We start from the raw sequence: 144,179 nt of genomic DNA on the forward strand, positions 1-144,179 counted from the left end.
GGATTTTCACATCTAAGTTCACGAGGGATATAGGCCTGTAGTTTTCTTTTTTTGTGGTGCCTTTACCTGGTTTTGGTATCAGGAATATGCTGGCTTCATAGAACGAGTTTTCTATGCTCTGAAATACCTTTAGTAGTAGTGGTGTTAACTCTTCTTTTAAAATTTGGTAGAGCTCTGCAGTGAAGCCGTCCAGGCCAGGGCTATTTTTTTTGTTGTTTGGAGTTTTTAATTACCTTTTCAATCTCTTCTTCTGTTATAGGTTTATTTAGTTGTTTTATCTCAGTTTGTGTTAGTTTAGGTAGGTAGAGTGTTTCTAGAAATTCATCCATTTCTTCTAGGTTTTCAAATTTGCTAGAGTACAGTTTTTCAGAGTAATCTATTATGATTCTTCTCATCTCAGTTAGGTCTGTGATGATACCGCCCATCTCATTTCTTATTTAGGTTACTCGCTTCCTCTCCGGGTTTCTCTTTTTTCTTTTTTTTTTTTTGTCAGTTTGGCCAACAGTTACCAATAGAATTGATAGAATCATTAATAGAATTATCAATTCTATTAATTTTTTTAAAGAATCAGCTTTTGGTCTTGTTAACTCAATTATTTTTCTATTCTCTATTTCATTGAATTCTCTAATTTTTATTAAATGATTACTTCTGGTGCCTGAGGGTTTTTTTTTTTTTTTTTTCCTTTCTTTCTATTTGGTAAAGGTGTAGGGATAATTCTTTGATTTTGGCCCTTTCTTCTTTTCGTATGTGTGCTTTTATCGATATATATTGACCTCTAAGCACTGCTTTAGCTGTGTCCCAGAGGTTCTGTTAGGAAGTGTTTTCATTCTCTTTTGATTCTATGAATTTCTTTATTCCATCCTTAATGTCTTCTATAACCCAGTCATTTTTGAGCAGGGTATTGTTCAGTTTCCAAGTGTTTGATTTCTTTTCCCTGCTTTTTCTGTTATTGATTTCTACTTTTATGGCCTTATGGTCAGAGAAGGTGCTTTGTAATATTTCAATGTTTTGAATCCTTTTAAGGCTTGCTTTATGACCTACCATGTGGTCTATTCTAGAGAATGTTCCATGTGCACTAGAAAAGAAAGTTTACTTGGCTGCTGTTGGGTGGAGTGTTCTGTATATGTCCATGAGGTCAGTTTGATTGATTGTGGCACTTAGATCTTCCGTGTCTTTACTGAGTTTCTTTCTGGATGCTGTGTCCTTCACCGAAAGTGGTGTGAAGTCTCCTACTATAATTGTGGAGCTGTCCACATCACTTTTCAATGCTGTTAGAGTTTCTTTCATGTATCTTGAAGCCTTGTCATTGGGCACAGAAATGCCCAATGGTTATATATGGTTATATCCTCTTGGTATATTGTGCCTTTAATCATTATATAGTGCCCTTCCTTATCCTTTTTTATAGGCTTAACTTTAAAATCTGTTTTTACAGGAATTATTATTGCCAGTTCTGCTCTTTTTTGACCGTTGTTTGCATGATATATTTTTTTCCATCCTTTGAGTTTTAGTTTGTGTCTTTAAGTTTAAGGTGTGTATCTTAAAAGCAGCACAGAGACGGATTGTGTTTTTTTATCCATCCTGCCACTTCGTATCTGTTTATTGGTGCATTTAGTCCATTTACATTCAGCATAATTATAGATAGGTTTTAGTTTAGTGCTGTCATTTTGATGTCTTTTTGTGTGTGTTGTTTACACCTTTTTTCACCACTTTATTTTTTGTGCTCAGTAATTTTTCTTTATATATTGTCTTTTCCTCTTATTAGTTATTGTGGATTTTTTTTTTTTCCTCAGTCTTTATTTTATTCTTGTATTTTATTTTGATGAGTAGGATCATCTCCTTCATGCATTCCTTAATATTTACCCTTATTTTCCTAATTTTAACCATAACTTTTATTTCTTTATATCACCTTGACGTCTCCATATGAAAGATCTATGACTACATTTTTTACTCACTCTTTATTGTTTTAATACTGTCGTTTTTTACATAATGACATCACTGTTTCCCTGGTTTGAGCTTATTTTTTTTAATCTTTATTTATTTTTGTGATTTCCCTATCTGGGTTGACATCTGGTTGCTCTGTCTTGTGTTCTAGGTTTGGGTTTATATCTGATATTATTGATTTTCTAACCAGAGAACTCCCTGTACTACGTCCTGTAGTTTTTTCTTTTTTTTTTTGGTTTTTACAAATTCCCTAAACTTTTGTTTATCTGGAAATGTCCTAATTTTGCCTTCATATTTGAGACAATTTTGCTGGATATATAATTCTTGGCTGGCAATTTTTTTTCCTTCAAGGTTTTATGTAAGTCATCCCATTGCCTCCTTGCCTGCATGGTTTCTACCAAGTAAAAAGTAGCCTGACTTTATTCTTATTGACTCTCCTTTGTAGGTGACTTTTCATTTTTAGTTTTTCATTTATCCCTAGCCACTCTTAAAAATCTCTCTTTAACTTTGCTTTTGGCAAGTTTGATTACAATATGTCTTAGTGATTTTTTTTTGAGATCTACCTTATGTGGACTTCGATGAGCATCCTGAATAGATATCTTCTCATCTTTCATTATATCAGAGAAGTTTTCTGCCGACGAATCTTCAACAATTCTCTATTTTCTCTTATCCCTCCATGTTCTGGTACTCCAATATCTTGCAGGTTATTTCTCTTGATAGATTCCTGTATGATTCTTAGGGTTCCTTCATTTCTTTTTAAATTATTTTATCTTATATTTCTTGAAATATATTGGTGCCAAGTGTTTTATCTTCTTCAGTCTCACTAATTCTGCTTTCCATTTCTTTAATTCTGCTCCTCTGACTTTCTATTGAGTTGTCTAATTCTGTAATTTTATTGTTAATCTTCTTTATTTCTGATTGCTCTCTCTGTATGGATTCTTGCAGCCCATTAAACATTTCATTATGTTCTTGAATAACCTTTTTAATTTCTTCAACTGCTTAGTCTGTGTGTTCCTTGGCTTGCTGTGTTTTTCCTAATCTTATTTTATGTCTTAAAGAGTTCTGTATCTTAATCTTTTGTATTCTACATCTGGTAATTCCAGGAAGACACCTTCATCTGGAAGATTCCCGATTCTTTGTTTTGAGAGCTTGTTGAAGTGATCATGGTCTGCTTCTTAATGTGATTTGATATTGATTCTTGTCTCTGATCCATCTGTAAGTTATTGTATTAATTTAATTTATGTTTGCTTACTACATCTTAGCCACTTGCTTTGTTTTGTTTTGATATGCCAAAATAGGCTGCTTGAGTGAGCTAGCTTGATTATTTTCACCTTTGAAGCTCTAATGTCCTGTTATCAGATAGCTAGAGCTGTTATCAGCGATATAAGCCTAGGAGTCCATTCCCTTTTCTTGTATGGATTCAGCTCAGGTGTCCACGTATTTGGTCTTCAAGTGAGTGGTACAGGTTCTGTCCTACAGTCTTAGAGGGGCAAGAGTGATAGGTATAGGCACAGGTATCTGGTTGCAGCAGGGGGTCATGCTCTGAACAACACAGGAGGCTGACAACCATCCCCCAAGTGTCTGTGAGGAAAGCACTTCCCTGTTCCCTAGAGTGCTCAGGTGGGTGGGTTTTGCAGCCAGACCATGGGCCCTGAATGGTTTTGGTTGTAAGGACTGGGAGGCACTGTTATTCTCTGGTTCCAGATGTGTGAGTAGGTCGTGCAGCTCACTTGCTCTCCTTGATGAAACCAAGTCCAGAACGCTAGCTTCAGCTCAGCCACGATTGCTCCAGGATATTGTGCTTCAGAATTCCCACTGAGTCAAGTCTGGCAACTCCTCGCTACTTCTGAACCATCTCTCCCTCCCCCTGCTGCTCAGTCTGTTTTCTAACTTTGCCTTTGATGCTCAGGGCTCCTAGCTTGTCATGTATATAATCTTTTCACTTTTTTTGGGAGGGTGGGATTTTGTTGTAAGGGGTATCACTGGAAGTGTCTTACTACTCTGCCGTCTTAGGCCTGCCTCCTCCATAATTTTTTTTTTTTTTTAGATACACTTCTTACCCCTCCCTATTTACAATATTTTTTTCTTCTTTTTTATTTTCCCTGATAACACTGAATGGAGCCCTGGTTGCAAAATGGTTAAACGTTTGGCTGCTAACCAAAATGTCAGAAGTTTGAATCCACCAACCACGACTTGGAAACATTTTGGGGCAGTACTCCTCTGTCCTATATGGTCGCTTTGAGTCATAATTGACTGGATGCAATCAGTTTGGTGTTTGGTTTTTAGAACATTGAACCATATCCTGCTTTACTCCAGGTCTCCACTGTTACTTCAAAGTAGAGTGATCCTTTGAAACCATTCATAAGCCAAAGTGGTGTATGCTAAGTAATTACCATTAACTTACTTGGGAAAATTTTTTGACCTTACCAAACCAAAACTATAATGCATTAATCATAGCAAATAACACATAAAACCTGGGTGGGAGCTATGGAGAATCATCCTGGTTGGCTGGGCCTTCAGTGAAGGGCCCAAGGGCCATTTGGCCAGAGACTGCAGCAACCCATGCTTCCCAGACAATGTTAAAGGACTAGGGGCCAAAGAAGAAAAAGATGTGTGGGGCAGCATGTATAAAACCTATTAATTACTTATGATAGTATCTGGAAGACTTAAACCTCATATGGAAGGGAAACCTTAACAATTCATTACTAAAAAAACTAAAAAAAAATTTTTTTTACATACTGGCCCTCTTTTTTGTTATAATGTTGTCATCTTTTACATAAAGACATCACTGTTTCCCTGTTTTGAGCATTTTATCTTTGATTAATTTTTGTGATTAGCCTATCTGGGTTGATATCTGGTTGTTCCATCCTGTGTTCTAGTCTTGTGGTTTTAACTGATGCTGTTGATTTTCTGACCGGAGGACTCCCTTAAGTATTTCTTGCAGTTTTGGTTTAGTTTATGCAAATTCCCTAAACTTCTGTTTATCTGGAAATGTTCCAATTTCAGCAATGTATTTAAGAGCCATTGTTGAAGGATATATAATTCTTGGCTGGCAATTTTTTTCCTTCCATGCTTTATGTATGTCATTCCATTGTCTTCTTGCCTACATGGTTTCTGCTGAGTAGTCCCAGCTTATTCTTATTGACTCTCCTTTGTAGGTGACTTTTCGTTTATCCCTAGCCACTCTTAAAATTCTCTCTTTATCTTTGTTTTTGGAAACTTTGATTATAACATGTCTTTGTGACTTTCTTTTGGGATCTACCTTCTGTGTTGTCCAATGAGCATCTTGGATAGATGTCTTCTCATCTTCCACAATATCAGGGAAGTTTTTGGCCAACACATCCTCAATAATTCTCTCTTTATTTTCTGTTATGTGCCCCCTGTTCTGGTACTCTAATCACTCAGGTTATTCCTTTTGATAGAGTCCCACATAATTCTTAGAGTTTCTTCATTTTTTAAAATTCTTTCACCTGATTTTTTCTCAAAATGTTGGTGCCAAGTGTTTGACTTTCATTTCAGTAATTGTGACTTCAATTGCCTCAATTCTGATCTTATGACTTTCTATTGAATTGTCTTATTCTGAAATTTTATTGTTAGTGTTTGCAGTCTCTCTGTGGATTATTGCAGCCTCTTAATTTTTTGTTATTTTCCTCTAATCTTCTGAAGTTTCTCTATTTCTTTATCTCTGTACTCCTTGGCTTTTTCTGCTTTTTGCCTAATCTCTTTAAGAGTTCTGTATATTAATTTTTGTATTCTACCTCCAGTAATTCCAGAAAGTTCTGTTTCTCTGCAAGATTTCTTGACTGTTTGTTTTGGGAGCTTGCTGAAGCCATCACGATCTGCCTCTTTAGGTGATTTGATATTGACTGTTGTCTCTGAGCCATCAATAAGTTATTATATTGATTTACTTTATGTTTGCTTACTGTGTCCTGGTATCTTGTTTTGTTTTAATATGCCCAGATAGGCTGCTTCAGTGAGCTAATTGTATTTTTGGCACCTTTGTACCACTAACATCTTGTCATCAGGTGGTTAGAGGTGTTACAAGGTATGCGAGCCCAGAAGTCCATTTACTTTTCTTGTATGGATTCAGCTCAGGTGTCCTGGTGGTCTGTCACAAAGTGTGTGGTACAGGCTCTCTCCCACAATCCTAGATGAGCAGGCATGATTGGTGTAGGCACAGGTATCTGGATGTAGTAGGGGGTCATGCACTGAAAAGGCAGGGGGCTGACAACAGCCCGTGAGCATGAGGAAACCATGTCCCTGTTCCCTAGAATATGTAGCTGGGTGGGTTTTGCAGCTGACTATGGGCACCCAATGCTGTTGGCTCTAAAGACTAGGAGGCATCATTTATTCTTGGACCCCTGTCCACAGGTGGCTGAGTGGCATGGGTGGAGTCACCAGCCCTCAGGTGCCTGATGTGGGTAGCGGAGGGCCCTCCTTAATAGGCAGAGTGGCGTCAAATGTCATGATCGTGCCTCTCCACCAAATAGGTGAAACATATGAAGTTAGACTTCAGGTGCATATCCTGTTGTACTGTGCTAATGAGGGGCTACGCTGTTGAAATGGGCCCACACAGGTCTATGCAGAGGTGAGAGGCATTCAAAGTCTGTGGACCGCTTATGCTGTGCCTAGGCAAAGGAACTGTTTCTGCCATGAGTTCCTGGCTTAAAGGAGGAGCAGATTATTTTTTCCCTGTTTGTTAATTTGTTCTCTCTCCAAAGATGGGAGAATGGCTCAGGGCACGCAACTGTTCCTGCTTCTAGCCCAGGGGATGTGGCAATCTCTGAAGCCAGCTTGGATACAGTGCAGAGCGGAAAGGAGGCAGAGGTTTTTTTTTTTTTTTTTTGGTCCATGTGGTAGGTTAAACGAATATTCTTATCTTTTGCCAGATGAATGCCACTTTTCACTAATTACGTAGGTGTGAATAAACCGTAAGCTTCTCAGTCTCTCCAGATGTGGAAAATACATCTCAAATGCCAATGCATACCTCACCACTGGTACCAGCCGACCTCGGCCTACAGGGTGCCGGTTCCTGCCATATCAGGTCTGGAAACTCCTCGCTGCTTCTGAACTGTCCTGCCCTGCCCCTGCTGCTCAGTCTGATTCGTCAATTTTGCCTTTGATGCTCAGGGCTCCTAGGTTGTCATAAATAACCTATTCACTTGTTTTTTGGGGTCTTTGTTGTAAGAGGGACCACAGGAAGCATCTGACTACTCTGACATCTTGGCCCCACTTTCAGGGTAAACTTCTTGCCCAAGTTCACACAGCCATAAATCTATAGAACAATATTCAAATGCAAAAGTTTCCTTTGTGACTTAATCCTTGGAAAGTCACAAAATATTAGGGTTTGGAACCACACAACTTAGAAGAACCCAGGCAAGAAATGAATAATGTTCTTTCAGTTCTTTTCCTTCCTCTATAGCTGGTCTCACAGCCCTGATAATGCCCTGGTTAAGAGCCTGGCCACTACCAAAAGACTAACAGTTTGAATCCAAAACCAACTCCTTGAAAACCCTATGGGGTAGTTCTACTCTCTCTTATAGGTTTGCTGTGAGTCAGAAATGACTCAATGGCGATGGGGTTTTTGGTTTCTACACCTGGAATTCTTCCAATCCTGATGCCCCATTCTTCTTCATATAGTCCAGCTTCTCATATTATTCGTTCAGCGTACAGATTAAACAGGGATGGTGAAAGAATACAACCCTGACGCACACCTTTCCTGACTTTAAACCAATCAGTATCCCCTTGTTCCGTCCAAACAACTGCCTCTTCACCTATGTAAAGATTTCTCATGAGCACAATTAAGTGTTCTGGAATTCCCATTCTTCGCAGTGTTTTCCATACTGTGTTATGATCCACACAGTCGAATGTCTTTGCATAGTCAATAAAACACAGGTAAGCATCCTCCTGGTATCCTCTGCTTCCAGCCAGGATCCATCTGACATCAGCAATGATATCCCTGGTTCCACATCCTCTTCTGAAACCGGCCTGAATTTCTGGCAGTTCCCTGTCAATATAGTGCTGTAGCCATTTTTGAATGATCTTCAGCAAAATTTTGCTTGTGTGTGATATTAATGATGTTGATCTATAATTTCCACATTCGGTTGGATCACCTTTCTTGGAAATAGGCATAAATATGGATCTCTTCCAGTCAGTTGGCCAGGAAGCTGTCTTCCATCTTTCTTGACATAGATGAGTGAGCACCTCCAGTGCTGCATCTGTTTGTTGAGACATCTCAATTGATATTCCATCAATTCCTGGAGCCTTGTTTTTTACCAATGCCTTCAGAGCAGCTTGGATTTCTTCCTTCAGTACCATCAGTTCCTGATCATATGCCACCTCTTGAAATGGTTGAATATCAACTAATTCTTTTTGGTAAAATTACTCTGTGTATTCATTCCATCCTCTTTTGATGCTTCCTGCGTCATTTAATATTTTACCCATTGAATCCTTCACTATTGCAACTCGAGGCTTGAATTTTTTCTTCAGTTTTTCAGCTTGAGAAATGCCGAGCTTGTTCTTCCATTTTGGTTTTCCAACTCCAGCTCTTTGCACATGTCATTATAATACTTTAATTTGTCTTCTTGAGAGGCCCTTTGAAATCTTCTGTTTAGTTGTTTTACTTCAACAATTCTTCCTTTTTTTTTTTTAGCTACTTGCTGCTCAGTAGCAAATTTCAGAGTCTCCTCTGACATCCGTCTTGGTCTTATCTTTCTTTCCTGTCTTTTCAATGACCTCTTGCTTTCTTTATGGATGATGTCCTTGATGTCATTCCACAACTCCTCTGGTCTGAGGTCACTAGTGTTCAATGCGTCAAATCTATTCTTCAGATGGTCTCTCAATTCAGGTGGGATATACTCAAGGTCATATTTTGGCTCTCGTGGACTTCCTCTGATTTTCTTCAGCTTCAGCAAAGACCACAGCCTTCAGTATGGATTACACCTCAACATAAAGTAAACAAAAACCCTGACGCCTGGACCAATGAGCAGCATCATGATAAACGGAGAAAAGATTGAAGTTGTCAAGGATTTCATTTTACTTGGATCCACCATCAACAGCCATGGAAGCAGCAGTCAAGAAATCAAAAGACACATTGCGTTGGCAAATCGGCTGCAAAGGACCTCTTCAAAGTATTGAAGAGCAAGGATGTCACCCTGAAGACTAAGGTGCGCCTGTCCCAAGACATGGTATTTTCAATCACATCATATGCCTGTGAAAGCTGGACAATGAATAAGGAAGGCTGAAGAAGAGTTGATGCCTTTGAATTGTGATGTTGGTGAAGAATATGGAATATACCATGGACTGCCCAAAGAATGAACAAATCTGTCTTGGAAGAAGTGAGGCCAGAATGCTTCTGAGAGGCAAGGATGGTGAGACTGCTTCTTGCATACTTTGGACATGTTGTCAGGAGGGATCAGTCCCTGGAGAAGGACATCATGCTTGGCAGAGTACAGGGTCAGCAGAAAAGAGGAAGACCCTCAACAAGGTGGATTGCCACAGTGGCTGCAACAATGATCTCAAGCATAACAACGATTGTAAGCATGGCGCAGGACCAGGCAGTGTTTCGTTCTGTTGTGCACAGGGTTGCTATGAGTCGGAAATGCTGGCCCCTAACAACAACAACAACACACCTGGAATGGCTCCAAGTCAACAAAAAATATGAATGGGGCCTTCAAGTGACTGTGTGGGTTACATGGACTTCAAGGAAATAATTTTATATGTAAACGTAACAGTGAGTTTCAGCCTGTACCCCTTCAGAGGTGAGGAAGAAATGCCTGTCGGACGAGACATGAGAAGCAAATGAAATGGGAACTCATCTAGTTAAAAAAAAAATCTAGTTAACTAACCCTAAATTCACTGACCTTCAGGGGATTAGATAAGATCTACATGTGTGAAAAAAAAATGTGTGCATAGCACTTATTAAAAAACTCAGCAATCCTCTGGATACCTTTACTCATCTTCTATAGCCACTGTCAACTATGTTTAGGACTTTTTCTGGGTTTTTCCTCTCGGAAATTATGTTTGTGTTGTTATTTCTGACTCATCAATTTTAGACATTATCTGTGGTCTTGCTACTATGATAGACCTCTTTCTATGTTCCCAATATAGTCATTACACAATATAGAAAATACTAATATTCTCTCATCATTTCAGAAATTGGTGGTATGACTTTAGGGACTGTTAAAGAGAGAAACTGAGGATCAGAGAAATTGACAATTTTATCTCAGTACATTGGAAAACTCACAAAGGTCACTTATCAACATAGAAGGCCACCAAGAACACATCAACAGGAATAAGAAGACACAGTGGAGAAATAGTCACTATCAAATTGTAAAAAATGCCTTTTTGTGACATGACTTTTCTAACCACAAAATTGCTTAAATTTTACCTCATGCAAAGAAATTAACTTTATCCAACGTAATTTTTCTTTTGTTCTTTTTCCTGAGAAATAATCCTTGGAATTTCTTCAGTAGCTGAGGTGCCTTTAATATGTGAAAACTTATGATTTTTAGGAGCTCCCAGTTATCTGGTTTCTCTTCTGGTGTTTGTGCACTGTTAGTTATGGTTCATACTCTATTTATGCTATGTTTTAGGGCTCCTAGTGTTGTCCCTATTTTTTCTTCCATAATCTTTCTCATTTTAGATTTAATATTTCAGCCTTTGATCCATTTTGAGTTAGTTTTTGGGTATGGTGTGACATATGGGTCCTGTTTCATGTTTTTGCAGATGGATATCCACTTATGCCAGCACCATTTGTTAAGAAGACTGTCTTTTCCCCATTTAACTGACTTTAGGCCTTTGTCAAATATAAGCTGCTCATAGGTGGATGAATTTATGTCTTGGTTCTCAATTCTCTTCCATTGGTCTATGTGTCTGTTGCTGTAGCAATACCAGGCTGTTTGGACAACCACGACAGTATAAAACCAACCAAAAACCAAACCGTTGTTGTGGAGTCGATTCCAACTCACCATGATCCTAGAGGACAGAGTAGAACTGCCCCGTAGGGTTTCCAAAGAGTACCTGGTGAATTCAAACTGCTGACTTTTTGGTTAGCAGCCATAGCTCTTAAACACTATGTCTCCAAGGTTTCCCATGGTGGTATAATAGGTTCTAAAACCAGCAGTATGAGGCCTCCCACTTTGTTCTTGTTCTTCAGTAATGCTTTACTTCTCCAGGGCGTCTTCCATTTCCTTATGAATTTGGTGGTTTTCTTCTCCTTCTTCTTAAAAAATGTTTTTGGAATTTGGATCGGGATTGTATTGCATATGTTGCTTGCTTTGAGTAGAAATGATATTTTCAGAATGTTGAGTCTTCCTATCCATGAACACGGTTTGTTTTTCCACTTACATAGGTCTCTTTTGGTTTCTTGAAGTAGTGTTTTGTAGTTTTCTTTGTATAGGTCTTTTATGTCTCTGATTAGATTTATTCTTAAATATTTAATCTTCCTGGGGGCTATTGTGAATGGTATTAATTTGGTGATTTCCTTTTCAAAGTTCTTTTTTTACCTGTAGAGAAATCCAACTGAGTTTTTGAATTTTTATCTTGTATCCTGATATTCTGCTGACCTCTTCTATTAGTTTCAGTAGTTTTCTTGAGCATTCTTTAGGTTTTTCTGTGTATAAGATCATGGCATCTTCAAACAGAGATACTTTTACTTCTTCTTTGCAATTTTGGATGCACTTCATTTCTTTATCTTGCCTTAGTGCTCTGGCCAGGACTTCCAGTACAACGTTGAATAAAAGTGGTGATAAAGGGCATCCTTATCTGATTCCTGTTCTCAAGGGGAATGCTTTCAGTCTCTCTCCAATTAGAATGACTTTGGCTGTTGGCTTTGTACAAGTGCCCTTTATTATGTTGAGGAATTTCCCTTCTATTCCTATTTTGCTGAGAGTTTTTATCATGAACGGGTATTGGACTTAGTCAAATGCATTGTCTGCATCAATTGATAAGGTCAAAAGGTTCTTACCTTTTGTTTTATTTATGTGATGGATTACATTGATTGATTTTCTAATGCCAAACCATCCTTGCATACTTAGTATGAATCCGCGTCAGTCATGGTGCATTATTTTTTTGATATGCTGTTGCATTCTATTGGTTAGAATTTGGTTGAGGATTTTTTCACCTATGTTTATGAGGGATATTGGTCTCTAATTTTCTTTTTTGTGGTGTCTTTCCCTGGTTTTGGTATCAGGGTTATGCTGCCTTCATAGAATGAGTTTGATACTGTTCCTTCATCTTCTATGCTCTGAAATACCCTAAGTAGTACTTGTGTTAACTCTTCCCTGAAAGTTTGGTAGAATTGTCCAGTGAAACAGTATGGACAAGGCCTTTTTTTTAATAAGCTTTTTTTTTTTCTTTTTCAATGTCTTTTTTTTTTTTTGCTGTGGGTTTACTTAGTTGTTCTACCTATTTGTGTTAGTTTAGGCAGGTAGTGTGTTTCTAGAACTTTGTCCATTTCCTCTAGGTTTTCTAATTTTTTGGAGTACCATTTTTCATAATATCATGTTATGATCCATTTTACTTTAGTTGGGTCTGTTATGATATCACCCATCTTATTTCTTATTTGGGTTATTTGCATACTCTCCTGTTTTTCTATTGTTAGTTTGGACAATGGTTTTCAATTTTGTCCATATTTTCACAGAAGCACTTTTGGACTTGTTGACACTTTCAATTGTTTTTCTATTCTCTGTTTCATTTATTTCTGCTTTCATCTTTATTATTTCCTTTCTTCTGGTGCCTGAGAGCTTCTTTTGCTGCTCTCTATTTGAGTTTAAGGGTTAATGTTTTGATTTTGGCCCTTTCTTCTTTTTGGTTGTGCACGTTCGTTGCTATAAATTGATCTCTAAGCCCTGCTTCTGCTATGTCCCAAAGGTTCTGGTAAGATGTGTTTTCATTCTCATTTGATTCTATGAATTTCTTTTTTCCATCCTTGATTTCTTCTATGATACAGCAGTTTTGGGGTAAAGTCTTCAGTTTCCATGTATGTGATTTTTTGCTTTTTCCTTGCTGTTTCCATTATTGAATCCTACTTTTTATGGCATTATGTTCAGAAAAGTAGCTTTGTAATATTTTGATGTCCTGGAGTCTGTTAAGGCTTGTTTTGTGACCTAAAATGTGATCTCTTCTGGATAATGTTCCATGTGCGTTGGAAGAGAACGTATACTTGGCAGCTGTTGCATGGAGTGTTCTGTGTCTATGAGGACAAGTTGATTGATTGTAGCATTTCAATCTTCCATATCTGTATCGAGTTTCTTTCTAGGTGTTGTGTCCACTGAAAGTGGTGTGTGGAAGTCTCCTACTATTATTGTGGAGCTCTCTGTTTCTCTTTTCAATGCTGTTAGAGCTTGTTTTGTGTATTTTGGTGTTGTGTCATTGGGCGTGTATATATTTATTATAGCTGTGTCCTCCTGGTCTATTGACACTTGAATCAGTATGTAGTGTCCTTCCTTATCCTTTGTGGTGGATTTTGCTTTAAAGGCTATTGTGCCAGATTAATGTCACTCCTGCTATTTTTGGAGTTGTTTTTTGCTTGATATATATATTTTTTTCCATTCTGTGAGTTTTAGTTTGATTGTGTCTTTGAATCTAAGGAGTGTTTGTTATAGGCAGAATACAGACAGACCTTTTTTTTAAAAAAAAATCCGTTCTGTCACCCTCTTCTCTCTTTATTGGTGCATTTAGTCCTTTATAGGCAGTGTAATTATTGATAGGTATGAGTTTACTGTTGTTATTTTGATTTTTTTTTTCTTTTGGGGGCATTAACAGTTTCCTTGTTCTGCTGAATTTTCTGTGCCCAGTTGTTTTTCTTTATGTAATTTCTTTTCATCTTTTTCATTATTGTTGATTTTGTGTTTGCTGAGTTTTTATGTTTTTCTTTTTTTTTATTTTGATGGTAGGCTTGTTAGCTTCCTTTGTGGTTACCTTAAAATTTACCTTTATTTTTTAAGTTTAAGCTGATACTTTATTTCTTGACTTCACTTTAACTCCCTCTTCATATGGATGTTCTATGATGATGCTGTTTAGTTCCTCTTTTTTGTTTTGATGTTGTCAGCGTTTACTCATTGACGTCTCTGGTTCCTATTTTCAGTGTTTTAGCTTTGACTTGTTTTGGCAACTTCCCTGTCTGGGTTGATAACTCGTTGATCTGTTCTGTGTTTTGGTCTTGGGTTGTTGTCTGATATTGTTGTTTTTCTAACTGGAAGACTCCAAAATTCCTGTAATTTTGGTTTGGTTTTTACATATTCCCTTAACTTCTGTTTATATGGAAATAACCTGTTTGCCATCGTACTTGAGAGACAGTTTTGCTGGATGTATAATCCTTGGCTGGCAATTTTTTTCTTTCAAGGCTTTATTATGTTGTTCCATTGCCTTCTTGCCTGCATGTTTCTGCTGAGTAGTCACAGCTTCATCTTATTGGTTCTCCTTTGTAAGTGATTTTTTGTTTATCCCTAGCCACTCTCAGGATTCTTTGTCTTTGGTTTTAGCAAGTTTGATTATGATATATATTGGTGAGATTCTTTCGGGTTTTACCCTGTGTGGAGTTCTTTGAGCTTCTTGACAGAGATCTTCTCATCTTTCATGATACCAGGGAAGTTTTCTGCCAGCAATTCTTCAATAATTCTCTCTGTTTTTTCTATTATCTCCTGTGTTCTTGTACTCCAATCACTCATAGGATTTTCCTCTTGATAATGTCTCATGTAATTCTGAGGCTTTTTTCATCTTTTTCATTTTAATTCTTTTTTCTGATTTTTCCTCAAATAAATTGGTGTCAAAGGATTTATCTTCAATCTCACTAATTCTGACTTCTATTGCCTCAATTCTGTTCCTATAACCTTCTACTGAGTTGTCTAATTCTGAAATTTTATTATTAATCTCTTAGATTTCCAATTGCTGTCTCTCTGTGGTTTCTACCAGCCTGCTAAATTTGTTGTTTTGTTCTTATACTGATTTCCTGAATTCCTCTATTGCTTTGTATGTGTGTTCCTTGGCTTGTTCTGAGTTTTGTCTGAACTCTATTAGTCTTTTGAATTCTATCTCAGGTAATTCTGTGGCCATCTCTTCCTCTGGAAGGTTTCCTGGTTCTTTATTTTGGCTGCTCTCTGGAGCCATCTTGACCTGCTTCTTTATATGATTTGATATTGACTTGACTCTGACCCATCAATACGTTATATTTATTTATTGCATGTTTGTTTAATGTGTCCTAGCATCTTGTTTTGTTTTGATTTGATGTGTCCAAGTAAGCTGGATGTGTGAGCTACTTTGGTTATTGATGTCTTTGAAGCTGTCAAGCCCTATTTACATGTGGTTAGAGCAGCTACTAGGTGTGTCAACCAAGGGGTCTGTTCACTTTTCTTGTGCAGGTGTGGCACAGGTGTCTAGACTGTTGGTCACCAAGTATATGACGCAGATGCTCACCTACAGTCTAGATGCGTGGGGCTGCATAGCGCTGTTTGGAGCAGGCGCCGGTATCTGGCTACACTAGGAGTCTATGTGTGGAGTAAGGCATGGGACTGATAGCTTCCCCTGGGTACCTGGGGGGAGGGCATGTCCCTGTCTCCTAGAGTGCCTACTGAAGAAAGGCATTGCAGCCCATCCTTGGGCACACAGTGCTATTGGCTAGAGGGACAGGGAGGCAACACTTATTCTCAGACCCATGTCTTGGGTGTTTGGATGGAGTGACTGGTACCATCAGGCCTCAGGCCCCTTATGTGGGTGGGGTGGGTGAGGTACCTGCTGAAGGAGCAAAATCAAACCAAACCCATTGCCTTTGAGTCAATTCTGACTCATAGCGACACTATAGGACAGAGTAGAACTTCCGCATAGAGTTTCCAAGGAGTCCCTAGTGGATTTGAACTGGCAACCCTTTGGTTAGCAGCTGTAGCACTTAGCCACTGCACCACCAGGGTTTCCAAGGTGATGTCAAAAGTCACTGATCTGCATCAGCCCCTTGGCTGCTGCAGTTAAAAGTGAGCTTTAGGTGTATGCCCTGCTGTTTTATGCTAATGAAGGCATAGGGTGTTGAAGAGGCCCACACGTATCTTGGCAAGGGTGAAGGATGCTGCAAGCCTGTGGACCCCTATGCCAGTGGCTAGATACAAGGGCTACTGGCTTAGGGGGCTTGGAGTTTTTTTAAAGTCTCAAGAATGGTGTGGGTGCAGATAGTCCTGAGTTCCAGCTTAGGGGGTGTGGCAGTTGTTGAATACTTCAGGACCGGTATTGGAGCTGAGCAGGGTAAGGGGTGGGTGAGGGGAAGGAAGTGCTTATCCACTCTGAAATTCTGTGGGGGACAGGTCATTATGCCCCTGCATGCTGTAGGTTAGACACTTGCACTTAACTTTCACAGCTCCAGCGCCACTTCTACCTGGCTCCGGAAGCTTATGCAGACTCTCCACAGCCCAGCCTCTCCTGATCTGAGTGAGATGTGTCCCGAATACTACTACACACCTCAGCCTGTGTGCACCGGCCAACCCAGCCAGCAGGGTGCCAGCAACCCTGAGACTGGCACTTCTTCCCTGTGTTTGAACTGCTTCTTGTTTCCCCTACCACTCAGTCCAATTCTTCAGCTTTGTCTTTGATGATCAGGGCTCCTAGATTGTCATATAGAATTGATTCACTTGTTTTTTCAGGTCTTTGTTACAAGACGGATGACAGGAAGCATCTGACTGTTACACTAACTTGGCACCACCTCAACACATTTTATTTTTAAAGCAACTAAGGCAAAGAGGAAAGTAGAAAAATCTTTTAAAAAATGATAACATATTTAGATATAATCAAAAAATTAACAGTAAATTTGGAAGATAAGTTTTAAAAACACACCAAATTTCAAAAAAACAAAACAAAACAAAACCAATGTGATAGACAATAGAGAAGGCCAGTTTTGGAGTCATATTTGACTACTCTTTTTCTCTCACAACCCACATTCTCTCCATTAATAAATTCTGTCAACTTTACTTCAGAGTCTATCTAGTTTTGGTCCTATCAGCGCTTCCAGTGCTACCCCTGATACAATCACCATCATCCTTCACCTGCAACACTCCGACTGCCCCATCCTGCTTCCAGGATGCCTTACCTCTCATACTAGCCATAGTTTAGTCTCCATAAGTGCAGGAACAGCACTTCTTTTAAAAGATAAGCAGGTCAGGTCATTCGTCTGCTGAATACCTCTCATTGACTTCCCATTGTCCTCAGAGTGTAGCTGAAATCCTTACAGGGGTCTGCAAAGCAATACAAGATCTGAGGATCTGAGGTCCGTTTACTTCCCTGATCTAGTTGTCTACTCTCCACTGCAGCACATTTTGGCCTTCCTGCTAGTCTTCAAAACCCCCAGCAAAATACTCCTTCAGAACATTTGCCCTTTCTGTTCCTTCTGACTTGAAAGCTTTCTCAAGGTAGCCTCCAATCTCGCTCCCTCATGTTCTCAGGTCTCTGATCAAATATAGCCATTTCCGTGAAGTCTGTACCCCAAAACTACAGTAAGACAACATCATCTGTTCTAGTCTTTGTCAGTTATGCTAAAGAATCCCATGAGTGGCATTATGCCAATCTTAGCAATCTCTATCTGATAAAGTATTGGATAAAATACCAAAACGGACAATATTTACAAGAGATTCGTTAAAAATTATAAAGTAGTAAAAATTACAAACACCAAGAGGCAATAACATTTGTACATTTATGTTCTCAATATCACATAACATCATTAGACAAACAATTTTTAAAAAGCACTAAAAATTTAACTGTGTTCATTAGCATCTATTTTTCTAAGTGGCATCCAATGAGTGATATCTAGAGGAACATATGCTAGGATGTTATGTAGGCCTCCAAACATCATGGAGTTATAGTTTACACAGAAGGATGTTCCATCATGCACCGAGTGGAGGAAAAAGTTCTCTGTTCCAGGAAACAAAGCCTACAAAAAGATGACTAGTAAACATTTCCATGCACTGTAAGAAGGGAAAAGTTTAAATGATTGATTCTTTTCTCTAAGATTATATTTAGGTAGAACTTTTCAGGCATTTTCTCCTGACCAAGTGTAGTATAAATAACTCCTGACGTATTGGCTTTACTTCATTAAGCTGTTTAAATAACATTTGAACAGGAATTTTTCTTCTACAGTAGCCCTCATGGAAAACTATGCAAATGTCCCTCATCTCTTCTCTTTGAGCATCAGGATAATAACTCACGTGTGAGTGAGTCCTATGCAAACAGGAGCTAATATGTCTTGCAAGAACCTGTGAGCATTATTTAGTTTCCGAGGTCCTAACCAGCAGGTTGCCAGGTGAATTAAATCAGAAAACAATATTGAATCACAGGTAATGGTAACTAGAATGCAGCTGACATGCCTCCTTCTTAGGTTACCAGAGTCATAAACAAGGTCACTTAAGATCACAGTTGACATATCTTCTTTCAGATTACAGACAGGAACAGAGCAAGTAAATTAATCCGAGGTCAAAATCACAATGAATGTGAAATCCACCCCTTGATCTTAGGTTAACCTCTTTGATATATAAACCAAACCTGTTGCCATAAAGTCAATTCTGACTCATAGCGACTGTAGAGGACAGAGTAGTACTGCCCCATAGAGTTTCAAGGAGCGCCTGGTGGATTTGAACTGCTGACCTTTTGGTTAGCAACTGTAGCACTTAACAACTATGCCACCAAGGTTTCACTTTAATATATAGAGGAGGAAAAACATAACTTAATCTACACATGATCACAGATCTCATATTGTCAGAAAAGACATCAGTGTGCCTTTCATCCCTTAATGATTATGATTAAAAGATAATAGTTTGGCAAAAATAATTTTATAGAATACATTATCTTTTCTAATAGGCAAGTTTCTACCAAATAACACTGAATGGCACTATTTAACACACAAAATACTATTACATGATAAGTTTAACATACAAAACCATATTAGAAACTCCTTTTAGGCCATTTTAGGCATCTCAAACTTGGTGTGTTATCTCAGTGCAACATGTCCACCAATGATTCTTACTTTACCTGCAGAACATGGTTAGTGGACTTTGGGTTTGGGTTTTGGGTTGAAGTATGCTGTCATTGACATACCCAGCAACAGTATGGGAGCCTATTGGATTTCCAATATGTCTGTGTGAGGAAGTTGCTGAGAACCAGTGAAGAAAACTGAGAGAGAGGGAAGCATTGGAACTAGGTCAGAAAGAGCCTGGGGGAAGTTAGCAGAAAACATGCCACCAAGTATGGGAGAAGCAGACGCAGTCCGTTTCATGTGTTTCAAAATTGTGACAGCAGTTATCCTTTAGTATGGTGATTCAAATGACTAAAATTAATAAAAAGACATGAACAGAAGGAAGAATGCTCCTGATTGTCACTCCTCCTTGGAAAGAATCTAAAGCTTTAAGAGACTTGCTTTGGAAGCAAAAGCTTTCCTATACTGTAATTCTCTTCAGAAACTGCTCTGGGCTTTCATTAAGGAAATTCAACTCTAGGTGATATGGAGGCCTTCTGGAGCCATCCAGGCTCCAGGCAGAAGGTGATGACTCACTGACTACAGCACTACTCTGAGCTGCAAATGAGGAACAAAAGTACCTGGTGTGAACCACAGTGAAGCAGGGACTACAATGGATCAGGAGAGGATTCACAAATGAGGAGGGATATGAGAAAGACAGTATGAAAGTTGCTTTCTTCAAGGATTCTGCCCTGTAAGAAATGTGATATAAAGAAAGGAGAGAACTTAATCTTTGGGTTCCATCTGCATAAATGGGATAATAACTTTTTCTTGTCTACTTTACTGGGTTGTTTTGTGAAGACCTAACTGATGGTCTAATTGCTATTGCAAATATTGTATAGATGGTCTCCTACTTTTGTACATACTCTCATCCTGAAAATGTATGTGATACAGATGTGTGAGAATTAGCTTATATATTAATACCAAATTTGCATCTTGAGTTAAATAAAAATACTATCAAAATCCTAATTAAACTTCATTGTGTAGACGCCATTTTCAATAATATTTTTACTTTCAGGATTTCAAGCAATTTCCTTAAGTTCACTTATCTCCACAATTTCCAGGAATGGCTAAAATAAACAAAACACAAAGAAATTGAAACATAAGTTTTATTTTGAGCACTCACCCTCTGTGCATGCAGGGAGATTATTTTTTTCTAAAAACAAGTAGCTCAAAATAGTCTAGTTACTATTGTTACAAACTAAATGTTTGAATCAGTTGAAAGCAATAATATTTGATTGTTTCATGATGTAATAATTTTTAAATTGGAGCAGTGCTAGTCTTACTACATGAAGAAAATGATCCATGAAGAAAATAGGGCTAGGGCTATGATGATAGGGGCAAGGAATATTGTTCTGCATAATAAAAGGAGGAAAACTAAGACTCCAGGAGATCTGTGGTTCCCAGGGTTCTAGAGAAAAGAGAAAATTGGAGAGCCTGCAGAGAAGTCTTGAGGGAGAGGTGGTCAAGACACATCATGGTATGCAAACCTTCTGTTTAACTCCCAAATTTTCAAAAACCCTTATACTCTCAAATGACTTTTCTTACTTTGGCAGCAAAGTGGTGAATGCAGAAAAGGAGCTAAATTTCATTGGTGGGTGGTGCTGAGTAGCAGTATGAGGAAAGCTAAACCCTTTGCAGCTGAGTCAATTCAAATCCTAGAAACCCTACAGAAAAGAGTAGGACTACCCCTAAGGGTTTCCAAGCTGTAAATCTTTATCCAAGTAGACTGCCACATCTTTCTCCCAGAGAGAAGCTGCTAGGTTCAAAACATTGACCTTTTGGTTAGCGGTCAAGCTCTTAACCACTGCGCCACCATGGCTCCTTTGAGGGAAGATAGGGAAGGTGAAATACTTGTGAGGTCTAGAGACCAGGGAGAGACAGACTTAGAGCTAAGAGTGATCATACAAATGTAAAGTGATGTGTACAACCACTTGATGGATGCCAATATATTAAACACAGCAGAAGCATTCCTGGTCAGGGGTAAGCAGGTCTATAGCAAAAGGGCTTGGTTTAGTTCAAGGTTTCCATTCCATTTCACTTGCATACACAGAATCCCTTGGAGTTTGCTCAGCTCCCATAAAGGCAGCCCAGATAGGGGTTGAACGTTATCAGAAATGAGTGTTTTACTTAGGCAGTACAGAGTAAGGGACTGGGGAGAAAGATTTTAAGCTGTGCCACACCATTCTACAAAGACGTGCAGAACCTGCAGGCCTCTGAAGCTGAGAGGCAAAGAAGGGAAGGCTGACAAGTCTCTCAGACAATGTGTCAGCCACTGGGACTTCCAGGTCAAGATTTCCACTGTGCACAAATATGCACAAATATGCACACATGACAAAAGGAAAAACCTCTGAAAGTGTGATGTGACCCTAGTAACTCTTGCCAAGTGTAGCAAAGAAGGTGCCATTGAACTGGGAAATAGAAGATGCATATCTGGGAAGGAATGACTATGATCTCAGCCTTGGGAAGGGTAGGATAGAATGGGTCCACATTAAGATAATAGTGTTGTGAAATGACACTTTTCTGTGAAACAAGGATATAACTGTGAGCCTCAAACTGCATTATGTAAAGCATTCAGGGGATTGTTATTTGGTAACTTTGAGTTGAGTTTGGATTCATAGAAACCACATGTAAAAGTCGAAATGCCCTGTAGTGTTTTCTATGTTAATCCATTTCTATTAAACTAGTTTCCTTTTCCCCGTACATACTCATTTGTTTATGGTAATTGCATGGAGTTTTTAAATAATAAAGGCATCTCAGCTACTCAAGATATTCCAAGGATTATTTCTCAGGCAAAAGAGCAAAGGCCAAAATAAAAAAAAATTTTAAAAACCCAGGGCTGTCGAAATACATTTGGTAATAAAGTTAAATTCTTTTTTTTTTTTTTTTTTAGGAACCTCAATTATTTTTTTTAAAGTTAAATTCTTTCCACAAGATAAACTTTGAGCAGGTTTTTGGTTAACAGATGTCATGTCACCAAAAGGGATTTGCACAGGTTCATAGTCACTATGTCTCCATGTGTCTCATTTTTCTGTTTGTTTCTGGTTGCATTCCACATTGGTCAATGACCTTTGTGAATGTTATTTACTCAGAGGAATCTGTCCGTGTCTCTGGTTCTCATTTTCTCTACTTAACAATGACCCACCTCTTGATCGTACTGTTAAAGAGCATAAGTAAGAATCTGGATCGCCATTTAGTAGAGAACTTTATCCGAGCAATTTGAGGTCTGATGCTGTCTTTCCAGTAGCTTCTGTAGACTAATGATGTTGGATACTAATTGTAGCCTTAGCAGCCGCTCACATGCATCTACGATCCTAGAGATTATGCATTTTAGGAAGGCTATTTTAGTAAGAGTGATTAAGAGGACAATGCTTAAGGTTTGGAAAATTTCTCTGAGCTAAAGACCCCAAGAACTAAGATTTACTCAGGAAAATAAATCCCTTGGATTTTTCATTTTTACTTTGGCTTATTCAGCTTCTTGTTGCACATGGGCTTCAGTTGAGTAACTTTTTTTTTTAATTGTACATTGGATGAAGGTTTACATAGCAAATTAGCTTCTCATTAATCAATTAGTATATATATTGTTTTGTGATATTGGTTGCAACCCACGACACATAAACACTCTTACCTTCTCGACATTGGGTTCCTCATTACCAGCTTTCCTGTCCCATCCTGCCTTCTCATCCTTGCCCCTGAGCTGGTGTGCCCATTTAGTGTTGTTTTGTTTTATGGACCTGCCTAATATTTGGCTGAAGGGTAAACCACAGGCGTGACTTCAGTACTGAGTTGAAAGTATGTCTGGGAGCCATCCTCCTGGAGTTTTTCCAGTAGGTCAGACCAGTAAGTCCAGTCTTTTTTTTGTGAGTTAGAATTTTGTTATATATTTTTCTCAAGCTCTGTCTGAGTCCCTCTGTTGTGATGCCTATCAGAGCGGTCAGTGGTGGTAGCCAGGCACCATCTAGGTGTACTGGACTCAGTCTAGTGGAGGTTGTGTTAGGTGTGGCCTATTAGTCCTTTAGAATAATATCTCCCTTGAGTCTTTAGTTTTCCTCATTCTCCCTTGCTCCAGATGTGGTGGGACCAGAGGAGTATACTAGATCGCTGCTCACAAGCTTTTAAGACCCTAGACACTACTCACCAAAGAAGAATGTAGAACATAACCTTTATAAACTGTTTTATGCCAGTTGAGCTAGATGTTCCTGGAGACCATGGCCCACAGTCCTCAGCCCAGTAATTCAGTCTGTCAAGGAGCTTAGATGTGTCTATGAAGCTTCCATGACCTTGCCTTGGTCAACTTGTGCACAGTGGGAATTTGGACCTAGAATACCCAGCAGCTCTCAAGTTGCCTGGGAGACTTTCCAGACTTCCTTCTTTGCCTCTCAGCTTCAGAGGCCTCTGCTGGTTCCACACGTCTTTTTAGTGGTGCAGCACAGTTTGAAATCTGTCTTCCTGCTTCCTGGCTCTGGACTTCCTAAGTAAACCACTCATTTCAGGTAACATCTATCCTGTCGTTGGGCCTCCTTTATGGGAGATTGCCAAGCTCCAAGAAATCTTGTGTCTGCAGGTGAAACAGATCAGAAAACTTCAACTAGACAAAGTCATTTGCTATCACCTGTTCCCGCTGAGCAGGAGTGCTTAAGGGGTATTTAGAATATCAGAATTTATCAGGAGGGTGTACCCATCCTTTTACATTTTTATGGTCACTCTTGGCTCTAATTCTGACTCTCTCTGGTCTCTTGACCTCAGAGGAATTTCACCTTCCCTAGCTTCCCTCACAGAAGCCCTGGTGGTGCAGTGGTTAAGAGCTTCGCTGCTAAGTGAAACATCAGTGGTTCAACTCCACAGTCACTCTCAGAAAAAAGATGTAACGGTCTGTTTCCATAAAAATATACAGTATTAGAAACACTATGGGGCAGTTTTCCTCTATCCTATAGTGTTGTTATGAGTTGAAATCCAGTCAACTACAAATGATTTAGCTTCCCTCATTCCTTTGCTCAGCACCACCTCACGCAAGAAATTTATCTACTTTTTTTTTTTTTTTACCTCTTTACCACCTAAATTAAAAAAGGAATTTTGGAATCCAAGAGTTTTTGAAAATGTGGGGGTTCACAAAGGGGTTTTACACCACCATGTTGCCTGGCCTCCTACCCTTCAGACTCCCCTCTAGGCTCTCCAACTTTATCTTTTCTCTAGAGCCCTAGGAACCAAAGATCTCCTAGAATCTTAATTTTCCTCCTTTTATTGTGCAGAACAAAATCCTTTTGTTCCCTATCATGGCCCTAGCCCTACTTTCCTCATAGATCATTTTCTTCATGCAGGAAGACTAGAACTCCTCCAATTTTCAAATTGTCTATTAAATCATGAAACAATCAAAAAATTTTTTAACTAATTCAAAGATTTAATTTTAGGCAATTGTAACTAGCCTATTTAGAGCAACTTGTTTTTAGAAAAAAAGATCTCTGCTTGCATATAGAATTATTGCTCAAAATAAAACGTATTTCAATTTCTGTGTGTTCTGATTATTTTAACTCTTCCTGAAAATTGTGCCGATAACTGAATTCAATTAAATCGCTTGAAATTCAGACAATAAACACATTATTGAAAATGGTATATACACGATGGAGGTTAATTGGGATTTTGTTAATATTTTTATTTCTCTAGGAATGGAAGCCTGGTTCTAATATGTAAGCTAATTCTCACATTTCTATTTCACATACATTTGTAGGATGAGAGTATGTACAAAACTAGTTGAACACCTATATAATATTAGGAGTAACACTTAGATTGTCAAATAGCATCTTCACAAAGCAACCTAATAAAGAAGACAAGGAGAAATTATTATCCACTTTATGCAGATGGAACCCAAATGTTTAGGTTCTTTCCTTCTGTCTTTACATCACATTTGTTAGAGGGCAGAATCCTTGAACTACACAACTCTCATCTTATTTCTTTCCTTGTCTGTGGGTCCCCTCCTTATTCTTTCCGTGTAGTCCCTTCTACACTATGCTTCACACTCAGGTGCCTCTGTTCCTCACTTGCAACTCAGGGTAGTGCTGCACTCAGTGAGTTGACACCTTGTGCCTGGAGCCCGGATGGCTCTAGAAGGCCTCCGCATCTCCTATTGGTGAATTTTCTTACTGAAAGCTCAGAGCAAATTTAAAAAGAATTACAGCATAGGAAGTCCTTTGCTTCCAAAGAAAGTCTTTTAAAGTTTTGGTTCTTTCCAAGGAGGCAGTGTTCAACATGAACAATCCCCTGTTCATTCTTCTGTTCATATCTTTTCGTTAACGTCAGTCATTCAAACGACTAAAGCAAAGGATGACTTCTGTCACAATTTTGAAATACGTGAAACAGATTGGAACTGGGTCTCTAAGGCCTGATCACAGATTTCTTACTTTGATGGTTAAGATTGTGTGTCAAATTGGCTAGGCCATGATTGTCAGCGTTTTGGCTATAATGTTATGATTATTTCCGTGTCGAGATTTGATAAGTAATCACCGCCACAATGGGATCTGATGTGAGTAGCCAATCAGTTGAAATAGAGTTTCCTTGGGCATGTGGCCTGCATTGAATATAGGTGGAGGTACTGGCAACTCTCGTGGGCTTTTTCTCATTCTGGATCCTGCAGCTGGCTCCTATTCATCTGACCCCTGCCTCTTGGGACTTGAGCTAGCAGCTTACCTGTGGTTTTGTCTGCTGTTCTTGGGATTAGTTGATATTCACACCCTGTGACCAAAAGCCCTGCTCTCCAACCTACCAGTCTTGTGTTCACCAGCCCCTTTAGCGATGTGAATCAGGAGAAGCTTCTATCCTGATCCACGGAGTTGGGACCTTCCAGCTCCTACAACCACGTGAGCCATTTCCTTAATATAAATCTCTCTATATATGTCTATTTATATGCTTTACAGGTTTTGCTTCTCTATAGAACCCAGCCTAAGACATTTGGTATCGGGAGTGATTCTAGAGGGAAAAAAAAATTATAAAGGATGAGTTTTCTAAATTGATTCTGAAGCCTGGTTAGTCTTAAAGATGTTGATGACTCTGCTTCTAGTAGTAAAGAGAGCACTGACAATCCATGACATGAGGTAGCAATTCAAATCACAAATTATCACCACCAATAGATCAGATATTGGTGAAAGGTAAGGCTCTGGGTGACTGGATGTGTGACACCTTTCTACAGTTTTGTTGCAATGAGAAGTATAAGGATAAGGTAGCCATTTAGTTGGTCATACTTTCACTAGATAAACTGGTGAAAGAAAGAGATGTGCTCAGGGTTTCAGAGTCAAAGCTCAAGGGCCACATAAATGGACTCAAATTTTCCAACTGTGCCTTGAAAGAAAGCCTTATTTTTGTAGTAACGGAGCTGATATTGCCAAAAACCAAACCCAGAGTCTTACTGTAAGAGTGGCTGACTTACAACACCAGCTGAACTTCCAAACTCAAGAGCCATCTGAGGTTAAAGAGAGGGCATTGTTTGGGAAGAAATGGGATCCTGAAACTTGGGATGGGGACACATGGGCAGATCATCAGTAAGCTGTAGACACTGAGCCCCTAAATTCCATTGAATCACTCCTGCCAACCAACCCACTCACATGCATCTGAAGAGATTACTCCATGTTTGTCTGCTAAACCACCCTGCCCAGTAAAACCATTAGCCCTTCCACTCCCACCTGAAGAGATTAAACCAGCTGTACCTAAAGCACCTTCATCTGAGTCATTGCCTGCATCATTGCAGGAGGCAGATGCTTTGCAAGGCTATGCTGAATGTTCTCAAAACATTTCCCCACTGATTTTGGCTTCTAGACATATAACCAGACTTAACTTCCAGCCAGCCCCAAAATGTGAAGTACAAACCATGACCCAGGAGGAGATACACTACACTCCAAAATAACCACTTGACTTTTAAAATATGTACAAACAGAAACCTGGGGAATATGTGTGGGAATGGCTTTTAAGGGTGTGGGATAGTTGTGCAAGGAACATAAAAATCAATCAGTCTGGGTTTATTCATATGGGCCCTCTAAGCATATATTCTTCATACAACGTCTCAGATTGAAAAGTTAGGGAAGGACCTAATACTTTATTTTGTTGGATTGCTGAAGCATGAATTACGACGTACCCTACGCTAAATCCAGTTGAAGTACCAGACCTGTATTGGTATACTATAGAAGAAGGTATCCAAAGACTTATGGAAATTGGCATGCGAGAGTGAATTTATCAGGTTAAGCTCACAGACCCACACATGGAGTGCTCAGAGGACCCAGCTCTTACCACAACAGCGAAGAACAAGTTTATGAAGGGAGTCCCAGCATCCTTGAAAACTGCTGTGATTTCTATTTTATATAAGCGGATTTGACAGTGGGAAATTATCTAACTAAATTAAGACTTCTAACTAATATTGGGGCTGACTGGACCCCATAATCGTACAGGCAAGTGGTGGCACTCAATCCACAAAGCCAAGGTGGGTGTGGTTACCATAATGGACAACACAGTCAAACCAGTAATCAGAATAGTCTGACTCATATGGACTTATAGCATTGACTACTTAGTCAACGTGTCTCTAAAAGTGAAATAATCTATTAAATATTTACTTGACCTATACAAGCAGTTGAATTCTAGACAAGTGAACAGCAGTCTAACTCAAATCACCAGAATAGGGAGTCATGGCTCCTCAGTCAGTTCCTAGACTTGAGTTTAAAGACACAAAACCCCTTCATCTAAGGGGAGGCCAGGGCTCCTTGAGAAAGAAATCCAATGCACTGCCAAAAACTTGTACTGTTCCCTGCCTTTCCCAAAGGGATCTATGGCCTTTTCTGACAGTGACACTTCATGAGAGAAAAAGAAATAATCAGACTTTTTAGGGATTACCGGATACTGGCTCTGAGCTGACACTAATTCCAGGAGACACAAAATGTTACTGTGATCCAACATTCAGAACGGGGACATATGGAGGTTAGGTTATTAATGGAGTCTTAGCTCATGTCCATCTCACAGTAGGCCCGGTAGGTCCCTGAACCCATCCTGTAGTGATTTCCACAGTTCCAGAGTGCATAATTGGAATAGATATACCCAGCAGCTGGCAGAACCCTCACATTGGATCACTGACAAATAGAATAAGGGCGATTATGGTAGGAAAAGCCAAGTGGAAGCCATCTGAACTGTCCCTAGCTAAGAAAATAGTAAACCAAAAGTAATACCCCATTCCTGGAGGGATTGTAGAAATAACTGCCAGCATCAAGGACTTGAAGTATGCAGGGGTGGTGATTCCCACCACATCTCCATTCAACTCACCTATTAGGCCTGTTAAAAAAAAATACATGGATCTTGGAGAATGACAGAGGATTACTGAAATCTTAACCAGGTAACTTCAACTGCTCTTGCTGTTCCAGATGTAGTTTCATTGCTTAAGCAAATTAACACATTTCCTGGTATCTGGTACGCAGCTATTGATGTAGTTAATATATTTTTCTCCATACCAGTTTCATAGGACCATCAGAAGCAATTTGCCTTTCCCTGGCAAGGCCAGCAGTACACCTTTATTTTCCTACCTCAGAACTATATCAACTCTTCAGCTCTATGTCCACAGGGACCTTGATCAACCTATGAGTGATTGGAGTACCTGAACAGGGAGGGACAATAGAAAATACAGAGAGACTTGTTGAAGATTTGTTAGTAGAAAAATTCCCTGATATCATGAATGACAAGAAAGTATCCAAGATGCTTATTGAACCCCACACATGGTAGATACCAAAAGAAAGTCACCTAGATACATTATAATCGAACTTGCCAAAACAAAAGTTAAAGAGAGAATTTTAAGATTTGCAAGGGATAAACGAAAAGCCACCTACAAAGGAGAGGCAATAAGAATAAGCTTGGGCTACTTAGCAGAAACCAGGCAGGCAAGAAGGCAATAGGATGACATATATAAAGACTTGAAGGAAAAAAAATTGCCAGCCAAGAATCACATATCCAGGGAAATTGTCCCTCAAATATTACAAAAATGAATCAAGATAAAAAATGCTCAAAACAGGGAAACAGAGATGTTATTATGTAAAGATGACAGCATTAAATCAATAAAGAAGGACTAACAAATGTATCCAGAGATCTTTCACATGGAACGGATGTCAAGGTGATATAGAGACATAAAAGTTTGGTTTAAACTTAGAAAATTAAGGTTGAATAATAAGGTAACCACAAAGGTGACTAACAATCCTACCCATCAAAATAAAATACAAGAAAAACATAAAGACTCAACAAAAACAAAATCAGTAACAATGAAAAAGAAAAAAAGACAATATATAAAAAGACTCAGCACAGAAAATTAAGTGGAAAAAAAAAACTGTCGACAACACACACACAAAAAAAGACATCAAAATGACAGCACTAAACTCATACCTACCCATAATTATGCTGAATGTAAATGGACTAAGAGCACCAATAAAGAGAGAGGGGGTGGCAGAACGGCTTAAAAAAAATACGATCCATCTATATGTTTCCTACAAGAGGCACACCTCAGACTTAAAGACAAACTAAAACTCAAGGGATGGAAAAAATATATCAAGCAAACAGCAATCAAAAAAGAGCAAGAGATGGCAATATTAATTTCTGACAAAAGAGACTTTAAAGTTAAATCTAACACAAAGGTTAAGGAAGGACATTATATAATGATTAAAGGGACAACATCCCAGTAGGATATAACCATATTAAATATTTACACACCCAATGACAGGGCTTCAAGATACATGAAAGAAACTCTAACAGCATGGCAAAGCAAGATAGAAAGCTCCACAATAATAGTAGAAGACTTCAACACGCCACTTTCAGTGAAGTACAGAACATCCAGAAAGAAGCTCAATAAAAACATGGAAGATCAAAATGCTGTAATCAAATAACTTGACCTTATAGACATATTCAGAACACCCTACCTAATACCACACAAGTATACTTTCTTTGCCAATGATCCTGGAACATTCTCTACAATAGACCACATATTAGGTCCTAAAGGAAGCCTTAACAGAATCCAAAACTTAGAAATATTACCAAACATCTTCTCTGACCATAAAGCCATAAAAGTAGAAATCAGTACGAGAAAAAGAAAGGAAAAGAAATCAAACACATGGAAACTGAACAACACATTGTGCAGAAACTACTGGGTTATAGAGGAAATTAAGGACAAAGAAAAGAAATTCATAGAATCAAATGAGAATGAAAACACTTCCTATGAGAATCTTTGGGAAACAGCTAAAGCACTCCTCAGAGGTCGATTTATGGCAAAAAATGCACGCATACAAAAAGAAGGGCCAAAAACAAAGAATTTTCCCAACAACTTGAACAAATAGAAACAGAGCAACAAAAGAAACTCTCAGGCACCAGAAGAAAGCAAATAATAAAAAAATTAGAGCAGAATTAAATGAAATAGAGAACAGAAAAATAATTCAAAGATTTTAACAAGACCAAAAACTGGTTTCTTGAAAAGATTAACAAAATGACCAAATTAAACCAATGGCCAAAATGACAAAAGTAAAACAGGAGAGGAAGCAGATACTAAGAATAAGAAATGAGATGGGTGATGTCCCAACAGACCGAAGTGAAATTAAAAGAATCATATCAGATTACTATGAACAATTGTACTCTCACAAATTTGAAAACCTAGAAGGTATGGACAAATTTCTAGAAACACACTACCTATCTAAACTAACATAAACAGAAATAGAACAACAAAATAAACCTATAACAAAAGAAGAGATTGAAAAGGTAATTTAAATCTAACCAGAGATGTAGAAGACCTATACCAAAAAAAAAAAAAAAAACTACTAGACACTACTGCCAGAAACCCAAAGAGACTTACGTAAGTGGAAAAACATACCTTGCTTATGGATAGGAAGACTCAACATTGTAAAAATGTCTCTTCTACCCAAAGCAAATACCAATACCAATAATATTTTTTAATCAGATGGAGAAACAAATCACCAACTTCATACAGAAGGGAAAGAGGCCCCGGATGAGTAAAGCATCACTGAAGAAAAACATAGTGGGGTGCCTCATTCTACCAGATTCTACAACCTACTATATGGTCGCAGTAGTTAAAATAGCCTGGTACTGGTACAAAAACAGATACATAGACCAATGGAACAGAATTGAGAATCCAGACATACATCCATCCACGTATGAGCAGCTGATATTTGAAAAAGGCCCAAAGTCTGTTAAATGAGGAAAGGACAGTCTCTTTAACTAATGGTGCTGGCATAACTGGCACAACTGGATATGCACCTGCAAAAAAAAAAAAAAAAATGAAACAAGGCCCATACCTCACACCATGTGGAAAAACTAACTCAAAACGGATCAAAGACATAAATATAAAATCTAAAACAAAAAGATCATGGATGAAAAAATAGGGACAATGCTAGGAGCCCTAATACATGGCATACACAGTATACAAAACATTAGTAACACAGTACAAACATCAGAAGAGAAACTAGTTAACTGGGAGTTCCTAAAACTTGAACACCTATGGTCATACAAAGACTTCACCAAAAGTGTAAAAAGATTACCTACAGACTGAGAAAAAGTCTCTGGCTACGATAATTCTGACCAGCATCTGATCTCTAAATTCTACATGATACTGCAAATACTCACCAACAAAAAGAGAAATAACCCATTTAAAAAATGGGCAAAGGATAAGAACAGATACTTCAGCAAGAAGACATTCAGGCTGCTAACAGATACATGAGGAAACGCTCATGATCATTAGCCATTAGAGAAATGCAAACCAAACTACAATGAGATACCATCTCATCCTAACAGGGCTGGCATTAATCCAAAAAATACAAAATGATAAATGTTGGTGAGGTTGTGGAGAGACTGGAAAACTTATACACTGCTGGTGGGAATGTAAAATGTTACAACCACTTTGGAAATCGATTTGGCACCTCCTTAAAAAACTAAGACTAGAGGCAGAGCCAAGATGGCAGAATAGACAGATGCTTCCCTCGAGCCCTCTTTACAACAAAGGCCCAAAAAAAAAAGTGAAACGAGTATATTTGTGACAAGCTGGGAGCCCTGAGCATCAAAGGCAAGCTTAGGCAACGAACTGAGGGGCAGGGGAAGGAAGAGACTGTTCAGAACTGCAGAGGAGTTAGCGGACCTGAATTGCTGGGAGCCCTCAGGCACCATTCCCAGAGCGGTGGCAGTGGCGAGCTGGTCCTAGCGTCCGGCCGCAGTGTCCTCAGGGAGAAGCAGCCAGCCACACAGCCTACTCACACCTCCAGAGCCTGAGAAGAAGGGCGCTCTTGGCATAAGCCCAACCCACCTCCAACCTATCTTCAGCGGCTGAATCCCTGGGCCTGAGACAGACCCTGGTGAGCACCTGGAGCCTTAGGAAAAGAAAAAAATCGCAACTGGGGGGAAAAGATAATTTGCTACCTCCATTAACTGCGGGAGCTCAGGGCAGAAGCGGCTCCTGTCCATGCATAAACCGTCAGTGGACCTTGAGCACCCTTCCCTTCTGCATGGACCTGTGTGGGCCTATTTTGGGAGAATAGGCCCTTTTTGGCAAACTCCAACCATTTCAGCTGTGCAGTGGAGAGGTGGGTGTTTGATGTTTGACATTGATTTGTCTATTAAACAAGGTCCTCACCTACCCACGACAGGCACCTAAGGACTGGTGGCTCCACTTGGGTAGCCCAGCCACCTGCGACAGGGGTCCAGGGATAACTGGTACCTCCCAGTCCTTACAACCAAAAACTTTGGGTGCCCATGGTCCCTCTGCAGAAACACCCACGAGCATGCTCTAGGGAACAGAGACACGTTTTCCTCAGAGACACTTGGGGGTCGGTTCTCAGCTCTCTGCCTTGTTCAGAGCATGACCCCCTGGTGCAATCAGATACAGGTATATATGCCACTAACCTCTGCCCCTCTAAGACTGTAGGACACAGCCTGTACCACACACTTGATATCAGCTACCTGGAAACCTGACCTGAATTCATACAAGAAAACTGAATGGACTCCTAGACTGATATGCCTGACAACAGCTCTAGCCAGCTGGGGACAGGACACCAGAGATCAAAAGGTGAAAATAATCAAGCTAGCTCACTCAAGCAACCCATAGGTGTATACCAAAACAAAATCAAGCAAGCAGCTACGACACAGTAAGCAAGCTTAAACTAATACAATAACTAATAGATGGATCGGAGACAACAGTCAATATCAAGTCACATAAAGAAACAGGCAATGATCACCTCAACAGGCTCTCAAAACAAGAATCCAGGGATCTTTTAGATGAAAGTGCATTCCTGGAATTACCAAATACAGAATAAAAAAGTTTAATATACGGAACCCTTCAAGACATCAGGAAGGAAATGAGGCAATACACAGAACAAGCCAAGGAACACACAGATAAAGCAACTGAAGAAATTAGAAAGATTATTCAGGTACATAACGAAAAGTTTAATAAGCTGGAAAAATCCACAGACAGACAGCAATCAGAAATTCAGAAGATTAACAATAAAATTACAGAATTAGATAACTCAATAGAAAGTCAAAGGAGCAGAATTGAGCCAGTAGAAGCTAGAATTTCTGAACTCGAAGATAAATCATTTGGCGCTAATACAGTTGAAGAAAAATCAGATAAAAGAATTTTAAAAAATGAAGAAACCTTAAGAATCAGGTGGGACTCTATCAAGAGAAATAACCTACGAGTGATTGGAGTACCAGAACAGGGAGGGATAACAGAAAATACAGAGAAAATTGTTGAGGATTTCTTGGCAGAAAACTTCCCTGATATCATGAAAGATGAGAAGGTATCTGTCCAAGATGCTCATCGAACTCCACATAAGGTAGATCTTAAAAGAAAGTCACCAAGACATGTTATAATCAAGCTTGCCAAAACCAAAGATAAAGAGACAATTATAAGAGCAGCAAGGGATAAAAGAAAAGTCACCTACAAGGGAGAGCCAATAAGAATAAGCTCAGACTACTCGGCAGAAACCGTGCAGGCAAGAAGGCAATGGGATGACATATTTAAAAAATTGAAGGAAAAAAATTGCCTGCCAAGAATCATATGTCCATCAAAACTGTCTCTTAAATGTGAAGGTGAAATTAAGACATCTCCAGATGAACACAAGTTGAGGGAATTCGTAAAAACCAAACCCAAACTACAAGAAATACTAAAGGGAGTTCCTTGGTTAGAAAATCAATAATATCAGGTATCGACCCAAGACTAGAATACTGGGCAGAGCAACCAGAAGTCAACCCAGATAGGGAAATTCAAAAAAAAAAAAAGCACAACACAGGGTAAAAGAAGAAATACAAAAAAAAAAAAAAAAAAAAAAAGCCTAACACAGGGTAAAAGAAGAGAACATTAAAATAATAAAGAGGGACTAAAAAATGTAATCATACACCTTCCATATGGAGAGGAAGACACGGCGATACAAAGAAATAAAAGTTAGTTATAAATTTAGAAAAATAGAGGTAATTAATAAGGTAACCATAAAGGAGACAAACTGTCCTACTCGTCAAAATAAAATACAAGGGAAAAATACAGACTCAGCAGAAACAAAATCAACAACAACAAATATGAAGAAAACCCATTGCAGAAAGGACAATATATAAAGAAAATCTACTCAGCACATAAAATCAGGTGGGAAAAAGAAGCTGTCAACACACAAAAAAAGACATCAAAATGATAGCACTAAATTCATACCTATCTATAATTACCCTGAATTTAAATGGACTTAATGCACCAATAAAGAGACAGAGAGTGGCAGAATGGATTAAAAAAACAAGATCCGTCTATATGCTGCCTACAAGAGACACACCTTAGACTTAGAGACATAAACAAACTAAAACTCAAAGGATGGAAAAAAAATATCAAGCAAACAACAATCAAAAAGGAGCAGGAGTAGCAATATTAATTTCTGACAAAATAGACTTTAAAGTTAAATCCTTCAGAAAGGATAAGGAAGGACACTATATAATGATTAAAGGGACAACTACACCAAGAAGATATGACCATATTAAATAGTTATGCACCCAATGACAGGGCTGCAAGATACATAAAACAAACTCTATCAGCATTGAAAAGTGAGATAGACAGCTCCACAATAATAGTAGGAGACTTCAACACACCACTTTCGGTGAAGGACAGGACATCCAGAAGGAAGCTCAATAAAGACACGGAAGATCTAAATGCCACAATCAACCAACTTGACCTCGTAGACATATACAGAACGCTCCACCCAACAGCAACCAAGTATACTTTCTTTTCTAGTGCACATGGAACATTCTCTACAATAGACCACATATTAGGTCATAAAGCAAGCCTTAGCAGAATCCAAAGCATTGAAATATTACAAAGCGACTTCTCTGACCATAAGACCATAAAAGTGGAAATCAATAACAGGAAAAGCAGGGAAAAGAAATCAAACACTTGGAAACTGAACAATAACCTGCTCAAAAAGACTGGATTATGGAAGACATTAAGGATGGAATAAAGAAATACGTAGAATCCAAAGAGAATGAAAACACTTCCTATCAGAACCTTTGGGACACAGCAAAAGCGGTGCTCAGAGGCCAATTTATATCAATAAATGCACACATGCAAAGAGAAGAAAGGGCCAAAATCAAAGAACTATCCCTACAACTTGAACAAATAGAAAGGGAGCAACAAAACAAACCACCAGGCACCAGAAGAAAACAAATAACAAAAATTAGAGCTGAACTAAACGAAATAGAAAACAGAAAAACAATTGAAAGAATTAACAAGACCAAAAGCTGGTTTTTCGAAAAACTCAACAAAATTGATAAACTATTCTCCAAACTGACAAAAGAAAAACAGGAGAGGAAGCAAATAACCTGAATAAGAAATGAGATGGGCGATATTACAACAGGCCCAACTGAAATTAAAAGAATCATATCAGATTACTATGAAAAACTATACTCAAACAAATTTGAAAACTTAGAAGAAATGGATGAATTCCTAGAAACACACCACCTAACTAAACTAACACAAACAGAGGTAGAACAACTAAATAGACTCATAACAAAAGAAGAGATTGAAAAGGTAATCAAAAAACTCCCAACAACAACAACAACAAAAAGTCCTGGTCCGGACGGCTTCACTGCAGAGTTCTACCAAACTTTCAGAGAAGAGTTAACACCACTACTACTAAAGGTATTTCAGAGCATAGAAAAGGACAGAATACTACCAAACTCGTTCTATGAAGCCACCATATCCCTGATACCAAAACCAGGTAAAGACACCACAAGGAAAGAAAATTATAGGCCCATATCCCTCATGAATATAGATGCAAAAATCCTCAACAAAATTCTAGCCAATAGAATTCAACAACATATCAAAAAAATAATCCACCATGACCAAGTGGGATTTATACCAGGTAGGCAAGGTTGGTTCAATATTAGAAAATCAATTAATGTAATCCACCATATAAATAAAGCAAAAGAGAAAAACCACATGATCTTATCAATTGATGCAGAAAAGGCATGTAACAAAGTTCAACACCCATTCATGACAAATACTCTCAGTAAAATAGGAATAGAAGGAAAATTTCTCAACATAATAAAGGGCATTTATACAAAGCTAACAGCCAACATCGCCCTAAATGGAGAGAGCCTGAAAACATTCCCATTGAGATCGGGAACCAGACAAGGATGCCCTTTATCACCACTCTTATTCAACATTGTGCTGGAAGTCCTAGCCAGAGCAATTAGGCTAGATAAAGAAATAAAGGGCATCCTGATTGGCAAGGAAGAAGTCAAAGTATCTCTATTTGCAGAAGACACGATCTTATACACAGAAAACCCTAAGGAATCCTCAAGAAAACTACTGAAACTAATAGAAGAGTTCAGCAGAGTATTGGGATATAAGATAAACATACAAAAATCAGTTGGATTCCTCTACACCAACAAAAAGAACATCGAAGAGGAAATCACCAAATCAATGCCATTTACAGTAGCCCCCAAGAATATAAAATACTTAGGAATAAATCTTACCAGAGATGTAAAAGACTTATACAAAGAAAACTACAGTACACTTCTGCAAGAAACCAAAAGAGACTTACCTAAATGGAAGAACATACCTTGCTCATGGATAAGAATACTTAACATTATGGAAATATCTATTCTACCAAAAGTGATCTATACATTTAACACAATTCCAATCCAAATCCCAAGGACACTCTTTAATGAGATGCAGGAACAAATCACCAATTTCATAGGGAAGGAGAAGAGGCCCCGGATAAATAAGGCATTACTGAAAAAGAAGAACAAAGTGGGAGGCCTTACTTTACCTGATTTTAGAAACTATTATACCGCCACAGTAGTCAAAACAGCCTGGTACTGATACAACAACAGATACATGGACCAATGGAACAGAACTGAGAATACAGACATAAATCCATCCACATATGAGCAGTTGATATTTGACAAAGTCCCCAAAACAGTTAAATGGGGAAAAGAGAGTCTTTTTAACAAATGGTGCTGGCATAACTGGATATCCATTTGCAAAAAAATGAAACAAGACCCATACCTCACTCCATGCACAAAAACGAACTCAAAATGTATCAAAGATCTAAATATAAAACCTAAAACGATAAAGATCATGGAAGAGAAAATAGGGACAACGTTAGCAGCCCTAATATATGGCATAAACAGTTTAGAAAACATTGTAAAGAAAGTAGAAGAAAAACTAGATAACTGGGAGCTCCTAAAAATCAAACACTTATGCTCACCCACAGACCTCACCAAAAGAGTTAAAAAAAAAAAAAAAAACTACCGACAGACTGGGAAAAAAATTTTAGCTATGACATTTCTGATCAGCACCCGATCTCTAAAATCTAAATGATACTGCAAAATGATACTGCAAAAACTCAACTACAAAAGACAAATAACCCAATTAAAAAATGGGCAAAAGATATGAATAGACACTTCACTAAAGAAGACATCAGGTAGCTAACAGATATATGAGGAAAAGTTCACGATCATTAGCCATTAGAGAAATGCAGATCAAAACTACAATGAGATTTCATCTCTCTCCAACAAGGCTGGCATTAATCCAAAAAACACAAAATAATAAATGTTGGAGAGGCTGTCTAGGGATTGGAACACTTCTACACTGCTGGTGGGAATGTCAAATGGTACAACCACTTTGGAAATCGAGTTGGTGCTTCCTTAAAAAGTTAGAAATAGAACTACCATACAACCCAGCAATCCCACTCTTTGGAATATGTCCTAGAGAAATAAGAGCCTTTACACGAACAGACATACACACACCCATGTTTATTGCAGCATTGTTTACAATAGCAAAAACATGGAAGTAACCAAGGTGCCCATCAACTGATGAATGGATAAATAAATTATGGCATATTCACACAATATGCATCGATAAAGAACAGTGAGGAATCTGTGAAACATTTCATAACATGGAGGAACCTGGAAGGCATTTTGCTGAGTGAAATTAGTCAGTTGCAAAAGGACAAATATTGTATAAGACCACTATTATAAGAACTTGAGAAATAATTTAAACTGAGAAAAAAATTCTTTTGTGGCTATGAGAGAGGGGAGGGACGGCGGGTGGAAGAGTGGTATTCACTAATTAGATAGTAGATAAGAACTACTTTAGGTGAAGGGAAAGACAGCACTCAATACAGGGGAGGTCAGCACAATTGGACTAAACCAAAAGCAAAGAAGTTTCCAGAATAAACTGAATGCTTCGAAGGCCTGCGTAGCAGGGGCAGGGGTCTGGGGACCATGGTTTCAGGGGACATCTAAGTCAATCGGCATAATAAAATCTATTAAGAAAACATTCTGCATCCCACTTTGAAGAGTGGCGTCTGGGGTCTTAAACGCTAGCCAGCAGCCATCTAAGATGCATCAATTGGTCCCAACCCACCTGGATCAAAGGACAATGAAGAACACCAAGGACACAAAATGATTACGAACCCGAGAGACAGAAAGGGCCACATGAACCAGAGACTACATCGTCCTGAGACCAGAAGAACTAAATGGTGCCTGGCTACAACCAATGACTGCCCTGACAGGGAACACAACAGAGGACCCCTGAGGGAGCAAGAAAGCAGTGGGATGCAGACCCCAAATTCTCATAAGACCAGACTTAATGGTCTGACTGAGACTAGAAGGACCTGGTGGTCATGGCCCCCAGGCCTTCTGTTGCCCCAGGAAAGGAACCATTCCCAAAGCCAACTCTTCAGACATGGATTGGACTGGACAATGGGTTGGAGAGGGATGCTGGTGAGGAGTGACCTTCTTGGATCAGATGGACACTTGAGACGAGGCTGGCATCTCCTGCTTGGAGGTGAGATGAGAGGGTGGAGGGGGTTAGAAGCTGGCGAAAAGGACATGAAAAGAGAGTGGAGGGAGAGAGAAGGCTGTCTTATTAGGGGGAGAGTAATTGGGAGTGTGTTGCAAGGTGAGTATGGGTTTTTGTGTGAGAGACTGACGATTTGTAAACTTTCATTTAAAGTACAATAAAATTTATTTGGAAAAAAAAAATTAGAACTAGAAAAACCATAGGATCCAGCAATTCCACTTGTTGGAACATATCCTAGGGAAATAAGAGCTTTCACAGGAACAGATATATGCACACCCATGTTCATTGCAACACTGTTTACAATAGCAAAAAGATGGAAGCAATGAAGGTGCCTATCAACCCATCGACGACGGAATGGATAAATTAACTATAGTATATTCACATAATTGAAAACTATGCAACAATTAAAAACTACAATGAATCAGTGAAACATAACATGGAGGAATCTGGAAGTCATTACACTGAGTGAAGTCAGCTGCAAAAGGACAAATATTGTATGAGATCACTCTTCTGAGGACTCAAGAAAAAGTTTAAACACAGAAGAAAACCTTTTTTGATGGTTATGACGGTGGGGAGGGAGGGAGAGGGGTACTGATTAATTAGATAGTCGACTAGAACTATTTTAGATGAAGGGAAAGACAACACACAATACAGGAGAGGTCAGCACAACTGGACTAAACCAAAAGCAAAGGACTGAATACAACCGAACTCTTCAAGGCCAGAGTAGCAGGCACAGGGTTTGGGGACCATGGTTTCAGGGGACAGCTAGGTAAATTGGCATAATGAAGCCTATTAATAAGACACTCTCATCCCACTTTGGTGTCTGGGATCTTAAACACTAGCAAGTGGCCATCTAAGATGCATCAGTTGGTCTCAACCCGTGTAGAGCAACGGAGAATGAAGAACACCAAAGATATAAGGTAAAGATGAGCCCGAGAGACAGAAAGGGCCACATAAACCAGACTCTCCATCAGTCTAAGACTGGAAGAACTAGATGATGCCCAGCTACCACATATGACTGCCCTGAAAGGGAACACAACAGGGAATCCCTGCTGGAGCAGATGAGTGGAATGTTGTTGTTGGTGTTAGGTGCCCTGGAGTCGGTTCTGACTCATAGCAACCCTGTGCAAAACAGAATGAAACACTGTTCAGTCCTGCACCGTCCTTACAATCATTATGCTTGAGTTCAGCATTGCAGCCACTGTGTCAATCCACCTCATTGAGGGTCTTCCTTATTCATTGTCCAGCTTTCACATGCATATGATGCTATTGAAAATACCATGGCTTGGTTCAGGCGCACCTTAGTCTTCAAGGTAACATCTTTGCTCCTCAACACTTTAAAGAGGTCCTAAGCAGCAGATTAACCCACTGCAACGTGTCTCTTGATTTCTTCACTGCTGCTTCCATGGCTATTGATTGTGGATCTAAGTGAAATGAAATCCTTGACAACTTCAATCTTTTCACTGTTTATCATGATGTTGCTCATTGGTCCAGTTGTGAGGATTTTTGTTTTCTCTATGCTGAGGTGCAATCCATACTGAAGGCTGTGGTCTTTGATCCTCATTAGTAAGTGCTTCAAGTCCTTTTCACTTTCAGCAAGATTGTGTCATCTGCATAATACAGGTTGCTAAAGAGTCTTCCTCCAGTCTGGATGCCCCGTTTTTCTTCATATAGTCCAGTTTCTCAGATTAATAGGTATGGTGAAAGAATACAGCCCTGACGCCCACCTTTCCTGATTTTAAACCAACCAGTACCCCCTTGTTCTGTCTGAACAACTGCCTCTTGATCTATGTAAAGGTTCCTCATGATCGCAATTAAGTGTTCTGGAATTCCCATTCCTCACAATGTTATCCACAATTTGTAATGATCCGCAAGGTCAAATGCCTTTGCATCGTCAATAAAGCACAGGTAAACATCCTTCTGGTATTCTCTGCTCTCAGCCAGGATCCATCTGACATCAGCAATGTTATCCCTAGTTCCATGATGTCAGTGATAGGATTATATCCATACCCATACAAGTAAGACCAGTTAATACAAATATTGTTCAAATTTACACACCAACCACTAGGGCCAAAGATGTAGAAATAGAAGATTTTGATCAGCTGCTGAGTCTGAAATTGTTTGAACATGCAATCAAGATGCATTGATAATTAGTGGTGATTAGAATGTGAAAGTCAGAAACAAAGATGAAGGATCAGTAGTTGGAAAGTATGGCCTCGGTGATAGAAACAATGCCAGAGATTGAATGATAGAATTTTGTAAGATCAACAACTTCTTCATTGCAAAACCCTTCTTTCACTAACATAAATGGCAACTATACACATGGACCTCACCAGATGGAACACACAGAAATCAAATTGACAACATCTGTGAAAAGAGACAATAGAAAAGCTCAATATCATCAGTCAGGGCAAGACCAGGGGCCAACTGTGGGACAGACCATCAATTCCTCATATGCAAGTCCAAGGTGAAACTGAAGAAAATCAGAGCAAGTCCACGAGAGCCAAAATATGACCTTGAGTATATCACAACTGAATTTAGAGACCATCTGAAGAATAGATTTGACGCATTGAACACTAGTGACCAAAGACCAGACGAGTTGTGGAATGACATCAAGGACATCATCCATGAAGAAGGCAAGACGTCATTGAGAAGACAGGAAAGAAAGAAAAGACCAAGACGGATGTCAGAGGAGACTCTGAAACTTGCTTTAGAACGTCGACCAGCTAAAGCAAAAGGAAGAATTGATGAAGTAAAATAACTGAACAGAAGATTTCAAAGGGCGCATTGAGAAGACGAAGTAAAGTATTATAATGACATGTGCAAAGAGCTGGAGATGGAAAACCAAAAGGGAAGAACACGCTTGGCATTTCTCAAGTTAAGAGAACTGAAGAAAAAATTCAAGCCTCGAGTTGCAATAGTGAAGGATTCTATGCGGAAAATATTAAAAGATGCAGGAAGCATCTAAAGAAGATGGAAGGAATACACAGAGTCATTATAACAAAAAGAATTTGTCGATGTTCAACCATTTCAAGAGGTGGCATATGATCAAGAACCGATGGTACTGAAGAAAGAAGTCCAAGCTGCTCTGAAGGCATTGGCAAAAGACAGACTCCAGGAATTGATGCAATATCAATTGAGATGTTTCAACAAACAGATGCAATGCTGGAGTTGCTCACTCATCTATACCAAGAAATACGGAAGACATCTTCCTGGCCAACTGACTGGAAGAGATCCGTATTTATGCCTGTTCCCAAGAAAGGTGATCCAACTGAATGTGGAAATTATAAAACAGTATCATTAATATCACACACAAGCAAAATTTTGCTGAAGATCATTCAAAAACGGCTGCAGCAGTACATCAACAGAGAACTGCGAGAAATTTAGGCTGGTTTCAGAAGTGGAGGAGAACAAGGGATATCATTGTTGATGTCAGATGGATCCTGGCTGAAAGCAGAGAATACCAGCAAAGGCATTCGTCTGTGTGCATCATAACAAATTATGGATAACATTGAGCAGAATGGGAATTCCAGAACACTTAATTGTGCTCATGAGGAACCTTTACATAGATCAAGAAGCAGTTGTTCAGACAGAACAAGGGGATACTGATCGGTTTAAAGTCAGGAAAGGTGTGCGTCAGGGTTGTATTCTTTCATTATACCTATTCAATCTGTATGCTGAACACATAATCCGAGAAGCTGCACTATTTGAAGAAGAAAAGGACATCTGGATTGGAGGGAAACTCATTAACAACCTGTGTTATGCAGATGATACAACCTTCCTTGCTGAAAGTGAAGAGGACTTGAAGCACTTACTATTGAAGATTAAGGACCACAGCCTTCAGTATGGATTGCACCTCAGCATAGAGAAAACAAAAATCCTCACAACTGGACCAATGAGCAACATCATGATAAACACAGAAAAAATTGAAGTTGTCAAGGATTTCATTTTACTTGGATCCACAATCAACAGCCGTGGAAACAGCAGTTAAGAAATCAAAAGACTCATTGCATTGGGTAAATCTGCTCCGAAAAGACCTCTTGAAAAAGTTGAAGAGCAAAGATGTCACCTTGAAGACTATGATGAACCTGACCGAAGCCATGGTATTTTCAACTGCATCATATGCATGTGAAAGCTGGACAATGAATAAGGAAGACTGAAGAAGAATTGACACCTTTGAATTGTGGTGTTGGTGAAGAATATTGAATATACTATGTATTGCCAAAAGAAGGAACAAATCTGTCTTGGAGGAAGTAAAGAATGCTCCTTAGAGCCAAGGATGATGAGACTATGTCTTACATACTTTGGCCATGTTGTCAGGAGGGATCAGTCCCTGGAGAAGGACATCATGCTTGGCAGAGCACAGGGTCAGCGGAAAAGAGGAAGACCCTCAATGAGGTGGACTGACACAGTGGCTGCAACAATGAGCTCAAGCATAACAACGATTGTAAGGATGGCTCAGGACCGGGCAGTGTTTCGTTCTGTTGTGCATATGTCCCCAATGAGTCGGAATCGACTTGACAGCCCCTAACAACAACAAAAACAGCAAAGTCCTCGTCTGAAATCTGCCTGAATTTCTGGCAGTTACCTGTTGCTATACTGTTAGCAGCTGTTTTTGAATGAGCTTCAGCAAAATTTTGCTTGCATGTGATGTTAATGATACTGTTCTATAATTTCTACATTCTATTTTTTTTTTTTTATTAGATCACCTTTCTTGGGAATAGGCATAAATATGGATCTCTTCCAGTCAGTTGGCCAGGAAGATGTCTTCCATCTTCCTTGGTATAGACAAGTGAGCACCTCCAGGGCTTCATCTGTTTGTTGAAACATCTCAAGTGATATTCCATCAATTGCCGAAGCCTTGTTTTTCGCAAATGCCTTCACAGCTGCTTGGATTTCTTCCTTCAGTAGCTTCGGTTCCTGATCATACGCTACCTCTTGAAATGGTTGAACATCGACTCATTCTTTTTGTTATAATGACTCTGTGTATTCCTCCCATGATCTTTTGATGCTTCCTGTGTCATTTAAAATTTTTCCCATATAATCCTTCACTATTGCAACTAGAGTCTTGAATTTTTTCTTCAGTTCTTTCGGCTTGAGAAATGCCAAGTGTGTTCTTCCCTTTTGGTTTTCCAACTCCAGCTCTTTGTACATGTAAATATAATAGTTTACTTTGTCTTCTCAAGCCGCCCTTTGACATCTTCTGTTCAGTTCTTTCACTTCATCAATTCTTCCTTTTGCTTGAGTTGCTCAACATTCGAGAGCAAGTTTCAGAGCCTCTGCTGACATCCATCTTGGTCTTTTTCTTCTTTCCTGTCTTTTCAATGACCTCTTGCTTTCTTCATGTATGATGTCCTTGATGTCATTCCACAATTCGCCTGGTCTTCTCCGGTCACTAGTGTTCAATGCATTAAATCCATTCTTCAGATGGTCTCTAAATTCAGTTGTGATATACTCAAGGTCGTATTTTGGCTCTCATGGACTTGCTCTGATTTTCTTCAGTTTCAACTTGAACTTGCATATGAGCAATTGATGGTCTGTTCCACAGTCGACCCCTGGCCTTGTTGTGACTGATGATATGGAGCTTTTCCATCATCTCTTTCCACAGATGAAGTCAATTTGATTTCTGTGTATTCCATCAGGGGAGGTCCATGTGTATAGTGGCCATTTATGTTGGTGAAAGAAGGTACTTGCAATGAAGAAGTCCTTGGTCTTGCAAAATTCTATCATTGGATCTCGGGCATTGTTTCTATCACCAAGGCCATATTTTCCAACTACTGATCCTTCTTTTTTGTTTCCAATTTTTGCATTCCAATTACCAGTAATTATCAATGCATCTTGATTGCATGTTCGATCAATTTCAGACTGCGGAGCTGATAAAAATCTTTTATTTCTTCATCTTTGGCCCTGGTGGTTGGTGTGTAAATTTGAATAATAGTTGTATTAACTGGTCTTTCTTGTAGGTGTATGGATATTATCCTATCGCTGACAGCGGTGTCCTTCAGGATAGGTCTTGAAATGTTCTTTTTCACAATGAATGCAACACCATTCCTCTTTGAGTTGCCATTCCCAGCATAGTAGACTATAATATTGTCCAATTCGAAATAGCCGACACCAGTCCATTTCAGCTCACGAATGCCTAGGATATCGATGTTTATGCGTTCTCTTTCATTTTTTAGGATTTCCAATTTTCCTAGATTCATAATTTGTACATACCAGGCTCCGATTATTAATGGATGCTTGTAGCTACTTCTTCTCATTTTGAGTCATGCCACATCAGCAAATGAAGGTCCCAAAAGCTTTACTCCATCCACGTCATTAAGGTGGGCTCTACTTTCAGGAGGCAGCTCTTTTCCAGTCATCTTTCGAGTGCCTTCCAACCTGGGGGCTCATCTTCCATCACTATATCAGATAATGTTCCACTGCTATTCATAAGGTTTCACTGGCTAATGCTTTTCAGAAGTAGACTGCCAGGTCCTTCTTCCTAGTCTGTCTTAGTCTGGAAGCTCAGCTGAAACCTGTCCTCCCTGGGTGACCCTGCTGGTATCTGAATACGCAAGCCCCCACAGTAAGACAAACTGACAGACATGTGGGGAAGAGTAGGATGCAGGCCTCAAATTCTAGTAAAAATGATCAGACTCAATTGTCTGAATGAGACTAGAGGGATCCAAGAGGTCATGGTCCCCAGACCCTTTGTTAGCCCAAGATGGAACCATTCCCAAAGCCAACTCTTCAAATAGGGATTGTACTGGGTTATAAGACCAAAAATGATACTGGTGAGGAGTGAGCTTCTTGGCTCAAGTAGACAGATGAGACTATGCAGGCAACTCCTGTCAGAGACGATATGCGAAGGCAGAGGCGGACAGGAGCTGGTTGAATGGACTCAGTGAATACAGATTGGAGAGGCTGAGTGCGCTGTCTCATTAGGGGGAGAGCAGCTAGGAGCACATAGCAAGGTGTGTAGAAGTGTTTGTATGAGAGACTGACTTGATTTGTAGGCTTTCACTTAAAGCACAATATAAATAAGTAAACGTAGTCTTCTAAATTGTTATGAGAAATAGATGAAGATAAAAGAAAGAGATTCTTTATATCTGGAAATGAGAACATTAGAAATATTCTAAAGAAAACCCCTAATAATTCTTCAGATCACTCAGGTGTATGTAATTAACTTCTGCTGCACTCCATCTTGGTTTGCAGACTTGTAAAACCATTATCTTCTCCACTATAGTTCTGAAAATCAAGTGCCTCTACCAATGCATATTATCTCATTTGGGAATAGGGTTATGTTTGTTATGCTAATGAGAACATATCCCTGTAGAGTATGTCTTAAATCTAATCACTTTGAGATATAAAAGACAGCATAGACAGAGATGAGTGATCACAAATGGAAGAAAGATGCCATATGGAAATCTCCAAGTAAGGAGGAATGCTGGAACTAGAGAAACTGAAACCAGGATTTTTCCAGGGTGAATAGAGAAGGAGTCTTCTCCTAGAGTGGGTTCCTTGAATTTAGACTTTTATTCTCTAAAACAGTGAGAAAATAACATTTTGTTTATAAAAACCACCCAGCTGTAGTATTTCTGTAATAGCAGCATTAAGAAACTAAGATACTCATGCACCTGACTCAGTACAAACTCCTCAGCTTGGCATTCAAGACTTTCCCCACATTGGCTGTTATCAGGTACCCCAGTACTCCCAGTACTTTAACCAGTCACATTAACTATGGGATGTCGAGTCAAGATAAACTGGAATAACACAATATAATGTCTCAGAACTTCCCCTTCTCCTCTGTAAAATAGTGGTGATAATACGTATTTATTAAAGAAAATTCAACCCATCCTTTATTTAAACTTAACTCTTAACCCTTCCCAGTAGCTAACAACTTTTGATGAAAACAAAACCTCTGGGAAAAGTTGAAATATTTACATAAACTTTAACTAGCCCATAGAATGCCACCACAGAAAATTAATAAGCCAATCCAATCTAAAGCCTCACTTTTAATATCTCACCTTTTGCTGATTAAGTGAATGACAGCCAATCATTTTAAATTTTCCTTTTGGAAAATCCCCTAATAGTCTGTACTCTTTGTAAGCTTGCCAAAATTGTAATCTAAAGGTCTGATCTCATGGGAGGGTTGTTCTGTGTTTGGGAAAAATTTTTTGCACACAATAAAATACTTTAACTCTAATTGACTTATTCATGAGATTTTTCTTAAAAGATAATGTTTTTTTGAGTTTTCAGTGAAAGTTTACACAGCAAATTCGGTTCCCATTTGACAATTATTACATATATTGTTCAGTGACATTAGTTACATTTATCATAATGTATCAACATTCTCTTTCATTGTCTTTTGTTTGTTCCATTTCCAATACTCATGTTACACTGCCTATTTCTCTTCTCATCTTTGCTTTTGAGTAATTGTTGATCTGTTGGTCTCATACTGATGGCTGTTAAGTACAGCACCCATCCTACAAGTAATATCCTTTATTGTGTGTGGCACTCTGTTATTTCACTAATCCGAGAACATAGGCTTTGTTCTAGGTTTAAAGAGTGTCTCAAGAGGACAGTCTCAGGGGGTCCTCTGTTCTCTACAGTTCCAGTTTGTCTGGCTTTTTAAAATAAGAATTTAAGCTCTGCTCCACATTTTTCTCCCATTCTATCTGGGATCACCTACTGTGACCTAGCTCAGGACAACCAGAAGTGGTAGCTGGGCACCATTTAGTTTTTCTGTTCTCAGAGTAGATGAGGCTGTGGCTTATGTAGACTTGTTTCTTCTCTGAGTTGTTGGTAACTTTATTATTGTTTGCTCCTGGCAAGTAAGAGCCCCATCATTGTGTCTTCGATGACCACTCACATGCTTTGAAGGCCCCAAATGCTACTTATTTCACTAGGAGGCAGATCATGACTTTGGTGAACTGTGTTGTGCCAATTGACTGAGTTGTCCCATGAGAAGATGGTCCTAAGCTTTCAAACCCGGAAACTGAACCTGCCAGGAAGTGACATTTCTTACTAACCTGTAAGGCTGAGATATCTGTATCCCAGATAACAGACCAGTTTTCCCAGGAGGGCTTTGTAAAAATTGGCTGCATAAAATCTACCTGAGTTCCTTAAAAGTGTCCGGTCACATGTGATTCTAAGAGAATCATTTTTAAAATATGACATTCCAGTCAAAGCTTGGTATATAACTAGTTTTTCCAATTATATCCTCTTAACAAAGATAACAGATTCTTATTCAACTTATGTTTATACCTACATTGCCAGGAAAATATGAATACTCATTAAGCATTTTCCATTTCTGGAGTAATCAGGCAGAGAGAAAAAGATAAATATCTAATAAATTCTTCTGAGAAGTTATTTAAGATAAAAGAACAAGATTCCTTATATCTGGAAATGAGAACATTGAATATTAGCCATACTACAAACAAAACCCAAACCAAGCCCTCAGATCACCCAGGTCTATGTAATTGTTTTCTGTTGCCCTCCATTTGGGTTTGCAATCCTGTGAACCCATTAGCTCCTCCACCATAGTTCTGAAATTCAAGTGCCTCTACCAATGCACACTATCTCATTTGGAAGTTTGTTATGCTAATGAGAACATATCCCTGTAGAGCTTGTCTTAAACCTAATCACTCTGAGCTAGAAAGAGCAGCTTGGACACAGACAGGAGTGAGCACCAAAGGAGGAAAGATAGATGCCATGTGGAAATCCCCAAGGAAGGAGGAATGCCAGAGCCAGAGAAGCTGAGACAAGGATTTTCCTCCAGGGTACACAGAGAGGGAGACTTCCCCTGGAGCCGATTCTCTGAATTTACACTTTTAGTCTCCAAAACAGTGAGGAAATAAATTTCAGTTTATTAATGCCACCCTCTTGTACTATTTCTGTTATAGCAACACTAAGAAACTAAGATACTAGTGCAACTAATTAAATATAAACTCCTCATTTGGCATTCAAGAAAAAAAAACCCAAATTGGCCTCATCGTTTACCCCCCCAGTACTCCCAGTACTTTAACCAATGTCAGGTTTACATCTGTCTCAGAATGGGCTGCATATTTACCCGTGTTTACTTCTAAAAACCTCTAAATGACTTCCTGTGATCTGGGCCTGACAGAATCCTACCCATTTTCTAGTGAAGCTTTTTCTACTTCTGGCAGTATTGGCATTCTGGGCCACATGGTTCTTTGTAGTGGGCCAAAATCCTATACATTGTATGATGTTTAGCAGCATCCTTGGCCTCCTTTATCTGTTGTTGTTAGGTGCTGCCAAGTCAGTTCTGATACACAGCGACTTTATGTACAACACAATGAAACACTGCCCAGTCTTGTGCCATCCTCAAAATCATTGCTATGTTTGAGCCCACTGTTGTAGTCACTGAGTCATTTCGTCTCATTGAGGGTCTTCATCTTCTGTGCTGACCCACTACCTTTCCAAGCATGATGCCCTTCTTCAGGGACTGGTCCCTCCTGATAACACGTCCAAAGTACTTCAGATGAAATCTCACCATCCTCACTTCTAAGACTGTAGTTCTTTCTTGCAAGACAGCTTTATTCATTCTCTCCCTCTACTGGATAGCAGTAATAAGCCCTCTTCCCAGTTGTGACGACTAGAAATGTCTCCAGACATTGCCAAATTCTCACTCCAAGTTGAGGATCACTGTTCTAGTCCCATCCCAAAAGACATCTCTATAAAAACTTTTTGATACAATTCTCTCCTCTCCCTACTTAAAATATTTTTTGAGGTTTTTTATTTAGTTTTTATTTTCCTTCGTATTGGAATCATACTGTGCCTTATTGTTATCGTTATATTTGACCACGAATTCTTTTCATTTCCTTTTACTTGTGTTTTTGTACTTTGGAATCCACACTGTGCAATTCAAAAAGAAACCAAAAGAAAACTACCTTAGGCTCTGCAGTGTGGATTCCAAAGTATTAGACCTTCGAGCTCATTCACTGTATGACCCTGGATAGGGTATTTAATCTCTCTTATCCTGTTTTCACAAGTAAAAAGAGGATAAAATGTTCAAGTGGAGATGAATTTGGTATTAATTTTAAGCACAGCACCTGTCAGAAGCTGGCAACTGGAAGCAGTTTAACAGAGAGAATTGAGTCGGGCCTTGGGGTTTTGATCAGCGGAGACCTCCTTATGCCCTGGGAAGATGTTGCTCATCCCTGTGTCTCTGACTCAGGTAAGGAGCAGCTGAGATTAGAACTTGTGAGGAAGGGGTGTGTGTGCTTATAGGTCAGGGTGGGGAGGGGTGGGTAGAGGCTGCAGTTAGGTGCTGGCCTCAGGCACGTGAAGAGCTGTTTCCTGGAGGGCTAGGCTCCTCTTCCATGCCAGCCACCTTCCCAGTCATTCTCCAGAGCTGTGGCCCTGAAACGTGTTCAGTGTACATTATCATCATCCAAACCCTGGAGTCACAAAAACTATAGGCTATGGAGACAGGAAAACTGGGCTAACCAGATATAATGTCTCAGGACCTCAGCATCTCTGTCAAACAGGGATGATAATACATGTCTATTAAAGAAAATTCACACCCTCCCCTATTTATACTTAACTCTTAACCCTTCCCATAATCTAAAAATTTATGATTATGACATAAGCTTTGGGAATAATTTAAAAGACTGGATATACCATAACTAGCCCACGGAATGCAGACACAGAAACTTAATAAACCAATCCAAGATAAAGCACTAATTTTAATAGCCCAGATCCTGCTGATTAAGTGAATGACAACAAATAATTTTGAATTTCCCCTTAGGGAAATCTCACAGCTTGTACTGTATATAAGCTGATCAAAATTGTAATGTGAAGAGCTCATCTCATTGGAGGAGTGGTGTGTGTTTGGGAAAAGTTTTTTGGGCCCAATATAATCTTTGAAGTATAATTGACTAATTGATCAGGTTTTTTAAAATAATATTGTATTAAATTTTTGGAGCAAGTTTACACAGCAAGTTAGGTTCCCATTTGACAAATTTTGCATGAAGTGTTCAGTGACATTAGTTACACGTATCACAATGTGTCAGCAATTTCTTCAATTGTGTTCTGTTTGTTCCATTTTCAGTACTCCTGTTTCCCTGCCCCCTAATCTCATCTTTCCTTTTGAGTAATTGATGACATTTGGTCTCGTACTGACGGTTGTTAAGAACAACACCCATCTTATGGGTAATATCCTTTATTTGTCTGCCACTCTGCTATTTCACTACAAGGTGATCTCAGAGCACTGGCTCGGCTCTAGCTTTAAAGAGTGTCTCAGGGAATTCTCTGTTCTCCACTGCTCCAGTTTGTCTGGTTTATTACCTTTTTTTTCGTTAATAAGAATTGGAGTACTGCTCCACATTTTTCTCCCATTCTATCTGGGACCATCTACTGTGGCCTCAGTCAGAATGGTCAGTGGTTATAGCTGGACACAATTTAGTTCTTCTGGTCTCAAGGTACATGAGGTCATGGCTCTGTAAACTTGTTTCATCTCTGAGCTTTTGGTTACCTTCTCACTGTGTTGCTCCTGGTGAGTAGAGACACTTAGTTGTGTCTTAGATGACCAGTTTCAAGCTCTTAAGACCCCAGAGGCTACTCGTTTCCCTATGATGTAACTCATGATTTTGTGAGCTGTGCAGTGGGAATTGACTGAGTTGTCCCATGAGATGATGGTCCTAAACTTTCAAACTCAGAAAACCAATCTTGGAAGCTGTTTGATTATGTCTGTGAAGTATATGTATTAGTGTCTTCAATGAATATATGTGCCTGAACCCACATATTTGCATGTACATGCACCTATAGATATATTCTCACCTATATGCACACCTGCACCTACCTGTATACCAATACGCCTATATCCATCTATATGTGCTCAAACACTAAATTTTTCTTTCTTCTGTGCTCATTGCATCCACATTCCTACAAACGTTTCCAATAACCAAAAAATAATAAGTGTCTTATCTAAAGCATAGTTTCTCCTCCCCCCACCCCCACGTGACCACTAATGAACTTTGGTCTCTTTTTATATATCTATTCTTGTCTTCTTATAAAAGAGGAATCAAACAAAGCTTATGTTTATATTCTTGACTTATTTCACTTAGCATTATACCCTCCCAATCCATTCATTTTATAATGTTTTGCAGACTCATCATTATTCTTTAGGTTGCATAGAATTCCATTGTATGTATGTACCACAATTTGCTTATCCATACATCCATTGATGAGCACTTCAGTTGTTTTCATGTATTTGCTATTGTGAATGAAATGACAATGAACATACGTGTGCGTATATCTGTTTGTGTCATTATTTTTATATCTCTATGGTCAGAATCCACTCAACAGCAATGGGTTTGGTTTCAAAATGGTAGGGTAATAACTAGGAGTAGTACTGATAATTTTGTGTTGATATAGTTCTAGTTTTGAGAAAATGCCATGCCATTTTCCATAACGACCGTAATGGTATCTTAGGCTGGGTTCTCTAGATAAGCAAAATCAGTAAAACATATAAATATATATATTAAAAAATTTTTTATATAAATATATATATAGACAGAGAGATTTATATCGAGGACATGGCTCAAGTGATTGTAGAGGCTGGAGCATCCCAAGTCCATGTGTCATGGATTGAATTGCATGCCCCCAAAAATGTGTCAACTTGGTTAGGTCATGATTCCCAGTATTCTGTGCTTGTCCTTCATTTTGTGACTGTAATTTTATGTTAAAGAGGATTAGGGTGGGACTGTAATACCATCCTTATTTAGGTCACCTCTATGATCCAAAGTAAAGGGGGTTTCCCTGGTGTGGGGCCTTTACCACCTTTTATCTCTCAAGAGAGAAAAGAAAGGGAAGCAAGCAGAGAGTTGGGGATCTCATACCGCCAAGAAAACAGCACCAGGAGCAGAGTGTGTCCTTTGGACCTGGGGTCCCTATATCTGAGAAGCTCCTCGGTTAGGGGAAGATTGAGGACAAGGACCTTTCTCCAGAGCTGACAAAGAGAGAAAGCCTTCCCCTGGAGCTGACACCCTGAATTTGGACTTTTAGCTTACTTTACCGTGAAGGAACAAATTTCTCCTTGTTAAAGCCAACCAATTGTGGTATTTCTATTATAGAAGCACTAGACAACTAAGGCACCATGGATCAGGATAGAGGTTTCTCTGGATTTATGTAAGTGTAGGAACTGGCAAACCCAAGATCAGCAGGTCAGGGAGCAGGGCTCCCACTCTCAGGCAGTGAAGATGGATGAATTTGAAGATCTGCAGATAAGATGATATCTTAAGTCCCAAGAGCCAGAGGTCAGACAAACAGGAGGCAGCTGCAGGATACAGAGTGAGCAAAATGCTAGAACACCTGCTTATATTTGGATGCAGGCCACACCTCCAAGGAAACTCCCTTTCAACTGATTGGCTACTCAGAGCAGTTCTATCATGGGAGTTATCACAAATAAACATTGAGAATCATGCTCCAGTCAAGTTGACACAATCTTAATGAGCACAGACTACCCCTTGTAAACTTGGCACATGTAAACATATCCTTAAACCATACATAATCTCTGACTGAAAACAATGATACAGTCATACTTGCCCCTAATATGATACAACTAACACAAGTACAACCAAAAATGGACTAGCCCCCTTTACATCTTATATTTCATAAGGGAAGAAAACAGAAATATTTGATGCATACATACAAAGCAGAAATACTCATAACAATTACATTCCACATTTCAGCAACTGGTCACATGGCCATACCTGATATTCAGAACTACCTTCTTCCACCCTGCATTCCGTATTCCCTTTACCCTCAGCAAGCACCTCAGCTGGTCGTGGTTCTTTGCCTGGTGGGGTGACTCAAATCTTCATTCCTGAAGGGCCTGGGTCATTAGTAGTCGTGTCAGAATTGGGTTGCTGTACTTTTCCATTGACTTTAATCACAAGGCATGGTACTACTAAGAGACGCCCTAAGGGATCTTCTGCATTCCAGGCATACTCTCCTTTACCTCTGTCATATGATATCAGTCCAATTTCCTGTTGGTAATCTGGATGCATCACATCAGCCAGTGTGGTAACACCCTTCCTTGCCTGTAGGTCAAGAGGTATAAGGAGCCCAAAGTGGCCAGGTAGCATTCTTAGCTTTCAGTTCGATGGAATCAATGCTTTGTCTCCAGGTGGGATTATTCCTCTCTTTGGAACTAAGACCTCTCGACATGCAGAGCATAAAGTCTCAGAGACAGGAAGCAAAAATCTTGCAAATGGAACACTAAGGGAAATAGTGAATGGTGGCACTCCCATTTCCAGCTCTTGATTCCTAGACTTATGAATCCTGGCTATAGGAGAAACAGCACGATATATAGGATGCTGGTTTAGAGTATATACAGCCTCCTAGAGAACATTGCCACAACCCTGCCAGGTATTACCACCTAACTGTTGCCATAATTGTGTCTTTAGAAGGCCATTCCATCATTCTATCGAGCCACCTGCTTCAGGATGACAGGGAACGTGGTAAGACCAGTGAATTCTTTGAGCATGGGACCACTGCCATATTCATTTGCTGCGAGGTGAGTCCCTTGATCTGAGACAATGCTGTGTCTGATACCATGATGGTGGATAAGGCATTCTGTAAGTCCACAAACGGTAGTTTTGGCAGAAGCATTGTGGGCAGGGAAGGAAAATCCATATCCAGAGTAAATATCTATTCCAGTAAGGACAGAACACTGGACTTTCCATGAAGGGAGTCGTCCAATGTAGGCAACTTGCCAATAAGATGCTGGCTGATCACCTCAAGGGATGGTGCCATATCAGCAAATTAGTGTTGCTCTCTGGTGCTGGCACATTGGGCACTTAACAGTGGCTGTAGCCAAGTTAGTCTTGGTGAGTGGAAGTCTATATTGCCGGGCCCATGCATAACCTCCGTCCTTGCCACCACGGACACTTCGTTCCTAAGCCCACTGAGCAGTGGCAGGAGTAGCTGGGAAAAGAGGATGATTGGTTTCCACAGAACATGTTATTCTATCCACTTGATTGTTAAAATCATTCGCTGCTGAGGTCACCCTTTGGTGGAGACACAATTATCTTCACTTCTTTGGCCTGTTCAGAGAGGTGTATTCACATACCTCTTCACCATAAATCCTTGGCTCCAATTTCCCAATCATGTTGTCTCCAAGTCGCTGATCACCCAGCCAGACCATTGGGCACAGCCCATGAATTAGTAAATAATAACCATATGGCCATTCCTTCCTCCCAGTGAAGTGAACAACCAGGTGCAACGCTTGAAGTTCTGCCCATTAAAAGATTTTCCTTCACTGCCATCCTTCAGGGAGGTCCCAGAAAGGGGCTGTAATGTTACTGTTGTGCACTTTCAAGTGATGCCTGTGTATTACGCAGAGCCATCTGTAACCAGGCAGGGGTGTTCTCTTCTTCAGTCAACATATAATAAGGATCTCCCCATGAGGCCATAGATGCACACATGGAGATGGAAGGTAATGTGACAGAAGTGGAGACCATGGGCATTTAGGTCACTTCCTCATGCAACTTACTTGTACATCCAGGTCCTGCTCAGGTCCGATCTCATATATACCACTTCAACTAAATGATGGAGTGCTGCTATCCATGTCCAGCTTCATGACTATGTTGTTCAGACAACACCCAGTGTATGATGGGCAGATCAGGCTGCATGGTGAGTTGGTGTCCAATAGTTAAGTGTTCAGTCCCTACTAAGGCCCAGGAACAAGCCAAAAGCTTTTTCTCAAATGAAGAGTAGTTATCTGCAGAAGATGGCAGGGCTTTGCTCCAAAATTTGTGCATGTGTATTTGCCACTTACACTATAAGCAAAATAGAATCAGCCAGATCATATGGCCCAAGTGGCAGAGTGGCTTGCACTGCAGCCCGAGCCTGTTGCAGAGCATTCTGTTGTTTTGGGCCCCACTCAAAACTAACAGCCTTTTGAGTCACTGGATAAATAGGCTGGAGTAGCACACCCAAATGAGGAATGTGTTGCCTCCAAAATCCAAAGAGGCCCACTAGATGTTGTGCCTCCTTTTTAGCTGTGGGAGTAGCCAGATTAGAAGGAATATCTCAGCATGCCCCACGCCACTGGACCCCTGCAAATTTCACTGAGGTAGAAGGTGCCCGATTTTTGTGGGATTAATTTCCCACCCTCTAGCACACAAATGTTTTACCAATAAGTCCAGAGTCATTGATACTTCTTCCTTACCAGGTCCAGTCAGCATAATATCAACAATGAAATGGACCAGTGTGACGTCTTGTGGAAGGGAAAAGTGATCAAGTTCCCTTCGGACTAAATTATGACTTTAGGCTGGAGAGCTGATGTAGCGCTGAGGTGAGCAAGTGAAGGAGTATTGCTGTCCTTGGCAGCTGAAGATAAACTGCTCCTGATGGTCCTTTGAAACAGGTATGGAGAAAAAGGCATTATCCTGATCAATAACTGCATAAACTATGATATTAGGCTGAAGAGTTGATGTAACCCTGAGGTAGGCTAGTGAAGACGTATTGTTGTCCTTGCCAGCTGAAGGCAAACTGCTTCTGATGGCCCTTTGAAAGAGGTACGGAGAAAAAGGCATTAGCCTGATCAATAGCTGCATACCAGGTACCGAAACCTGTATTAATTTGTTCAAGCAATGCAACTACATCCAGAACAGCAACTGCAATTGGAGTCACCACCTGGTTAAGTTTTCAATAATCTACTGTCATTCTCCCCTCGTGTCTGTCAGTTTGTTGTATTGTGGGGGATTGCGTGTTGCTGTGATGAGGGAAGCTGTGCCACCGGTATTCAGATACTAGCAGGGTTACCCATGGGGGACAGGTTTCAGCTGAACTTCCAGACTAAGACAGACTAGGAAGAAGGACCCGGCAGCCTACCGCTGAAAAGCATTAACCAGTGAAATCCTTATGAAGAGCAGCAGAACATTGTCCAATATAGTGCTGGAAAATGAGCTCCCCAGGTTGGAAGGCACTCAAAAGATAACTGGGGAAGAGCTGCCTCCTCAAAGTAGAGTCGAGCTTAGTAACATAGATGGGGTAAAGCTTTGGGGACCTTCATTTGCTGACGTGGCATGACTCAAAATGAGAGGAAACAGCTGCAAACTGCCATTAATAATCGGAACCTGGAATGTATGAAGTATGAATCTAGGAAAACTGAAAATCATCAGAAATGAAATGGAACATATAAACATCAATATCCTAGGCATTAGTGAGCTGCAGTGGACTGGCGTTGGCCATTTTGAACTGGACAATAATAGAGCCTACTAAGCTGGGAACAGCAACTCAAAGAGGAATGGTGTTGCATTCATCGTCAAAAAAAAGTTTCGAGAGCTATCCTGAAGTACAACGCTGTCAGTGATAGGATAATATCCATATGCCTACAAGGAAGACCAGGTAATACGACTATTACTCAAACTTACACACCAACCACTAGGGCCAATGATGAAGAAATAGAAGATTTTTTATCAGCTGCTACAGTCTGAAATTGATCAAACATGCAATCAAGATGCATTGATAATTACTGGTGATTGGAATGCAAAAGTTGGAAACAAAGAAGAAGGGTCAGCAGTTGGAAAATACGGCCTTGGTGATAGAAACAATGCCAGAGATCGAATGATAGAATTTTACAAGACCAACGACTTCTTCATTGCAAATATCTTCTTTCACCAACATAAATGGTGACTATACACATGGACCTCACTGGATGGAACACACAGCAATCAAATTGACCACATCTGTGGAAAGAGACGATGAAAGAGCTCAATATCATCAGTCAGGACAAGGCCAGGGCCCGACTGTGGAACAGACCATCAATTGCTCATATGCAAGTTCAAGCTGAAACTGAAGAAATTTAGAGGAAGTCCACGAGAGCCAACATATGACCTTGAGTATATCCCACCTGAATTTAGAGACCATCTGAAGAATAGATTTGATGTGCTGAATACTAATGGCCGAAGACCAGAGGAGTTGCGGAATGACATCAAGGACGTCATCCATGAAGAAGGCAAGATGTCATTGAGAAGACAGGAAAGAAAGAAAAGACCAAGATGGATGTCAGAGGAGACTCTGAAACTTGCTCTTAAGCATCGAGCAGCAAAAACAAAAGGAAGAATTGATGAAATTAAAGAACTGAATATAAGATTTCAAAGGGCGTCTCCAGAAGACAAAGTAAATCATTATAATGACATGTGCAAAGAGCTGGAGATGGAAAACCAAAAGGGAAGAACACACTCGGCATTTCTCAAGCTGAAAGAACTGAAGAAAAAATTCAAGCCTTGAGTTGCAATAGGGAAGGATTCTATGGGGATAATATTAAAACATGCAGGAAGCATCAAAAGAAGATGGAAGGAATACACAGAGTCATTAAACCAAGAAGAATTAGTCAATGTTCAAACATTTCAAGAGGTGTCATATGATCAGGAACCAACGGTACTGAAGGAAGAAGTCCAAGCTGCTCTGAAGGCATTGGTGAAAAACAAGACTCCAGGAATTGATGGAATATCAACTGAGATGTTTCAACAAACAGATGCAGCACTGGAGGTGCTCACTCATCTATGCCAAGAAATATGGAAGACAGCTTCTTGGCCAACTGACTGGAAGAGATCCATATTTATGCCTATTTCCAAGAAAGGTGATCCAACCGAATGTGGAAATTATAGAACGATATCATTAATATCACACGCAAGCAAAATTTTGCTGAAGATCATTCAAACATGGTTGCAGCACTATATTGACAGGGAACTGCCAGAAATTCAGGCTGGTTTCGGAAGAGGACCGGAACCAGAGATATCATTGCTGATGTCACATGTACCCTGGCTGAAAGCAGAGAATACCAGTAGGATGTTTACCTGAGTTTTATTGACTATGCAAAGGCATTCAACTCTGTGGATCATAACAAACTATAGATAACATTGCGAAGAATGGGAATTCCAGAACACTTGTGCACGTGAGGAACCTTTACATAGATCGAGAAGCAGTTGTTCAGACAGAACAAGGGGATACTGATTGCTTTAAAGTCAAGAAAGATGTGCGTCAGGGTTGTATTCTTTCACCATACCTATTTCATCTGGATGCTGAGCAAATAATCCGAGAAGCTGCACTATTTGAAGAAGAACAAGGCATCAGGATTCGAAGAAGACTCATTAACAACCTGCGTTAAACAGATGAAACAACCTTGCTTGCAGAAAGTGAACAGGACTTGAAGCACTTACTAATGAAGAACAAAGACCACAGCCTTCAGTATGGATTGCACCTCAACATAAAGAAAACAAAACTCCTCACAACTGGACCAATGAGCAACATCATGATAAACGGATAAAAGATTGATGTTGTCAAGGATTTCATTTTACTTGGATCCACAATCAACAGCCACGGAAGCAGCAGTCAAGAAATCAAAAGACACACTGCATTGGGTAAAGCTGCTGCAAAGAACCTCTTCAAAGTGTTGAAGAGCAAAGATGTTACCCTGAAGACTAGGTGCGCCAAACCCAAGCCATGGTATTTTCAATCGCATCACATGAGTGTGAAAGCTGGACAGTGAATAAGGAAGACCGAAGAAGAATTGACGCCTTTGAATTGTGGTGTTGGTGAAGGATATTGAATATACCATGGGCTGCCAAAAGAAAGAACAAATCTGTCTTATAAGAGGTACAGCCAGAAGGCTCCTTAGAGGCAAGGATGGCGAGACCGTGTCTTACATACTTTGAACATGTTGTCAGGAGGGATCAGTCCCTGAAGAAGGACATTATGCTTGGCAGAGTACAGGGTCAGCGGAAAAGAGGAAGACCCTCAACGAGGTGGATTGACACAGTGGCTGCAACACTGAGCTCCAGCATAACAACGATTGTAAGGATGGTTCAGGACTGGGCAGTGTTTTATTCTGTTGTGCGTAGGGTTGGTATGAGTTGGAACCAACTCGACGGCACCTAAAAACAACAAGTGTCATTCTCAAAAACCCTTCTGTTTTTTGCATAGGCCAAATAGGTGAGTTGTATGGGGATGTGGAGGGAATCACCACCCCTGCATCCTTCAAGTCCTTGATAGTGGCACTAAACTCTGCAGTCACTCCAGGGACGCGGTATTTTTTTTTTTTTTTTTGGATTACTATTTACCTAGGTAAATAAATAGGGGTAGTTCTAATGGCTTTCATTTGGCCTTTCCTACCGTAAGAGCCCTTACTTTATTGGTCAGGGACCATGTGGGGGTTCTACCAGTTGCTAAGCATATCTATTCCAATTATGCATTCTGAAACTGGAGAAATCATTACCAGATGGGTTCAGCGACCCAATGATTATGAGATTGAAAATACCATGGCTTGGATCGGGCATGCCTTAGTTTTCAATGTGATATCTTTGCTTTCAACACTTTAGTGAGGTCCTTTGCAGCAGATTTGCCCAGTGCAATGCATCTTTATATTTCCTGACTGTTGCTTCCATGGCTGATGATTGCGGATTCAAGTAAAATGAAATCCTTGACTACTTCGATCTTTTATCCTTTTATCGTGTTGTGGATTATTGGTCCATTTGTAAGGATTTTTCTTTTCTTTATGTTGAGGTGCAATCCATACTGAAGGCTGTGGTCTTTGATCTTCATCAGGATGTGCCTCAAGTCCTCTTCACTTTCAGCAAGCGAGGTTGTGTCATCTCCATAATGCAGGTTGTTAATGAGACTTCCTCCAATCCTGATGCCCCATTCTTCCTCATATAGTCCAGCTTCTCAGGTCTTTTGCTCAGGTACAGATTGGGTATGGAGAAAGGATACAACCCTAACGCACACCTTTCCTGACTTGAAACCAATCAGTGTCCCCTTGTTCTGTACGAACAACTGCCCCTTGATCTATGTACAGGTTCCTCACGAGCACAATTAAGTGTTCTGAAATTTCCATTCTTCGCAATGTTATCCGTAATTTGTTATGATCCACACAGTCAAATGCCTTCCCATAGTCAATAATACACAGGTAAACATCCTTCTGGTATTATCTTCTTTAAGCCAGTATCCATCTGATATCAGCATTGATATCCCTGGTTCCGCATCCTCTTCTGAATCTGCCCTGAATTTCTGGCAGTTCCTTGTTGATATACTGCTACAGCTGCTTTTAAATGATCTTCAGCAAAATTTTGCTTGCATGATTTTAATGATATTGTTGGATATTTTCTGCATTCAGTTGGATTACCTTTCTCGAGAACAGGCATAAGTATGGATCTCTTCCAGTCAATTAGCCAGGTAGCTGTCTTTCAAATTTCTTGGCATAGAGGAGGGAGCACTTCCAGTGATGTGTCTGTAGCATCTCAACTGAAATTCCATCAATCCCTGGAGAATTGTTTTTTACCAATGCCTTCAGTGCAGCTTGACTTCTTCCTTCAGTACCATCAGTTCCTGATCACATGCTATCCCCTGAAATGTATGAACGTTGACTGATTCTTTTTGGTATAATGACACTGTGTATTCCTTCTATCTTGTTTTGATTCTTACTATGTGGCTTAATATTTTCCCTGTAGAACCCTTCAGTATTGAAACTTGGTGCTTGAATTTTTTCTTCAGTTCTTTTAGCTTGAGAAATGCCAAGCATGTTCTTTCCTTTTGGTTTGCTGTATCCAGGTCTTTGCACTTGTCATTAGAACATTTTATTTTGAAATACTCTGTTCAGCTCTTTTGCTTCATCATTTCTTCCTTTTGCTTTAGCTACTCAACCTTAAAGAGCAGGTTTCAGTGTCTTCTCACACCCATTTTGGTCTTTTCTTTCTTTCTTTTTAATGACCTCTTGTTTTCTTCATGTATGTTGTCCTGGATGTCACTTTACAACTGGCCTGTCTTTGGTCATTAGCCAATATAGATGCAAAAATTCTCAAAAAAAAATCTAACCAATAGAATTCAGCATCAGATAAAAAAATAATAATACATCTCAATCAAGTAGGGTTCATCCCAGGCATGCAAGGATGATTCAACATTAAAATATCACTCAAAGTAACCACATGAATAGAACAAAAGATAAGAATCATCTCAATCAATGCAGAAAGGCATTTGATAATGTCCAACACGCATTCCAGATAAAAACTCTCAATAAAATAATAAGAGGGTAGTTCCTCAACATTATAAGGGCTTGTGTACAAAACCAACAATCAACATCATTTTCAATGGAGAGAGACTGAAAACATGCCCCCAGAGAACAGGGACAAGACAAGGATGCCCTTTATCATCACTTCTATTTAACATTGTGCTGCAAGTCTTAACTAGAGCAATAAGGCTAGAAAAAGAAATAAAGTGAATTCAAATGGGTGAGGAAGAAGTATAACCATCCTTATTTGCGAACGATAAGGTATGATACGTACAGAACCCAAATGATTCCACAAGAAAACTATTGGAACTAATAGATTCAGCAGACTAGCAAGATACAAGATAAACATACAAAATCAGTTGGATTCCCATACACCTGTAAAGAGAACTACAAAAAGGAAATCAGGAAAGCAATATAATTTATAATAGTCCCTAAAAAAGTAAAATACTTAGGAATACATCTAACCAGGGCTATGAAAGTCCTATACAATGAAAACTCTCATACTGCATTAAACCAAAAGAGACATACATAAATGGAAAAACATTCCATGCTCATGGATAGGCAGACTCAAGATGGTGAAAATGTGAATTCCACCTAAAGCAATCTACAAATACAATGCAATCTTGACCCAAATACCAACAACGTTCTTTAACAAGATGGAAAAACTAATCATTACTTTTATGTGGAAAGGAAAGAGGCCCCGGACAAGTTAAGCACTATCGAAGAAGAATAAAGTAGGAGAACTCACGCTACCTGATTCAGAACCTACTATACAAGTATGATAGTCAGAAGAGCCTGGTAGTGGAACGACAGACATATTGACCAATGGAACAGAATCGAGAACCCAAATGTAAATCCATCCACCTAAGGTCACCAGATCTTCAACAAAGGCCCAAAGTCGACTAAATGGTGCTAAGATAGTCTTTTTAACAAATGCTGCCGGAAAAACTGGGTGTCCATCTCTATGAAAATGAAACAGGACCGATACCTCCTGCCATACACAAAAACTAATTTGAAATGGATCAAAGACCTAAATATAAAATAAAAAATTATAAAGATCTTAAATACCTATGCATATAAAAAACTACAACTGTTAAAAGAGCCCTATAGACTAGAAAAAAATATTCACTATGACACTTCCAACAAAGGCCTAATACGTGTATTACATACAAAAATTCTACACTTCCACAACAAAAAGACAAATAATCCAATTAAAAAGTGGGCAAAGGATATGAACAGACACTTCACCAAAGAAGACGTTTGGGCAGCTAACAGACACACGAGGAAATGAGATTAAACATTAGAAAAATGCACATCAAAATTGCAATGAGATACCGTCTCACCCCAAAAGTACCAGCAGAAATCAAAAAAAAAAAAAAAACAGAAAATAACAAATGTTGGAAAGGAGCTAGGGGTTTGGAACTCCTATGTAGTAACTGATGGAATGCAAAATAGTAGAACCATTTTGGATAAGTATATACCTGGGCTGGGAATACCAAAAAAAAAAAAACGGTTGCCAGTGAGTAAATTCAACTCAAAGAGACCCTATAGTACAGAGAAGAACTGCTCTATAGGGCTTCCAAGGAGCATCTAGTGGATTCCAAATGCCAACCTCTCAGCTAGGAGCTGTAGCTCTTAACAATTACACCAGCAATGTTTACAGGAGAACGATATGGCACTTCCTTAAAAAGCTAGAAATAGAAATACCATACAATCCAGCAATCGTACTCCTAGGAATATATCCTAGAGAAATAAAAACCATCATATGAATAGGCATACGCACTCCCATATTCACTGCAACATTATTCACAATAGCAAAAAGATGGAAATAGTCTAAGTGCCCGTCAACAAACGAATGGATATAGAAACTATGGTACATACACACAATGGCATACTACCTAAAGATAAAAAACAATAATGAAGCTGCAAAACATTTTACAACATGGATGAATCTGGAGGCCATTATGCTGAGTGAAATCAGTCAATCACAAAAGGACAAACACTGTTTGAGACGACTATTATAAAAACTCATGAGAAGGTTTACACACAGAACGCAACAATCTTTGATGGTTATGAGGGAGCAGAGTGGTGTAGAGGAAACAACGCTTACTAGACAATAGGTAAGTGGTAACTCTGATGAAGGGTACGACAGTACACAATACTGGGGAAGTCAGCACAACTTGATCATGGCAAAGTCATAGAAGCTTCATAGACACATCCAAAGTCCTGTGGGACTGAATTACTGGCCTGAAGACTGGGGACCATGGTCTCAATGGACATCTAGCTCGACTGGCATAATGTAGTTTATGAAGAAAATATTTCGCGACCTGCTTTGGTGAGTAGCCTCTTGGGTATGCAAAGTTTTCGAGCAGCTACCTAAAATAACTTCACTTGTTCTGCCCTGTCTGGAGCAAGGGAGAATGAAGAAAGCCAAAGACACAAGGGAAAGATTAGTCCAAAGGACTAATGGACCACAACTACCACATCCTCCTCTAGACTGAGTCCAGCACAACTAGATGGTGCCCAGCTATCACCACTGATTGCTCTGACAGGGATCACAACAGAAGTTCCCGGACAGAGCTGGGGAAAAATGTAAAACAAACTTCAAACTCACAGAAAAAGACACTCATCTGAGAGAGACTGGAGAAACCCCAAGATTATGGTCCCCAGGCACCCTTATAACTCAGTATTTAAGTCACTCCTGAGGTTCACCCCTCAGCCAAACATTAGACAGGCCCATAAAACAAACAATACTATGTGTAGCTCAACCATGTATACGAGGGTAAATGGGCAGATCAGCACAGGGACAAGCTTGAGAAGGCTGGAGGCAACCTGGGAGCTGGACAAATAGAAGTGGAGATCCCAAGGTTGAGAATATGAAAGCATTGACAAGTTGCAGGGTTGGCAACCAATGTTATAAAATGATATGTGTATTAATTGTTTAATGAGAAACTAATTTGCTCTGTAATCCTTCATATAAAACACAATAAAAAAAATTTTAAAAACACATAGTCTAATAAATCGTTAGGAGAAATAGTTTAAGATGACAGAGATTCCTTTTATCTGGAAATGAGAACATTGAATATTAGAAATACTACAAACAAAACCCACACTAATCTTTCAGATCCCTCAGGTGCATGTAATTATTTTCTGTTGCACTCCATCTTGGATTTGCAGTCTTTGAACCAATTAGGTTCTCCACCACAGTTCTGAAAATCAAGAACCTCTACCAATGCGTATTATCTCCTTTGGGATCTTTGTTATGCTAATGAGATCATATCCCAGTAGAGTATGTGTTAAACCTAATCCCTTTGGAGATATAAAGAGCAGCATAAGCACAGAGACAAGTGAACACAAAAGAAGGAAAGATGATGCCATGTGAAAATCTCCAAGAAAGAAGGAATGCCAGAGTTAGAGAAGCTGAGACAAGGATTTTCCTCCAGGGTGGATACAGAGGGAGCCCTTCTGTAGAACCGGTTCCCTGAATTTAGACTTTTAGTCTCCAAAACAGTAAGGAAATAAATTCCAGTTTATTAAAGCCACCCACTTGTAGTATTTCTGTTAGAGCAGCACTAAGAAACTAAGGTACTGCTACAGCTAATTAAGTACAATCTCCTCTGTTTGGCGTTCAAGACTTTGCTCAAATTTGCCGTCATCATCTACTCCAGTATTCCCAGTACTTTAAGCAATGCCAGGTTTATTTCATTCTCAGAACACACTGCACTTTTCCTTATTTATACCTCTAGAAACCTCTAAATGGTTTCCTATGATCTGGCGCTGACAGAATCCTACCCTTCTTCTAGATCAGCATTTCTCTACCTTGGCACTCTTGGCATTCTGGGTCATACGATTCTTTATTGTGGGCAGATGGTCTGTGCACTGTATGATGTTCAGCAGCATCCCAGGCCTCCTTTCGTAGTTGTAAGGTGCGTGGAGTCAGTTCTGTTGTTGTTGTTAGGTGCTGTCCAGTTGGTTTGGACTCATAGCGACCCTGTGCACAAGAGAAGGAAGCAGTGCTCGGTTATGCACCATCCTTAAAATTGTTGCTAGATTGAGCCCATTGTTGCAGCTACTGTGTCAATCTATCTCACTGAGGGTGTTCCTCTTTTTCAACGACCCTCTACCAAGCGTGATGTCCTTCTCCAGGGACTTATCCCTCCTGATAACATGTAAAAAGTATGTGAGACTTCGTCTCACCATCCTTGCTTCTAAGGAGCGTTCTGGTGGTACTTCTTCCAAAACAGATTTGTTCGTTCTTTTGGCAGTTCATGGTATAATCAATATTTCTTTGCCAACACCACAATTCAAAGGTATCAGCTCTTCTTCGGTCTTCCTTATTAATTGTCCAGCTTTTGCATGCATTTGAGTGACTGAAAACAACATGGCTTGCATCAGGTGCATGTTGGCCTTCAAGGTGAAGTCTTTGTTTTTTAACACTTTGAAGAGGTCTTTTGCAGCCAATTTGCACAGTGCAACGGGCCTATTGATTTCTTGACTGCTGCTTCCATGTGTGTTGATTGTGTGTTCAAGTAAAATGAAATCCTTGACAACCTCAATCTTTTCTCCATTTATCATGTGTTGCTTATTGGTCCAGTTGTGAGGATTTTTGTTTTAAGTTGAGGTGTAATCCATATGGAAGGCTGTGGTTTTTGATCTTCTTCAGTAAGTGCCTCAAGTCCTCTTCCCTTTCAGCAAGCAGGGTTGTGTCATCTGCATAATGCAGGTTGTTAATGAGTCTTCCTGCAATTTCGATGCCCTGCTCTTCTTCATACAGTCCAGCTTCCAAGACACATAGTTCTGACACATAGCGACTCATGTACAACAGAACAAAATACTGCCAAGTCTTGTGCCATCCTCACAATCGTTGCTATGTTTGAGCCCACTGTTGCTGCCACTGCTCAATTCATCTCATTGATGGCCTTCCTCTTTGTAACTGACCCATATCACCTTTCTAAGCCTGATGTCCTTCTCCAGGGGCTGGTCCCTCTTCATAACTTGTTCAAAGTACATGAGGTGAAATGTTGCCATCCTCAGTTCAAAGGAGCATTTTGAATATACTTCTTCCAAGACAGATTTCTTCATTCTCTCCAGTAGATAGCCATAATGAACTCTCTCCCAATTGCAACAACCAGAAATGTCTCCAGACATTGTCAATACTCTCCTGGGGTGGTATCACGCGCAGTTGAGAATCACTCTTCCAGTCCCCTCCCAAATGACACCTCTATAAAACATTTTAGATACAATCCTTTCCTCTCCCTATCTAAAATATTTTCTGTTTTTTTTTTTTGTTAATTATTCTACCATGTAATTGAATCATATTCTGCCGTATTATTATTATTATTTGTGACCATGAATCCTTTCATTTCCCTTGAGAAGGTGTTTGTGTCCTTTAGAGACCACAGCGTACAATTTAAAAAGACACTAAATCAAAAAAAATAATAATAACTGAGGTGCATTAGACCCTCAGAGCTTATTCACTGTATGACTCTGGATGGTGTATGTAATCTCTCTTATCCTTTTCTCACTTGTAAAAAGAAGATAAAATGTTAAAAAAAAAAAAAAAGTGAAGGTTAATTTTGTATTAATGTTAAGCACATTACCTGTCAGAAGTCGGCAACTGAAAACAGTTTACCAGAGAGAATAGAGTTGGGCCTTGGGTTTTTAACAGCTGAGGCCTCCCTATCCCCTGAGAAGATGCTGCTTATCCCTGTGTCTCTGAGCCAAGTGAAGAGCAGCTGAGATTAGAACTTGTGAGAAAGGGGTGTGTGCATTTACAGGTCAGGGTTGGGGTGGTGGGTAGAGGCTACAAGTAGGTACTGGCTTCAGGCACATGAAGAGGAGTTTCCTGGAGGTCTAGGCTCCTCTTCCGTGCCAGCCACCTTCCCAGTCATTCTTCAGAGCAGTGGCCCTGAAATGTGTCCAATGTAGTTTATCACCATCCTTAGCCTGGAGTCACAAGAACTATGGGATATTGAGTCAAGATAAACAGGATTAACAAGATATAATTTCTCAGAACCTCCTCTTCTCTGCAAAATAGGGGTTATAATAGATGTCTATTAAAGACAATTGACCCCACCTCATTTATATTTAACTCTTAAACTTTCCCAGAAACTAACTACTTATAATGAAGACAAAAGTTCTGGGAAAATTTTAAATAATTAGATAAACCATAACTAGACAACAGAATGCAGACACACAAACCTAATAAACCCATCCAATGAAAAGCCCCACTTTTAATAGCCCACATAATGCTGATACATGAATGACAATCATTTATTTAAAATTTTCCTTTGGAAAATATCCTGTTTGTACTGTATATAAGCTGATCAAAAGTGTCATATGAAGAGCTCATCCACTGGAGGAATATTCTGTGTTTGGGAAAAGTTTTTGGACTCAAGAACACTTTTTAACTCTTACTGAGCTATTGATCAGATTTTGTAAAATAATATTGTAGAGTTTTTGGTGAAAGTTTACAAAGCTAGGTAGGCTCCCAGTTGGCAATGTCTGCACAAGTTGTTGAGTGACATAAGCTACATTAAGCATAATGTGTCACATTCTCTTTCATTGTGTTTTGTTTGTTCCATTTTCAGTAGCAAGTTTCCTTGCCTCCTCATCTTCTTATCTTTGCCTTTGAGTAATTGTTGACCTTCGGGTCTCCTACTGATTGTGGTTCAGTAGAGCACCCATCTTACAGGTAATGTTCTTAATTCTGTGTGCCACTCTGCTATTTTGCTAAAAGGTGATCGCAGAGCATAGGCTCAGTTCTAGGTTTAAAGGACATCTCAGGGCAATAGCCTCAGGGGGTCCTCTGCTCTCTACTGCTCTACTTTGTCTGATTCTTAATTTAGAATTTGAGCACTGCTCCCCATTTTTCTCCCACTCTATCTTGGACCCCAGTCAGAACAGTCAGTGGTGGTAGCCAGGAACAAGTTAGTTCTTCTGGTGTCAGGGTAGATGTATTTCTGTCTCCTATAGACTTGTTTCTTCTCTGACCCATTGGTGAACATTTTTCTGTTTGCTCCTGGCAAGTAGAGACCCGTAGATATGTTTTAGATGGCAGCTCACAAGCTTTCAAGATCCCAGATGCTACTCACTTCACTAGGATGCCGTTCATGTTTTTTGTGAACTATGTTATGCCACTTGGCTGAGTTGTCCCATGAGACAATGGTCCTAAGTTTTCAAACCCAGGAAACCAATCTTGGGTAATGTTTGGTTATGTCTGTGAAAGATGTTTGTGTCTTCAATGCATATAGGTGTCTGCACCCACATATTTGTTTTTACATGCAGTGGTTAAGTGTTCCACTGGTAACCAAAAGGTCAGCAGTTCAAATCTACCAGCTGCTCCTTGGAAACCCTATGGGGTAGTTCTATTCAGTCCATAGGGTTACTCTGAGTCAGCAACGGATTTTTTGGAGGGTATATACCTAGCAGTGGGATTGCTAGATCATTGGGTAGACCTATTTCCAATTTTGAGAAAGCACCATACTGTTTTCCTTGGTTGTTGTACCATTTTATAGTCACATCAACAAAGGATCAGTATTCCAATCTCCCCACCACCAGGCAACATTTGTTGTTTTTTTTTTTCTATCAGTGCCACTTCAGTTGGGGTAAATGGTAATCTCATAGTTTTGATTTTTTTCTCTCTAATGGTTAATGATCGTGAATATCTTTTCACATGTTTGTTAGCTGCTTGGATGTCCTCTTTGGTAAAGATTCTGTTCATGGTCTTTGCCCATTTTGTGATTGGGTTGTTTGTCTTTTTGTTGTTGAGTTGTTGCAATTATTTTTAGATTTTAGAGATTAGACCGTTATGTTGATCAGGTTTTTATATTGACATGTCTCACAGTGTGGTTGTAAATGGGAATTTATAAAAGTATTATATGCATAATATATAAATTAAGTGTATATGATAGTATCGGCAAAACTTAATCCTTCAAAGGAAGGGAAACCTCAATTACTCATTACTATTCTTTGTTAAATACCTGCTTTGTTGCTGGCATTGTGCTGAGTATGTTCACCTACATTATCTCATTGATACCTTAGAAGCCTAAAACATAGTAAGTGATGGTGTTGTTGTCATTTTTTCCTGTGGAGTGGTTCTGACCTAGTATCACCTTATACATAACAATGTCCAAGGACATATTTTCCAACTACCAATGCTTCTTCTTTGTTTCCTACTTTCACATTGCAATCGTCAATAATTATCAATGCATCCTGATTGCATTTTCAATTAATTTCCGACTGCAGAAGTTGGTAAAAATCTTCAATTTCTTTACCTTTGGCCTTAGCAGGTGCTGTGTAAATTTGAATAATAGTCATATTAACTGGTCTTCCTTGGAGGCATATGGATATTATCCTATCACTGACAGTGTTGTACTTCAGGATAGCTCTTGAAATGTTCCTTTTTGATAATGAATGCAATGCCGTTTTCTTCAAGTTGTCTTTCCCAGCATAGCAGACTATATGATTGTCTGATTCAAAATGGCCAATAGCAGTCCATTTCAGCTCATCAATGCATACGGTATCAATGTTTATGCATTCCATTTCATTATTGACGATTTCCAATTTTCCTAGATTCTTACTTCATATGTACCACATCCTGATTTTAAATCAATGTTTGCAGCTACTTCCTCTCATTTTGAGTCATGCCACATCAGCAAATGTAGGTCCCAAAAGCTTGACTCCATCCACGTCATTAAGGTTGACTCCACTTTGAGGAGGCAACTCTTCCCGTGTCATCATTTGAGTGCTTTCCAACCCGGAGAGCTCATCTTCCGGCCCCATATCAGAGAATATTCCAAAGCTATCCATAAAGTTTTCACTGGCTAATTCTTTTTAGAATTAAACTGCTGGGTCCTTCTTCCTTCCGTAAGTCTGGAAACTCAGCTGAAACCTGTCCACTGTGGGTGACCCTGCTGGTATTTGAACACCATGGCATATCTCACAGCATCGCAGCAAAACGCAAGCCCCCACAGTATGACAAACTGACAGACGTGTGGGGGAGTAGGGGTTGGAACTAGACAATTTGTTTCTAGTCTAGGTTCCTCTAAATTCTCTAGTAGGGGGTGGGACAAGACAATTTGGAGGAACCTAACCTAGAAACAAGGAATGTTCTTTCAGTTCTTTTCTGTTCTCTATGGCTGGTCTGAAAACCCTGGTGGAGTAGTGGTTAAGAGCTATGGCTGCTAACCAAAAGGTTGGCAGTTTGAATCCACCAATCACTCCTTGGAAGCCCTATGGGGCATTTCTACTCTGCTCTTTAGGAACAATGAGTTGGAATCCACTCTATAGCAATGAGTTTGTTTTTTGTTTGTTTGTTTATGGCTGGTCTGGCTCCACGTCAGTTTAAAGTACGAATGGGGTCTCCTGGTGGCCATGTGGGCTTCATGAACTTCAAGGAAAGAATTTTGGATGTAGAATGGACCAGTGGTTTCAGACCGTACCTCTTCAGTGGTGAGGAAGCAATGCCTGCTGAACAAGCCAAGTCAAGAAAATGAAATGGGAACTCCTCTAGGAAACTTGCTCTGGCTTCTCTGAGTTTCAGGTGATGAGATAAAATCCACATGTGCACAGAGTGTTTATGTAAAACTAAGCAATCCTCTGGATACCTTTACTCATCTTCAACAGTCACTCTTAACTATTTTAGGAATTTTTCCGGGTTTTGTCTCTATGAAATTACAAATTTATATCGGTATTTCTAATTCATCAAGTTTAGACTTAATCTATAGACTTACTAATAGGATAGATGAGGATTCAACCCTACTGCACCTTTTCCTTCCTCTCCTTCCATGTTCTGAATATAGTCATTACATAGTATAGGTAAACCAGTACTCACTCATCAATTCAGATATTGATCGAATGACTCAGGGGATTGTTAAAGAGAGGAACTGAGGACAAAAGAAATTGATAGATTTCTGTAAGTACATGGGAAATTTTACAAAGGTCATTGACCAATGTAGAATGCACCCAAGAACACATAAAAGGAGTATGGAGACACAGTGGAGACACAGTGATTATCAAATTGTGCAAATCTCTTTATGTGGTATGACTTCTGTTGACTACAAGCTTGCTTAAATTTTACCGTGCAAAAAAATTTAACTTTTCTCTGTTTACCTTGGCTTTTGTTCTTTTCCATGAGGAATTATCCTTGGAATTTCTGAAGTAACTAAGGTGTCTTTTTTATTTGAAAGTTCCTGACAACACCTGAGAATTTGTGCAAATGAACAGAGGCTGACCAGACCACAAACACCACCTGGTGGCCAATATCAACTAACCTCAGGAAGGCCAGGGAGCATGATTCAAATCAATCATGCTAAGGTTAGCCCTTTCACTTAAATTTCTTTTGTATTTCCTCTCTTTGTCTTTAAAAACTTGCCTTATCTGGCCTAAGATGAGTCTCCCTATTTGTCTGAACAGAGAGGTCTCCCTGTGTGCATGCAGATCAATTGACTGAATAAACACCATATGCTTTCCTTGTGCTACTGTTACTATTTTGTGTTGGACTATCTAAAAGTGTTATTTGTCATAAAAAGGAGAATTATAACATAGGACACAAATTTAGGCTCCTTCAGCCTGTTGTTCAAGCAAGTCTCACAGACAGGCTACATTCTTACCAGACCAGCTTCAAATTGCATAAAATTTATTCTGGGCCACCTATAAAACTGGATGCATTTCACCTTCTGTTTTGTTTTTCTCCTGAGAGCTTAGCTTTGATCCAGAGAGAGCTTTCTCTCTGGTTTTCCACTTGTCAGAGGAAACAGACTGTCAGATTTGCATTTGGAAGTGGTCAACCATAAACAGGAAACCTGTTAAGTGCTATGGCTGCTAACCAAAAGGTTGGCAGTTCAAATCCACCAGGCATTCTTTGGAAACTCTATGGGGCAGTTCTACTCTGTCCTATAGGGTCACTATGAGTCGGAATCAACTTAACAGCAATGAGTGTGTTTTTCTTTTTTTGAACTGTAAAGATGTAGCCCTAGAAACAAGATGCACGAGTCTCACATTCCTACCAAACTTGCCAGCTCTCATAGAGTCATTTAAGTCTCAGGTCTCTCCTATTTCTGGACAAAGTTCTGCTTTTCACATGTTGTCTCATTCCTAATTCTTGTACCTATCTTTCTAAATGGTATAACTTAACCCAGGATAATCTGGGTCTGTAGTGGTTACTTTGGAGATTTTTCAAGATCAGTAAATTGGTTGATTTAAGTAGTCCACTAGATATAAGGGGATCCCTCACATCTCTAAGATATTGGGGTGCTTATTTTGATTGATACGATGTGGCTTCTAAAAGTCAGAACAATTCCAAAATTGCCTGTCTAAAAGATTCTTTAAAATGCCAGAAGAGAGGGTTAAATCCTCAGTTTCAGGGGAAGTGGCTTTTACTTTTTGCTCTCATATCTATATAGGTGTATGTTATGTGTGGGTCTTGTTCATCTAGTGCTGCTATAACAGAAATACCACAAGTGGATGGCTTTAACAAAGAGAAGTTTATTTTCCCACAGTAAATTAGGCTAAAATCCAAATTCAGGTGTCAGCTCCAGGGGAAGGCTTTCTCTCTGTTGGCCTTCTCATCAATCTTCCCCTGGACTAGAAGCTTCTTTGAGCAGGAACCCCAGGTCCAAAGGAGGAGCTCTCATCCTGGCACTGCTTTCTTGGTGGTATGAGGGCCCCCTGTCTCTCTGCTCCCTTCTTTATTTTATACCTCAAGAGATTGTCTCAAAACACAATCAAATTTTGCAGATTAAGTCTTGCCTTACTAACACAACTGCAGCCCATCCCCCTCATTAACATCATAGAGGCAGGATTTACAACACATAGGAAAATCCCACAGTACCTGGAGTCATGGCTCAACCCAATTGATACACTAAATTTTGGGGGGACATAATTCAAGCCATGACAGTGTGCACATGTCATATTTTTCTACCTCTGGATGGTATTACCAAATTAGATTATAATACCCTTTCAAGAAGATGTATTTTGATTGATTTCAAGATAAATGACCAATTTAAAAATTGAATAATCCCACTTTTAACAGAAATTAATGAAAGTGAATTTGTCATGACAAAAAATATATATATTTCAATGGCAATTATGTTTTTAGTTTAACAGCTTAAACATGGTTTTCAAGCTTTTTTGGTACATTCAATTTTGGACTTAGGCTAGATTAGGCAAGGCGCACAAGATGGATTCTGTTAAAACCAGAGAGTAACTTTTGTTCTAATGTAAAATATCTAGCTGTTCTAGAATGAGAAAAAAGTAAGCGTGGAGCAAAGCTCTATTTTTATGAAAAGTAATAGATATTCTTATAGTGAAAGCTAACTAACACTTGATAGGATTTTTGGAAATCTTTAGCATCAAATAACATGCAAAGCTGGAATTTGTTTTATCTTCTCTAAAAGAACAAAATTTTCCTTAATAACTGGACTGTGCTTAGGAAGAGCTTTTAAAAGCTTCTCTTTATCTTCTATAAATCTGCTTTACCTTCTAGGCAAAGTTCCTGATCTTATGTTGACTTTATCATGTCCTCGATTGCTTAAGAAAATACAAATATCGTTATTGTCTCTTTGGTTATATAGATATCCTGACAGTGTTTCTCTATGACCTAAGATTCTGTTTAACTAGATGTATAACCTCTCAAAATCTAATCCTAAGTGATATCTTTATACCTAAAACTTGTCTTTTGGCATTTCCCAGTAGACCCCTAGAGAAGTCTCAACAGATTTGTTTTCTTTCTATTCGTAAACAGAGAGGTTCTAAAAATTATTAGATTTATTTGAAATATTATGATTCACTTGGAGAGTGTCATCAAATGAGAAGAGTGCCTTACAAGATTTGGGGACTTCAAGAAGAAAGGTACTAATTCAAGTCTGTTGGTACTACAGGTGAAATCTGGTGACAAGTTCTTGGCTTGGCTTCCTAGCTTTGAAGAGACTTTTACAAATTTAGTCTACAATTTCTTATGAAAACATTTAGCAAAGCAAATTTAAGAGGCCTATTCTTGCAGCACCTGTGTGAATAGTTATGGCCAACCTGATTGTTATGCATTGAACTAAGTCTAGCCTGGAAGTAGCTTGAGTGGCACAAGCATTTTGTATCTGTTGCTAATCACAAAGTTGACAGTTCCAACCTACTCAGTGGCATAATAGAACAAAAGTCCTGGTGATCTGCTTCCTTAAACATTATAGCCAAGAAAACCCTATGGAGTAGTTGTACTTTGTAACACATGGGGTTGTCATGAGACGGTAGCTGACTGGACAGCAGCTAACAACAACATCTAGTCTGGAATGCAACATGGAAGGTAAACCACCTTGCTCCTATTTTGTGTTCGGGTTTGTATTTCGCCACAGTCAAGGTACATATGCATTTCTCTGAACTTCATTTTATTACGAGCTTCAAATATCTTTACTCCCATTATATGTTAGAGAAGTACTACTGTGATGCATGGAATTTGAGGCCAGTGTGATCCAGAGTCAGTAACCGATTCTCACAAATACTTTGGTTGAGTAAGGCAGACATGTTTCTCCATTTTAAAGCTGGTTCAATTGAGACAGAAGGAGCCATGAAAGAATGTGGTTGCCTTGGCTGGCCATGAAACTGAGCAGAACCAGAAATGCTGGTAGGAGCCAGGGTCATGACTGCCTTCTGGCAAGGGATGTACACCCTCCACCCGGACTCCCATTGGCTGTCCCTCCTAGCCTGGGTTTATAAAGCAGCAATTCTGAGTGTGTGAGACACCTTCGGGCTCTATTCTGCCTTCTGCCTCTCCTTGGCATTGGGTTCTGAGATGGGTAAGCGCATCCTACTGCTGCTGCTGGGCCTCTCCTTGCTGTTGGGCTTCCTGCAAGGTAAGCTCCTTGAGGCATACTGAAGGACAGTGACGGTTCCGTGTAGTCGTGCAGAACCCACACAGGCAGCTGCAGATTGTTGTTCCATTGGAAAGTGAGAAATGAGGTACAAGAATGGTCCTGACCCTTCCTTTAGAGGTGGTCTTCACAGCCTCCATCCTACTCCCACTTGTTTTCCTCCTCCTAGGCCTCCACTCTTCTTTACTTTCTCCTTCACTTTTGACCCCAAAATGCTCTTCTTCATTTCTTCCTCCTTTCTCCCCTATTTTACTTCAGGCTCAACTTACCTCCCACACTAATATTGTCCTAGTGAAGTCACTGGACCAACACTCCAATTTCATATGTAAAAGAAATAGTATTTATTGAAAGAATGAAGCATAGTAGAGCATGCATCCAGTTTGGCTGTAATGCTATGCTCTGCCTTACAGGAAAAACAAAGATATTTAACAAATCCAGTGAGTACAGATAACAGTTTCACATGAAAACAATAGCAAGATAGCAGGTGTAATTTACAAGCGTAGCAATTAACTGTAAAATTTTCTTTACATCAGAGTCTAGTGTAAAGCTAATCTCTCATACCTGATACTATTTAATGAAGGCAATTCTTGTAAAATGAAAAATTTGAACAATTTTGACATGGAAGTTTAATAATACATTTTACAGCTGGGCCAACCGGAATCTCTGGATACAGAACTGACATTAGTGTAAATAAACTCTGCTTATTTAGCTGAGAGAAAAAGAGATAAGGTCCGGACGTTTGCGGAGGAACTTCTTCTGAGGTACTTAAAACCACATGTATATCTATAGGCACTAATTTTGCTTTAACAGCTCAATGAAGCTTTTTCTAAGACCAGCTACAGGAACACTCTTAATGACGACAACTGTGGTTTGTTTTTCAAACAGCAAACTTTAACAGAAGCCTAATGGTTTTCAGAAGTGTAGAAGTAAAACTCTGAGTTTAATTTCAGAACAGAGTGCTTCATTTAATCCTGAAATCTCCTGAAACAGACCTACTAGCACCTCAGAATTTAAAAGTTCCTCACATAGTCTTAATTCATGATACTCTCTAATTCCTCAAGCTTCCTTTCTAAGAGCCGTAAATTTGAGTTGAAAGGGATCTAGGAAAGTTCTTTGTGTGTGATGAGGACAGATAACGAGGGTTGTTCTGAAAGGACTGAGAGAAGGATTCCAGGGTCACAGCACTTGAGGCCTGGCGGAGGTGCAATGTAGGCCATGATTTTCTCCCTCCTGAAAACAGTCCATTTCAGGAAGCCTGAGTACTTGTGAGTATAGACATTCTGTCTGTGCTTAGGCACAGGCCTTGACCCTCAGGCACAGGTGCCTCCTCTCCACAAAGGCCCTTGGTGCAGGCCCCCCAAAGACACAGGAAAGGCTCCACTGATTAAAGCCAACCACAGAGAGATGAAATCACTCTTTTAGCAAAATAACCAATGTCAATGCGTGTGGGGGCCTGACCACTGTTCATACCAGATGTGAGCGTGGTGGTGGGCACCACCTCCTGAAAAAGCCTCATTATGCTGTTTTTGGCATTCCAGCTCTAGGTTGTCACTGGTGCTATCGTGTCAGACCTGATGGGAGTTGCGAATTTCAGAATACCATCTGCGATGCCGGGGAAAATGAGGACTGCCTTGTGGCTAAGTACTATCTTGGTAGGTGGTAAATGAGAAGCCGTCTTGGCCTGATCCTTTCCAAATTTTCAAGAAGATGGCTCTCTCAGGAGCCCTGGGAGCTGGAGCAGAGAGTGAGAGAGAGTTTTATTTCTACCAAAGAGCTGGGACAGGGCACTGTAGTGCTGGTACATTGTTGCCACTGACTCTTAAACGGACCAGTATACCTAAAAGGAGGAAAAGGATTTGCCGAAGGATCTCTGGGCCCTTGGGCTCTCCCTCCCATGACCTGTGGAGTTCTGTCCTTTCTTAGATTCTAGTCTCCTTCTTTTGCTTTGTTCCTCCCTTCCGTATAATTTATTTTCAATTTGTTGAGGCTCATTTTATGGCCACTGGTATGGATTGAAATAAGTCCCCCCAATATATGTGATATAAATCCTAACCTCTATGCCTGTGGTTATAATCCCATTTGAAAATTGGTTGTTATGTTATTTTAATGAGCCAGGGCATAGGATATGTCTTGAGTCATTCTCTTTTGAGATACAGAAGAAATTAAAAAATCAAGCAAGATGCTATTATGTTTTGAGGGATGACAGGAATTGGGCTGTAAATATTCCACTGGGGCATATTTGTGGTTGGGCTTTCAGGTAAGGATGGCTCAGTAGGAAGGATTTAGCGTTTGGGGAGGTCGACCCATCAGGGGTCCACCTCAGTCATCTCAGTCCCTTCCCACCAAGCAGCAGCCTGCTGTTTAACCTCACTCATTGAATCACTGATTCTTCCTCTTTCAATAAAAGTTTATTGCTTACCTTTTAGGTGGCAATGTTTGCCTTCCTGGAAAGAACTCACAAAAGCAAAAAATAAGGATTCCCTTTCTTTGTCTTTCTTCTTCCCCAGGTAGGAAGGTCATCCGTGGATACCAGCACTGTAGGTACGGCTGCACCAACGGGACCAGATCCGTAGGACCTTATCAAGTGGTTTATTCATGCTGCAAACACAAGGATCTCTGTAACAGAATGTAGAACCTTGGAACTTGATCCAAGCTTTGGTTCTCCAACTCAGCCCTTCTCATTTCTCATGTGTAAGCCTTGAAGGACTGGGCTCTCTTTCCCCATCATTGTGCAGTCCCTGAAATCTGCTCCTTCCCAGCTACAAGTGCTCAGATTTTAAGAGCTCAATGCAACTGATAGGGGCTTCCTCTCTCCCACCACCTGTGGAGCTCTGGCATTTCTTAGATTCTGGTCTCCTTCGTTTGCTTTGTTCCTCCCTTCTGTATAATTCATTTTAAATTTGTTGAGACTCGTTTTATGGTCACTGGTATGGACTGAAATATGTCCCCCCAAAATATGTGTTATAAATCCCAACCTTTATCCCTATGGTTACAATCCTCTTTGAGAATGGGTTGTCTTTGTTATGTTAATGAGCCAGGATTATTGTAGGATATGTCCTGAGTCAATCTCGCTTTAGATATAGAAGAAATTAAAAAAGCAAATGGAGCTGAGATGATGTAAGATAGATCCCAAGGCACATGGAGATCTCCAAGGCACCAGGAAGCAGGAGCTGAAGAGGCAAGAGAGCTAACAGAGAGAGAAAGCCTTCCCCTTGAGTTAGCCCTCTGACATTGGATTTCTAACTTTCAGAACTGTGCAAAAATAAATTTTTGTTTGTTAAAGCCATCCCCTTGTGGTATTTCTGTTATACAAGCACCAGATAACTAACACAGCTACAGCAATAGTCTGTCTTCATGAATGTTCCAGAGCAGTTGAAAGGAAGGGATATTTCACTACTGCTGTGTATTCCACAGATGCCAATTAGGACTCATTATCTGACAATGTATTTAGGTATTTCATCTAGTGGTTTTTTTTTGTCAGCTTGTCCTATTGATTACTGGGAGAAGAGTTTTGAAATGTATAGCAATTATTATGAATTTATCTATTTCTTTGTTTCCACTGGTGTTAACTTTATGCATTTGGAAGTTGTTAGTGCATAAAACATTCAGTATTATTATGTATTCTTGGTGGATAGATGTTTTTATAATTAAGTAATATCCCTCCTTGTCCATGATAACATTTATTTTCCTGATAATAGCCTCTCCAGCTTTCCTTGGATTAGTATTTACATGATACATCTTTCTATATCCTTTTACTTTACCTATCTATCTAGCTTTATCTTTAATTTCTAGTGGACTGTTCTGGAGCACAGCATATAGTTGGTCCTTTTTTAATAAAGAATTAGACAATCTCTGTCTTTTAACTGGGGTTTTATACTCTACTTTTAATGAAATTATTCATGTGGTCACATTTAAATCTACCATACTACTAGTTGTTTTTCTATTTTTCCCATAGAAAAATATAGGCACTTTCTAAATCTGCTTTAGATCTCATATTTTTTGTACTTCCATTTTATCTGCATCATTATTGGCTTATTACACCACTTTTCTAAAATGTTTTAGTGGTGGCTAGGGCTATGGTATGCATCTGTTACTTATCACAATTTACCTTAAAATATACCACTGAATATAAAAAGAAGAAGCTTATAAAAGTATAATTCCAATTTCTCCCTTCCTTTCTTCATGCTATTGTTGCCATATATTTTACTTTTACGTAAGTACTATACATCTAAAGATGCATTGTTACTATTTTTGCATTAGATAGTCTGTTAGTTTTTGGAGCATTTAAAAATAAGTAAAACAACGTCTTTTTTTTTTTTTTTTTCATTCATGCCATTTCTGGTGCTCTTCAAGTCCTTGTGTAGACCCAAGTTTCTATTTGGTATCATACTCTTATCTGAAGAACTTCCTTAACATTTCTTGTAATGTGCTCGCTACTGGCAATGAATTATGTCAACTTCTCTTTTTTTGGGGAAAATTGTTGTTTTACCTTCAGTTTTCAGAGTACTTCTGCTGGGTTTAGAATTCTGAACTGGAGCTTTTTCTATCAGTGTTTGAAAGCCATCATTCTATTGTCTATTAGATTGCGTAGTTTCTGATGAGTATTCTGGTATAGTTCCTATTTTTGTTTCTCAGTACATAAAGACCTCTATTCCCTTGTTGTCCTTAAGATTTTCTATTTATCTTTGATTTCCAAAATTTTGATGGTTTTTTGGTTTTTGTTTTTGTTTTTTTTTTCAATATTTTTCTGGTTTGGGGATTCTCTCAGTTTCTTACATGTATGTTTTAATGATTTTCATTATTTTTGGAAAATCATGGCCATTTCCTGTTTAGGTGTTATTTCTGCTTGATTCTCTCTCTTAATTTTGAGAAGCCAATCACATGTATTAGACTCATATTATCCCAAAATTTGTGGATGTACTTTTCTTCTTCTTCTTCCTCTTCCTCCTCTTCCTCCTCCTCCTCTTCCTCTTCCTCTTCTTCTTCTTCTTTATTCCTTAATCTTTTTGTGTTTCGGTCTGAATGCTTTATGTGGCATTCTTTTCAAGTTTACTAATTCTTTCCTCATCTGTGGTTAGTTTACTCATGAGCACAGCACAGAAATTCTTTACCTGTGATACGTTGTTTTAATTCTAGCATCTTTCATTGAGTCTTTCTTAGGGATTCTATTTCTCTTTTCAAATTCTTCATCTCTTCATATATGTTGTCAAAATTTTCAAACTGATCTTTTTTCATACTAATTATAGTCATTTTAATGTCCATATTTCACTTCCAACAATTGGGCAATTGCTCAGTCTAGCTCTAGCGATTAATCTCTTGACAATCGTTTGGATCCTCTTGCTTTTTGTGTGTGCCTTGTTATTTTTTATCTAACGTTGGGCATTGTGTGTAACAGAGTAGAGACTAAGGTTAATAGTGTTGATAGAGAAAATGAGTAATTCTCTTCTGTGCAGGCTGTTAGTGTGAGGATTTGGTCAATCTAGTAAGGAGTTATAATTGTTTGGCCTTTGTTGTTGCTATTATTTCTTTCAGTGCACCATGGGCTTCGAATTCTTCTAGTGGTGTGTTGTTGTTGTGGCGTGCTTGTGAGGATGTCTGGGGTGCTGGAGGATTTTTCTTTGTGTTCATCTCTTCATTAGGTTCCAGTTACCCCTGCATGGCTGTGCCACAGAAGAGGTTCTCTCTGGGATACTGCTCCACTCTCAGCAGTATACTTCTTTAGCTTGCTATTTAGTGCTAAGCTCATGGCTGAGACAATGAATGCTCTGTTTTCTTGGTTGAACCACAGTTGAACATATAGTAAAGTGAATGAGAAGGATTTATCAAAGAAATGTGAGCTGAATAAAATATTTTCCTTACATGAAATGAGATCTAAGTCTTCAAATATTATGCAAACAATTTTTAAAATAGACTAAAAATTCACTGTATTCTTTAGCTATTTTAGGCCATTTGAAGGATCTCAAACTTGGTATGGTAGCCATCCACCACATAGGCCCCAAATGATCCTCACCTTATCTACGGGACACAGTTAGTGGGCTTGGTTTTGGGTTTCAGTTTGAAGTATGCCCTAGTTAACATACCCTACAACATATGCGGCCGATGGCATTTCCAGGGGCCCTGGTGGCATGATGTTTAGGAGCTACAGCTGCTAACCAAATTGTGAGCAGTTCAAATCCACCAACTGCTCCTTGGAAACCCTATGGGGTGGTTGTGCTCTGTCATATATGATTGCTATGAGTAGGAATGGACTGAATAGCAATGGGTTTGGCTGTTTTTTGTCTTTCTATGTGAGGAAGTTACTGAGATTCAGTGAAGAAACTGACATAGAGATGGAAGTCTTAGAACCAGGACAGAGACGTCCTGAGGGAAGTAAGAAATCTGCTGCCAGATATTGGAGATTCAGACTCAGTGTGTTTCAAGAGTTTTAAAATTTTGACAACAGTATCCCTTGTTTTAATGATTTGAAGGACTGAAAGTTAATTAAAAGACATGAACAGAAGATAGAATGGGCGATTGCTCATGAGGGACTGGCTCCTTGCAAAAATCTAGCTCTTTAAAAGACTTATATTGGAAGGAAAAGCATTCCTACGTTGTAATTATATTAAGAAATTACTCTGAGCTTTCAGTGACAAAATTCACCTATAGGTGCTATGCAGACCTTGGGGAGCCATCCAGGTTCCAAGCAGAAGGAGTCAGCTCACTGAGTGCAGCACTACTCTGAGTTGCAAGTGAGGAACAGAGGTACCAAGTGCAAAGCACAGTGAAGCAGGAACTATAAGAAAAGGATCAGGAGAAGATCCACAAACAAGGAGGGATATAAGAGAGATTATAAAAGTTGCCTACTTCAAGGATTCTGTCCTGTAAAAAATGGGATGTAAAGAAAGAAGGAGAGAACCTAAACATTTGGGTTCCGTCTGTATAAAGGGGATAATAATTTTTCCCTGTGTACTTTGTGGAGATGCTATTTGATGGTTTAGGAGCTGTTGCAAATGCTATATAGGTAGTCCCCTACATACTCTGATCCTGAAAAGGCATATGAAATAGAAATATTAGAATGAGCTTACATGTTAGAACCAGGTTTCCATTCCTAGACAAATAAAACTATAATCAAAATCCATCTTAAACTTCATCGCATACACACCATTTTCAATAACGTTTATCTGAAGCATTTCAAGCAGTTTTCTTAAATTCAATTACCTCTACAATTGTTTAACAATTATTAAAATAATCAAAATCAAAAACGTTGAGACATAAGTTTTCTTTTAGCACTCATTCTGATGCAAGTAGGGTGATCAATTTTTTCTAAAAGCAAGTGGCTCAATATAGGCTAGTTACAATTGTTAAAAACTAAGTGGTACAATAAGTTTAAAAAATAACATTTGATTATTTTTGTGATTTAGTAAACAGTTTGCAAATAGGAGTTGTGTGAGATTCCCAGCATGGAAAATATGATCTATGAAGATGGTAGGGCTAGGGCCATGATAAGGGCAAGAAGGATCTTGTCCTGCGTAATAACAGGAGGAAAATTAAGATTCCAGGGGATCTGTAGTTCCTAGGGATCTAGAGAAAATTGAAATTTGGAGAGCCTGGAGGAGTCTTGAAGAGAGATGGTAAGACAACAAGGTGGTGTAAAACTCCTTTCCTTAACCCCCAGATTTTTAAAAACCCTTGTACTCCCAAATGCCTTTTCTTATTTGGTGGCAAACGGGTGAATGCAGAAAGGGGGCTAAACTTCATATGTAGGTGGTGCTAAGCAGAGTTATGAGGCAATCTGAACCCGTTGTGGTGGAGTTGATTCCAACTTACAGCAACTCCATAGAACTATCCCTCTGTAAATCCTTATGGATGCATATTGTTACATCTTTCTCTTGGAAAGCCACTGTTGGGGTCGAACTTGTGACATTTTGTTAGCAGCTGAAATCTTAACCATAGTGCCACCAGGACTCCTTTGAGGGAAGCTAGGGAACATGCAATGCCTGTAAGGCGAAGAGACCAGAGAGAGACAGAATTAGAACCAAGAGCAAGCATACAAATATAAAGTGATGTATACACCCACTTGATGGATGTCAATATTCCAAATACATCAGAAACTTTCCTGGTCAGGGACAAGCAGGTCAATAGCAAAAGAGTTTGGATTTGTTTGAGATTTCCCTTCTGTTCCACCTACAGATACAAGATTCCTTGGAATTGCGAAGCTCCCATAAAGGGAGCCCAGCTAGAGGACAAATGTTACCAGAAATGAGTGGCTTACTTAGGAAATACAGAGCCAGGACCTGGAGAGAAAGATTTTAAAATTGTACTGCACCACTCTACAAAGATATGCTGAACATGCAGGACTCTGAAGTTGAGAAGCAAAGAAGGACGGCTAAGAAGTCTAACAGGCAATGTGAGAGCTGCTGGGCCTTCTAGGTCAAAATATCCATTGTGTGTACATATGCACACACTATGAACACATGGTGAACACACTATGCACACATAATACAAAGGGGAAAAGCCTCTTAAATATGATTCTTGCCAAGAGTAGCACAAGAAGGTGCTGTTGACCTGGGAAACAGATAAAAGATGCATTTCTGGGAAGGAATGAATATGATCTCAGCCTTGAGGGGGGTAGGTCAAAAAGAGTCAACATTAAGATATTAATTTAGTTAAATGATATATATTTACCTGTAAAACAAGTATATAACTGTAAGATTAAAAATGCATTTTTTGAAGCATTGAGGGGACTTTTGCTATATGCTGTCTTCAAGTTGTTTTTAGATTCATAGAGACCCCATGAGAAAAAGAACTCCTCCATAATATTTTCTAGTCTATAATGTTTTTAATGTTTATAGGAGCGATTGCCAGTTCTTTCACTGGCAGAGCTGTGGGGGAGCTAACATTGGCCAAGATTTGGTTAGCAGCTGAGTGGTTAACCATTGGACCACCAGGGCTCCTTATTAAAGGGTTAGAGGAGACGTAGCTAGCTTAGATAAGCAGAAAAAAAAGAAAAAAAAAACTGTAACAGTCCTTTAGACCATTCAGGCCTATGTAATTAAATTATGTTTCACTGCATCTTGGGTTAGCATTAATGTGAACCCATCAACTTCTCCAACATAGTACTGAATAGTGAGTGCCTCTACCTCTGGATATTAACCGATTAAATAAAAAGTATATGCTGTAATGTCTTTCTGCTACTGTTACTATTTGTGTTGTGCTGTCTAAAAGTGTTGTTTGCCATAAAAAGAGAGAATTATAAGTTAGAACACTGGCGTAGGAACCGTCAACCTGTTCTTAGAGCCGGTCTCACAGACAGGCCAGTATAGGGTCCTTACCAGACCAGTTTCCACTTGGACAAATTTCACTGTAGGTCACATATAAAAGCACAGGAGGTTCACCTTCCATTTTGGTTTTGTCCGGGAGCTTGGCTTTGATCCAAAGAAAGCCTTTTCTCTGGTTTCCACTTGCCAGAGGCCACAGAATATCAGGTCTGCATGTGGAGGTGGCCTCCTTTAGAGTATGTCCAGAGACACAAGATACATAAGGCCAAAGTTTGGGAGTCAGACTCAACTCCCTTCTTTCTCTCACAACAAACATCCTCTCCATTAACAAATTCTGTCAACTTTACCTTCAGAATCTATCCAGCCCTGGTTCTATCGCAACCTCCAGTGCCACCAGTGGTACAGTCAACATCATCCTCCACCAGCAACGCTACAATAGCCTCCCAGTCTCCCTGCTTCCAGGCTCCCTTACCACCCATTACAGCCATAGTTTATGCTCCTCATCTGCACCCACAGTGCCTCTTTTCAAAGATAGGCAGGTCAGGTCATTCCTCTGCTGAACACCTCTCATTGGCTTCATGTTGTCCTCAGAATGCAGCTGAAATTCTGGCAGGGGTCTGTCTCAAGGCAATACAAAATCTGGGGTCTCTTTACCTCTCTCATCTAATTCTCATCTCTCTCCACTCCAGCAGATCTTGGCCTCCTTCAGGTTCTTCAAAACCCCCAGCAAAATCCTTCTTTAGAACATTGACACTTCCTGTACCCTCTGCTTTGAGAACTTTCCCTAGGTAGCCTCCAACCTCACTCCCTCCTGTCCTCAGGTCTCTGATCAAATATCACCTTTTCAAAGACCCCTACTCCCCAAAACTGTGGTAAGAAAGCATCATTTGTGCTACTCTTTGCCAGTTATACTAAGGAATCCCATGAGTGCCATTATGTTAATCTTAGCAGTGTCTGATGAAGTGTTAGATAATGTACCAAAACAGGGACAATTTTCAAGAGTTTCTTTCATTAAGAATTAAAAAGTTTTTAACAAATATAAACACCAAGAGGCAATAAAACTTCCACATCTGTTATCAATATCACAGAGCATCACTAGGCAAAAATATTTAAAAAGGACTAAGAATTCACTGTATTCTTTTGCTATTTTAGGCCATATGAAGGATCTCAAACTTGATGTGGTAGCAAACCACTACATAGACCCCCAAAGATCCTCACCTTACCTTCAGGACACAGTTTGTGGGCTTGGTTTTAGGTTTCAGTTTGAAGTATGCACTAGTTGACATACCCAACAACATATGTGGCTGGTGAGATTTCCAGGAACCCTGGTTGCAGACTGTTCAAGAGCTAGAGCTACTAACCAAACGGTCAGCAATTTGAATCCACCAGATGTTCTTTGTAAATACGATGGGTCAGTTGACAATGGGTTTGGTGCTCTTTTTTTTTTTTTTTTCCTTTGTGAGGTAGTTACTGAGATTTAGTGAAGAAAACTGACAGAGAGAAGGAGTCCTCAGAACTAGGTCAGAGAGGGCCTGGGGGAAATCTGCCACCAGTTATTGGAGACTCACACCCAATAGGTTCAACATTCTGACAAATGTATCCCTTATTTTAATGTTTCAAATGACTCAAGTTAGTAAACAGACATGAACAGGGGAAGAGTCGGGGATTGCTCATGCCAGGCACTCCCTCCTTGGAAAGAATCTAAAGTTTTAAGAGACTGCATTGCTTTGGTCTCTATGTATTTGCCTCTTCTGTGTATTTCCTATAAGTGGGCTCATACAAGATTTGTCCTTTGTGTCTGACTTGTTTCATTCAGCGTGATGTTTTCGAGGTTCATCCGTGTCATCTCATGTACCAGGACTTCATTTCTTTTTGTGGCCGAGTGGTATTCCATTCTACGGATAGACCTCATTTTGTTTATCCGTTCATCCTCAGACGTCTTTTTTTTTTCTCTTAATGAATGATTTTGAGAATAGTTTTTAATGCGATAAAGTGCACACATTCTAAGGGTACAGTCTGATGAACTATGATAAGTGTATCGCCTGAGTAACTAGCACCCCCATAAGAGGGAGAACATTTTCATCATCCAGAAATTTCCTTTGTGGCCCTTAGTAATCAATTCCCCCAATCCCCACTTGAAGTGACCACTGATTAGATGTTATCATTAGAGACTAGATTAGCTGGTTCTGGAATTTTATATAGATAGCATCATCCAATATGTATTTTCCTGAGCCTGGCTTCCTTGACTCAATCTGTCCGTGTGATTTATCCAGGCTGTTGTGCTCAGTGTCCCCCATGTTGGGGGGAGCATTCATCAGAGCTGTGGCACGATCTGACTGACTTTTAGAAATCAGTTTTAGATTGATCAAGGTCCGAGAGTATGGGATTTGTCCCCAAAAAATGTTCATTAAAAAATGAATACAAATGGCATACAAACTTTCAGAGAAGAGTTAACACCACTACTACTAAAAGTATTTCAAAGCATAGAAAAGAATGGAATACAACCCAACTCACTCCATGAAGCCAGCATATCCCTGATACCAAAACCAGGTAAAGACACCACAAAAAAATGAAAATTACAGACCTATATCACTCATGAACGTAGATGCAAAAATCCTCAACATAATTCTAGCCAATAGAATTCAACAACATATCAAAAAAACAATCCACCATGACCAAGTGGAATTTATACCAGGTTTTTATGCATGCAAGGTTGGTTCAATACTAGAAAAACCATTAATGTAATCCACCATATAAATAAAACAAAAGACGAAAAACACATGATCTTATTAATTGATGCAGAAAAGGCATTTGACAAAGCCCAACACCCATTCATGATAAAAACTCTCAGCAAAATACGAAAAGAAGGAAAATTACTCAACATAAAAAAGGGTATGTATACAAAGCCAACAGCCAACATCATCCTAAATGAAGAGAGCATGAAAGCATTTCCCTTGAGAACAGTAACCAGACAAGTATGCCCTTTATCATCACTCTTATTCAACATTGCACTGGAAGTCCTATCCAGAGCAATTAGGCTAGACAAAGAAATAAAGGGCATCTGGCTTGGCAGGGAAGAAGTCAAAGTGTCTCTATTTGCAGACAACATGATCTTATACACAGAAAACCTTAAGAAATCCTCCAGAAAACTACTGAAACTAATAGAAGAGTTCAGCAGAGTTTCAGGTTACAAGATAAACATACAAAAATCTCTTGGATTCCTCCACATCAACAAAAAAATATTGAAGAGGAAATCACTAAATCAATACCATTCACAGTAGCCCTTAAGAAGATAAAATACTTAGGAATAAATCTTACCAGAGATATAAAAGACCTATACAAAGAAAACTACAAGATACTACTGCAAGAAACTAAAAGGGACCTACATAAGTGGAAAAACATACCTTGCTCATGGATAGGAAGACTTAACATTATAAAAATGTCTATTCTACCAAAAGCCATCTATATATACAATGCACTTCTGATCCAAATTCCAACTACATTGCTTAATGCGATGGAGAAACAAATCACCGGCTTCATATGGAAGGGAAAGAAGCCCCAGATAATTAAAGCATTACTGAAAAAGAAGAAGAATGTGGGAGGCCTCACTCGACCTGATTTTAGAACATATTATACAGCCACAGTAGTCAAAACAGCCTGGTACTGGTACAACAACAGACACATAGACCAATGGAACAGAACTGAGAACTCAGAAATAAATCCAACCACATATGAGCAGCTGATATTTGACAAAGGCCCAGTGTCAGTTAATTGGGGAAAAGGTAGTCTTTTTAACAAATGAGGCTGGCATAACTGGATATCCATCTGCAAAAAAATGAAACAGGACCTATGCCTCACACCATGCACAAAAACTAACTCCAAATGGATCAAAGATCTAAACATAAAGTCTAAAATGATAAAGATCATGGAAGAAAAAGTAGAGACAATGTTAGGGGTGTTAATACAAGACATAAACAGAATATAAAACATCACTAAAAATGACAAAGAGAAACCAGATAACTGGGAGTCCCTAAAAATCAGATACCTATGCTCATCTAAAGACTTTACCAAAAGAGTAAAAAGGCCACCTACAGACTGGGAAAAACTTTTCAGCTACGACATCTCCAACCAGCACCTGATCTCTAAAATCTACATGATTCTGTTAAAACTCAACCACAGAAAGACAAACAACCCAATTAAAAATTGGGCAAAGGCAGCTTCTCCAATGCCCCAAACAAAAGAATCAAAATCTTTCCTAAATGAAGATACAATCCTGGAATTATCAGATACAGAATATAAAAAACTAATTTACAGAATGCTTCAAGACATCACAAACGAAATAAGGCAAACTGCAGATAAAGCCAAGGAACACACTGATAAAACTGTTGAAGAACTCAAAAAGATTATTCAAGAACATAGTGGAAAAATTAATAAGTTGCAAGAATCCATAGAGAGACAGCATGTAGAAATCCAAAAGATTAACAATAAAATTACAGAATTAGACAACGCAATAGGAAGTCAGAGGAGCAGACTCGAGCAATTAGAATGCAGACTGGGACATCCGGAGGACCAGGGAATCAACACCAACATAGCTGAAAAAAAATCAGATAAAAGAATTTAAAAAAATGAAGAAACCCTAAGAATCATGTGGGACTCTATTAAGAAGGATAACTTGCGAGTGATTGGAGTCCCAGAACAGGGAGGGGGGACAGAAAACACAGAGAAAATAGTTGAAGAACTCCTGACAGAAAACTTCCCTGACATCATGAAAGACGAAAGGATATCTATCCAAGATGCTCATCAAACCCCATTTAAGATTGATCCAAAAAGAAAAACACCAAGACATATTATCATCAAACTCACCAAAACCAAAGATAAACAGAAAATTTTAAAAGCAGCCAGGGAGAAAAGAAAGGTTTCCTTCAAGGGAGAATCAATAAGAATAAGTTCAGACTACTGAGCAGAAACCATGCAGGCAAGAAGGGAATGGGATGACATATACAGAGCACTGAAGGAGAAAAACTGCCAGCCAAGGATCATATATCCAGCAAAACTCTGTCTGAAATATGAAGGCGAAATTAAGATATTTACACATAAACACAAGATTAGAGAATTTGCAAAAACCAAACCAAACCTAAGAGAAATACGAAAGGATATTGTTTGGTCAGAAAACCAATAATATCAGATACCAGCACAACACAAGGTCACAAAACAGAATGTCCTGATATCAACTCAAACAGGGAAATCACAAAAACAAACAAATTAAGATTAATTAAAAAAAAATACACATAACAGGGAATCATGGAAGTCAATAGGTAAAAGATCACAATAATCAAAAAGAGGGACTAAATACAGGAGGCATTGAACTGCCCTATGGAGAGTGATACAAGGCGATATAGAACAATACAAGTTAGGTTTTTACTTAGAAAAATAGGGGTAAATAATAAGGTAACCACAAAAAGGTATAACAACTCCATAACTCAAGATAAAAGCCAAGAAAAACATAATGACTCAACTAACATAAAGTCAAACACTATGAAAATGAGGATCTCACAATTTACTAAGAAAAGCATCTCAGCACAAAAAAGTATGTGGAAAAATGAAATTGTCAACAACACACATAAAAAGGCATCAAAATGACAGCACTAAAAACTTATTTATCTGTAATTACACTGAATGTAAATGGACTAAATGCACCAATAAAGAGACAGAGAGTCACGGACTAGATAAAGAAACACAATCCATCTATATGCTGCCTACAAGAGACACACCTTAGACTTAGAGACACAAACAAACTAAAACTCAAAGGATGGAAAAAAATATATCAAGCAAACAATAAGCAAAAAAGAAGAGGAGTAGCAATATTAATTCCTGACGAAATAGACTTTACACTTAAATCCACCACAAAGGATAAAGAAGGACACTATATAATGATAAAAGGGACAATTGATCAGGAAGATATAACCATATTAAATATTTATGCACCCAATGACAGGGCTGCAAGAAACATAAATCAAATTTTAACAGAATTGAAAAGTGAGATACACACCTCCACAATTATAGTAGGAGACTTCAACACACCACTTTCAGAGAAGGACAGGACATCCAGTAAGAAGCTCAATAGAGACACGGAAGACCTACTTACAACAATTAACCAACTTGACCTCATTGACTTATACAGAACTCTCCACCCAACTGCTGCAAAGTATACTTTTTTTTCTAGCGCACATGGAACATTCTCTAGAATAGACCACATATTAGGTCATAAAACAAACCTTTGCAGAGTCCAAAACATCGAAATATTACAAAGCATCTTCTCAGACCACAAGGCAATAAAACTAGAGATCAATAACAGAAAAACGAGGGAAAAGAAATCAAATACTTGGAAACTGAACAATACCCTCCTGAAAAAAGACTGGGTTATAGAAGACATCAAGGAGGGAATAAGGAAATTCTTAGAAAGCAACGAGAATGAAAATACTTCCTATCAAAACCTCTGGGACACAGCAAAAGCAGTGCTCAGAGACCAATTTATATCAATAAATGCACACATACAAAAAGAAGAAAGAGCCAAAATCAGAGAACTGTCCCTACAACTTGAACAAATAGAAACTGAGCAACAAAAGAATCCATCAGGCACCAGAAGAAAACAAATAATAAAAATTAGAGTTGAACTAAATGAATTAGAGAACAGAAAAACAATTGAAAGAATTAACAAAGCCAAAAGCTGGTTCTTTGAAAAAATTAACAAAATTGATAAACCATTGGCTAGACTGACTAAAGAAATACAGGAAAGGAAACAAATAACCCGAATAAGAAACGAGAAGGACCACATCACAACAGAACCAAATGAAATTAAAAGAATCATTTCAGATTATCACGAAAAATTGTACTCTAACAAACTTGAAAACCTAGAAGAAATGGATGAATTCCTGGAAAAACACTACCTAGCTAAACTAACACATTCAGAAGTAGAACTAAATAGACCCATAACAAAAAAAGAGACTGAAACGGTAATCAAAAAACTCCCAACAAAAAAAAGCCCTGGCCCGGACAGCTTCACTGCAGAGTTCTACCAAACTTTCAGAGAAGAGTTAACACCACTACTACTGAAGGTATTTCAAAGCATAGAAAATGACGGAATACTACCCAACTCATTCTATGAAGCCACCATCTCCCTGATACCAAAACCAGATAAAGACATTACAAAAAAAGAAAATTATAGACCTATATCCCTCATGAACATAGATGCAAAAATCCTCAACAAAATTCTAGCCAATAGAATCCAACAGCACATCAAAAAAATAATTCACCATGATCAAGTGGGATTTATACCACATATGCAAGGCTGGTTTAATATCAGAAAAACCATTAATATAAAAAAAAATTAATGTAATCCATCACATAAATAAAACAGAAGACAAAAACCACATGATCTTATCAATTGATGCAGAAAAGGCATTTGACAAAGTTCAACACCCATTTATGATAAAAACTCTTACCAAAATAGGAATTGAAGGAAAATTCCTCAACATAATAAAGGGCATCTATGCAAAGCCAACAGCCAATATCACTCTAAATGGAGAGAACCTGAAAGCATTTCCCTTGAGAACGGGAACCAGACAAGGATGCCCTTTATCACCGCTCTTATTCAACATCATGCTGGAAGTCCTAGCCCGGGCAATTAGGCTAGACAAAGAAATAAAAGGTATCTGGATTGGCAAGGGGGAAGTAAAGTTATCACTATTTGCAGATGACATGATCTTATACACAGAAAACCCCAAGGAATCCTCCAGAAAACTACTGAAACTAATAGAAGAGTTTGGCAGAGTCTCAGGTTATAAAATAAACATACAAAAATCACTTGGATTCCTCTACATCAACAAAAAGAACACCGAAGAGGAAATAACCAAATCAATACCATTCACAGTAGCCCCCAAGAAGATAAAATACTTAGGAATAAATCTTACCAAGGATGTAAAAGACCTATACAAAGAAAACTACAAAGCTCTACTACAAGAAATTCAAAAGGACATACTTAAGTGGAAAAACATACCTTGCTCATGGATAGGAAGACTTAACACAGTAAAAATGTCTGTTCTACCAAAAGCCATCTATACATACAATGCACTTCCGAATCAAATTCCAATGTCATTTTTTAAGGTGGTACAGAAACAAATCACCAACTTCATATCGAAGGGAAAGAAGCCACGGATAAGCAAAGCATTACTGAAAAAGAAGAAGAAAGTGGGAGGCCTCACTCTACATGATTTCAGAACCTATTATACAGCCACAGTAGTCAAAACAGCCTGGTACTGGTACAACAACAGGCACATAGACCAGTGGAACAGAATTGAGAACCCAGATATAAATCCATCCACATATGAGCAGCTGATATTTGACAAAGAACCAGTGTCAGTTAATTGGGGAAAAGATAGTCTTTTTAACAAATGGTGCTGGCATAACTGGATATCCATTTGCAAAAGAATGAAACAGGACCCATACCTCACACCATGCACAAAAACTAACTCCAAGTGGATCGAAGACCTAAACATAAAGACTAAAACGATAAAGATCATGGAAGAAAAAATAGGAACAACCCTAGGAGCCCTAATACAAGGCATAAACAGAATACAAAACATTACCAAAAATGATGAAGAAAAACCCGATAAATGGGAGCTCCTAAAAATCAAACACCTATGCTCATCTAAAGACTTCACCAAAAGAGTAAAAGGACCACCTACAGACTGGGAAAGAATTTTCAGCTATGACATCTCCGACCAGCACCTGATCTCTAAAATCTACATGATTCTGTCAAAACTCAACCACAAAAAGACAAACAACCCAATCAAGAAGTGGGCAAAGGATATGAACACACATTTCACTAAAGAAGATATTCAGGCAGCTAACAGATACATGAGAAAATGCTCTCGATCATTAGCCATTAGAGAAATGCAAATTAAACTACAATGAAGTTCCATCTCACTCCAACAAGGCTGGCATTAATCCAAAAATACAAAATAATAAATGTTGGAGAGGCTGTGGAGAGACTGGAACACTTATACACTGCTGGTGGGAATGTAAAATGGTACAACCACTTTGGAAATTGATCTGGCATTTCCTTAAAAAGCTAGAAATAGAACTAGAAATCTCACTCCCTGGAATATATCCTAGAGACATAAGAGCCTTTACACAAACAGATATATGCACACCCATGTTTATTGCAGCACTGTTTACAATAGCAGAAAGCTGGAAGCAACCAAGGTGTCCATCAGTGGATGAATGGATAAATAAATTATGGTATATTGACACAATATAATACTACGCATCGATAAAGAACAGTGATGAATCTGTGAAACAGTTCATAACATGGAGGAACCTGGAAGGCGTTATGCTGAGTGAAATTAGTCAGTTGCAAAAGGACAAATATTGTATAAGACCACTATTATAAGATCTTGAAAAATAGTTTAAACTGAGAAGAACACATTCTTTTGTGGTTATGAGAGGGGGGAGGGAGGGAGAGTGGGAGAGGGTTATTTACTGATTAGACAGTAGATAAGAACTACTTTAGGTGAAGGGAAGGACAACACTCAATACAGGGGAGGTCAGCACAACTGGACTAAACCAAAAGCAAAGAAGTTTCCTGAATAACTCAACGTTTCGAAGGTCAGCAAAGCATCAAATTGGGAACTATGGCTTCAGGGGACATCTAAGTCAATTGGCAAAATAAAATCTATTAAGAAAACATTCTGCATCCCACTTTGAAGTGTGGCATCTGGGGTCTTAAACGCTAGCAAGCAGCCATCTAAGATGCATCAATGAGTCTCAACCCACCTGGATCAAAGGAGAATGAAGAACACCAAGTTCACAGGGTAATTATGAGCCCAAGAGACAGAAAGGGCTACATGAACTAGAGACTATATCATCCTGAGACTAGAAGAGCTAGATGGTGCCCGGCCACAACCGATGACTGCCCTGAGAGTGAACACAACAGAGAACCCCTGAGGGAGCAGGAGAACAGTGGGATGCAGATCCCAAATTCTCATAAAAAGACCAGACTTAATGTTCTGACTGAGACTAGAAGGAATCCGGCGGTCAGGGTCCCCAAACCTTCTGTTGGCCCAGGACAGGAACTATTGCCAAAGCCAACTCGTCAGACATGGATAGGACTGGAAAATGGGTTGGAGAAAGATGCTGATGAGGAGTGAGCTACTTGCACAATGTGGACACTCGAGACTATGTTGGCTTCTCCTGTCTGGAGGGGAGATGGGAGGGTAGATGGGGTTAGAAACTGGCAAAATGGTCATGAAAGGAGAGACTGGAAGGAGGGAGCGCGCTGACTTATTAGGGGGAGAGTAAATGGGAGTATGTAGTAAGGTGTACATAAGTTTATATGTGAGAGACTGATTTGATTTGTAAACTTTCACTTAAAGCACAATAAAAATTATTTTAAATAAACACTACTTCAGTAAAACAAAAAAAAATGAGGTATAATCATACAATGGGATGTTGCTCGGCAATAAGAAGACTAGAGGCATGCCACATGTTGTGACATGGATGAACCTTGAAAACATTGGGATGAATGAAAGAACCAGTCACAAAGGACCACATTGCATGATTCCATTTATAGAGAATGTCCAGCATAGGCAAATCCATAGGGACAGAATATAAATCAGTTATTGCCAGGGCAGTGGTAATGGTTGCCCAATATGATGAATGGAATCAACGTCACTGGGGGCATTGAGGGGAAATGGGGAGGGACTGCTCATGGGCACAAGGTTTCTTTTGGAGGTGATGAAAATGTTGTAACATTGGTTGTGGTGATGATGGTTGCTCAACTCTCTGAATATACTAAAAGCCATTGAATTGTATACTTTAAATAAGTGAATCGTATGTACATGGATGATATTGCAAAAAAGTTGTTACAGAAAAAATCCACCTCCCAGCCACCGTGAACAGGTAAGAAAAAAAAAAAAAGAGACCTGCTTTGCAAGGAAAAGCCTTCCTATGTTGAAATTCTTTTAAGAAACTGCTCTGAGCTTTCAGTAAGTAAATTACCCACAGTTGATGTGCAGGCCTTGTGGCGCCATCTGGCCTTCAGGCAGAAGGTGTCAGCTCACTGAGCACAGCACTACTCTGAGGGGCAAGTTAGAATCAGGGGTGCTGAGTGCAAAGCACAGTGAAGCATGGACTACACGGAAAGGATTAGGAGAGGATCCACAGACCAGGAAGGATGTAAGACAGAGAGTATGAAAGTTGCCTACTTCAAGGATTCTGCTCTCTAACAAACAAGACGTAAAGAAAGAAGGAGAGAACCTAAACGAGTGGGTTCCGTCTATATAAACAGGATAATAATTTTTCCTTGTGTAATTTATTAGATACTTTGGTGGAAATGTTATTTGATGATCTAAGTGCTATTGCAAATGTTATATGGGTAGTCCCATACTTCTGTACCTACTCTCTTCCTGAAAATGCATGTGAAATATCAATGTTAGAATGAGCTTATATGTTGGGCACAGTTTCCATTCCAAGGTAAATGAAAATATTATCAAAATCCATCTTGTATACACCATTTTCAATAATGGTTACTTTCCTCACTTTAGGCAATTTCATTCAACTCAATTATCTCCACATTATGTCTGCAACTATTAAAATAATCAAAACCAAAGAAATTGAAGCATAAGTTTTCTTTTGAGCACTCATTCTACATGAAAGCAGAGTGATAATTTTTTTCTAAAAACAAGTGGCTCAGTATAGTTATAATTGCTAAAAACTAAATGGTTGAATTAGTTTACAAAAATAGTATTTGGTTTTTCATGATTTAATAAACAATTTACAAATAGAAGAAATATGAGTCTACCAGCATGAAGAACACGATCTACAAAGATGGTAGGGCTGGGCCCATGAGAAGGACGAGGAAGGATACTGTTCTGCATAATAAAAGGTGAAAATTAAGGTTCCAGGAGATGTGTGGTTCCTAGGGCTTTAGGGAAAACTGAAGGTGGGAGAGCCTGGAGAGGAGTCTTGAGGGGAAGGTGGTAAGAGAACACGGTGGTGTAAAGCCCCTCTGTTTAAACCCCAAAAACCAAAAGCCAAACCCAGTGCCTTCAAGTCGATTCCGACTCACATCGAAACCCCAGATTTGCAAAAACACTTGGACTCCCAAATGCCTTTTCTTACTTTGGTGGCAAAGGGATGAAAGCCAAAAAAGGAGCTAAATTTTGTATGTGGGTGGTGCTGAGCAGAGACATGAGGGAAGCTAAACCCATTGTGGATGAGTTGATTTCAGCTCATAGTAACTCCATAGGACAGAGTAGAACTGCCCCTAGTGTCTCCAAGGCTGTAAGTCTTTATGGAAGCAGACTGCTACATATTTCTCCTGAAGAACAACTGCTTGGTTTGACCTTTCGGTTAGCAGCCAAAGTCATAACCACTGTGCCACCAAGACTCCTTTCAGAGAAGCTAAGGAAGATGCAATGCCTGTGAGGTGAAGAGACCAGGAAGAGACAGAATTAGAACGGAGAGCAAGCCTGCAAATATAAAGTGTTGTGTATACCCACCTGATAGATGCCAATATTCTAAATAACTCAGCAACTCTCCCGGTCAGGGATGAGCAGGTCAATAGCAATACAGCTTGCACTTGTTTGAGGTTTCCATTCTGTTCCGCCTGCAGATACAGGTAGGTTCCCTTGGATTTGGGCAGCTCTCATAAAGGGAGGCCAACTAGAGGAAAAATGTTAAAAGAAATGTGTTTTTTACTTAGGAAATATAGAGCCAGGGCCTACAGAGAAAGATTTTAAATTGCCCTGCACCGCTCTACAAAAAGTGCTGAACATGCAGACCTCCGATGCTGAGAGTCAAGGAAGGACAGCTCAGAAGACTCCCAGGCAATGTGAGAGCAGCTGGGCCTCCTGGGTCAATATTTCCGTTGTGCACATGTATGCACACACTATAATCATGCTACACACTCATGGCAAAGAGAAAAAGCCTCTTAAATGTGCTGCTGTGACCCTAGTGACACCAAGAGTAGCCCAAGAAGGTGCTGTTGAACTGGGAAACAGAAATAGATACATTTCTGGGACAGAATGAATATGATCTCAGCCTTGGGAAGGGTAGGACAGAAAGAGTCAACATTAAGATATTAATTTTGTAAAACGGAATATATTTATCTGTGAAACAAGTACATTACCATAACAATAAAATTGCATCATTTGAAGCATTAAGGAGATTGTTGCTATTTTGAGCCTTCAAGTTGTTTTTTGATTCAAGGAGACCCCATGTTCAGGAGAAAAACTGTCCCATAATGTTTTCTAGGCTATAACCTTTACAGGAGCAGAACACCTGTTCTTTCTCTGGTGGAGCTGTGGGACGGGTAGCATTGGCCAAGCTTTTGTTTAGCTGCCCAGTGCTTAACCACTGGAACACAAGGGCTCCTTATTAAAGGGTCAGAGGAGAGGTAACTGGTTTAGCAGAGTAGAAGAAAATAAATCTAAGTGCCCAAAGAGGGGGATCGTGGTGAGAATCATGCTGATGTACCTATTAACTACCAGAAGAAGGCAGGGGTTATGTGGATTGCTCTACCAAAAAGATTGCCTATAAGAATAGATAATAAAAAGTAAGAACCTCAGGTCCCACCTCTCTGCTGAGTTCAGACTCATATACAGCTACCAGCTCCCCATGTCATACATCTATATACCAACCCCACCCTTACTTCCTTAGGGGAAGAGAGGTATATTCTTTGGGGAAATTAAACCAGGTAGGGTTGGGGCAGGGAGCACTTTGTTCAGAGACCACTACTACACGGTTAGGGAGTAGAGATGCGGAAGATGTCAGACTGAAACCTGGACGATTAAGTAAAAGTCTAAATGTTGAATGATGAGACCTCTATGTTGCTTCTCTTTTCTGCTTCCAGAAGGCTGATCAGCCTCTGCCAAACCCTCTCTAGTTAGGAAAGAGATCAGAAAATCCTTCTCTGGGAAAGTTGGATGATTCTAGAAAAAGAACTAGATATTTTGACTTTTGAAAACCAAAGAAGGGTTTGTCTGCCCACTGGACCCCCATTATCTAAACTGAAGTTTTACTTCCTGAGGACCCCCCTTCTTGCCCATGCACACAGGGTTTAAAGTGGCTCCTTAGAGTCTCTATCTGAAATGTGATCACAGGGCCCAGGAAGGAACACCATGGAGGTAATAGAAACAACAGAGGGAACAGATGAAAGCCCTTATATATGATATTCTTAATGATAACATTTCCAACCACCAGGGGTAAAGAGAAGATGCTAAGATACTAAGAGCTTACAGAGAGAAAATTGGTATCTGTAGAAAGGTTCAGGGAAAAAAAGTATAGCATTAAAGTTCTCAGAAATAACATGGGACAGTAGAAAAAAACAGAGAATTAAAAAAAAAAAAAAGCCTAAATGACAATGATTTTCTACCCATATTTCTTTATTCAGTTCAGTTGGAAAGGGGAATAAACATCTTTTCAGAAAACCAAAGAGTGAAAAACTTAAGAATAATTTTAAAATAAAATAAAGACATGATTCCCTGCATCAGTAGTGCCCTCTCCTACAAGTCATGAAATACCAAACTGACGGTGGTTTAAAAAAATAAGGGCTTCTTTTCTCACGTAATAAGAACTCTGGAGGAAGGGAGTTGCTAATACCAGGTCAGAGGCTTAAAAGTCAAAGTCAAGTCACTGAAATCCTTTTGGTCTTTCCAATATTCTTGTTGTTCGGAGTCACAAAATGGCTGCCTCACATTCATATTCAGGGTGCTGCCTGAGCATGAGGCCCACCTTTCAGGAATTGAACAGACTCCCTCATGGGTTTCCCATAAGGAACGTGAAAGCTCTAGTACTGAAGCACCACTGCCTCCTGTTTTCATCGCTGTCTGCATCATATTATATTTAAATTTGTGTGCTTGTGTCTCACCTGTACCATCAGGTTTTATATGTATATTCTTTAGTTCTTCCTGTCAAAATAATCAAAGGAGAAAGAAAATAAAGCATTTAATATTTATTGGAGCATCTTCCCAGAGCATAGAGAGGCCTCAGCTGTTCAAAACCCCAGTGTTCAACCGAATACTCTCTGGTGAACTATTTTCATTTGTCAACTTCTGACAGGTACCTATTGTACTTAAAATTAATACCATATTCATCTTCACTTGAACATTTTATCTTCTTTTTACAAGTGAGAAAAGTATAAGAGAGGTTAAAAATCCTGTCCACGGTCATTCAGTGAGTAACCTCTTGGGGTCTAACACACAGGCTTCTGACTGCAGAGCCTGCAGTACATTTTTTGTTTTGGTTTCCTTTTAAATTGTACACTGTGGTCTCCAAAGGACTGAAATACATTGTAAAGTACCTGCTTTGGGAAGGTGCTGGTCATCCCTGCGTCTCTGAGCCAAATGAGAGCACCTGAGACTAGAACTTGTGAGGAAGGGGTATGCGTACTTACAGGTCAGTGTGGGGAGTGGTGGGTAGAGGCTGCAGTTAGGAGCTGGTCTCAGGCACATGAAGGGACTTTTTAGGAGGTCTAGGCTAATCTTCCATCCCAGCCACCTTCCCGGGCATTCTACAGAGCTGTACCTCTGAAATGTGTCCAACATATATTATCACCACCCATAGCCTGAATTCACAAGAACTATGGGATGTGGAGTCAAGATAAACTGGGTTAACAATATATTCTGTCTCAGGACCTCCCATTTGTCCTCTGTAAAATAGGAGTGATAATATATGTCTGTTAAAGCAAATTGACCTCTCCACTATTTAAACTTAACTCTTAACCCTTATGAGAAACTAACAACATATGATGAAGACAAAGTCCTGGGAAATCTTTAAATATTTAAATAAACCATAACTAGCCCATAGAATGCAGACACACAAACTTAATAAACCAATCCAATCTAAAACCCCACACTTAATAGCCCACCACCTGCTGATTAAGTGAATGACAATAATTCATTTTAAATGTCCTTTTTGGAAAATCTACTCACAGTTTGTACTATATAAGATGATCAAAATAGTCATGGGAAGAGCTTATCTCACTGGAGGAGTTGTCTGTGTTTGTGAAAAGTTTTTGCACTCAGTAAAAACCTTTTAATTCTAACTGATTTATTGACTGGGTTTTTAAAAATAATATTTAATTGTTTTTGGTGATAGTTTACACAGAAAGTTAGAGTCCCATTTGGCAATTACTGCACAAATTATTCAGTGACATTAGTTACATTAATCATAACCTGTGCACATTCTCTTTCATTGTGGTGTTTCTTCCATTTCCAGTACTCAAGTTGCCCTGCCTACTTATCTTCACATCTTTGCTTTGGAGTAATTGTTGACCTTTTCGACTCATACTATGGTTCTTAAGTAGAGCTCCCACCTTACAGGTAATATTCTTTGTTTTGTGAGTCACTCTATTTCGCTAAAAAGTGATCCCGGAACAAAGGCTTGGTTCTAGGCTTAAAGAGTGGGTCAGGGCGATAGTCTCAGGAGTCCTCTGTTTTCTACTACTCCGGTTCGTCTGGTTTTTAAATAAGAATTTGAGTTTTGTTTCACATTTTTCTCTCATTCTATCTCAGGACCATCTGTTGTGACCCTAGTTTGAACAGCCAGTGATGGGGGCCAGGAACAATTCAGTTCTTTGGTCTCAGAGTAGGCGAGGTTGTGGCTTGTGAAGACTTGTTTCTTATTTGGGCTGTTGCTTAGCTTCTTAATTCTTGCTCCTGGTAGTAGAGACCTGTCTTTGTGTCTTAGATGGCAGCCTGAAAACTTTTAAGACCCCAAACCCGACTCACTTTACAAGATTGCAGATCATGATTTTTGTTGACTATGTTAACCAATTGACTGAGTTGTCCCATGAAATGATGGTCCTAAGCTTTCAAACCCAGAAAATCAGTCTTGGAAGGTATTTGGTTGTATCTGTGGAATATCCATATTTGGGTCTTCCATGAATATATGTGCCTTCCCCCACATATTTGTATTGACACGTGCCTGTAGATACTTCGGAAACACTGGTGGTGTAGTGGTCAAGAGCTACAGCTGCTAACTAAAAGGTCAACAGTTTGAATCCACCAGGTGCTCCTTGGAAACTGTAGGGGGCAGTTCTGCTCTGTCCAGTAGCGTCATTATGAGTAGGAATCAACTCAATGGCAATGAGCTTGTTCTTTATTCATTTACAAATATTTCCGGAGCCCTGGTGGCTCAGTGGTCAAGAGCTCAGCTGCTAACCAAATGGCAAGAAATTTGAATCCACCAGCTGCAACTTGGAAACCTTATGGGGCAGTTCTACTCCGCCCTATAGGGTTGCTATGATATGGAATCAACTTGCCAGCAATCTGTTTGGTTTTTGGTTTTTACCTAGGAGTGGGAATGCTAGATCATAGGTAGATGTAGTTCTAGTCTTTTTGAGAAAGCACCATACCATTTCCCTTAATGGGAGTACCATTTTACAGTTACACCAACAATAGATAAGGTTTTTGATCTCCGCACATTGTCGCCAACATTTGTTACCTGTTCTCTTTTCTTTTTTAATCAGTGACTTTTCAGCCAGGGTAAGATGATATCTCATTGCAGGTTTGATATGAATCTCTCTAGTGCTTATGGAGGAAACCCTGGTGGCTTAGTGGTTAAGCGCTACGGCTGCTAACCAAAGGGTCAGCAATTCAAATCCTCCAGGCGCTCCTTGGAAACTCTACGGGGCAGTTCTACTCTGTCCTATAGGGTCACTATGAGTCGGAAACGACTCAGTGGCACTGGGTTTGGTTTTGGTTTTTTAGTGCTTATGGAAACACTGGTGGTGTAGTGGTGAAGTGCTAGGGCTGCTAACCATAAGGTCAGCAGTTCTAACTCACCAGGCACGCCTCAGAAACTCTATGGAGCAGTTCTGCTCTGTCCTATAGGGTAGGTATGAGTTAGAATCAACTCGATGCTGTTTAAGTGATTAGAGCTCAGATGCTCACCAAAAGGCCTGTAGTTCAAATCCACAAGCCACTCTTTGGAAACCCTATGGGGCTGTTCTACTCTGTCCTATAGGGACATTGTGAGTCAGAATGGCCTCAATAATCATGAACATCTTCTCTCGTTTGTTGGGTGCTTGGATGTCCTCTTTGGTGAAGGTTTTGTTCATGTCCTTTGCCCATTTTGTGATTGCATTGTTTGTCCTTTTGTTGTTCAGTTGTTACAGCTTTTTTTAGATTTTCGATTAGACCTTTATATCGATCAGATTTTTGTATGGACATTCCTCAGAGTGCTACTCTAAATGGGTAATCTATAAAGTAATATATACATAACCTATAAATTATATATGATAGTATTTGCAAAACTTAAGCCTCCAAGGGAAGGGTAACCTTAACAATTCATTGCTACTCTTAATTAAACACCTTCTGTGTACCAGGCATTGTGTTGAGTATGCTCACCTCAGAAGCCTAAAACATAGCAACTGATGTTGTTGCTCTCATTAGTTGCTACGGAGTGGTTCTGGCTCAGCATGACCTTGTGTTTACCAGAATAAAACATTGCCCAGTCTTATACCATCTTTATGATCATTGGTAGTTTTGGCCATTTTTCTAGCTATTAAATTAATCCATCTTATCAAAGGTTTTCCTTCATTCTTTCCTAGCAATTTGTCTTTGCTGATGATGTGACCTAACTAAGCAAGTTGAAGTCTTGCCATCCTGGCTACTAAAGAGCATTCTGGTTGTATTTCTCCTTAGACTTAATTGTTTCTTCCTTTGGCAGTCCACAATATAAGCAACATTCATCACCTTTACCACAGTTTGAATGCATTGACTTTTCTTCTGTCTTTCTTGTTCATTACCCAAATTTCACATGCATATGAAGTGATTAAAAAGACAAAGACATGGAATCTGTCTTAGGCTAGGTTTTCCAGATAAGCAAAACTAGCAAATCATGTGTATGTAGATGATAGATAGATAGATGATAGATAGAAAAATAATAAATATACATAGAGATATAGGTATAGGTATGGATGGAGGTTTATATCAAGGAAATGGCTCACACAGTTGTAGAGGCTGGAAAGTCCCAAGTCTGTGGTTCAGCCTGGAGGCTTTTCTTAACTCATTAGCTCACGGGCTGGTGAACCCAAGATGGGCAGGTAAGACATTAGGCTGTTGGATCTCACACTGAGGAGTCATCGAATCCCAAGATCAACAGGTAATGCATCCAGCTGCTGGTTCAAGTCCCAAGAACTTGAGTTCACATGGTGATGAGCTAAATGAAGGACACAGAGTGAGCAAAAGCCAGTAAGCTTTTCCAGAAATTCCATATATGTTGAACATGAGTCACACACAAGGAAACTTCTTTTCAACTGATTGGCTACTGACAGCAGATATCATCAGGGAAGAGATTACATTATATGAGATATCACCATGGAGGTGATCACATCATTACATAACTGCCAAACTACATCAGAACTGCAAAACCACTGAGAATCGTGTCCCAGCCAAGGTGACACACAACCTGAAACATCATAGGTCCTCTTTTACAATTGAGGACACTGAAGCTCAAAGAGGGTAAATCTCTTGCCCAAAGTCACACAGCCAGAAACTTGCAGAACAATATTCCAATGTAAATCTTTCCTTGTGACTTAATGCCTAGAAAACCACAAGATAGTAGAGGGTGGAACCAGACAACTTGGAGGAACCTAGATTAGAAATAAGGAATGTCCTTTCAGTTCTTTTCTTTCCTCTATGGCTGGTTTGGCTCCAAGTTAGCACAATGTATGAGTGGGGTCTCCTGGTGACCATGTGAGCTTCATGGATTTCCAGGAAAGAATTTTGGATGTAGAATGGACCAGCGATTTTAACCTGTACACCTTCAGAAGTGAGGAAGGAATGCCTGTTGAACAAGCCATGAGGACTAAATGAAATGGGACCTCCTCTAGGAAGCTTGCCCTGAATTGTCTGAGTTTCAGGTGGTTAGAAAAGATCTGCATGTGCACATACCAAAAAAAAAACCTAATCCATTGCCAGAGTCGATTTTGACTCATAATGACTCTATAGGAGAGAGTAGAATTGTCCCATAGGGTTTCCAATGAGTGAGTGGCGGATTGGAACTGCTAATCTTTTGGGTAGCAGCCATAGCTCACCATAGCCCTTAACCTCTCTGCCACTAGGGCTCCATGTGCATGAAGTGCTTGTTAAAAAACTCAGCAATCCTCCAGATACCTTTACCCATCGTCTGTAGCCACTGTCAACTACTTCAGCAATTTGTTGGGTTTCCCAAAAAACCAAAAACCAAACCTAGTGCCATTGAGTCAATTCTGACTCATAGCGACGCTATAGGACAGAGTAGAACTGCCCCTTAGAGTTTCTGGGGAGCGCCTGGCCGATTCGAACTGCCGACCCTTTGGTTAGCAGCCTTAACACTTAACCACTAAGCCACCAGGGTTTCATCTATGAAATTACAAGTTTATATCATTACTTCTGAATCATCATTTTTAAACATCATCTATGGAATTACTTATGTAATAGGTGGGAATTCAGCTCTCTTACATGTTCCCCTTTCATGTTCTCAACATAGTCATTACATAATATAGGGTAAATGAACACTCACTCATCGGTTCAGATATTGATTGAATGACTGGAGATTGCTAAACAGAGAAACTGAGGACCAGAGAAACTGACAGATTTCTCTCAGTACATGCGGAAATTCACAAAGGTCACTGACCAATGTGGAATGCACCCAAAAACACAGAAACAGGAAGATCGAGACACAGTGGAGAGACACAGTGACAATTGAATTGTACAAATCTCCTTTTGTAACATTAATTCTTAGATCCTTGCTTAGAGTTTACCTTGTACAAAGAATTTAACTTTACACAATGTAATTTGGCTTTTGTTATTTTCCCTGAGACATAGCCCTTGGAATTTCTTGAGTAGCTAACATGCCCTATTTATTTGAAACCTCCTGACAACACCTATGAATTTGTGCAAATGGGTAGAGGTTGTCTAGGCCATAAACACCATCCAGTGGCCAATATTAACTAACCTCAAGAAAGGCAGGGAACATGCTTCAAATTAATCATGCGAAGGTTAGCCCTTTTACTTAATTTTCATTTATTTTCCTCCACTTTCTCCTTAAAAATTTGCTGTAACTGGCCTAAGATGAGTCTCCCTCTTCATCTGCACAGAGGTCTCCCTGTGTGTGCACAGAATTAGCTGATTAAATAAACACTGTATGCTTTAATTTCTTTTTTGCTACTGTTACTCTATTATGTTGTACTGTCCAAAAATGTTGTTTGTCATAAAAAGGAGAATCATAGGGTAGAACACAGGTGTAGGCTCCATCGGTCTGTTCGAGCCACCCGCATTGATAGGGTAATTTCAGCTTCCACATGGACAATCTTTATTGTAGGTCACCTGTAAAACTGGTTAAGGTTTACCTTCCATTTTGTTTTTGTCCTGAGAGCTTGGCTTTGATTCAGGGAATACCTTCTCTCTGGTTTTCACTTGCCAGAGAATACGGGCTATCAGGTCTACATTGGGAGGTGGCCAACAATCAGGATGTGGCCCAGGAAACAAGATCTATGAGCATTATATTCCTACCAAGCTTGGTAGCTCACATAGGATCATTTAAGCCTAAACCTTCTCCTACTTCTGAAAGAAGTCCTGCTGTTTACATGTTCTCTCGGTCCTAATTCTTGCAGCTCTCTTTCTAAATGGCTTAACACAGGATCATTTGGGACTGCAGTGGATACTTTGGAGATTTTTCAAGATCAGTAAACTGCTTTATTTAAGCAGTGAACTAGACATAAGTGCATTCCACACATCTCAAAGATATTGGAGTGCTTGTTTTGATTGATATACTGTGGCTTCAAAAAGACAGAATAATTCCAAAATTGCCTCTCTGATAGATTCTTTAAAACAGTCGGTAAATAGAGTGAAATACTTGACTTCAGGAGAGGTAACTGTTACTCTTTCTGTTCCCATATCTATATGGGTGTATGCTAGGTGTGTAAATGTTGTATTTTTTTTTTTTTTAATCTCTGAATTGTAATACCAATTAGGTTATAATATCCTTTACAGGAGCTTTTTTTTAATGGATTTTAAGATTAGGGAGCATTTAAAAAATTAAATAGTCCCAGTATTCCCAGAAATTAATGAAAGTGAATTTGTCATGATAAAAATTTATTTCAACAGTAACTATGTTTTTAGTACAAAAGCATAAACAGTTTTCGAGATCTATTTGGTAATTTAAAATCTTGGATTTCGGCTAGATTAGACAAAGTGTACAAGAAGGAGTCTGTTGAAAGTGGTAAGTAGTTTTGTTCTAAGGCAGAAAATCTAGCTGTTCTAGAATAAGAAAGAAAAGTGTGGGGAAAAGCACTATGTTTATGTAAAGTAGTAGAAGCTTTATGGTAAAGGGATGGTCTTACATTCAAAGATATAACTAGACAGGATTTTTTACAACTTTTAGTATCAAATAGTATGCAAAGCTAGAATTTGTTTTTCTCTTAGTTGAATTGACAAAATTTTCTTTAATTACTGGATTCCTCTTAGAAAACAAAAAACCAAAAAACCAAACCCAGTGCCGTCGAGTCGATTCCGACTCATAGCGACCCTGTATGACATGGTAGAACTGCCCCATAGAATTTCCAAGGGGTGCCTGATGGATTCTAACTGCCGACCCTTCGGTTATCAGCTGGAGCACTTAACCACTACGCCACCAGGGTTTCCTGCCTATCTTTGTCATCTTTGAAATCTGCCTGTGGCAAATATTCTAGGAGTTTTCAGAATAAATTCCTGATCTTATGCTGACCTTATCATGCCCTGGATTAAGAAAAACTAAACCTTGTCATTGATGAAAAAGATGAGTTGTATCTATTTTTGACAGTCCTATTACCTCCTATATTTACTTTTAAAATGTTTTTATTGTCCCTTCTGTTATATAGGTGCACAAATATTGTTTCTGTATGAACTGTGATTCTATTTAACCAAATGTTAAAATCTCTCCAAATCTATTTCTAAATGGATCTTTATATCTAAAACTTCTCTTTCAGTATTTCCCAGCAGGCCCCCCAAAAAGTCTTAAAAGATTTGCTTTCATTCAATTTGTAAACAGAGAGGTTGTCAAAATGATTAGACTCCACCCACCTCCCATGTTAGTACTCATTTACAATACCTCCAAATTCCTCAAGCTTTCTTTCTGAGAGCCCTAATATTGAGTTGAAAGTGATCTAGAAAGATTCTTTGTGAGTGATGAGAACAGAAGATGAGGGTTGTTCTGAAACGACTGAGAGGAGGATTCTCGCGTCACAACATATGAGGCCCAGGAAGCTACAATATAGGTCATCATTTTCTCCCTCCAGCAACGTAGTCCATTTTAGGAAGCCTGAGTACCTGTGAGTAAAGAGATTCTGTCTATGCTTGAGTACAGGCCTTGTCCCAAGAGGCACGCATGCCTGCTTTCCACAAGGCCCTTGGTGCAGGTACCTCAAAGATGCAGAAGAGGTTCCACTGGTATAAGTGAACCACAGAGAAAGCAAACCACGCTTTTAGCACAATAATCTATGCTGACCTGTGTGTGTACCTGACCATTTTTCATGCTAGGTGTGGGCCAGGTGGCAGGCACCGTCTTCTGACCAGCAACAAAAACAAATAGAAAGACGTTCATCACCCTCGTTATGATTTTTAGCTCTAAATTGTCACAAGTGCATACATGTCAGTCCTGATGGGAATTACAGGACTCAGAGAATGATCTAACATGCCAACGATGAACAAGATTGCATTCTGAAGACCCGTCAAGGTAGGTGGAGACTGAGAACCCTCTTGTGGTGACCCTTGCCACGTTTTCAGGAAGATGGCTCACTCAGGAGTTCTGGAGGTTGGAGCAGAGAATGAGGGAGGATTTTTTTCTTTTTTTAAACCCCTAAATAGTTGGGATAGGGTCCTCTGGTTTTGGTGCACTGTGGCCTCTGGTTCCTAATAGAACTAGAAGACCTATCACGAGAAAATGGTTTTGCTGAGGAGCCTCAGGGCCCTTGGTTCCTCCAAGATCATCAGGCAAAAAGATGCTATTAGATTGTGAGGAGTGAAAGGAATTAGGCTATAAATATTCCACTGGGACTTGTTAGTTGCAGGACTTTTGGGAAACGATGGCTCAGTAGGAAGGATTTGGGGTAGGGGAGGTCAACCTACCAGGGACCCAGCTCAGTCCTCTCAGTCCCTTCCCACCAAGCAGCTTGACACCCTGGGCAATGTGCTATTTAACCTCACTCATTGGATCACTGATTCTTCCACTTCCAACAAATCCCAATTAAACTTCATCAAGTATACACCATTTTCGATGATATATATATATATATATATATATTTTTTTTTTTTTTTTTGTCCCAGCAGTTCAGGGAATTTCATCAAATTCAATTATCTCCACAATTGTTCCACAACTTTTAAAATAATCAAAACTCCAAGAAATCGAAACATATTTTATTTTGTGCATCCATTCTATATGCAAGCAAGGAGATCATTTTTTTTTTTCTAAAAACAAGTGGCTCAATTAGTCTAGTTACAATTGTTAAAAACTAAATGTTGGAATTATTCAAAATAGTAGTATTTGATTATTTCATGACTTAATAAACAACTTGCAGATAGGATGAGTGTGAGTCTCCCAGCATGGAGAAAATGGTCTATGAAGAATGTAGAGCTAAGGCCGTGATAAGAACAAAGAAGCTTCCAGAATGCTGGTAGTCAGGCTCTTCCAATACCTCCCTAGCTAAGCAAGAGATCAGCAGATTCTTCTCTGGAAAAGTTGTATAATTTTAGAAAAAGATCTATGGTGTTAAAATTTCACTAAACGTAAGAAGAGTTGTTTGCCCGCTAAGCCCCATTTTCTAAAGTGAAGCTTCACTTACTGATGACCCCCTCCCTTGCCCACACACACAGCGCTTCCAGTGGCTTCTTAGAGTCTCTATCTGAAATGTGAACACTGAGCCAAGCTCAGGATACATTTTAGGAAAGCCCCAATATGAAAGACAAACATAAACACATATGAGAAGTAATCCAATGGAGGTAATAGACACAATAAAGAGGACAGATGAAAATCTTAGTAAATAATATTTTTTATGATAAAATTTCCAACACCAGTGATAAAGAGAAGATCCTAAGAGATTACAGAAAGAAAATAGTATCTACAGAAAGAATCAGGAAAAAATAATAGCATTGTGTTCCTTAAAAGCAATATGGGAAAGTAAAAGAAAATAGAAAAGTGCCACAAAACTAAATTAAAATGATTTTACACTCATATTTCTCTACTCAATTTAATTTGAGAAGAGAAAAAGGGTCTTTTCAGAAAACCAAAGACTCAAACAAATATATATATACATAAAATAAAGAACTGATCCCCTGCATCACAAGTACCCTCTCCTACAAATCATAAAATACCAAACTGACAGTGGTTTAAAAAGGAATGAAGGTTTGTTCTCTCACATAATAAGAACTCTAGAGGTAGGCAGCTGCTAATAACAGGTCAGAGGCTTGAGTGTCATGTCAAGTCTCTGAAATTCTTTGGACCTTTCCCTTATTCTTGTTGTTCATAAGCACAAGATGGCTGCCAAAGGGCAGCCATCACATCACTATTCAGGATGGTGCCTAAGCATAGTGTGTATCGGCCAGGAATCAAACAGGCGATCTCTTCACGTGTCTCCCATAGGGAAGGTAAAAATTCTAGCACCGAAGTGCCTGCTTTTATCACTATCTGTCATTATATTATACTTCAATTTGTTTGTTTCTTACTGTATCATCAGGTTTTTCATGTGTGTTCATTAATTTATCCTGTCAAAATAATCAAAGTAAGAGAACAGTTAATTTTGTGCATAAAGGGAGGCAGACCACTTTGTTCAGAGAAATAAGTAGACTTATCACAGGCCCATTACGGTGAGTTCTTTCAACGAGAAAGAGAAGAAATATAAGTAGAAAATTATCAAAAAGGGCTAATCTTAGCGTGATTAACTGGAATCCTGTTCCCTGCCTTTCCTCAGGTTACTTAACATGGCCACCAGGTGATATTTGTGCCCTGGGCAGCCTCTATTCATTTTTACAAATTTTCATGTGTTCGTCTAGAGTTTATTCTGACCTTTCATAAAATTTTATTCTGTTTTTGGTGATGGTTTACACAGCAGTTTAGGGTTCCATTCAACAATTTCTACACAAATTGTTCAGTTACATAGTTTGCATTTTTCCCAACACCAGAACATTCTCATTATTTCAGTTCAGGTTGTTCTGTTTTCATGAAACTAGTTTCCCTTCATCCTTACATTCTCACACTTATTTTCCAGTAATTGCATGAAGTTTTTCACTAATAAAGGTACCTCAGCTACTCAAGTCAGTTCAAGGATTATTAATAAGAAGAGCAAAGGCCAAAACACATTGGGTAAAATTAATCTCTTTGGTCAAGATAAACTTCAAGCAAGTGTTTGGTGAATTGATACCATGTCACCAAGCAGGATTGTGCAGTTCCATAGTCACCGTGTCTCCACTGTGTGTCTTTATTCTTGTTTAGCTATTCTTGAGTACATTCCACACTGGTCAATGACCTTTGTGAATTTTCCTAGGAACACAGAGGAATCTGTCCGTTTCTCTGGTTCTCACTTTCTCTCCTTCACCAGCCCATTTCTTGGTCAAATAGAGCTTGAGCAAGAATCTTCATCAGCATTTAGTGGAGAACTTCATGTGAGCATCCTGAAGTCTGATCCTGGCTTTCCATTATCTTCTGTTGACTGATGACTTTGGACATCCTCTGTAGTCTTAGCAGTTACTCATATGCACTTAAGACCCTTGAGATTATGTATTTTAAGAAGGCTATTTTATTATACTGAAAGTGACAAAGAGGACAATACCCAAGGTTTGAAAAGTTTCTCTGCAACACAGACCCCAAGAACTGAGATTTAGATGGCAGAATCAGTTCCTTGGACTTTCTGCCTTTACTTCAGCCGTTTCCGCTGCTTCCTATGCATGGGCTTCACTTTGATAAATTTCCTGCTGGGTGTCATTTATGGACACACAGCATTGTGACCCGATCAAAGCACAAACATCTCCCTGTGAGGTCATCACGTAATCTAAAGCCGGTCTATTCTGTAAAGTCAGTTCTGGAATTTCAGATATTCCTTTAGGTAGGGAAAGGCTGGCTTGTCTGAGTTGTGACACTGAGTCTTTTAATTGTAATGCCACCTTTTCTAATACCATTTGTAATCCTAAAGTGTATCTTCTCAGGCTAGAAATTCTGGCTCCTGAGGCAAAGGGAGCTATTCCCATAACTGAACATCCTGTAAGTTTGCTTTCGGTTATACGCTCTTTTCAACTTCAATTTCATGCTCCATCTAAAGCAGCAATAATTTGTTCTTTTGTTTCTAGACCCATGGTCTCTCTCATACTCCTATTTTTTCCTGTGCGTAAATGATTATATATGGACACTTACGGAACAGCATAAGCTATGTAGAAGTATCCAGTCCAATTTACAGGTAGAAAACAAAACCCTTAGTTGCCTATAGTTTATAAAAGACAATGGTAGGACCAGAATCTGAGAACACAAGAGCATGCTATAATTTTCTATTGAAACATAAAATTTCTCTGTATAGTCACCCTCTTTTTGATCAAAAATAATCTGTAAACAAGGTAGCTCTTGATATTAAGATAAAGCTGCTTATAAGTATATACATAGGTCCAGTAAAAATAGCAATTTATCATTTGGACTTTTACATTTCCTCTGCTGGACATTTTCATAAGTCATCTCAAATTAAATTTGTAAAATCCTTCCAGGCTAGTGAGCCAAGCAACGAACATGCCACCAGATTTCCCCTGAAGTACCCACAGATATAAGGATACCTGGTAGTGCAATATTTAAGGGCTCGACAGCTAACTAAAGGTCAGCTGTTTGAACCCACTTGCTGCTCCATGGAAGAAAAGCCCTGGCAGTCTTCTCCTATAAAGGTCTATGGAACAATCCTACTCTGTCACATAGGGCCACTAGGAGTCAAAATCAACTCAAAGATATGCAACAAAAGTACGCATAGATTTGGGAGATTCTCCCTCTCCTTGAGATCTCAAAACATCTTACGGCTACTGAGCCTGCCAGAAAATGACCTTTCTTACTTATCTATAAGGCTGGGAACCTGCAAGCCAGAGATCAGGCTAGGTTTCCTGGGAAAGTTTTGTTTTTGTTTTTTAATTGTGTTTTAAGTGAAAGTTTACAGCACAATTAGTTTCTCATTCAAAAATTTACACGCAAATTGTTTTGTGACTTTGGTTTCAATCCTTGCAATGTGTCAGCACTCTCTCCCTTTCCTTTTACACCCTGGGTTCCCTGTGTCCATTCATCCAGCTTTCCTGTTCCTTCCTGCCTTCTCATCTTTGATTTTGGGCAGATGTTGCCAATTAGGTCTCATATTAATCTTGGGGTGAAAGGTGGAAATCAGGAGTGGCTTTAGATTTGAGTCAACAGGGTTTCTAGGGGCCGTAATCTTGGGAATTCCTCCAGTCTCTGACACACCAGTAAATCTGGTCTTTTTCTCTGAATTTCAATTTTGTTCTGCATTTATCTTCCCCTCTGTCCAGCACCCTCCATTGTGATCCCTGTCAAAGAGGTCAGTGATAGTCTCTGGGCTCCATCTATTTCTTCTGGTCTCACACTGGTGGAGACTCTTTTTCATGTGGTGGTCTGTTAGTCCTTTGGACTGATATTTTCCTTTTGCTTTTGGTTTTCGTCATTCTGCTTGGCTCTGAACCTGATGGAACCAATAGATGTATTTTAGATGGCTGCTCACAAGCTTTTATACCCCAGACACTACTCACCGAAGTAGGATGTAGAACATTTTCTTTATGAACTATGTTATGCCAATTGCCCTAGATGTCCGCTGAGACAAGGGTCCCCAGTCCTCAGTTCCAGTAACATGGTCCATCAAGGTGTTTGAATGCATCTAGGAAGCTTCTATGGCTTTGCCTTGGTCACGTTGTATTGATGATCCCTATATTGTGTATCATCTTTACTTTCACCAAAGTTAACACTGGTTGGCTATCAGGTAGTGATTTCCCCTGCCCCACCACTCCCCTCCCTCGTAACCATCAAAGATTGTTTCTTTCTGTGTGTAAGCCTTTCCTTGAGTTTTTATAATAGTGGTTTCATGCAATATTTGTCCTTTATGACTGACTTATTTCACTCAGCATAATGCCTTCCAGATTCATTCATGTTGTGAGATGATTTTTCTGATTCATATTGTTGTTTATCATTGTGTAGTATTCCATTGTGAGTTTTGTTTATCCATTCATCTGCAGATGGGCACTTAGGTTGTTTCCATTTTTTGCTATTGTGAATAATGCTGCAATGAACATAGGTGTACATATGTCTATTTGCATGATGCCTCTTATTCCTGTAGTATATATGCCTAGGAATGGGATTCTTGGATCATATGGCTTCTCTATATCTAGCTTTTTAATGAGGATCCATATCATTTTCCATAGTCGTTGTCCCATTGTACATTCCCATCAGCAGTGCGTAAGAGTTTTAATCGACCTGCAACGTCTCCAATATTTGTTATTTTCTGCTTTTTGATTTGTGCCAGTACTGTCAGGATGAGATGGTATCCCATTGTCGTTTTGATTTGCGTTTCTCCTATGGCTAATGATGGTGAGCATTTGCTGATGTGTCTGCTAGCTGAGTGAATGTCTTCTTTGGCGAAGTGTCTGTTCATATCCTTTGCCCATTTTTTAATTGGATGTTTGTCCTTTTTTATTGAGGTGTTGAAGTATTCTATAATTTTAAAGATTAGACCCTTGACAGATATGTCATAGCCAAAATTTTTGTCCTAGTCTGTAGGTTCTTTTTACTCCTTTGGTTAACTCTCTTGATGCACATAAGGATGGAATTTTCAGGAGTTCCTAGTTATCTAGTTTATTTTTTGGTGTTTGCGCATTTTTAGCTATGGCTTATATTGAATTTATGTCAAGTATTAATGCTCCCAGCACTGTTAGCTATGGCTTGTATTGAATTTACGGCAAGTATTAATGCTCCCAGCATTGTCCTAATTTTTCTTCCATGATTTTTATCATTTTAAGTTTTCTATTTAGTTCTTGATTCATGTTGAGTTAGTTTTTCTGTATGGTGTGAGGTATGGATCCTGTTTCATTTTTTAAAAAATGGACATCCAGTTTTGCCAGAATCATTTGTTAAACAGACTGTCTTTTCCCCATTTAATGGACTTTGGTCTTTTGTCAAGTTCCTGGGAGAGGTTTGTAAGCACTGGCTCTGTAAAGTCAACCATGTTGTTCTTAGGTGCAGTCGAGTTGGTTCTGACTCATAGCAACCCTATCTACAACAGACTGAAACACTATCCAGTCCTGCACCATCCTCAAGATCGTTGTAATGCTCAAGCCCATTGTTGCAGCCACTGCGTCAATCCATCTAGTTAAGGGTCTCCCTCTTTTTCGCTGACCCCCTACTTTACCGAGCATGAAATCCTTCTCCAGGGACTGATTCCTCCTGTTAACGTGGCCAAAGTATGTGAGACGTAGTCTTGCCATTCTTGCCTCTAAGAAACATTCTGGCTATATTTCTTCCAAAACTTTAGTTTCTTAAAAGTGTCTGGTCATATCATATCCTAAGGGCATCATTCTAAAATATGACATTCCAGTCAAAGCTTCATGATATTAACAATTTTTCCTTTTATGTCCTGTTAACAGTGAGGATATATTCTTATTGAACTTATACATGTAATTACATTGCTGTGAAAATCCAAATATAAAGAAATTCCTTGTATCTGGAAATGAAAACATTAAACATCAGCTATACTCCAAATAAAATCTATAATAGTCCTTCAGACTACTCAGGCCTATGTAATTAAATCCTGTTCCACTCCTTCTTCAGTTAGCATTAATGTGAACCCATCAGTTTCTCTACCATAGTACTGAAAATCAAGTGCCTCTACCACTGGACATTATCTCATTTGGGATCAGGGTTATCTTTGTTATGTTAATGAGAACATATTCGTATACAGTATGTCTTAAACCTAGTAATTTTGAGATATAAAGAGCAGCATAGACACAGACACAAGTGAACACAAAAGAAGGAAAAATAGATGCCATGTGGAAATCTCCAACCAACATCAGAGATAGAGAAGCTGAGACAAGGATTTTCTTGCAGGGTGAATAGAGAAAGAGTCTTCCCCTAGAGTTGTTACCCTAAATTTAGGCTTCCAGTCTCAAAACAGTGAGGAAATAAATTTCTGTTTATTAAAGGCACCGAATGGTAGTATTTCAATTATAGTACCTTAAGAATCCAAGATACCACTGTAACTTTTTAACGTACAACACCTCAGATGAGTATTTAAGACTTTCCCAAATTGGCCCTCATCGTTTACCCCGGTACCCCGGTATTTTAAACAAGGTCAGGTTTATTTCTCTCCCAGAACATGCTGCACTTTCCCATCTTTGTACCTCCAGAAACCTAGAAATTGCTTCCTATGATCTGGGTCTGTCATACTCCTACCCAACTTATAGCTCAGGGTTTCTCCACCTTGGCAGTATTGGCATTATGGACCAGATGGTTCATAGTTTTGGGCCAACATCCTGTGCATTGTTCTATGTTTAGCAGCATTCCTGGCCTCCATCCACTAGGTAGCAGTACCCCAGTTGTGAGAAACAGAAGTGTCTACAGACACTGTCAAATGTCCCCTGGGGTGAGATCACCCCCAGGCAAGAACCCCTGTTCTAGTCTCACCCCAAATCACACCACCATAATTTTTTTTTAATTTTATTGTGCTTTAAGGGAAGTTTACAAATCAAGTCAGTCTCTCATAAAAAATTTAAATACACCTTGCTATATACTCGTAGTTGCTCTCCCCCTAATGAGACAGTACACTCCTTCTTTCCACCCTGTATTCCCTAGCCGTTCAGCCAGCTTCTGCCCCCCTCTGCCTTCTCATCTCCCCTCCAGACAGGAGCTGTCCACATTGTCTCACGTGTCTCCTTGAGCCAAGAAGCTCAATCCTCAAAAATATCATTTTCTATCTTATAGCCCAGTCCAATCCCTGTCCAAAGAGTTGACTTTGGAAATGGTTCTAGTCTGGGGCTAACAGAAGATCTGGGGACGATGACCTCAGGAGTCATTCTAGTCTCAGATCATTAAGTCTGGTCTTTTTATGAGAATGTAAGGTCTGCATCCCACTACTCTCCTGCTGCATCAGGGATTCTCTGTTGTGTTCCCTGTCAGGGCAGTCATCAGTTATAGCCAGGCACCATCTAGTTCTTCTGGTCTCAGGCTGATGTAGTCTCTGATACATGTGACCCTTTCTGTCTCTTGGGTTTATAGTTACCTTTCCTCTTTGGTGTTCTTCATTTTCCTTTGCTCCAGGTGGGCTGAGACCAATTGAAGCATCTTAAATGGCCGCTTGCTAGCCTTTAAGACCACAGACACCACTCACCAAAGGGGGATACAGAATGTTTTCTTAATAGTTTTATTACGCCAATTGACCTAGAGGTCCCCCGAAACCATGGTCCCCAAGCCCCCGCCCCTGCTACACGTTCGGTTGTACTCAGGGAACTTCTTTGCTTTTGGTTTAGTCCAGTTGTGCTGACCTCTCCCATACTGTGTGTTGTCTTTCCCTTCACCTAAAATAGTTGTTGTCGACTATCTAATTAGTGAATACTCCTCTCCCTCCCTCCCTCCACACTCTACTAAACATCAAAGAATATTTTCTTCTCTGTTTAAACTATTTCTTGAGTTCTTAGAATAGTGGTGTTATACAATATTTGACCTTTTGCAACTGATTAATTTCACTCAGAAGACTGCCTTCCAGATTCTTCCATGTTATGAAATCTTTCATGGATTCATCATTGTTCTTTATCGATGTGCAGTATTCCATTCTGTGAATATACCATAATTTATTTATCCATTCATCCATTGATGGGCCCCTTGGTTGCTTCCATCTTTTTGCTATTGTAAACACTGCTGCAATGAACATGGGTGTGCTTATATCTGTTCGTGTAAAGGCTCTTATTTCTCTAGGATATATTCCAAGGAGTGGGATTGCTGCATGGTACAGTAGTTCTATTTCTAGCTTATTAAGGAAGTGACAGATCTATTTCCAAAGTGGTTGTACCATTTTACATTGCCACCAGCAGTGTGTAAGTATTCCAGTCTCTCCACAACCTCTCCAGCATTTATTATTTTGTGTTTTTTGGATTAAGGCCAGCCTTGTTGGAGTGAGATGGAATCTCATTGTAGTTTTGATTTGCATTTCTCTAGTGGCTAATGATCATGAACATTTGCTCATGTATCTGTTAGCTACCTGAATGTCTTCTTTAGAGAAGTGCCTGTTCGTATCCTTTTCCAGTTTTTTAATTGGGTTATTTGTCTTTTTGTTGTTGTGGTTTTGCAGTATTATGTAGATTTTAAAGATCAGATGCTGATTGGAAAGTCATAGCTAAAAACTTTTTCCCAGTCTGTAGGTAAACTCTTTACTCTTTTGGTGAAGTCTTTGGATGAGGATAGGTATTTGATTTTTAGGAGCTCCCAGTTATCTAGTTTCTCTTCTGGTGTTTGTGCATTGTTAGTAATGTTTTGTGTACTGTTTATGACAGGTATTAGGGTTCCTAGCATTGTCTGTAGTTTTTCTTCCATGATCTTTATCATTTTAGATTTTATATTTAAGTCTTTGATCCATCCTCAGTTAGTTTTTGTACATAGTGTGAGGTATGGGTCTTGTATCATTTTTTTGGGAGATGGGTGTCCAGTTATACCAGCAGCACTTGTTAAAGAGGCTGTCTTTTCCCCATTTAACTGACTTTGGGCCTTTGTCAAATATCAAGTGCACATACATGGAAGGATTTGTGTCTGGATTCTCAATTCTGTTCCGTTGCTCTATGTATCTGTTGTTGTACAAGTACCAGGCAGTTTTGACTCCTGTGGCAGTATAATACGTTCTCAAATCAGATAGTGTGAGGTCTCCCACTTTGTTCTTCTTTTTCAGTAAACCTTTACTTATCCAGGGCCTATTTCCCTTCCATATGCAGTTGGTGATTTGTTTCTCCATATCATTAAAAAATATCGTTTGAATTTGGATTAAAATTGCATTGTACCTATAGATTGTTTTTAGAAGAAAAAGACATTTTTACAATGTTAAGTCTTCCTATCCATGAGGGAGGTATCTTCTTTTACTTACGTAGGTCTCTTTTGGTTTCTTACAATAGTGTCTTGTAGATTTCTTTGTATACGTCTTCACATCTCAGGTTAGATTTATTCCTAAGTATTTTATCTTCTTGGGGGCTACTGTGAGTGGTATTGACTTGGTGAATTCCTCTTCAGTGTTCTCTTTATTGCTGTAGAGGAATCCAACTGATTTTTGTATGTTTATCTTTTATTCTGATATTCTGCTGAACTCTTTATTAGTTTCAGTAGTTTTTTCGAGGATTCGTTAGGGTTTTCTATGTATAAGATTGTGTCATCTGCAAATAGGGATACTTTTACTTTATCCGTACCAGTCTGGATGCCCTTTATTTCTTTATCTAGCTTAATTGCTCTGGCTTGGACCTCCAGGACAATGTTGAATAAAAATGGTGATAAAAGGCATCCTTGTCTGGTTCCCATTTTCAAGGGGAAGGCTTTCAAACTCTCTCCGTTTAGGATAATGTTGGCTGTTGGCTTTGTATAAATGTCCTTTATTAAGTTGAGGAATTTCCCTTCTATTCCTATTTTGCTGAGAGTTTTTATCATGAATGGGTGTTGGACTTTGTCAAATACCTTTTCTGCATCAATGGATACGATCACGTGGTTCTTGTTTTTTGTTTTGTTTATACAATGGCTTACACTGATTGTTTTTCTAATGTTGAGCCATCCCTGCATCCCCCAAAAAAACCCAGTGCTGTTGAGTCAATTCCGACTCATAGCGACCCTATAGGACAGGGTAGAACTGCCCCACAGTTTCCCTGCATACTTGGTATGAATCCCACTTGATCTTAGTAAATTATTTTTTTGATATGTTGTTGAATTCTATTGTTTAGAATTATGTTGAGGATTCTCGCATCTAAGTTCATGAGGGATGTAAGTCTATAATTTTCTTTTTTTGTGGTGTCTTTACCTGGTTTTGGTATCAGGGATAAGCTGGCTTCATAGAATGAGTTTTCTATGCTCTGAAATTCCTTTAGTAGTAGTGGTGTTAACTCTTCTCTGAAAGTTTGGTAAAGTTCTACAGTGAAGCTGTCCCGGCCAGGGCTACTTTTTTTTGGGGGGGGGGGAGTTTTTAATTACTTTTCCAATCTTTTCTTCTGTTATTGGTTTATTTAGGTTTTTTAATCTTGGTTTGTGTTAGTTTAGGTAGGTAGCATGTTTCTAGAAATTCATCTATTTCTTCTAGGTTTTCAAATTTGTTAGAGTACAATTTTTCATAGTAATCTGATATGATTCTTTTAATCTCAGTTAGGTCTGTGCTGATACTGCCCACCTCATTTATTATTTGGGTTATTTGCTTCTTCTCTTTTTTTTTTTTGATCAGTTTTTTCTTTGCCCAACGGTTTATCAATTCTTTTAATTTTTAAAAAAAATCAGCAGGGCCAAGATAGCTGACTAGGTAGTAGTAGCTACCACAGGTACTTCTTGCAACAAAGACTTGGAAAAACAAGTGAATCAATCACATACATAACAATCTATGAACCCTGACCATCAAACACAGAACTACGGAGTTGACCTGAGTGACAGGGGAGTGAAAAGCCACACCCTGAAGCAGCGACCACTTCTAGAACCGGCATCCTGTGCCACAGCCTTGAGCACTCGCGGTTCCCTGGTGACAGAATGGTGGGGCTGACCGCGGCTTACTGAGATGGGGTAAGCACAGGACACAGCCCTAACCCCTAACCCTCTGGAGTAACCTCGGTGGAGACTCAGCTAAGGCAAGCAGGCTGCACACTGATGCAGCTGACAAGAGAACAAGCAACCATGGGGAAGCAGCAACTGTTTTCAGAGTCTGGAGCCAGCATCCCAGTCAGAAAACCTTGGCACCGGGCTTTGGACTAAGCACAGAGGAGCTGAGCACAGCTTCCTGAGATGGCGCAAGCACAGGACGCAGCCCTAGCCCTCTGAAGTAACCTCGGCAGAAGCCCAGCCAGCGCATGCAGGCTGCACAACGACGCAGCTGACAGGAGAAATCACGGGGAAGCAGTGACTGGTTTTGGAGCATGGAGTACAGCATTCCAGCCAGAAAACCTTGCCACTGAGATTTGGATTAGTAGCGGAGGAGCTGATCTCCATTCCTGAGACAGCGCAAGCAGAGGACGCAGGCCTGACCTTTGGGGGCAATCTTGACCCAGCCAGCACACACAGGCTACATTCCCCTCTGGAATCTCAGATAAAACAGTTATCACCAAACAAGATAGGTAACTTTGTCTATATCGCTACTCTCTCCTAGCTATCTGATACCTCCCCTCTCTGCTCCAGGTGGCTTCATTAACACTGGAATATCCTGGGCGAGGGAGTGAAGTGCTCTGTGGGTTTGTTTTTCCTAACCCATTCTCCTGGCTTGAGAGAAGCAGCAATTAACAACTGGGGAGGAGGGGATCCTTCCCTGACTTTGCTAAACTGGAATAAAAATACAGAACCAGCTCCAGCCAAACATAAGAGATCCACAGTCTTTGGCTTTCAACCCTACTGGGAACAAGGTGGTTATTAAGATGCAAAGGCATTGCGATAGAGATCTGGCTGTAATTGCGTTAGTGGAGCAGTGGAAAGACAAGTTTTGGAGGTCTGATACTACTCTACCTATTAAACAGAGCCCTCACTGATCCACAGAAGGGAACTGAGGGCTGAAGCTTCACCCAAACCACCTAGCCATGTGCTAAAGGGATCTAAGGATAGTGACACCTACCAATCTTTAGAGGTACAAGCACTGGCTGCCTAAGGTACAGCTGCACAGCCCACCCACCAAAGTGCTCTAGGAAGAGAGACACACCTACCTCACTGGCACTTGGGGGAAGGTTGTCAACATCTTGCCCTCCACGGAGTGTGACCCCTGCCGCTACTAGAATCTGATGCACACAACTATCACCACTGCTTCTCTAAGTTAATAGGTGACAGTCTATACCACACAATTGGTGACCCAAAATCAGAACACCTAAGCTGATTCTATTCAAGAATAGTGAATGGTCTCTTAGGCTTATATATATGCTAAAAGTTCAAACTGCTGGTAATAGGACATAAGTGATTCAAAGGCTACAACAATCAAGACATCACAAACCAGTAGCCTATTTGGGTATATTGAAACAAAACAAAATAAGAAGATAAGACTCAGTGAACAAATATAAAATAAATCATTACAACATCTTATAGATGGCTTGGAGACAGCAGTCGATATCAAATCACATAAAGAAGCAGACCATGATTGCTTCTACAAATCCCCAAATTAAAGAATCAAAATCTTTCCCAAATGAAGATACAATCCTGGAATTGCCAGATGCAGAATATGAAAAACTAATACACAGAATGCATCAAGACATCAGGGATGACCTCAGAAATGAAATAAGGCAATCTACAGAAAAAGCTGAGGAACACACTGATAAAGCAGTTGAAGAAATCAAAAAGATTATTCAACAACACAGTGGAAAAATTAATAAGCTGCAAGAATCCATAGAGAGACACTATTGAGAAATGCAAAAGAATAACAGTAAAATTACAGAATTAAACAACTCCATAGGAAGTCAGATGAGCAGAATCGAGGAATTGGAATGCAGAGTAGGGGAGTTGTAGGATAAGGCAATTGACACCAATATAGTTGAAGAAATATCAGATAAAAGAATTTTAAAAAATGAAGAAACCCTAAGAATCATGTGGGACTCTATTAAGAAGAATAAGTTGCATGTGATTGGAGTTCCAGAATGGGGAGGGATAACAGAAAATACAGAGAGAATAGTTGAAGATCTGTTGGCAGAAAACTTCCCTGGCATTGTGAAACATGAAAGGATATCTATCCAAGATGCTTATTGAACCCCATACAAGATTGATCCAAAAAGAAAATCACCAAGACATATTATCATAAAAAAAAAAATTTTCTTTTTTTTTTTTTTAAACTTGCTAAAACCAAAGATAAAGAGAAAATTTTAAAAGCAGCCAGGGATAAAAGAAAAGTCACCTACAAAGGAGAATTAATAAGAAAAAGCTCAGACTACTCGGCAGAAACCATGCAGGCAAGAAGGCAATGGGATGACATATATAGAGCACTGAAGGAGAAAAAATGCCAGCTAAGGATCATATATCCAGAAAAACTCTCTCACAAATATGAAGGTGAAATTAAAACACTTACAGATGAACACAAGCTTAGAGAATTTGCAAAAACCAAACCAAAGCTACAGGAATTAGTAGAGGGAATTCTTTGGTCAGAAAACCAATAATATCAGAAACCAACACAACACAAGGTCACAGAACAGAACAGCCTGGTATCAACCCAAACGGGGAAATCACAAAAACAAAATAAGATTAATTTAAAAAAGAAAAAAATGCTCAAAACAGGGAATCACTGAAGTCATCATATAAAACATTACAATAATCAAAAAAGAGTGACTAAATACAGGAGACATAGAGCTTCCATATGCAGAGGAAAACAAGGCGATATAGGATGGTACAAGTTAGGTTTTTACTTAGAAAAATGGGGGTAAATATTAAGGTAACCACAAAGAGGCCTAACAATTCCATACCTCAAAATAAAAACCAAGAAAAACATAACGACTGAGCAAAAATAAATTCAACTATTACGAAAATGAGGGACACAATTTATAAAGAAAAACTTCTCAGCACAAAAAAGTAAGTGGAAAAATGAAATTGTCGACAACACACAAAAAAAGGCATCAAAATGACATCACTAAACTCATACTTATCTATAGTTATGCTGAGTGTAAATGGACTAAATGAACCAATAAAGAGACAGAGAGTCTCAGACTGGATAAAAAAACACGATCCACCTATATGCTGCCTACAAGACACACCTTAGACTTAGAGACACAAACAAACAAAAACTCAAAGGATGGAAAAAATATATATCAAGAAAACAACAATCAAAAAAGAGCAGAAGTGGCAATATTAATTTCTGACAAAATAGACTTTAAAGTTAAATCCACCACAAAGGATAAAGAAGGACAATACGTAATGATTAAAGGGACAATTTACCAGGAAGATATAACCATATTAAATACTTATGCACCCAATTACAGGGCTGCAAGATACATAACACAAACTTTAACAGAATTGAAAAGTGAGATAGACACCTCCACAATTATACTAGGAGACTTCAACACACCACTTTCGGAAAAGGATAGGACTTCCAGTAAGAAGCTCAATAGTGACACGGAATATCTAATTGCTACAATCAGCCAATTGACCTCATAGACTTATACAGAACACTCCACCCAACAGCTGCAAAGTGTACTTTTTTTCTAGTGCACATGGAACATTCTCTAGAATAGATCACATATTAGTCATAAAACAAACCTTTGCAGAATCCAAAACATCGAAATATTACAAAGCGTCTTCTCAGACCACAAGGCCATAAAAGTAGAAATCAATAACAGAAAAATCAGGGAAAAGAAATCAAATACTTGGAAACTGAACAATACCCTGCTCAAAAAAGACTGGGTTATAGAAGACATTAAGGAAGGAATAAAAAAAGTCATAGAATGCAACAAAAATGAAAACACTTCCTATCAAAACCTCTGGGACACAGCAAAAGCAGTGCTCAGAGGTCAATTTATATCGATAAATGCACACATATATAAAGAAGAAAGCGCCAAAATCAGAGAACTGTCCCTACAACTTGAACAAATAGAAAGCAAGCAACAAAAGAATCTGTCAGGCACCAGAAAACAAATAATACAAATTAGAGCTGAACTAAATGAATTAGAGAACAGAAAAACAATTAAAAGAATTAACAATGCCAAAAGCTAGTTCCTTGAAAAAATTAACAAAATTGATAAACCATTAGCCAGACTGACTAAAGAAATACAGGAAAGGAAACAAATAACCTGAATAATAAATAAGATAGGCCATATCACAACAGACCCAACTGAAATTAAAAGAATCATATCAGATTACTACGAAAAATTGTACTCTAACAAATTTGAAAACCTAGAAGAAATGGTTTAATTCCTAGAAACACACTACCTACCTAAACTAACACAATCAGAAGTAGAACAACTAAATAGACACATAACAACAACAAAAAAAAAAGAGATTGAGAAGGTAATCAAAAAACTCCCAACAAAAAAAAGCCCTGGCCCAGACGGCTTCACTGCAGAGTTCTACCAAACTTTCAGAGAAGAGTTAACACCTCTACTACTAAAGGTATTTCAAAGCATAGAAAATGATTGAATACTACCTAACTCATTCTATGAACCCAGCATATCCCTGATACCAAAACCAGGTAAAGACACCACAAAAAAGAGAAAATTACAGACCTATATCCCTCATGAACATAGATGCAAAAATCCTCAACAAAATTCTAGCCAATAGAATTCAACGACATATCAAAAAAATAATCTACCATGACCAAGTGGGATTTATACCAGGTATGCAAGGTTGGTTCAATATTACAAAATCAATTGATGTAATCCACCATATAAATAAAACAAAAGACAAAAACCACATGATCTTATCAATTGATGTCGAAAAGGCATGTAACAAAGTTCAACACCCATTCATGATAAAAACTCTCAGCAAAATAGGAATAGAAGGAAAATTCCTCAACATAATAAAGGGCATCTTTTTTTTTTATACACTTTATACAAAGCCAACAAGCAACATCATTCTAAATGGAGAGAGCCTGGAAGCATTTCCCTTGAGAACGGGAACCAGAGAAGAATGCCCTTTTTTTTTTTTTAAACAAAGCCAACAACCAACATCATTCTAAATGGAGAGAGCCTGGAAGCATTTCCCTTGAGAATGGGAACCAGACAAGAATGCCCTTTATCACCATTCTTATTCAATGTTGTGTTGGAGGTCCTAGCCAGGGCAATTAGGCTACATGAAGAAATAAAGGGCATCTGGATTGGCAAGGAAGAAGTAAAATTATCTCTATTTGTAGATGACATGATCTTATACACAGAAAACCCTAAGGAATCCTCAAGAAAACTACTGAAACAAATAGAAGAGTTCGGCAGAGTTTCAGGTTACAAGATAAACATACAAAAATCAGTTGGATTCCTCTACACCAACAAAAAAGAACATCGAAGAGGAAATCACCAAATCAATACCATTCACAGTAGCCCCCAAGAAAATAAAATACTTAGGAATAAATCTTACCAAAGATGCAAAAGACATATACAAAGAAAACTACAAGGTGCTACTGCAAGAAACTAAAAGGGACCTAAATAAGTGGAAAAACATACCTTGTTCACGAATAGGAAGACTTAACATAGTAAAAATGTCTATTCTACCAAAAGCCATCTATACATACAATGAACTTCCAATCCAAATTCCAATTATATTTTTTAATGTGATGGAGAAACAAATCACCAACTTCATATGGAAGGGAAAGAAGCCCTGGATCAGTAAAGCATTACTGAAAAAGAAGAAGAAAGTGGGAGGTCTCACTCTACCTGATTTTAGAACATATTATACAGCCACAGTAGTCAAAACAGCCTGATCCTGGTACAACAAGAGGCAAATAGACCAATGGAACAGACTTGAGAATCCAGATATAAACCCAACCACATATGAGCAGCTGATATTTGACAAAGGCCCAGTGTCAGTTAATTGGAGAAAAGATAGTCTTTTTAACAAATGGTGCTGCCATAACTGGATATCCGTCTGCAAAAAATGAGACAGGACCCATACCTCAAACCATGCACAAAAACTGACTCCAAATGGATCAAAGGCCTAAACGAAAAGTCTAAAATGATAAAGATCATGGAAGAAAAAATAGGGACAACTTAGGAGCCCTAATACAAGGCATAAACAGAATACAAAACATTACTAAAAATGACAAAGAGATACCAGAAAACTGGGAGCTCTTAAAAATCAAATACCTATGCTCATCTAAAGACTTCACCAAAAGAGTAAAAAGACCACCTAAAAACTGGGAAAAAATTTTCAGCTATGACATCTCCCACCAGCACCTCATCTCTAAAATCTATATGATTCTGTTAAAACTCAACCACAAAAAGACAAACAACCCAATCAAGAAGTGAGCAAAGGATATGAACACGCACTTCACTAAAGAAGATATTCAGGCAGCTAACAGATACCTGAGGAAATGCTCTCAATCATTAGCCATTAGAGAAATGCAAATTAAAACTACAATGAGATTCCATCTCACTCCAACAAGGCTGGCATTAAGCAAAAAAAACACAAAATAATAAATATTGGGGAAGCTGTGGAGAGATTGGAACACCTATACAATGCTGGTGGGAATGTAAAATGGTACAACCACTTTGGAAATCGATCTGACGTTTCCTTAAAAAGCTAGAAATAGAACTACCATATGACCCAGAAATCCCAATCCTTGGAATACATCCTAGAGAAATAAGAGCCTTTACACAAACAGATATAAGCACACCCATGTTTATTGCAGCACTGTTTACGATAGCAAAAAGCTGGAAGCAAACAAGGTGTCCATCAACGGTTGAATGGATAAATTATGGTATATTCACACAATGGAATACTATGCATCGATAAAGAACAGTGATGAATCTGTGAAACATTTCATAACATGGAGGAACCTGGAAGGAATTATGCTGAGTGAAATTAGTCAGATGGAAAAAGGCAAATATTGTATAAGACCACTATTATAAGATCTTGAGAATTAGTTTAAACTGAGAAGAACACATTCTTTTGTGGTTATGAGAGGGGGGAGGGAGGGAGAGTGGGAGAGGGTTATTTACTGATTAGATAGTAGATAAGAACTACTTTAGGTGAAGGGAAGGACAACACTCAATACAGGGGAGGTCAGCACAACTGGACTGGACCAAAAGCAAAGAAGTTTCCTGAGTAAACTGAATGCTTCGAAGGTCAGCGGAGCAGTGGCAGGGGTTTGGGGGCTATGGCTTCGGGGGACATCTAAGTCAATTGGCAAAATAAATTCTATTAAGAAAACATTCTGCATCCCACTTTGAAGTGTGGCATCTGGGGTCTTAAATGCTAGCAATCGGCCATCTAAGATGCATGAATGAATCTCAGCCCACCTGGATCAAAGGAGAACAAAGAACACCAAGCTCACAAGGTAATTATGAGCCCAAGAGACAGAAAGGGCTACATGAACTAGAAACTACGTCATCCTGAGACTAGAAGAACTAGATGGTGCCCAGCCACAACCGATGACTGCCCTGACAGGGAACACAACAGAGAACCCTTGAGGGAGCAGGAGAACAGTGGGATGCAGATCCCAAATTCTCATAAAATGACCAGACCTTAATGGTCTGACTGAGACTAGAAGAATCCCAGCATTCATGGTCCCCAAACCTTCTGTTGGCCCAGGACAGGGACCATTCCCGAAGCCAACTCATCAGACATGGATTGGACTGGACAATGGGTTGGAGAGAGATGCTGATGAGGAGTGAGCTACTTACATCAGGTGGACACTTGAGACTATGTTGGCACCTCCTGTCTGGATGGGAGATGGGAGGGTAGAGGGGGTTAGAAGCTGGCAAAATTGTCAGGAAAGGAGAGACTGGAAGAAGGGAGTGGGCTGACTCATTAGGGGGAGAGTAAATGGGAGTATGTAGCAAGGTGTATGTAAGTTTATATGTGAGAGACCAACTTGATTTATAAACTTTCACTTAAAGCACAATAAAAATTATTTTAAAAAATCAGCTTTTGGTCTTGTTAACTCTTTCAATTATTTTTCTGTTCTCTATTTCATTTAATTCTGCTCTAATTTTTATTATATTATTCCTTCTGGTGCCTGAAGGTTTCATTGTTGTTGTTGTTATTGCTCTCTTTCTATTTGATCAAGTTGTAGGGATAATTCTTTGATTTTGGCCCTTTATTCTTTTTCTATGTGTGCTTTTATTGATATAAAATGACCTCTAAACACTGTTTTAGTCGTGTCCCAGAGGTTCTGATAAGAAGCTTTTTCATTCTCTTTGGATTCTATGAATTTCTTTATTCCACCCTTAATGTCTTGTATAACCCCGTCATTTTTAAACAGGGTATTGTTCAGTTTCCAAGTGTTTGATTTCTTTTCCCTGCTTTTTCTGTTATTGATTTCTACTTTTATGGCCTTATGGTCAGAGAAGGTGCTTTGTAATATTTCAATGTTTTAGATTCTGTTCAGGCTTGCTTTATGACCTGCTATGTGGTCTGCCCTTAGAGAATGTTCCATGTGCACTCGAAAAGAAAGTATACTTGGCTGCTGTTGGGTGGAGTGTTAAGTTGGTTAAGAGTGTTAAGAGGTTAAGTTGGTTGATTGTGGCATTTAGATCTTCCATGTCTTTACTGAGCTCTGTCCTTCACCAAAAGTAGTGTGTTGAAGTCTCCTACTATGATTGTGCAGCTGTCTATCTCACTTTTCAATGCTGTTAAAGTTTGTTTCATGTATCTTGAAGCCTTGTCATTGGGTGTAGAAATATTTAAATACAGTTATATCCTCTTGGTATATTGTCCCTTTAATCATTCATTATATAGTGTCCTTCCTTACTCTTTTTTGTGGATTTAACTTTAAAGTCTATTTTGTCAGAAATTATTGTTAACACTCCTGATCTTTTTTGACTGTTGTTTGCTTGATATGTTTTTTCCATCCTTTGAGTTTTAGTTTGTTTGTGTTTTTAAGTCTAAGGTGTGTCTCTTGTAGGCAGCATAGAGATGGATCATGTTTTTTTATCCATTCTGTAACTCTCTGCCTGTTTATTGGTGCATTTAGTCCATTTACATTCAGCATAATTATGGATAGGTTTTAGTTTAGTGTTGTCATTTTTACATCGTTTTTGTGTGTGTGTGTTGTTTACACTTTCTTTTCTCCACTTTATTTTTTGCCCTGAGTAGTTTTTATGTATTGTCTTTTCCTCTTATTAGTTACCGTGGATTTTTTTTTTTTTCACTGAGTCATTTTTTTCCTTATATTCTATTTCCATGAGTAGGATTGTTAGTCTCCTTCATGGTTACCTTAATATTTACCCTTATTTTTGTAAGTTTAAATATAACTTTTATTTCTTGAGATCACCCTGACTTCTTCTTTATTGTTTTAGTTGCTCTTTATTGTTTTAATATTGCCATTTTTAATATAATGACATCACTGTTTCCCTGGTTTGAGCTTTTATTTTTTTAATCTTGATTTATTTTTGTGATTTCCCTATCTGGACTGACATTCGCTTGCTCTGTCTTGTGTTCTAGGTTTGGGTTTATATCCGATATTACTGATTTTCTAACCAGAGAACTCCCTTTAGTATTTCTTGTAGTTTTTGTTTGTTTTTACAAATTCCCTAAACTTCTGTTTATCTGGAAATGTCCTAATTTTGCCTTCATATTTGAGAGGCTATTTTCCTGGATATATGATTCTTGGCTGGCAATTTTTTTCCTTCAAGGTTTTATATAAGTCATCCCATTACCTTCTTGCCTGCATGGTTTCTACCAAGTAGTCTGAGCTTATGCTTATGGACTCTCCTTTGTAGGTGACTTTTCATTTATCCCTAGCCACTCTTAAAAATCTGTTTAACTTTGGTTTTGGCAAGTTTGATTATAATACATCTTAGTGACTTTTTTTAAGACCTACCTTATGTGGTTTATGTGGAGTTTGATGAATACCTTGAATAGATATCTTCACATCTTTCATGATATCAGGGAAGTTTTCTGCCAACAAATCTTAAACAATTCTCTCTTTATTTTCTATTATCCCTCCATGTTCTGGTACTCAAAAGACTCATAGATTATTTCTTTTGACAGATTCCCACATGATTCTTAGGGTTTCTTCTTTTTTTTTTTTTTTTTTTGATTCTTTTATCTGATTTTTCTTTATATGTAGTGCCAAGTGTTTTATCTTCTTCAATCTCACTAATTCTGCTTTCCATTTCCTTAATTCTGCTCCTCTGACTTTCTATTGAGTGCCTAATTCTGTAATTTTATTGTTAATCTTCTATATTTCTGATTGCTGCCTGTCCATAGATTCTTGCAGCCTATTAAATTTTTCATTATGTTCTTGAATAACCTTTTTAATTTCTTCAACTGCTTAGTCTGTGTTCCTTGGGTTATTCTGTGTTTTTCCTAATCTAGTTTTATGTCTTAAAGTGTTCTGTATTTTAATCTTTTGTATTCTACATCTGGTAATTCCAGGAAGAAACCTTCATCTAGAAGATTCCTTGATTGTTTTGAGAGCTTGTTGAACTGATCATGGTCTGCTTCTATATGTGATTTGATATTGACTGTTGTCTCTGAGCCATCTCTAAGTTATCGTATTAGTTTATTTTATGTTTGCTTACTCCATGTTAGCCTCTTGCTTTGTTTTGTTTTGATATGCCAAAATAGGCTGCTTGAGCGAGCTAGCTTATTTTCACCTGTGAAGCTCTAACATCCTGTTACCAGGTGGCTAGAGCTGTTATCAGCTATATAAGCGTGGGAGTCCATTTGCTTTTCTTGTATGCATTCAGCTCAGGTGTCCAGGTATTTGGTCTTCAAGTGCGTGGTACAGGCTCTGTCCTACAGTCTTAGAGGGGCAGGGGTGATACGTATAGGCAGAGGTATCTGGTTGCCACAGGGGGTCATGCTCTGAATAAGGCAGGAGGCTGACAACCATCCTCCAAGTGTCTGTGAGGAAACCGCTTCCCTGTTCCCTAGACTGAACAGGTGGGTGGGTTCTGCAGACAGACCATGGACACTCAAAGGTTTGGGTTGTAAGGACTGTGAGGTACCACTAATTCTTCAACCCCTGTCACAGGTGGCTTTATGTATACCGTCCCATTGCCTTCTTGCCTGCATGGTTTCTGCTGAGTATTCCCAGCTTCCTCTTATTGACTCTCCTCTGTAGGTGATTTTTCATTGATCCCCAGATGCTCTTAAAATTCTCTCCTTATCCCTGGTTTTGGCAACTTTGATTAAAACATGTCTTTGTGACTTTTTTTTTTTTTTTTTGGATCCACCTTCTGTGTTGTTCAGTGAGCATCTTGGATAGATATCTTCTCACCTTGCACAATATCAGGGAAGTTTACTGCCAACAAATCCTCAATAATTCTCTTTTTATTTTCTGTTGTATGCCGCCTGTTCTGGTACTCTAATCACTAAGGTTATTCCTTTTGATAGAGTCCCACATAATTCTTAGAGTTCCTTCATTCTTTAAAATTCTTTCATCTGATTTTTCCTCAAATATGTTGGTGTCAAGTGTTTTCATTTCAATATCACTAATTGTGATTTCAGTTGCCTCAATTCTGCTCTTATGGCTTTCTATTGAATTGTCTAATTCTGAAATTTTATTGTGTTTGCAGTCTCTCTATGGATTCTTGCAGCCTATTAAATTCGTCATTATGTTTTTCTCTAATCTTCTGAAGTTTCTCTGTTGCTTTATCTGTGAACTCCTTTGCTTTTTCTGCATTTTGCCTATCTCCTTCCTGATCTCTTGAAGAGTTCTGTATATTAATCTTTGTATTCTACCTCCAGTAATTCCAGGAAGTTCTGTTTCTCTGCAAGATTTCTTGATTCTTTGTTTTGGGAGCTTGCTGAAGCCATCATGATCTGCCTCTTTATGTGATTTGATAGTGACTGTTGTCTCCAAGCCATCAATAAGTTATTATATTGATTTACTTTATGTTTGCTTACTGTGTCCTAGTTTCTTGTTTTGTTTGAATATGCCCAAAAAGGCTGCTACGGTGAGCTAATTTGATTATTGGCCCCTTCATACCACTAACGTCCTGTCATTAGGTGGTTAGAGCTGTTACCAGGTATGTGAGCTCAGAAGTCCATTTACTTTTCTTGTATGGATTCAGCTCAGGTGTCCAGGTGGTCTGTCACTAAGTGTGTGCTGCAGGCTCTCACCCACAGTCCTAGATGAGCAGGCGTGATTGGTGTAGGCACAGGTATCTGGCTGCAGTAGGGGGTTCATGTGCTGAAAAGGCCAGGGGCTGACAATAGCCCATAAGTGTGAGGAAAACATGTCCCTGTTCCCTAGAACATGTAGGTGGGTGGGTTTTGCAGCTGGACTATGAGCACCCAAAACTGTTGGCTGTAAAGACCAGGAGGCATCATTTATTCTTGGACCCTGTCCACTGGTGGCTGGATGGCATGGGTGGAGTCACCAGTACTCAGGTGCCTGATGTGGGTAGCTAAGGACCCTCCTTAATAGGCAGAGTGGTGTCAAATGCACGAACTTGCCTCTCCACCATATAGGTGAAACATTTGAAGTTAGACTTCAGGTGCATATCCTGTTTTACTGTGCTAATGAGGGACTACACTGTTGAAATGGGCCCACACAGGTCTATGCAGGGGTGAGAGGCATTCAAAGTCTGTGGACCCCTTATGCTTGTGCCTAGGTTAGGAACTGTTTTTGCCCTGAGTTCCTGGCTTAAAGGAGCAGCAGATTATTTTTTCCCTGTTTGTTAATTTGTTCCCTCTCCAAAGATGGGAGAATGGCTCAGGGCACATGACTCTTCCTACTTCCACCCCAGGGGATGTGGCAATCTCTGAAGCCAGCTTGGACACAGTACAGAGGGGAAAGGAGGCAGGTAAGTGGGAGAGAGTTTTTTCCCAGAGTATTTTTTTTTAATCCATGTGATAGGTTAGATGAATGTTCTTATCTTTTGCCAGTTGAACGCCACTTTCACTAATTCTTTAGGTGTGAGTAAACTGTAGGCCTCTCAGTCCCTCCGGATGTGGAAAATGCATCCCAAATGACTCAGCATACCTCACGACTGGTGCCAGCTGATCCTGGCCTACAGAGTGCCTGTTACTGGCAAATCAAGTCTAGCAACTCTTCGCTGCTTCTGAATTGGCCCTCCTGGCCCTTGATGCTCAGTCTGATTCATCAACTTTGCCTTTGATGTTCAGGGCTTCTAGGTTGTCATAAATAATCTATTCACTTGTTTTTTTGGGGTCTTTGTTGTAAAAGGCACCACAGGAAGCACCTGACTACTCCGCCATCTTGGCCCTGCCTTGAGGGTAAACTTCTTGCCCAAGTTCGCATAGCCATAAATCCACAGAACAGTATTCAAATGCAAATGTTTCCTTTTTCACTTAATGGCTAGAAATTCACAAGATATTAGGGTTAGGAACCAGACAACTAAGAAGAATCCAGACAAGAAATAAATAATGTTCTTTCAGTTCTTTTTCTTCCTCTATAGCTGGTCTCGAAGCCCTGCTAATGCACTGGTTAAGAGCTCAGCCACTAAGCAAAAGGCCGGTAGTTTGAATCTAAACCAATTCCTTAGAAGCCCTGTGGGGGTGAGTCAGAATTGGCTTGATGGCAATGGGATTTTTTGGTTTCTACAGCTGGCCTGGCTCCAAGTCAGCACAAAATATGAATTGCGCCTTCAAGTGGCTGTGTGGATTACATGGACTTTAAGAAAATAACTTTATATGTAAAAGTAACAGTGGGTTTCAGCCTGTACCCCTTCAGAGGTGAGGAAGAAACGCCTGTTGAACAAGCTACGAGAAGCAAATGAAATGGGAACTCATCTAGGAAACTAACCCTAGATTCACTGAGTTTCAGTTGATTAGATAAGATCTACATGTGTGCCTAGTGCTTATTAAAAAACTCAGCAATTCTCTGGATATCTTTTCTCATCTTCTATAGCCACTGTCAACTACATTTAAGACTTTTTATGGGTTTTGCCTCTAGGAAATTATGCTTATGTTGTTATTTCTGACTCATCAATTTTAGACATTATCTGTGGTCTTACCACTATGATAGGTCTCTTTCTATGTTACCGATATAGTCATTACACAATATAGAGAATACTAATATTCTCTCATCATTTCAGAAATTGGTGGAATGACTTTAAAAATGACTTTAGGGATTGTTAAAGAGAGAAACTGAGGATCAGAGAAGTTGACAATTTTCTCTAAGTACACTGGAAAATTCACAAAGGTCACATACCAGTGTAGAAGGCAACGAAGAAGACATCGACAGGAATAAGAAGACACAGTGGAGAAAGTCACTATCAAATTGCAGAAAATGCCTTTTTGCGACATGACTTCTGTTAACCACAAAATTGCTTAAATTTTACCTCGTACAAAGAAATTAACTTTGTATAACACAATTTGGCTCTTGTTCCTTTTCCTGAGAAGTAATCCTTGGAATTTCGTCAGTAGCTGAGGTACCTTTAATATTTGAAAACTTGTGATTTTTACGAGCTCCCAGTTATCTAGTCTTTCTTCTGGTGTTTGTGCAGTTAGTTATGATTTGTGCTCTATTTATGCTATTTATTAGGTCTCCTAGTGTTGTCCCTATTTTTTTTTCCCATGATCTTTATCATTTTAGATTTAATATTTCAATCTTTAATCTATTTTGAGTTAGTTTTTGTGTACAGTGTGATGTATGGGTCCCATTTCATTTTTTTTTTTGCAGATGGCTATCCAGCACCATTTGTTAAAGAGATTGTTCTTTCCCCATTTAACAGACTTTGGGCCTTTGTCAAATATAAGCTGCTCATAGGTGGATGAATTTATGTATTGGCTCTCAATTCTCTTCCATTGGTCTATGTGTCCATTGCTGTAGCAATACCAGGCTGTTTGGACAAAGATGGCAGTGTAAAACCAACCAAAAACCAAACCCCCGTTGCCGTGGAGTTCATTCTGACTCAACACGACCCTAGAGGACAAAGTGGAACTGCCCCGTAGGGTTTCCAAAGAGCACATGGTGGATCTGAACTGCTGACTTTTTGGTTAGAAGCCGTAGCTCCTAAGCACTATATCTCCAGGGTTTTCCATGGCGGTATAATAGGTTCTAAAATCAGGTAGTAAGAGGCCTCACACCCTGTTCTTGTTCTTCAATAATGCTTTACTTCTCCAGGGCCTCTTTTTTTTCCATATGAATTTGGTGATTTGTTTCTCCTTCTCGTTAAAAAATGTTTTTGGAATTTGGATCAGGATTTTATTGCATATGTAGCTTGCTTTGGGTAGAAATGATATTTTCACAATGTTGAGTCTTCCTATCCATGAGCACAGTGTGTTTTTCCACTTACATAGGTCTCTTATGGTTTCTTGAAATAGTATTTTATAGTTTTCTTTGTATAGGCCTTTTACATCTCTGATTAGATTTATTCCTAAATATTTTATCTCCTTGGGGGATATTGTAAATGGTATTAATTTGGTGATTTCCTTTTCAAAGTTCTTTTTTTACCTGTAGAGAAATCCAACTGAGTTTTTGTATCTTTATCTTGTATCCTGATACTCTGATGAACTCTTTATTAGTTTCAGTATTATTCTTGAGCATTCTTTAGGTTTTTCTGTGTATAAGATCATGTCATCTGCAAACAGAGATACTTTTACTTCTTCTTTGCCTATTTGAATGCCCTTAATTTCTTCATCTTGCCTTAGTGCTCTGGCTAGAATTTCTAGCACAATGTTGAATAGAAGTGGTGATAAAGGGCATCCTTATCTGGTTCCTGTTCTCAAGGGGAATGCTTTCAGTCTCTCTCCAATTAGAATGACTTTGGCTGTTGGCTTTGTACAAATGCCCTTTATTATGTTGAGGAATTTCCCTTCTATTCCTATATTGCCAAGAGCTTTTATCATGAATGGGTATTGGGCTTTGTCAAACACCTTTTCTGCATCAATTGATAAGATCGTGAGGTTCTTACCTTTTATTTATGTGATGCATTACATTGATTGATTTTCTAATGTCAAACCATCCCTGCATAAAGAAAAAAAGTGTTATACCTGGTATGAATCCGCCTTGGTCATGATGCATTATTTTTTTGATATGCTGTTGTATTCTATTGGCTAGAATTTTGTTGAGCATTTTTGCACCTATGTTCTTGAGGGACATTCGTCTCTACTTTTCTTTTTTGTGGTGTCTTTCCCTGGCTTAGGTATCAGGGTAATGCCGGCTTCATAGAATGAGTTTGATACTATTCCTTCCTTTTCTATGCTCTGAAATACCTTAAGTAGTACTGGTGTTAACTCTTCTCTGAAAGTTCGGTAGAATTCTCTAGTGAAACGGTATGGGCCAGGGTTTTTATAACAGGCGTTTCTTTTTTTTTTTTCAATATCTTTTTTTCTTATGGGTTTATTTTTTTGTTCTAACTATTTGTGTTAGTTTAAGCAGGGAGTGTGTTTCTAGAAATTTTTCCATTTCCTGTAGGTTTTCTAATTTTTTGGAGTACAATTTTTCATAATATCGTGTTAAGATCCTTTTTATTTCAGTTGGGTCTGTTACGATATCTCCCATCTCATTTCTTATTCCGGTTATTTGCATACCGTCCTGTTTTTCTTTTGTTAGTTTGGCCAGTGGTTTGTCAATTTTGTTGATATTTTCAAAGAAGGAACTTTTGGTCTTGTTGACACTTTCAATTGTTTTTCTATTCTCTGGTTCATTTATTTCTGCTTTCACCTTTACTATTTCTTCTGGTGCCTGTGGGCTTCTTTTGCTGCTCTCTTTCTATTTGTTCGAGTTTTAGGGTTAATGTTTTGATTTTGGCCCTTTCTTCTTTTTAGATGTGTATGGTTTTTGTTGTAAATTGATCTCTAAGCCCTGCTTTTGCTGTGTCCCAAAGGTTCTGGTAAGATGTGTTTTCATTCTCATTTGATTCAATCAATTTCTTTATTCCATCCTTGATTTCTTCTATGACTCAGCAGTTTTTGAGTAAAGTCTTTGGTTTCCATGTATGTGATTTTTTTCTTTTGCCTTGCTGTTTCCATTATTGAATTCTACTTTTATGGCATTATGTCAGAAAGGAAGCTTTGTAATATTTTGATGTTCTGGAGTCTGTTAAGGCTTGTTTTGTGGCCTAAAATGTGATCTATTCCAGGTAATGTTCCATGTGCATTGGAAGAGAATGTATACTTGGCAGCTGTTGGGTGGAGTGTTCTGAGTCTATGAGGTCAAGTTGATTGATTGTAGCATTTAGATCTTCCATATCTTTACTGAGTTTCTTTCTAGATGTTGTGTCCTTCACTGAAAGTGGTGTGTGGAAGTCTCCTACTGTTATTGTGGAGCTATTTCTCTTTTCAATGCTGTTAGAGCTTGTTTTGTGTATTTTGGAGTTTGTCATTGGATGTGTATATATTTATTATGGCTGTGTCCTCCTGGTCTATTGACACTTGAATCAGTATATAATGTCCTTCCTTATCCTTTGTGGTGGATATTGCTTTAAAGTCTATTTTGTCAGATTAATGTCACTTCTGTTCTTTTTGAGTTGTTGTTTGCTTGATATACAATTTTTTCCATTCTTTGACTTTTAGTTTGATTGTGTCTTTGAAACTACGGGGTGTCTCTTGTAGGTAGAATATAGACAGGTCTTTTTTTTTTTTTTTTTTAATCCATTCTGTCACTCTCTTGTCTCTTTATTGGTATATTTAGTCCTTTTACATACAGTATAATTATTGATAGGTCTGAGTTTACTGTTGTTATTTTGATTTTTTTTTCTTTTTGTGGTGTTGACAGTTTCTTCGTTCTGCTGAATTTTCTTTGCTCATTTGTTTTTCTTTATGTATTTTCTGTTCATGTTTTTCATTATTGTTGATTTTGTGTTTGCTGAGTTTTTGTTTTTCTTCTTTTTTATTTTGATGGTAAGATTGTTAGCTACCTTTGTCGTTACCTTAAAATTTACCTTCATTTTTCTAAATTTAAGCTGATACTTTATTTCTCGATATTGCTTTAACTTCTTCTCCGTATGGAAGTTCTATGACTACACTGTTTTTTCCCTCTTTTTTGTTTCGATGTTGTCATCATTTACACATTGATGTCTCTGGTTCTGTCTTTTCAGTCTTTTAGCTTTGACTCTTTTTTGCAACTTTCCTATCTGGGTTGATAACTGGTTGATCTGTTCTGTGTTCTGGTCTTGGGTTGTTGTCTGATATTGTTGTTTCTCTAACTGGAAGACTCCCTTTAATAATTCCTGTAATTTTGGTTTTGTTTTTGCATATTCCCTTAACTTCTATTCATATGGAAATAACGTGTTTGCCATGGTACTTGAGAGACAGTTTTGCTAGATATATAATCCTTGGCTGGCAATTTTTTTCCTTCAAGGCTTTATTATGTCATTGCATTGCCTTCTTGCCTGCGTGTTTCTGCCGAGTAGTCAGAACTTCATCTTATTGGTTCTCCTTTGTAAGTGATTTTTTGTTTATCCTTAGCCACTCTCAGGATTCTATCTTTGTGTTTGGTTCTAGCAAGTTTGATTATGATATGTATTGGTGACATTCCTTTATGTTTTATCTTGTGTGTAATTCATTGAGCTTCTTGACAGATATCTTCTCATCTTTCACGATATCAGGGAAGTTTTCTGCCAGGAATTCTTCAATAATTCTCTCTGTTTTTTCTATTATCTCCCATGTTCTGGTACTCCAATCACTCATAGGATTTTCGTCTTGATAGTGTCCCACATAATTCTTAGGCTTTCTTCATTTTTTTAAAGTCTTTTTTCTGATTTTTCCTCAAATAAGTTGGTGTCAAGGGGTTTATCTTCAATCTCACTAATTCTGACTTCCACTGCCTCAATTCTGTTCCTATCACCTTCTATTGTGCTGTCTAATTCTGAAATTTTATTGTTTATCTTTTAGATTTCTAGTTGCTGTCTCTCTATGGTTTCTATCAACCTGTTAAATTTGTTGTTTTGTTCTTGTACTGATTTCCTGAATTCCTCTATTGCTTTGTCTGTGTGTTCCTTGGCTTGATCTGAGTTTTGTCCGAACTCTATTAGTCCTTTGAATTCTAACTCAGCTAATTCCATGGCCATCTCTTCCTCTGGAATGTTCCCTGGATTTTTATTTTGGTTGCTTGCTGGAGCCATCTTGATCTGCTTCTTTATATGATTTGATATTGACTCTTGACTCTGAGCCATCAATAAGTTATTAAATTTTTTTACTGAATGTTTGTTTACTGTGTCCTAGGTTTCTGTTTTGTTTTGATTTGATGTGTCCAAGTAAGCTGCATGTCTGAGCTACTTTGGTTACTGGTGTCTTTGAAGCTCTCGTGCCCTGTGTACATGTGGTTAAAGCAGCTACTAGGTGTGTCAGCCCAGGAATCTGTTTACTTTTCTTGTGCAGGTGTGGCATAGGTGTCTAGGTTGTCGGTCACTGAGTATACGATGCAAACTCTCACCTACAGTCTGGACGGCTGGGGCTGCATAGTGTTGTTTGGAGCAGGCACTGGTATCTGGCTACAGTAGGGGTCTATGTGTAGAGCAAGGCATGGGGCTGACAGCTGCCCCTGGGTGCCTAGGTAGAGGGCATGTCCCTGTCTCCTACAGTGTATACTGAAGGAAGATATTGCAGCCCGTCCTTGGGCACAGAGTGCTGTTGGCTAAAGGGACAGGGAGGCACCACTTATTCTCAAACTCATGTCATGGGTGTTTTGATGGAGTGAGTGGTACCATCATCCCTCAGGCCCCTATGTGGGTGGGGTGGGTGTGGTACCTGCTCAAGGAGAAAGGCAGTGTCAAATGTCACTAACCTGCAGCAGCCCCTTGGCTGCTGCAGTTTAAAGGGAGCTTCAGTTGTATGCCCTGCTGTTTTATGCTAATGAGGGCCTTCGGTGTTGAATCGACCCTCACATGTCTAGGCAAGGATGAACGATGCTGTGGACCCCTATGCCAGCGGCTAGATGCAAGGGCTACTGGCTTAGGGTGCTTGGAGTTTTTTTAATGTCTCAAGAATGATGTGGGTACCACTGGCCCTGAGTTCCAGCTTAGGGGGTGTGGCAGTTGTTGATTACTTCAGGACCAGTGTTGAAGCAGAGCAGGGTGAGGGGTATCTGTTAGCTAGCTGAATGTCTTCTTTAGTGAATGTCGTCAAGGGCAGCCTGTTCATATCCTTTGCCAGTTTTTTAGTTGGGTTATTTGTCTTTTTGTTGTTGAGGTTTTGCAGTATCATGTAGATTTTAGAGATCAGACGCTGATTAGAAATGTCATAGCTAAAAACTTTTTCCCAGTCTGTAAGTAATCTTTTTACTCTTTTGGCGAAGTCTTTGGATGAGGATAGGTATTTGATTTTTAGGAGCTCCCCATTATCTAGTTTCTCTTCTGGTGTTTGCGCATTGTTAGTAATGTTTTCTGTACTGTTTATGTCATGTATTAGGGCTCCTAGCATTGTCCCTATTTTTTCTTCCATGATCTTTATCATTTTAGATTTTATATTTAGGTCTTTGATCCATTCTCAGTTTTTGTACATGGTGTGACGTATGGATCTTGTTTCATTTTTTTGTAGATTGATGGCCAGTTATGTCAGCACTATTTGTTAAAGAGGTCATCTTTTCCCCATTTAACTGACTTTGGACCTTTGTCAAATATCAACTGTGTGTATGTGGATGGATTTATGTCTGGATTCTCAATTCTGTTCCATTGGTCTATGTATCTGTTGTTGTGCCAGTACCAGGCACTTTTGATTACTCTGGCAGTATAACATGTGCTAAAATCAGGTAGTGTGAGGTCTCCCACTTTGTTCTTTTTCAGTAAACCTTGTCTTATCCGGGGCCTCTCTCCCTTCCATATGCAGTTGGTGATTTGTTTCTCCATCTCTTTAAAAAACGTTGTTGGAATTTGGATCAAAATTGCATTGTATACACTGATTGTTTTTGGTAAATAAGACATTTTTACAATGTTGAGTCTTCCTATCCATGAGCAAGGTATGTTCTTCCACTTATGTAGGTCTCTTGGTTTCTTATAGTTGTGTCTTCTAGATTTCTTTGTACAGGTCTTTTATGTCTCTGGTTAGATTTATTCCCAAGTGTTTTATCTTCTTGGGGGCTCCTGTAAGTGGTATTGATTTGGTGATTTCTTCTTCAATGTTCTCTTCATTGGTGTAGAGGAATCCAACTGCTTTTTGTATGTTTATCTTGTATTCTGATACTCTGCTGAACTCCTTATTAGTTTCAGCAGTTTTCTTGAGAATTCTTTAGGGTTTTCTATGTATAAGGTCATTTCATCTGCAAATAGAGATACTTTTACTTCATCCTTACCAATCTGGGTGCCCTTTATTTCTTTATCTAGCCTAATTGCTCTGGCTTGGACCTCCAACACAATGTTGAATAAAAGTGGTGATAAAAGGCATCCTTATCTGGTTCCCATTCTCAAGGGGAATGCTTTCAGACTCTCTCCATTTAGGATGATGTTGGCTGTTGGCTTTGTATAGATGGCCTTTATTATGTTGAGGAATTTTCCTTCTATTCTTATTTTGCTGAGAGCTTTTATCATGAATGGGTGTTGGACTTTGTCAAATAACTTTGCTGAATCAATGGATAAGATCTTGTGGTTCTTGTCTTTTGTTTTGTTTATACAATGGATTACACGGATTCTTTTTCTAATGTTGAACCATTCCTGCATGCTTGGTGTGAATCCCGCTTGATCTTGGTAAATTCTTTTTTTGATATGTTGTTGAATTCTATTGGCTAGAATTTTTTTGAGGATTTTCACATCTAAGTTGATGAGTGATATAGGTCTGTAATTTTCTTTTTTGTTGTGTCTTTACCTGGTTTTGGTATCAGGGATATGCTGGCTTCATAGAATGAGTCTAGGAGTATTACCTCTTTTTCAGTGCTCTGAAATACCTACCGTACTAATGGTGTTAACTCTTCTCTGAAAGTTTGGTGGAACTCTGCAGTGAAGTTGTCCAGATCAGGGCTATTTTTTCGTTGGGAGTTTTATTTACCTTTTCAATGTCTTCTTCTGTTATGGGTTTATTTAGTTGTTCTATCTCAGTTTGTGTTAGTTTAGGTAGGTAATGTGTTTCTAGAAATTCATCCCTTTCTTTTGGGTTTTCAAATTTGTTAGAGTACAATTTTTCATAGAATTCTGATATGATTCTTTTAATCTCACTTAGGTCTGTGGTGATACCACCCATCTCATTTCTTATTTAGGCTATTTGCTTCCTCTTCTGTTTTTTTTTTTTTTTTTGGTCAGTTTGGCCAACGTTTTATCAATTCTATTAATTTCTTCAAAGAATCAGCTTTTGGTCTGAACTCTTTCAATTATTTTTCTCTTCTCTATTTCATTTAATTCTGCTCTAATTTTTATTACATGACTTCTTCTGGTGCCTGAGGATTTTTCTCTGTTGTTGTGCTCTTTCTGTTTCATCAAGTTGTAGGGATAATTCTTTGATTTTGGCCCTTGCTTCTTTTTGGATGTGTGCACTTATTGATATAAATTGATCTCCGAGCACTGCTTTAGCTGTATCCCAGAGGTTCTAATGGAACTGTTTTCATTCTCTTTGGATTCTATGAATTTCTTTACTCTATCCTTAATGTCTTCTATAACCCAGTCATTTTTGAGTCGGGTATTGTTCAGTTTCCAAGTGTTTGATTTCTTTTCCCTGCTTTTTCTATTATTCGTTTCTACGTTTACAGCCTTATGGTCAAAGAAGGTACTTTGTAATATTTTGATGTTTTGGATTCTGTTGAGACTTGCTTTATGACCTACTGTGTGGTCCATTCTAAAGAATGTTCCGTGTGCACAAGAAAAGAAGGTACACTTGGCTGCTTTTGGGTGGAGTGTTCTGTATACGTCCATGAGGTCAAGTTGGTTGATTGTGGCATTTAGATCTTCCGTGTCTTTACTGAGCTTCTTTCTGATGCTCGGTCCTTCACCAAAAGTGGTGTGTTGAAGTGTCCTACCATAATTGTGGAGCTATCTATCTCACTTTTCAATGCTGTTAGAGTTTATTTCATGTATCTTGAAGCCTTGTCATTGGGTGCAGAAATATTAAACATGGTTTTATCCTCTTG

The sequence above is a fragment of the Elephas maximus genome, chromosome 7, assembly GCF_024166365.1.
Source record: "Elephas maximus indicus isolate mEleMax1 chromosome 7, mEleMax1 primary haplotype, whole genome shotgun sequence".
NCBI lineage: Eukaryota > Metazoa > Chordata > Mammalia > Proboscidea > Elephantidae > Elephas > Elephas maximus.